This window comes from Nilaparvata lugens, chromosome X (genome assembly GCF_014356525.2).
Source record: "Nilaparvata lugens isolate BPH chromosome X, ASM1435652v1, whole genome shotgun sequence".
Classification (NCBI taxonomy): domain Eukaryota; kingdom Metazoa; phylum Arthropoda; class Insecta; order Hemiptera; family Delphacidae; genus Nilaparvata; species Nilaparvata lugens.
This window is the reverse complement of record NC_052518.1, coordinates 91,001,432-91,116,114: the sequence shown is the minus strand read 5'-3', so window position 1 is coordinate 91,116,114 and position 114,683 is coordinate 91,001,432. Positions and strand designations below refer to the sequence as shown.

The 114,683-nt window shown below is 32.9% G+C and overlaps 4 protein-coding genes and 1 long non-coding RNA gene across 6 annotated transcripts; 3 read left to right on the top strand and 2 right to left on the bottom strand.

Annotated features, from left to right (window-relative positions):
• Window positions 1-4,954: 4,954 nt before the first annotated feature.
• On the top strand, window positions 4,955-25,256 carry LOC111043957 (procathepsin L). Its single transcript, XM_022329004.2, has 7 exons — window positions 4,955-5,341; window positions 6,553-6,702; window positions 7,242-7,355; window positions 7,524-7,657; window positions 16,502-16,634; window positions 22,743-22,903; window positions 24,842-25,256. Exons 1-7 carry the CDS (start codon window positions 5,159-5,161, stop codon window positions 25,035-25,037), a joined length of 1,071 nt encoding a protein of 356 aa, XP_022184696.2. The 5' UTR covers window positions 4,955-5,158; the 3' UTR covers window positions 25,038-25,256.
• Window positions 25,257-28,421: 3,165 nt separating this feature from the next.
• On the top strand, window positions 28,422-39,140 carry LOC120354823. Its single transcript, XM_039442658.1, has 6 exons — window positions 28,422-28,508; window positions 29,914-30,821; window positions 31,228-31,327; window positions 38,029-38,136; window positions 38,490-38,663; window positions 38,858-39,140. The coding sequence occupies exons 2-6, from the start codon at window positions 29,977-29,979 to the stop codon at window positions 38,930-38,932; spliced, it is 1,302 nt and encodes a 433-aa protein (XP_039298592.1). The 5' UTR covers window positions 28,422-28,508; window positions 29,914-29,976; the 3' UTR covers window positions 38,933-39,140.
• An 8,406-nt stretch (window positions 39,141-47,546) lies between these two features.
• On the top strand, window positions 47,547-96,899 carry LOC111043950 (UDP-galactose translocator). Of its 2 annotated transcripts, none has more exons than XM_022328995.2 (5): window positions 47,547-47,694; window positions 67,865-67,955; window positions 87,190-87,309; window positions 90,888-91,102; window positions 93,806-96,899. In XM_022328995.2, the coding sequence occupies exons 1-5, from the start codon at window positions 47,689-47,691 to the stop codon at window positions 94,469-94,471; spliced, it is 1,098 nt and encodes a 365-aa protein (XP_022184687.1). In that variant the 5' UTR covers window positions 47,547-47,688; the 3' UTR covers window positions 94,472-96,899. The 2 variants fall into 2 exon arrangements, with proteins under 2 accessions (XP_022184687.1, XP_039298591.1); XM_039442657.1 differs by lacking the exon at window positions 47,547-47,694 and adding an exon at window positions 47,962-48,071.
• LOC111056344 lies at window positions 71,266-76,847 on the bottom strand. The gene is made up of 4 exons (XM_022343706.2): window positions 76,253-76,847; window positions 73,505-73,685; window positions 72,327-72,423; window positions 71,266-71,388 (listed from the first exon to the last, which is right to left on the bottom strand). The coding sequence occupies exons 1-4, from the start codon at window positions 76,475-76,477 to the stop codon at window positions 71,352-71,354; spliced, it is 540 nt and encodes a 179-aa protein (XP_022199398.2). The 5' UTR covers window positions 76,478-76,847; the 3' UTR covers window positions 71,266-71,351.
• An 829-nt stretch (window positions 96,900-97,728) lies between the features above and the next one.
• On the bottom strand, window positions 97,729-113,355 carry LOC120354822. The gene is made up of 3 exons (XR_005573225.1): window positions 113,019-113,355; window positions 101,604-101,771; window positions 97,729-97,786 (listed from the first exon to the last, which is right to left on the bottom strand). It is a non-coding gene; the product is annotated as an uncharacterized LOC120354822 (long non-coding RNA).
• Between the last annotated feature and the right edge of the window lie 1,328 nt (window positions 113,356-114,683).

Here is a 114,683-nt window from a genome sequence, read left to right as displayed (position 1 = left end):
GCATTGAATATGAACAACCGAATTGAGGTAAGCAAATCAAGTTGAGTTGCTAAGGCGTTTGAGGGTTTGTAACAAACTCTCATGAAGCAGTTTAAGGCTCAACTCACACTTACGCGACTCAGGTCGAGAAAAGACTAGACTCTAGTCGAGAACATGCGTTAAAAAAAATAAATGGTGACGTCGCGGAGACTAGATTCGACTGGTCTGAGTGTTACCATTATTTGGAAACGGGTACTCGAAACACATGCTCTCGACTAGAGTCGAGTCTCTACTCGACCTGAGTCGCGTAAGTGTGAGGTGAGCCTAAAGGTGCGTACAGATATACGCGCCGCGAACATGAGCAATTAACTTTTAATCAGCTGACTATATCTGTATTTTTACAGAAACGGTATAAGATATAGATATAAAAAGCTTGGCATCAGCTGATTAAAAGTGAATTGCTCATGTTCGCGGCGCGTAAATCTGTACGCACCTTTAGGGGCACTTCATCATCTATATCTATAAAAGGCTAAGTCCCGATAGACTGAAATCACACCACAGCCCAAACTCCTGAGCCTAAAAACTTTAAATTTTGCACACTTGTTTATGGCAGCCTCAAGACATCCACTAAGGAAGGATATTCAAAAATTTTCCCCCCTGAGGGAGCTGGGGCCCCCCAAAAATGTTGTACTTTTTAACCACTCATTGCATAGCAAAGTCATGAGGAACTTTTTTGTTCAGCTGCGGAAAAACCTTAGATCTATGGAGAAAAACTCCGACCAGGAGCACAGGGGAGTCCAAACAACTTGGCCTACAGTCTTAAAATTTTGCACCAATATTCTTCAAACATGCTAGACGCGCACTAAGAACGGATTTTGAGATATTTTGCCTCTAAGGGTTTCAAAGGATGTAAAAAGGATCCCATTGAGTAAGCTTATGAACTTGGTAAGGTGAAAGCCATATGAAACTGAGATAATTAACATGTGATATTATAACATATGTTGTAATCATTGGAAAGCTTCTGATGGAGTCTCATAAGGTGCGTACAGATTTTACTTTTCATCAGCTGGTTATATCTGTATTTGTACGGAATCGGTAACAGATACTAGTAGTTCTGTGAACAGTAGACCTCGCACTCAGTAAGTTACATTGACCTGTTGTTATGTTTTCTCAAAAAATAATAAATAATTTATCAATTTAAAATGTCTAGAAAAAATCCTAAATAAACATAGAGCTTTCTGTCCTATCGTACCGTGACGTGTCGTCCCGGAATGTGAGTGTGAGCGCTGTTATCAGGTCTGGCTGCAACTGTCTACAACGTTGATGGAAAGATACATTTTCAAGATGTTCGATGTTTTTGAACGGGTAGTATTATAGTCAACTGTTTACTAACGTTGATAGAAAGATACATTTTCAAGATGTTTGATGTTTTTGAACGGGTAGTATTATAGTCCACTAGACAGCTGATTTATTATGAATAATTCTAAAGTCTGATTTTTACGGTAATATTGGCGTTCAAAGGAGACTCCTTTTCCTTTTGTATTATTCTTAAAATGAAAAAAATTTAAAATCCGTATGTATACGTCGACGCGAAATTCAAAAAGGATTTACCTATCAAATTTCATGAAAATCTATTGCTGCGTTTCGCTGTAAATGCGGAACATAAAAACATAAAGATAAATGCAAAACCGTCGACTTCAATCTTATACCTCACTTCGCTCGGTCAATAAAAAGCTTGGCATCAGCTGATTAAAAGTGAATTACTCGTGTTCGCGGCACGAAAATTTGTACGCACCTAAACATTCCGATTAGAACAGAGCACAGAGATTTTATTTGGTTAGGATTTACTTGATAATACTTTTTTCAAATTCAAATTTTATTGTCATCGAAAATCACATTATAAAATTTCCTTATAAACAAGATTACAAGACAAATGTAAAACATATCGCCTACATACATTAATTTTATTTGTAGCGCGTCTAGAAAAAGACAAAGTTGAGTGACAAAGCTAGCACTAGCAGTGAGTTCAATCAATACAACTTATATTGTAATTTTTTGTTAATATTTTGTGAATAAGAAATACGAGTTGATGAGGAATGTGAGTAATTCCTTATATTTTTGATCCAAATGGTTATCCATATTGTAGTAGTCGGGGACACTGCAATCAAAGGTTTTTTATTCTGTAGCTAATTACTTTCATACGTATTGATTTTTAATGTAATGGAAGTGATTGATCTACTAAAAATTAATAGCTTACTGGTCCTTTATAGAATTTATAGTATTCCTGGTGATGTCTTTTTTCAGCGTTGACTATATAATAATAAAGCTTTATTTACATTTTACATTTGGCTCAAACAAAAGACTCTCTAAATAGAGGTAAAATGATAAGGTTGACAACTTTCAGTTCTGTTGTTTTAACATTTTTTTTCAAATAACTCTCAACAAGTTCATGTACCTACTATTGTGTTTGAAACACCTCTGGCTCTATCATTGTTTCATCACTATTCTGTTACACAGCTTCCTATCTCTTGCAGTTGTTAACTATATCTATAATTAAGTAAAGAACTGGCTCATACACGTACGGAATAGCAAAATCAGAGAGTATAACAGAATAGATCTTCAATACTTCAGTGTTGTTTGTAAAAAACGTCCACGCATGAAATTGACACTGCTAAATTATGCTATACCACACCCTAGATTACTTTGTAAGAAGTGCTCACCTACCTGCTTTATGAAAATAACGTAACAGTACAGATAGAAGTAATATAACTAACAGAATACAATACAAATAGCTGTTCGTAGAAAAGTCAACGGTTGAATTTTACTATGTAGGAGAGTCCACACTCAATGAATTCTTTCAAGTCTAAAGTCCATGGACCCGTGGATTAAGCCCCGCACACACACATTGATTTTTGTTCGTTCGGTATTTTGCTGTCCTTACAAATTCTATTAGATTAAACAGATGATGTTTGTAAAGTTTCGTTCAATATGATAGAATTCATAGGGATGGCAAAATATCGTACGAACAAAAATCGATGTGTGTGTGCGGGGCTTTAGACGTCTGAAGCGATACGATTCTTAAGGCAGTCTCAAATTAATACCGGTGCGGGATCAGTGGACGGGTAATATTAAACGCTGCATAGTGACGGGACGGGGGTAGCTCTTTTAAGCCGTAACAGCCGAAGACCATACATTTAATTCGCAACAAAAAATGTCTAGTACAAATTTTTATATTGACCATATTTTTCGAGATAATATAAAGATTCTTCGATATTTTTGAAATCATCGATAACTAAAAAACTATCAGTCAAAATCAAAATCTAAGGAGATGGTCGGAAAGAGGAAGAAATTTCCAATAAGATTATTACAATTTGTTCCTTTGTTTGACGGTAAGATTCATTTGTTGAGTTCAAAGGAAAATTTCAAACAGTTTGAACGCTCATAAAAAGTTCAAAAACGTTAAACAAAGGACCAAATTATATGAACACTTTTGGAAATGTCTGCCTCTTTCTAACCGTCTTTTTAGAATTCGATTGTGACTGATATTTTATATTAGTTTTATATTTATTGACGTTTTTCAAAAATAGCGTATCGAAAAATCGATATATCTCGAAAACTAAGGTCGATATGAGAAAATTACACTGTACATTTTTTGTTGCAAATTTAATGTAGAATCTATAATATGATGTTACGTCTTTTAACACCTTTTGTGAGACACTCTGTGTATGGTTAAACTTGTCCCGCTCCCGATGTCATCCCGCGCTTTGCACACATCCCGCACCGGTGCAAAAACTTAAGTAGGACGTGTATTGCTTTTTTATTGAAGGGTCAAAATGCTAATATTTTGATTCGTGAAGACGTTAGGTTTTTTGCATTATACGTTTACTCTGACTCAGGCGCGTATAAGTTGGGTTCATATGAAATGTTTTCAAATAAGTAATTATTATTAAAAGAAATTCAAATTAAATGCTGTAAAATAATTTTTGTATAGTAGCGCTCATCGAATTTCCATCTAGCTGCTTACCCTGTTGTCAATGTTTCCAGTAGCAGAAGTCTTCGAGGTGATTTACAGCATTTAATTGGAATTTCGTTTAATAATAATCATCCATGAATTAGCATTTGAACAAATGTAACTTCCAATTTATTTCCATCTGTGAAATATTTTTATTTTTTCTAATACAATGTTATGTTTTTGTTAGCACTACTCAAAAAAATGTTGTTGGATTACGCAAAAATAAATAATAGATGATAATATGATTAAAAAATGAATCAATCTATTTTGCTATTGACTATGGTTAAACTTTGGAATTGTCTATTTGATGTATTGTTGATTTGATACAGTATATTACTTCTTCTTCTTTCTCAGTTACCCTTCTGCCTCACAGCGTAGGGTAGTTTGGGGATTCCTTGGCTCAGCGTCTCCACTCACCTCTATCCGCTGCCATTTTCTTCATTTGCTGGAGGGGTTTTCCTCTAGTAGCTCCTAGTGCTAGTACACATTTTCCAATGTAATAAATTAACAACCTACATTTTTGCAAACAGTACATTTGTCACATTGGGACTCCATGTGAAAACTCAAGTATTGTTCATATTTACTTTTTCAATTCGTTTGGTTCAGTTTTTGTTTTCAATCTATCACTCTGTATATCTATCTAGTCTATCTAACAATATTTGAGTACGGTATAAGAATTGATTAGAGTTTGCGTTTATTTCAATAGATTTCGTTTCAAAATCCAAATAATGTATTATCTTGATCAGTACATATAAAATCAATACCACACCTCAGTATAAAATCATGTATTGACTATGGCTACATAACATGGATGCAGTTAATTAAACCTTCTCTGGGATGATAATCAGCCCTTTAATTACGTTGTTGTGAGTGATGTTTTTCATCGAGTGAGAATTACAAGCAACCAAAATTACCTAATCAGAACGAAATTATCAGGCAGATGATGGTGAGCTCATTTAATCGAGCAAGATAATCAGACGAGCCTGCTGGTTTGCGATAGCAAAATTTACCGGCCATAGAAACAGCTCAGATTTTCAAGTCAGTTGTCTGTTTTCTCAGTTCAAGGTTGTAAGGAAATGGTGCTCCTTTGAATTTATCATTGTTCCAACTTCAATTGAAGATAGAATAATATTTCGTTTTTGAAAATAACCTTTTAGAACTGAAAATATGAAGCTTATTATCTGCTATTGTTCAATTGCAGCATTAATGTTGTTTAAATCTGCTTCTCTCCAAATTATTCCATCTCAAATCGGACAGAAAGTGTTGGATGGCATCAAATCATCAGGAATCGACATTTCCAACATTCAGGAACGTGTTCACGACTTTACACAAGAATGGCAGAAATTTAAGGTACCGTATTTCAATAAAAATATCAAATCTTGCCAGAATTCATTTGTTTTTTGTTAATTGAAAAATCAAGAGTCTATTTGTCTAATGAAACTTATCAGAAAAAAGCATTATACTTACTGATTCCTAAATAATTGTTTGGAATAAAATTAATGCTCAAATCAAATAAATTTATTTCCAAGAATGTTACATACAAAAATGGGAGTTACATGCTATTAATTACATAATTTAAATATCTCATCACTCTTTCAACTATTTCTCACATATTTTTAAATAATATTATATAGGTACTGCAAAACTTAGGGTAAACTAATGTTTATCAATAGTTATAGTACAAAAATTATCAAGGATGTAATCTGGAGCTGTCGGTTCAATAGTTGCTGAATATATATTAACTTTTTTGTTTCTGATTGAATGCTGCTGTCATAGATTTAATATTATTCTGCCAGTTATAAACTGGTTCGTCTTAAAAAAAACGTGTGGATTGACTTAAATGAATTGAATTTTTCAGAATTAGTTTTTTGAAAACTTGCTCCGAATCTTAAAATGCTGAAAAACTGTAAGATATTTAAGTGAATACTTTCTAGGATCTAGATAGAGGTATTTATTATATTATTATATTATATTACAAATGAATAGATGAGTATGGAGTGCTCTTTTAATTATTTTATCTATTGGACAGACACGTAGAAATTTTCAGACAAGATTCAATGAAAATATACTGGCCCTAAAATCCAAGAATTATACAACAAAAAATCAGCATTTGCTTAAAACACCTTCTAAATTCAAACCATGAATACACAAGCATTGGACATAATATGTCAATATTGGAATTTGGACATGATAGTGAAAAATTGAATGTGAAGGATGAATTCCAAATTTATTCACATTCTAAACTTAAAAAAAATAATATACTAAACATCACTCATGTGGAGAATCATAACCCAAGTTTCGAAAAAAACTTTAAAACTAAAAAATCTCAAATAAATCAGTTGATGATAGGGGCAGCTGCTAGAGTAATTTACTTAAAGATGTTATTTAAAATAACCATACTATTAGTAAACATTTATTTGAAATTTATTTTTATAACCTGACGATGGTGTGATCACCGAAGTAGTTACGTTACAATTTGTATTCTTGTTTTATTATTTTATTAATTTTAAAGGGTACTATAATCCTATTTTATGTTATCTAATATTTTTATTCAATTTCAGGAGAGCTTCAACAAGTCATACAGCATTCTAGGAGAAAGTGCACGTAAAATGACTTGGCAAGATAATTTTTTGAGAGTTATAAAGCATAATGAAGAGGCAAGACTCGGATTGCATAGTTACACTTTAAAAGTGAATCATTTGGCTGATATGGTTAGTTACTTGCTTATCTTAATTAAAGTATCCACTTTAATTTATTTAATTTGATTCTGGAAGAAATAATATGAAGTTGCATAATTCTATTTTCTTGAAATTTTCATCTAAATATCAAATTATAACTTTTTTAACAGAACTTCCTGCATGTTTCTGCATGATATTCAACAATTCCACTCATGTACGTGCATTTGTGTAAAGTGTAGAGTCTTAAAAAAAATTCTATAAAGCTTTATAAATTGAACCCCAAACTCCTGCTCTTAAACTCAAATAGCCTACAGCTAGAGGGATAATATCGCACTGTTTTAATATTCAAATAAATAAATTGCACACTTAATTTAATTTTCATGGTGTAATGATATGATCTAATACTGTAATGTTCTAATATAATGAGTTTTTTATTCCTGTCTTCCTTCATTAGTCAGCATACAATATATACTAACAATACAATTATAAAATGAATAAAGCTACCTTATCTTATATAGGTATGCTATTCAAAATAATAAGTCATGCATTCTTCAATTTATTATCTTTTGCAGACCCTCAAGGACTACTTACAGAGCCTGATAAGACTTTTGAAAAGCATGAAAAGGAAAGGAGAAGAAGATCTACTAGGAGTTCCATTCCACAATGCTTCCGAAATACCAGAAGAGGTAATGATCAACTACATATTTATATGAAACACTTTCTTTCCCACTTCAGTCATGTGATTCCGGTGGTTATCGATGAGAGTCAAAGTGAGTTTGAATTGATTTGTATTAGAGAAATTTAATTAAATATCTTATGCCGGTACCTAATTCAATTTTTTTCTAAATTAACAGCTCGACTGGCGTGAGAAAGGCTTCAATGGCAAAGTTTGGAATCAACTAGACTGTGGATCTTGCTATGCTTTCACTGTTGTAAGCATCGTGGAAGGACAGATCTTCAAGAAAACTGGAGAGCTCAAGTACTTGAGGTGATTGTAACAATTGAATAATTGTAAAAATCATTTGGGATTTCTCTATAGAATCCAGCAGTCTTGCTTATTATTCGCTTGTGGGGAGACCAGTCCCACAAGATGTCAATAGATCAATAGCTGAATAATAAAGGGAATAAAGTACTTATATTAGTTAGTTTCAATTTGTTTCAAGTAGGGTAAACTAGCACACGTTGGGACACCAAAATTCAAACATCTATAACTTGGACAAAAATAAAAAAAATTATTTATTTTTTAATTCTATATTTATTGTATTTGCTTACACTTTCATCCTTGAGGATGACAACTGCATTGCTTGTCAATTGATTTTTTATCGCAAAAACAATTTTTTTGGGAGTGTCCCAACCTGGGTTGGAACATTGAATTAAAAATAAGCAATTCATTATTTTTAATAATTTATTAGGAACATATTTGAATTCACATTTGATTACAAATATTAATAGTATAAATACAATATTTGAAAAAGTTTTAAAATTTGAAAATCTCAAAGTGTGTTTTAATCGATGCCTATGAAACTAGTACATTACAGGTTATAATCATAATATCATATATATTTACTTTAAGTGAAATAAGATTCAGAAGCAATGCTTATCATTATAATAGAAGCATATCATATGATTTAAGTGTCCCAATGTGGGCAGATGGTCATGGCTTTGTTTTAGACATAATAACTGGATTAAAAATGAGAGTACAATAATGTTCTATTATGTCAAAATATTCATAAGATAATACAGAAGGTTTATCAGCTATGAGACTTTCCTTGAATGGTGGATTTTAAGAGTGGAAAATAAAATTCCTCTCCTCCAAAAAAAAACTTCAAGGTTATAAAAATGTGTTTTCAATTTTTTCTCAATAACGACTGGTGCTACAGCTGAAATTATTATGTCTGTAAATAAAGCTATGAACAGCTGATAAAACAACGCAGTTGTTGCCAGCCTAACACTCACTAATTTCCCACAACTTGAAGTGTCCCAACGTGGGATTGTCCCAACGTGTGACTGTCCAAACGTGGGATTGTCCCAACGTGGGCTAGTTTACCCTGGGCCTAAATAGTTCTTGATTTCTCATTCTCCAGGTTGTAGGCGTAACTTGTTAATTAAACCACTAACTTTGGTTACTTGCTAATAACTTGAAATTGTGAATATTATGGATTCTAGAACCGGAACAGCTTCTTGATGCTGATAATATTGATGTACCATATGGATTCAACAATTTAAATTGGTTCAACTTCAATAATATTGTCACAAAGTGAATTTTGTGATGCAAGGAGAATCACTATTTTGTATAGGATTTGGATGAGTTTCTTTATTTCAGAGGAGGAATAGGGTAGGCAGTTGAATTTATCCTATTAGGCTGCAAATTATCATCAGCGGATTCTTCTTAACCAGAAATTTCCAGATCTTGTTTACGAGTTTGAGGGTCTGATTATCTAACATTGCAGCAGCAACAGCCGTATCATAGTCATTCTCATCATAGGTCTATCTGTTTGAGTGAGGGTCGCTGTCCTGTAATTTCAGGAGTAAAAATTGTTTACCTGTTTAATCCCCTATAGCAATTAGCAATAATGTCATCATTAATCCACCCTTAGCATCAGCATTAGTGGAGTCATTCCTTGTCACATGACAGTGGCATGATGTTTTTCTGACTTTCCTATTGGAGCGTCTCTCTCTTCCCCCTTGCCTCCCGTTTTTCCACGGACCCTGCTCTGCTAGGAGGTGACTCGGGGAATGAACAACTAATCAGTTGTTCGGTGATCGGGTGTGGAAACAAGTCGCGTTCTCTTCTCCGTGTGACATTCCCGATAGTGGTTCTCTATAGGGATATTATTCTATTCTGTATTTTTTTGAGTAGAATATTTGAGTCGAGCTTCCGACAACCCGAAGGTAGATTTTCCTGGGGGATTTTCTTTCCTTGTAGTTATTTTTCCCGACTTGTATCACTTGGGATGTTCGAGTTATCCTATGGTTCAGAAACCTGTAGGGATCTCAAGTTTGCCATGTCAAACAGTTAAGGGGAAATTTAAATGGGCTCTATTCGCTTCGATCACGGTAGGTTCCGAGTCGTTCGCGGATTGTAGTGTGTTTCTAGAGTTCTTAATTAGTGAGACTCTTCTCTGTCGCTTCTCAACGTTTTTAGTAAAGTACGGAATTGAGAATCGGTTCGTAATTCTCCGTATTAGGATTCACGGCGATTCAGGTATAACTATATGTTAGGACTGGTTGTCCGTATGTGTTTCCTTCCCTGTAGTAAGGTAGCTTCACTTTTTAAGAATAGGTTTTCTCAATTAATTTTTATTCTTGTAGGGAAATCCCTTTTCCTTCTAAGAGTAATTTTCCTGGTTAGATTTTACTCTTGTAGGGGGATCCCTGTCCTTTTAATTGAGAATAGTTTTTCTCAATTAACATTTATTTTTTAGGGAAATCCCTGTTCCTTTTAAGAGTAATTTCCCTGGTTAGGTTTTATTCTTGTAGGGAAAACCCTGTCCTTTTAAAGAATAGTTCTTCTCAATTAATTTTTATTCTTGTAGGGAAATCCCTGTCCGTTTTAAGAGTAATTTCCCTGGTTAGGTTTTATTCTTGTAGGGGAAACCCTGTCCTTTTAAAGAATAGTTTTCTCAATTAATTTTTATTTTTTTCTTGTAGGGAAGTACCTGTCCTTTTAAAGAATAGTTTCTCTTAATTAGTTTTTATCCTTGTAAGGAAATCCCTGTTCCTTTTAGAGTGAATTCTCCTAATTAATTTTTATCCTTGTAGGAAAATTCCTGTCATTTTGAGAATAGTTTTTCCGTGTTTAACTTTCATACTGTAAGGAGGTCCCTGTATCCTTTTCTATATAGCAGTTTCGGATTGGCTATAATTCCCTGTAGGAAAATCCCGACTTTCCTTCAGATCCCAGTTACAGAGTTGAGATCGTCCCCATCGAGGTTGTCAGACCGCGATCCTTTCTTAACTCCTCCTATAATCATTTTCCCGAAACTAGAATATTCTGTCTGCTGGTTTCCTTATTTAAAATTTCTATTTTCCTTGAGGTCTCAGTTTCAGGCTCGAGATCGTCCTAGTCGCGGTTTTTCAGACCCGCAAATCCTTTCTAAAATTCCTAGAAACCTTTCCCTTTTAGTAGTAAATATTATTTGCTGGTTCTCTCTGTGGAAAATTCACGAATTTTCCCGTGATCTCAGTTGCAAATTGGAGATAGTTTTCATTGCAGTCCTTAGACTGGTAATTCCTTGGAGAAACCCATTAAAATCTTTTCCTGAAATAGGAGTCTCTGACTTGATATCTTCCTTGTGGAAAATCCTGGAAAAATCCTTTCCTACCCTGATAACGATATACTGTTGTCTTCCCGATATCATTCCACAGATTGTGTCTGTGAATATCCCTTCTATCCTCTCATAATAGTTGTCGCGCAGTTATCTGTTGCGGAAATTCTGGTTAGCAGTTTCAGAATTGCTAAAGATCCTTTCGCAGCTACAGGCTCGCGATTCAGAAATCCTATACCTAAAACCCTATATACTGAATCTCAAATATCCTATACTGAAAACTTATATCCCGTATTGGGCTAGCAGGATCAAGTTGATGATCGATAGAGTGCAATTGTCAGATTGCGGATTATTGAACAAACATCTGTTTGCTGTAGAGAATAATAATCTTATTATTGATTCTCTGCTCCCTATACCCTATACCGTATACCTTATACCCTATACCTCACACCCTATACTCTATAGCTTATACCCTATACCTCACACCCTATACCCTATACTCTGTAACTCATACCCTATATCGTACTATTCTCTACAGCTTACACCCTATACCGTACACTATTTAACTATATCTTAAATACCACTAACAACTCTATAGATCCACCATACCTTTACCCTATAGCTCTTACCTTAAACCCTATAGAAAATCCTCTTTCCGGGCTCGCAGATCCAGTCTGCCCGCCGTCAATCCGCAGTTGGTTCAGACTGCGTACTACCTTTATAAATAGAATTATTTGTAGGGATCTGATAGTCGGATCCGTCTCCTTGTATAGGGTTATCTTAATCCCATTCAACACCCACCCTACATCCCAAAGGCCGAGGGCCGAATCGGCCAGTAACGGCACAGGCAAAGTCTCATACTTCTACTATGTAGGGCTAGATCATGTTTATTCATGACAAGAACAACAGCGGTTTTCAGACGTCAATCCAATCAGTCAATCGGAGAGCTTCCTGCCCTGCCGACTCTAAAACCTCCTGAAAAACGCTTAATATGGTCTTGCCCTTATTGAAGTGTTGAAAAATGACAGGTAACGTGAAACGTGTCTATAGACCAAGCCATATCTATTACAGTACTCCTCTTATCCTCGTATGCTACTAATTTGTAAGCCTAATAAAGACATTGAACACATAAACGATTTTAATAAAGGAAAGAATCCTTTATGCACAGATATATTCCAAGCAATAGAAAAAGAAGAAATCTATAAAATACTGGGGGTATTAGTTGATAGCCACTTGAAATGGAATTTTCATGTAAACTAACTAGCCTATCAAAATTGAAATACCTGCCATTTGTATTTTATAAGATAAATTTGATAAATTACATAAACATCATAGGAACAATCTATCATGCTCATGCACATTCTCTATTCCAGTATGGTAAAGAAATTTGTGGAAGCACTTTTGACACTCACTTCAATAAAATATTTGTTTTGCAAAAGCATAATATGCATAATATGCATAATATCCAATCAGGGCAGCCCTTGGGAGATCTAGATTGTATCCCAGAAAGAATTTGTATATAAAGACATTGAACACATAAACGATTTTAATAAAGGAAAGAATCCTTTATGCATAGATATATGCCAAGCAATAGAAAAAGAAGAAATCTATAAAATACTGGGGGTATTAGTTGATAGCCACTTGAAATGGAATTTTCATGTAAACTAACTAGTTTGGAGTACCAACAATACGGCAAGTGTTTGTCAAGAGCATAATTTTTCAAATCAATAAAAACACTGAAAGCCTTACGTTTAATACTAACCCACACAATATACGCTCTATCTTATCTTTATCCCTATCTGATGGCAAGATAATTACAATCAGACGTAGAAGACGAAAACAATAGATAACTTGGATATTTCTTATAAATTGCCAACAAAACACCTCCTCCTCTCTTATCAAAACGATCACTTCGCCAAACTAAATACCTAGCATCAATAAACTCGTTATGAAATATATCATCATGTAGCCAAGTTTCAGTCAACGCAATAATCGGGTAGTTACTGTTCAATACTGATTCAAATAAACAATACTAAGATAATACTAAGATTCAATAATAACAAGACTAATTATTAGTCTTCGTTCTTAACCCTCGAACATTCTGGTAATATACAATTAAACTCTTAACTTCATGTGAACTCAAGGAATGATCAACTAAATTTATATTATAATAAACAATGGAAAAAATAATACTATAAATTAACTTTGCAGAAATTACAAATTGAAAAATATCAAATCTCATCCAATAAACTACCCTAATCATCAAAAGTTACTACCTAACAGAATTGATTCATTTGGTCTGACTCTGGCTAACAGGGAGAAAAATTCCATCAAGCTCATCAATATTATTTATTAGATGTACTTTACTTGTATCTGATATTCTTACAAAAACTCTTCCATTTCGAGTCCAACAGTATTTCCATCCATGCTGTGCTTTCTTGTCCCTAGCCTCTTTCAACAATTATTTCCTTTTTTCGGCACCAACATGGGACGTGTTCAAATTAGGCCTGACTTTTTTTAATCTCATGATTTCTTCTTTATCCGATTTTCTAAGAAATTTCAAAACAATTATTCTATGTGGAATTGACGGGATATTTTTCAGCATAAAACAAGAATCTAGCATATCCAAGTTGAATTAGAAACTTATCGCTACAGATAATCTATTAACTGTCGATAACAAAGTTTCACCCTGTTCGATCGGTAAACCATGAATTTCAACACTGTTATTTTTACTGTCTTGTAAAACCGAATCAAAGTTCGATTTCAACATTATAATTTCTTTTTTCAATAAGTTATTTTCATTCAAAATTTTATCAATAATGATTTGTTGATTTTTTATTAGTTCACCTTGTTGTTTGATTATCAGTTCATTGTCCTTCACCTGTTTGTGACAAAACTCAACAGACTTATTCAGTTCGATGTCTAATTTTTTGAAATCGGTTTTCAATTCCGTAATTTGAGATTTAATTTTTTCGGCAAGTTCATCATTCGCAGATGAGATAATCTTCTTAATTTCTTCCAAATTTGAAGAAATTTCAAAGTTCTCTGAATTGATATCTTCAACACGTGATGAATCACTACACAGAAACTTTTCTTGCCCACACTTCTGACAAACTCATTTTCCCTTTAGAGAGCCTATTATATTTGCTGTAATATTAACACAGGCCCAGTGAAAACGAACCCTACACGTTATACACACAATATTGGAACTCTTTTGTCGACTAATTGATAGACCGCACTTCCCTTATGAACTCATTTCATTGCACTAGATAACTTACTAAATTGATGCTTTCAAAATTGAAATTAATACATAATACTAATTGAATCAATCGGTATAGTTCACTCAAACTTGATAGAAATACGGACGACGAGATCACTCCGGACATTTTCTAGAGATAAGAACATTGTAATCGAAAGGAACGATACATATCCGATAGATAGACATCCGTTCTCCACCACGACTCGAACTGAACTGCATTTTTAAAATAATTAAAAGCATTTTAAAAACTCTTCAAACTTACAAATTCTTGTAGCTTGGATACATCTATGTTGTTAGTTATTTTAATAATATTCGAAGCCAAAACAAGAAAATATCCAGTTTCTGGATTGATTTCCAATATTATATTATATATAGTTAATAGTGCATCATTTTAGTTCATGGTTAGCAAACAGCTTTCGAATTTGCCGGTTGATAACTTGAATTTGAATTTGCCGGTTGAGCAAACTTGATAATAGTGTTGGAAAAATTTCAAAATAATGAAGAATCGACAGCAAATCTTCCAATAAATTATTTTTTTTAAACATAATTTACTCAGCAATCATTGATTAAAACAATTTTTAATTATTCAATATAAATATCTACAATGTGGAATTACAAAACATATCAAGTTGGCCATCTCGTCAGCATTCCAAGTTCAGCTTCGGCCATCGACTTTATCGTTCAATTCGACTTCTATCGTTAGGTAAATTGACCATCGAACTGCTGCCCTGACTCAGTGCTAATGATGGCCGCCTCTCAGTGCTACCGCTCCCCATTCATCTCGACGTTCCTCAACCAAGCCACCTGCGATTGCGATACCAAGCGCAAGGAGTTCACCAAAAGTTTGAAAGTTTGGGATTTATACATGGAAACGAAACCTATAGAATCATATCCAGTGCACGAGTAGGCTAGCTGCGATCGAAACTATGCTCACTTTATGAAAACGATTGCATCTTTGACAAGTTCGAATGCTGTTGGAGCGGCCATGACTCAGCAATCATGACAGGATCCTACAACAATTTCTTCCGAATGTTTGACAGAACCCACAAACGAGACGTGACGTTGGAAGCCGCTCGTGAAATCGCAAAACCTCGCACTGCCTTGAAGCCGAGAAAGGTAGTACAGGTTGGCACTGGAGGCAAGAGGAAAAAAGATGAAATCAACGTGGACCACTGCTCATTCAGACCAGATCACTGTGCTCAAGGCATACAATGAATGGTGTGCTGCCAACAAGAGAAGCCCAGCACTCGGCCGCCGGTTCGCCTATGAGAAGAACCTGTCGCTCCAGACTCAGCCACCTGGAAGTCGTCAAGCTGCAGTTCCTCGAGCATCTCGAGCATCTCGTGGCCACTGGATTCGTCACCAAGTCACGGCGCAGGTATGGCCTGAAAATCACACCCTAGCATACAGTGGAACAGTGACTAGGGTAGAACTAGAGTTCTAGTTCTAGAGAACTAGAACTAGTTTTAGTGGTAGGGTGAACCACTAAAACTAGGGTTCTTGCTTGAACCATACCCATCACCCTATTGGTAGGGTTTACCCCTACCATTGGTCAACAGTGGTCACCATTCATCTTGTTCCTCAAACGAGCCACCTGCGATGCCAAGTGCAAGGAGTTCACCACTGCTCACTCACTGTTCTCAAGGCATACAATGAATGGCATGCCGCCAACGAGAAAAGCCCAGCACTCGGCCGCTGGTTCGCCTATGAGAAGAACCTGTCGCTCTATCTCTCGTGGTCATTGGATTCGTCACCAAGTCACGGCGCAGGTATGGCACAGGCATGAACATCACACCCGAGCTTACAGTGGAGGAAAAAATAAGGAACCTTAATCTCCTGAATTACGCCAAGGAATGTAAAGTGATCAGGGCAATCATTGTCATTGTTTTGGAATCAACGACAATGGTTTGTATTATTTCCAAACTTCAATTTCATTAGTTTGTTTATATACAATATTTTTATGAAGTTTCTGTGGTGTTAATGCGATTATTCTTCTCACAAACAAGTTGGGAATATCATGTAGCCTACCATGGAATAACCTACCTTCTTTCATTATATTCATTGGATATGACTTATTCACTAATATTATAAGTAAATGTGCGAAGTTCAATAGATTTTGAAATTTCAAAATACTAGCTTCTAGCTGCTTGAGTATTGATTTTTTAGTAATATTGTTCTTCAAAATTCTAATTCATAATTTATTGTAATATTTGGAATACTACTGAGACTTATTACTTAATTTTCAATTATATTATTTTCTATAACTAGTTTTCAATTCGCTCTAACATGGTATTTATTTTCATAGCACACAACAAGTCCTGGACTGCTCTAAATCTGCTGGAAATATGGGATGCAGAGGTGGTTCATTGCGAAATACATTGAGATATGTGGAGCAAAACGGACTCATAGACCAGTCAATCTACCCATATTCGGCAAAGGTAATAATCCAAAATGTTTCATAATTTCGATCACGTTTAAATTATTGCTATCTAAAATCATTTACTGAGTCTTATATGTGAGAAAGGTACAATAATATACCCTTCATAAGAATATTCACATACAAAATGATAATCACGCTAATGCAATACAATAAGTACATCATCAAAAATGATAGGGAGAGGAGAAATAAGGTAACCTTGTGCTATTCCTCTTCCAAATTTAGATAAGGTTACACATACTACGAAATAGGTTAAGTCTTGTAGTTGTTCACTTTAATGATTGGATCTTAATGGTATTGCAATATTGCAGATTCATATGGACTTGCCTGAAAATAGGATGTTATCGTTGTTTTCAATAACAGTTGCATAATATCATAAATTAAATATAATTTCTATTAAATGGGGCTTGTGCAGTGAAACTTGGAAAACAGCAATCAGCTGATAATTGTTTGAGAATGATAATTTTTCATTTAGACTCTACATCTGAATGACCCTTTTCAATATAGGAACTATCCAACAGCCAATAATTTGAGGCTAATTTCAATTGATACCTGTAACATTAGAAACTTATGGATATATTAATTTCCACAACATTAAATTTCCCTTTTGGTTCTAAACTTGATTCACAGCTCCATTAAAACTACATCCGCTCATGTCTCATTTTAATAATTGTGAGGTTTATGGGGTTTTTATTTTAATTACATAAATAAAAAACTAATTTACTAACTAAATTACTAATTTTATTTTATGACATACAGTATTTCAATTTTCAACTAGACTAAACAGTGCAAAACGCCTCTTGCTTTATTTCAATTTGTCGAAGCCTCTTGTAATGGGGTTTTATTTTTATTACATAAATAAAAAACTAATTTACTAACTAAATTACTAATTCTATTTTATGACATACAGTATTTCAATTTTCAACTAGACTAAACAGTGCAAAACGCCTCTTGCTTTATTTCAATTTGTCGAAGCCTCTTGTAATGGGGTTTTATTTTAATTACATAAATAAAAAACTAATTTACTAACTAGATTACTAATTCTATTTTATGACATACAGTATTTCAATTTTCAACTAGACTAAACAGTGCAAAACGCCTCTTGCTTTATTTCAATTTGTCGAAGCCTCTTGTAATACCTTTGTGGAAGTACAGTATTTCCGTTAAAAATCCAAGAGATGAAGTCATCATAAAATTTATTCATTTTCCATTTCTGATCCAAAAAACGTACGGTATTTATTTCAAAATAAAATTAACCCCTGTAGATATATCTAGGAGCACCAACCTTTGTTTTGACACTCCTCGCATCTAAATTGACCAAATATGTGGCATGGTGCACACTGGAGAACCGTGATTATATAAAACCAAGTAGGCTACCGTACATGAAACAAAAATCTGTTTTCAGTGAATAGAATAGAATCCTTTTGTCATTGAACACATATAGTGCAATAGACATAGTCATCAGGAAACAAAAAAACACACAATATTCATGCAATGGTCACACAGACAAAAACAAAATAAATCAATTCACAGGAGTCAATATGGAGTCTGCACACACATCACAATAAGCTTCAACAAAATATGAGTCTAATACATGAATGATACATACATAGATATATCCTATAAATACATTTAAACAGTAAAATAATAAAAAAGAAAGGCTCTCCATACTCAAATCATGCCATTCTTGGAGTGAATAGAGTGGTTTATCTTCCAGGAACTTGTACATTATAGTTTTAAATTTTCTAAAAGTAACATTTCTAGCGTCTAATGGTGAACAACTTGTTAAATAATTTCATACTCATATAATCAAAGTTCATTTGAGTCTTAGTCAATCTAGCTTGTATTACCTGCAGCTGATACCTATTTCTTGTGATGTGACTATGAATATCAATTCTTTGTATTAATTTATCAAGATTACCTTTAGCAAAAAGCAAACAATTAAGAAAAGACATGGCACAGTGAGTATACCTAACCGTATAAATTGATCAAGACTACAAGACTCAGTGGATGGGATGTCAATCATTCATCTCAGAGTCTTCTTTTGCCACAGTAATACATCTTTAGCACCAGGAGCATTACTCCAGATCAGAATTCCATACATATAATGAACATATATAGTTTTGTATAGTTTTTGATTTGTTTTTTTTCCTCTTTTCATTCACTCATTTTTCTTTTCTCATTCCTTCTCATTAACATCATTCTTTGTTATGTTGTGATAGTATATAGTCATAGTTGTATTGTTGATGTCATCTCGGGTCAGCTGTTCTGTGAAAACTGGCTTTCATTGCCAATCACTGTAGATTAGTTGAAGTGCACGTCGATCTAGAGATTGTGCTTATCTGTTCTTGTGATAAGGCAGTGGGGCAAGTTCGCAGATCTCGGCTTGGTATCGCAATGCTATCCATAGCTGGTTTTACTGCCTTTGTTGCTTGGATCGATGGTGGTACTTTGATAAACCATTCTCGATAGGTACTGTCCGTTTCGAGTTGGTTGATAGTGTATTTTTCTGTTAGTTGAAACGTTTTTGTTTACGTTGTAGCTCTACAGTTACGTTGATGATAATGATTATGATGTTTATGATGATTGTTAATGCAAGTTGATTGTTGAGTGATGTGTGAGGTGTGAATGGGATTTACACTCTCTGAATGTGGGTATTATATTTATATGGTTCAAATTAACCTTATCAATCGACTTATTGTTTCCTGATCGCGGCTGGTTTAGGTTAACTATTATGAGTTTATTTCTTATATATATTTTTTTATTTTACACTGTTTCTTTATTATACGATAGTCATTGTTTTTCATTTTTCAAGTATTTTTGTAGTGAATAGTCTTACTTTTCATTCTTTTTTTTTATTTTTGTTGTTTGTATTTTCGTCTTTGTTTGAAAGTGGTGGCCTACTTCTCTTAGCAACAATTAGCTTCAGTCATGTCACGGTCTACGATGAATGGTTTAACTGTCTATTACCAGAACGTTAGAGGTCTGAGGACAAAGACTCACATTTTTTCGAGGTCAATAGCTGCATCGAATTATGATGTGATATTGTTGACTGAAACGTGGCTTAACTCTGGCTTCTCCAGCAGTGAACTCTTTGATCGAAGATATGTTGTTTATAGAAGAGATCGTGAAAATAGTGATTCTTGTCGGGGTGGTGGTCTGATTATAGCGGTTCGGAAAAATATCCAGTCTGAGGAGTGTGTTGGTATCAACTTATTGCTCACTGATGGGAGATTTGAGAGCTTAATGATTAGAGTTATGTCGCAGGAGGACCCTGTCTATCTTAACCTTGTGTATTTCTACATTTCTGCAAATGCTAATGATTATGACATCTATTGTTTACTGCAGAGATTATTCAAAAGCTCAAAAGAAAGAATAGGTGCGCTCGAAAGAAGAATTACTCCAGTTTCCATAACAATCAATATGTCGCCTTGCGTAGAGAACTGAAAATTTTAATTTCAACAGCTTATAAGAGTTATGTTGATAGAGTCCAGTCCAATGTCAGTCACGATTCCAAAGAATTCTGGAAATTTATTAATAATAAGCGAGGCTCGGGAGACTTTTGTGAGACCATGCTTTTCAAAGATGAAGAGTTTACTGGCTCGGAAATTCCTTCTGGTTTTGCAAAGTTTTTCAAGTCTGTCTATACCCCAATTACGGCTTGTTACAAGATGGATGAGGACAATGGACTTTATGGTGAGGGCTCCAATAGTGCTCTGAATATTTCTTCAGTATCTGAGGATGACATACGTCAAGCAATCAAGAGCCTCAAGCCGAGAGTAGCTCCGGGTCCTGATGGTATACCAGCTTTCATTATCAAGGGTTGCAGCGAGCTCTTGGTGGCCCCCCTCAAGTATCTGCTTGATTTATCTCTTTGTAAGGGTGTTTTCCCCAGTGAATGGAAAATCTCCAAGATTATCCCTATTTTCAAATCTGGGAAAAGGAATCTAATAGAGAATTATCGTCCAATCTGTTTACTTTCTGTATTTTCTAAGATATTTGAAAAGATACTATATAAGAAGATGTTTTGGCATGTAACTCCTATGATTTCTGACTGTCAACATGGTTTTTTAAGGGGTAGGTCTGTGCTGACTAATCTTCTCGAATTTACAATGTTTGTTTCGAGTGTGTTGGACTCAGGTGGAGAGGTTGATGTGGTTTATACCGACTTTGCAAAGGCATTCGATCGAGTAAGCCATAGTGTGTTGCTGTATCACCTCTCTAGTCTTGGCTTCAGTGATTCTCTGGTCAATTTGTTCAGATCATATTTACTCTACAGGCCAAATATAGTGACTGTCAAGGGGATGGATTCCCCCCATTACTACAGCACCTCTGGGGTTCCTCAGGGAAGTAACTTAGGACCGCTCCTTTTCTTGCTGGTAATCAATGAACTTCCACTTCAGTTGTCATCTAAGTGTCTGATTTTTGCTGATGACATGAAGATATTCCGAGAGGTTGGTAGCCAGGATGATAGCTGTCAATTACAGTTGGATATTGATCGCATAGTTGCATGGTATCATGCTAATAGCTTGGAAATTAATGTTTCTAAATGTAAGTGTATCACCTACTCTAGAAAACGATGTCCTTCTGCTTACACATACAGGATTGGTGAAGCGGTTCTTAACAGAGTCAACACTTGCAAGGACCTGGGAATCATATTTGATAGTTCACTTACTTTCTCCTCTCACATTGAATTTGTGTCTTCCAAGGCTAACAGATTACTGGGGTTTGTCCTGAGAAATGCAGCTGACTTCAGCAATGTTGTGGCAATACTGAGTGTCTATTATGCCTTGGTAAGAAGCACTTTGGAGTATGGATCCATGGTTTGGAGTCCTCACTCAGACCAAAACATTCGGGTCATTGAAAGGGTACAGAACAAGCTGATGAGGTTCTTATACTTCAGAAGGTTTGGTGGGTCGTGTCCCCTGGGGTTCCCGACTCAGCAATTGAGGGATCTTTTCCTATTGGAGTCTCTACGTCAGCGTCGAGATAAAACATCTGTCTTGTTTGTTTGGGCATTGTTGGATGGTGCTGTGAATTCTCCTACCTTGCTTGCAATGCTGAATATCAGTGTTCCAGCATTCAATAGGCGGAATGCTAACTTGTTTGCGGCTCCAAGGTGCAGAACGGTGCACCATTTTTTCTCACCTTTCATAAGAGTGCAGAGATTGATGAACATATTGAGTTTGAATATTCAGCTTGCTGGGTCAGAGAGAGAGAGGTGAGGAGTGGGTTGCTGAGGTCAATCCCTCGTTGATGGTTGGAGTTTGATTGGAGAAAGTCTTCTGTGACAGTGATCTCTTTGCTTTTTACTACTCCTTAAGTTGTGTGTTTAATTATTTCCTCTTGTTAATATTTTTTTCTCTCTCTTCCTAGAATGACTTCTGTTTAATCATAGAGACTTTTTTTTTCATTTCATTTCATTTTCATATTTTCATTTTATTATTTGCTGTGTTTATTTTTTCTGCTATCTAAAATTGTGTTCAAATTTTCTGTTATGTATATTTTTCAGAAAGACTTTTCGTAAATTTCATAAACTTTTCATTTCTTTCAATATTTGTATTAAATATTCATTTTTAAATTGTTTCACTTGTATTATGTGTTAAGAGAGCAATTATGGGATATTATCCTTGTGCTCTCATATGTATCTCAAATAAATAAATAAAACATGGAGAAATACATAATAGGCATTGATGACTAAATCAAATCTGGTACAATATTTTAACTTGCCTAGTAAATATGTCACTCTGGATAATCTTTTACGGAGGTCCATTGTATGAGTATCCCAGCTCAGCTTAGAATTCAGGCGTATGCCTAAAAATTTGACATTATTGTTCTCTCTAGCAGGTTTTGAGCTAAACACTAAACAGTAAGGGCTCTGTTTTGTTTCTCTTGAATCCGATACATGAGATTAATGCAGAGCAGTGCACACCAAGTTTCATGAAACCATGTGTATGCAAGGAAACAACAATCGTGTTGCAAGGAAACGTATCGTAACTGCTCAAGTGGTTGTCATAAAATTTTGCTATGTATCAAATTATTTATTTCTATGACTTAAACTATCCTGTTCGAAACATTGTATTGCATGTTTGCCATATTTGTTTTCCAGGAGGCAACATGTCATTACCAGAAAACTGTAGCTTTGTATAGAATTAAGTCTTGGAACATTTTGCCGTCAAAAGATGAAGAAGCATTAAAAATAGCATTGGCTACTGTGGGACCGATCGCTGTTTCGATTAATGCTAGTCCATCAACTTTCCAACTTTATCAGTGAGTACCTACTTACTTACTACTTTGTAACTTGAGTTCATGATAATTTAGCAAATTATATTGTAAATGAATTATCATGGCGAGAAAAACATATTTTAGTTTTAAAATAATTTAATTTTAATCAATTAAAATAATAAATAGGCCTAATATTTCTTACTCTATATAATTTCATTCTAATTTAAATGAGAGCTGTGACAGTCTCATATGCCGGTTCCTCAATGAACAAGCCCCCTGTAGGTTGGGGGAGCTTTGAGTCGAACATCGTACTCAAGAATGTGTTTGAAACCAGAATTCACCCACAGTATCCCTGCTTGTCGTAGGAGGCGATTAAAAGGGACCCCAAAGCAACTCCAGAAGTTGTTTTGCCTTAAAACCCAAGGGATCTGCCCCATCAGGGCAGTTTCGGAGGGGCAAAAAGAAAAACCCAAGAGACCAGGGATGGGTGAAACTCCAGGCACAAACGTAGGTCAAGAGGCTGAGTCGAGGGTGACCAGGTGCCCTAGAGGCAACTTGGCCGCCCCTTCCTCACCGGAAGGACCTTCAAAGAAGGCCAGGAGTGGAACTCACGTAGTTCACGAGGGCTAATCAGTCTGAAGAGACTGCCAAGCATATCACACTGGATTGCGATAAGCAACCAGGTGATGAATGGGATGTTAGCATAGGGAAAAACTCCTGGTTCTTGTAAAGGACACAGGCATTGGTTTGCCTAACTAATATACTACTTGGGAACACAATAAGCTTCGGTTGATGTATGGGATTCTTTGAACCTTTGGATCCTTGAATCCGTCCCTACCATAATCATAATTATCATAATCATCCTCAATGAACAATAGGCTGTACTAATTCATAAAATAATGTTAAATTTTTCAATTTGTTTCAAATTATTCAGTTTCTGATTGGCTACATGTCGTCACTATAAAACGCGAGTGTTTGTATTTTTTCAAGAAAGTATTCTTATTATAACTTATATTAATTAGTGAAAAAGAAGTATGGATAGCTGTAGTGTAATTATATCATGCTTATTTAAAGAGTTTGACAAATTTAAATGTTCAAGTTATATTAAAGAGAAGTTCATTTTAAACAGTATAATTTTTCATTCAATTTTTAGCATTATCAGTTCTTTATATTGGTTTTATTAAAGAGAATATTGTAATTGTTTTAAGATAAGGGGAAAGATATCATGTATCTTTCGATGACTGATTAAGAAGGCACTGGCTGATGATTCATTCATATGTACAATACGAAGTTATGAAGAGTAATTAATAAAGTGTTTTAATTATTAAAGAATCCATGAGTTAATTTATTATAAAAAACCTGACGATACAACAGAATGGCTGTTAGTTAATCAATTAAATGAAAAATTATACTGTTTAAATTGAACTTTTCTTTAATGAACAATGAAAAGAACTGACAATGCTAAAAATTAAATGAAAATTATACTATTTAAATTGAACTTCTCTTTAATAAAACTTGAATATTAATGGCTACTTGATGTGGTTGCCATAGCAACAGTTTTAAGTATACAAGCTATTTAAGACATTGATCATGGATTGATAACTTGTCTCCACTACAATAACCAACAGCATATAAAATTAGTTACATGTAAATTTATTCAATAATAATATAAATGAATAAATAACGAATTCAATGTATCATAATTCTCCTTCCCCTTCATGAAGATTCACTACCTACTTGAAATTCCTAACTCGGGTCTACGCACAGGCCACAGTGCCCATGTAGGCTCATTCCATAATGTATAGTATGAAAACCTGATTTAAGTACTTTACTATTTGTATGTTACCATATATTTTTTATCATTGTATATTTGCTCTCAAATCGTATTTGTGGAATAAAAAAGATTTTTTATTCGATTTGATTTAATTGCACATCTATATGCTACCTGTATTATCAATTTCACGCTGTTTGTGTTTGTTCCAGTGATGGATTATACGATGATGTATCATGCTCTTCAGATAAACTGAATCACGCCATGCTGCTTGTAGGATACACTAAAGATGCATGGATTTTAAAAAATTGGTGGAGTGACCAGTGGGGGAAAGGAGGTTACATGATGTTGAGAAGACATACGAATCAGTGTGGTGTTGCTAATTTTGCTGCCTATGCAGAAATTTGAAAAAGAAAATTCGAATAGGATACTGTAGTATGAAATGTTTCTGTACATAGTTTTAGTCCTAGATTTTAGTTCATAGTTTGATATTTTAATTGGTATAACTGATTGTCAAATTTAAATTTATAATACTTCATGAATCATGAATCTAAATATTTTTAACGAATGAGTTTCAATGGAAATTGTTCAAGTTATCATGGAATAAATGAAATTATGCCACCTTTCTGAAGTCATACTTTTTTACCTTTTGAGAATCATCATGCTGTAGTAGGGTTTAAAAATGAGGAATACAGCATAACTGTTGCATTCTGCATGCAATCATTACATACACACTCAAAGGATATTGTCTTTTTAATTTAGGGTTACTTTTCAATATAAAAAAATATAAACACCAGAGAACCCTTTCTAAATTATTTTGTCACGACATGTGTTTCGGCTACTAATGCCATTATCAAGTATATTATATTATTTAATTGAAAAGAAAAATATATCAAATTCGACTTTTTATGAGAATGCGGTATGATGTTGGATGAATATCACACATTTATATGTGATGCGCAAATTGATTGCCAATGTGAGTTAATAGGCGCTGAAGCTGATAGTGAGAAACATCTTAGATTACTAATCGATTATCGATAGCTATCATAAAAAGCAGGCATTATATCAATTTATGAAAAATCAATAGAGAAGCAACAATAATTAATTATTGTTTTTCCTGGAAATTTCTGTCATCTGTGTTCAGATTCAATTCCAATTTCTCATTTTCAATGACATTTATCTATTGTAAATAATAATCACTGGTAGAAGAAATATCGTCTTTGATAATATTTTTTATAATGTTTGTATACAACCGTTTTGAACTATTCTCAACGACACTACAGTCTATTTTTTAAATATTATTTATTAAAATTAGTACTCACATATGTGGAGCGCTTTCGGATTTTTAAAATCAATTTTCAACACTCATAATAACTAATATTCAAAAGTTAGACTGTAGTGTCGTTGAAAATAGTTCAAAACGGATTATTACAAGCAGTTCGTCATGGATAGTGAAATGGGTCTGTATACATATCATAATTCTTGAATAATTTCCGTTAATTGAAGAAAAACTTTGAAAAGATTAAAATTTGAAATTTTTTTATCCTTGTGTCAGTACTTGAAATAATTATTTTATTCTCATTACATATTATGAATTCAATTATGATATATATTCAATCCATAATCAGACGCTTATGTTCAGTGGTATAGAGTTTGTATAGTAGTATCACATAATAAATAAAAATATAAATATGAGTACCCTTTCAAAATTATTTCATCACAACATGTTTGGCTAATAATGCCATTTTAAAGACTTGGAATTATATTTTTATTTATATTGAAAAGTAGCCCTAAAGAAAAAAAATACAGTAATATAACAGTATGGTTTAACAATTTCTATTCCTTCTATATTAGTCTTAAAATGTAAAAATTAGAAGAAATCAACACATACATCGTTACATAATTGAAAAATCTGGTGTGGTACACTCACACAACTTTCCTTGCTCATATTTGAAACAAAGATCAGACTTCTGTGTATGTGTATGTATAATTTTTTTCAGAGTACTTTTTCCCTTGTGTAAATTGTGAAATTCGATGGATTTTTTGAAAGTCGTCAAAACAGCTGTTCTACAGATGAAATATCTCGACTATGTGTTCTTTTTATGAACTGCGCTACCTACCTACCTCATGCACGAGAAGGAGGTTACTAAGTCCATTTCTCAAGGATGGGGGTGGACCCCCATCAGTTTCTCAGAACGGAGACTCATGCCAGTTGATAGAGCTGATAAATAACTATACAGAGTATGAATTTGAAAAAAATCGGTCAAGTTATTTTTGAGAAAATCGTGAAAAACATGGTTTTTTAGTAATAATCCGCCATTTTTCTCAAGAATATAACGGAGCTCCTGCAATTTTCCCAGAAATAAGACTCATGTCAGTTGATAGAACTAATGAATAGCTATCCATGGTATGAATTTGAAGAAAATCGTTAGAGCCGTTTTCGAGAAAATCGTGAATAACATTGTTTTTTAGTGATTATCCGCCATTTTTCTCAAGAATATTACGGAGCTCCTGCAATTTCCCCAGAAATGAGACTCATGTCAGTTGATAGAACTAATGAATAGCTATCCATGGTATAAATTTGAAGAAAATCGTTAGAGCCGTTTTTGAGAAAATCGTGAAAAACATGGTTTTTTATCAATTATCCGCCATTTTTTCCGCCATCTTGGATTGAATTTTATTGAATTTCTTATTGTCGGGTCCTCATGGTACAAGGACCTTAAGTTTAAAATTTCAAGTCAATCGGTTAATTAGAAATGGAGTTATCGTGTTCACAGACATACACACATACACACATACACACACACACACACACACACACACACACACACACACACACACACACACACACACACACACACACACACACACACACAGAGACAAACACCCAAAAATCATGTTTTTGGACTCAGGGGACCTTGAAACGTATAGAAAACTTGAAATTGGGGTACCTTAATTTTTTTTGGAAAGCAATACTTTCCTTACCTATGGTAGTAGGGCAAGGAAAGTAAAAATAAACATTGCTGCCAAATCTCATAAATAATTATTTGGTTGACAATGGGTTACATACTAATAGAGACAAAGAAAATCCGGTCGAGTTGAAACGTAGACCTCACTACTCTCGGACAATAAATTCTAAACATGAATTTTTCAACTGATGTATCGTCCAATTTATAATTAATGTAATGAGTCAAGAGAATTTTTAATGGAAATCGATATATGATTAACTACTAATGCTAGGCTACCAATATTCAGTTTAATTTCTTTTTCCTCTACAATTACTTTCCAATTGTCAATTTCATTGGACTATACTGTCATGACCAATTATATTTTCTTATAACAGCTTAGGTAATAATGGTTGCATGACCAGTTGATTTTTCTCTATTCTAAAATACTTCCTCTAATTGACACTAATCGGGTGTAGTCTAATCACGAATTGTGGTCACTTATAGTCTGCAGTCAAATTGCCAACTAATTTGACATAATATTAATATCAAACCATCTTTGTAGAGCTCATCTTCATAAAGTATTCTTCATAATTTTTCCTATTGAATCTTCTATTCATCAGATAATCACATTGCAAGAATATCCATGATTGATGAAGCAGGTCGATAATATTGTCTCACTACCTATTATATTTTTCAGAATTGGAAATACTGTAAAGAAAACCTATCAAAAAAAATACTAATTTCAATTTAATTGAGTTGAGAATCAATTATTTGTGGACTTTGAAAGCTTTATATAGCTCTGTCAAGGTTTTAGTGATCTTTCAGTACCTACAAATAACCATCATTTCACCAGAGATTTTACTTCAAGTCTTGAACCACATACTTGAAGCTCTTGCCAGACTTGTACATTTGGAAATAAAATTCTCTCCAGGTGAGTTTCAAAGAAGACTATATCTGAAAACGAAATAAAATTCTCAGATTAGTGAGTGATAAAAAAGTGTTATTGTAATATTCAGAGTGAAGTTGAAGTCAGTAAATTGCAGAATAAATCATTGAACAGTACCAAGTTGATTCTAATATTAATTGAACAAGATACTTGCTCAATAATGAAAGCCAAGTAGAAGTTAACATTTATCATTATAAGTACGGTAGCCTATTATATATGCTTTGAAATGTATATATGCATTAATGTGCGTGTGGTGAATCATCTGATTGCCACCTGTGATGTTTTCAACTAGCATAGTTTGTTTATCACTTGTAACAGTTTTATTTTCATATTTATCAAAAGTTCAATTTTGTCATTCAACATTAAAATTAATTCCTCATTCATTTAGTTCCATTTAATCAGTTTCAACATAGGAATCATCAAATTAAATTCCTATATGCCTTAACATATGCAACATATATATATATATATATATATATAATATATATATATATATATATATATATATATATATAATATATATATATATATATATATATTATATGAGTTGAAATACCAGCACCCCCATCAATTTGAGAAATTTACTTTGAAAGATCCACTCCAAACATATTATAATGCAGTGTTAAATTAAATACTGTATTTAAACTGGAATACATTATCAACAAAATATAATTATTTCAATTAGCTCATGTCGCAAAACCTCTATCTATAGCACTGATTGATAGGTGATTACCCAAATGTGATGATTATATAGATTTAGAAATAATAAAGAAATATCAGCACATATATAAAAAGATTTAAGCACTCATACCTGTTTATGGGGCACTAAATTTTCAATAAATTACCACTAGAAATAAGAAAAAGTGACTTTCAAAGAGGTTTTTGTAGAGCACTTTTGCTTTTATTTAATATTATAATATATATATAGAATATGTAGAATATAGAACAGATAGCCTAATGTAATAACAAATTCCAACCAACCTTGAATTTAATTTTGATTTTTAAACTTGAACATTCACTTAATTTATTTATTTATATATATATATATATTATATATATATATATATATATATATATATATATATATATTTTACTTTTTGGAATAGAGAAAAATTAATATTTATCATATTCAATCATGTAAAACCGAAAGATACCAATTAATTAAAGTTCTAGTTATTATTCTCTTTTGCTATCATAGTTCTTTTCCCTCCTTACATAATGCTACGTTCTAGCTGCATCACTATAAATATCTCTGATTATAAATTTCAACCAACCTTAGATTTACTTTTCTTTATGATTAACCCTTATACATTTACCTATAAGTAGGTATTATAATCTGTGAATTTATAGCTACTGAATCTCTTTTCCTCTGATTATGCTGCTTTTGCAGATCACCATAACAGGAGAAAGAAATAAAGGAAAGAAAGAAGTTTATCTAGGTAGGTGCTTAATAATGGAAAATCTGGAACATTATGACGTTCACAGAGCTAACATTAGAAATAGTGTTATTTTGGGCCTCACTGTCCCAGGACCTCGCAAACCGAGCACTCTCTTCTCACTCTACTCAACTTTTCTCAACACCTATCAGATAGTTGTATTCTTCCTGATGTCGTTATCAGTGGTACTGCAGCAAACAAGTATTCATCGTATTTTGGTGGATGTTGACGCCGCTTACTGCACCATGTTTGGCTTCGCTGTGTCCATTTATTATTCGTTCTACACCAAACAACTGCAAGAATTAATCAAACGCTTCAACGAGATCACAAACGACTGCCTCAATGACCCCCTGGATGACGGAAGAACGTTCAAGGAGAGGCTCAACACCGAAAACCGAGTCGTTTACAAATGTGCTTCAATAATTCCATTGACCACTGGCATCTGTCCCATGACATACTATGCAATCGGTGTGGCGAGAAGTTTGAGATTGTTTGGCATGGATGGCAAACGAGACGTGACTGTTGACACCATCATTCCCAATCTCGACCAGTCTCCCAACTTCGAAATCGCTCAGGTCACATGTATGATCAGTATCCAGCTCGGAATCACCAGAAAGGCGGCAGTTGAATGGTTCCTTATAAGCTTGATGGCGCTCTCAAGGACTTACATCAATCACATTGAAATGACTCTCATGAAAGTATTTTCGGATGCTCAAGACAGGAACCTCAAGAGTGCTGAGAAACATATGGTTGGAGAGCTTGAAAATGATGAAATTGAAAGGAAAGTTCACTTCAATGTGGAATCAAGGCTTGTCGAAGAAAGAATCAAGCTTTGGGTGAAGATTCATCAGAAGGTTTTGAGGTGAGTGATTTCCAGGTCAATTGTATTTTTACATTTAACAAAATTTGAGATCTCATTTTTAAAACAAGATTAGCTACGGTGTTCAAGTATTCGACTCACGAATTTACAAAAAACCAGTTCCACATTCAGTTATAAGCACATTTCTTATAAAGGTAGGGGATTTCTTATAAGGTATTTCTTAAGCCAGGGGAAAAATATAGAAATCATGATTATTCGGACTGTACCAGTATTTTTTTTCTATCAATTCACGGAGAACGAACCCCATTTTTATAAGAATCATTCAGACTTGATTCATTAATTGACTGGCAAATGCATTAATTATTAACTTCATCACTTATTGAGTTTATCAAGTATTGCATACTTAGTATTACAAATTTATTGAACTAATTGAAAATTTTATTTCTAGGTTAAATGAGGATCTAATAGTAGCCCTTTCTCCATTAATGGCATTCTATCTAGTTAATATAACTACTCTTTCTGCGCTCACTGTATTTGCTGTTACCATGGTAAGATCCGTCATAAATACACGGATAATTCTTTAATTGCATTCTTTTACATATTTACAAGTTTCTATATCAAATACCTACGAACAATGTTATATATTAATATCCTATTGTATTTATATAAAAATAAACATAATATATTTTCATTATTCACAACCTGTCTCCACTATAAAGCAATCACTTCAAATTCACTTGAAAATTGCTTTATATCTGAAACATGTGGCGAATAATAAAAATATCATGTTAAAAACGGGTATTTTGATTTTTTAATTTTTATATAAACTAACAATTTTTCAATTCAAGGAATGGCGCCATCTCCAAATTTTTTGAACAGCGTCTTCATACTAAAAGAATGTCTAGCCATCTACTATATTTATTACTATGCTATATAAAATGGCTAGTTTAATGACACTCCAATTCTAATCCTGTTAAACATGTATATGACATTGTAATGCTGATGCATTGTTTTGGAACATTAATCTCTCATTTCCATACGTTTCTTATTCTCTGCCAAGTCATATAATACATCTCTTTAATATCTGTGAAAATAGTTATTTCACTATCACAAAAGCATCCATTGTGGAAATAGGCATTTCCATCCATCAGACAGTCTATAAAATCATATATTTCAGATAATATAGAAGAAATAGATTAAGAAATAGATTAAGAAATATTAGAATTTTTCAAAGTATCACTGTTTTTTTATCATCAACTCCTCTTACTCTATCAATACAATAATGTGAAAAACGAAACTCTTTTGACAATACCAGAGAAAACTTCTATACTTCTAGATTGTTTATTCTATGCCAATACATTGATTGTTTGGCATCGATTATTATTAAAAACTCACCGTTTGTTATTCTCATTAATCCTACAAAGGTGCCTAAAAAGGCACTGAGTGCCCCACTGGAAATATTTTTTCTCTAGGGAAAAAATGTTCTATGATGTTTTCAGCCCTACGGTACATTCCTCAAGATTTGTGAATCAATTTTTCTCAATGCTCTATTAGTTGATATCATAAGCATGATGGTGAGATGTTCCATTGATTCAATATTTAATGTTTGGAGCAGTGTACCTTTCGTGGCATTTTTAATAATAGACTTTATTTGCTATTTGATCATTCATGGTATTTTAAAGACTTATTGCTGTGCCATTTCCATTCATAAGTGATACTATACTGATTTTTCATCATCTATACAAAAATAGATAAAAATTGTCTAAAAAATAGAAACTCAAGAAATCGAAGAAAATGAGTGAGAGATCAGGTGATGAGGAAGTTGAAAAAGCCGTTGAATGACAAGATGAAGTATTAGATATCATTTGTATCTTTTGAGCCAGATCTATTTGATGATGAATATGCTCTAAATTCATGCTCATCATCAAATAGATCTGGCTCAACTGATACAAATTAGTGATAGGCCTATCTGGTACTTTATCTTGTCACTCAAATGCTTTTTCAACTTCCTCATCATCTGATCTCTCACACATTTCCTCATCAATCATTTTCTTCGATATCCTCAGTTTTTACTTTTTTAGAATCAGCGGTGGAATATCTTGAACGGTTATCAAAATACAAGCGATAAAAGAAAGCCCTGAACATTTTGGCGGTCATCTTGTTTTAGAAGTGTTTGCCTGTCATTTCGAGCTATCATCATTGTGCTCCTCATTTTACTAGTCCTGACGATGAAATAGACATTTTCCACGGTTGTTACCGAAAAATGACCACGAAGTGCCTTTTTTGCGCCCGGACTAGTGGTGTGACTCAAATCTCGACCGTTGAGACATCAGAGTTTGTGGTGAGAGTGAACGGAGGCAACAGGATTACAGATTGAGGGGAAGCCATCTTTATAGGGCATGAGCTGCAGATTTGGAATTTTGTTGGATTATGGATTAGGAAAGGAATTGATCATGAAATAATAGAAATTGAGAGATTGAAAATTAAAAATAAGATTAGAATTAGAAAATCGAATACAATTGGATTTGAATTAGAAATTGGGTATGTAGTTGATTGGTGTCTGGGGTACTACCACTCTGTCTGTTGCGACTAGGGATGAAAGTGTCTCCTTGCACCCAAATAAAAGCCATTCTTTCGTTATGACATCTATGGAGGGGGTGGTGGTAGGGAGGGTGTCAAGGACATTAAAGCATTGATCAAAGTCCTTGTGCACAGAGCCATGGGCAAGTATTATTTTCGAAGGGAGCTCTTGATTATTGGTTTGGTTTCCTATTATTATTACTACTTGATTATTGTTTTGTGTGTATTTATAGAATTTGTTTCCTCTTTATAAATAAATAAAACATAGAATTATTCGAAGTGTTTATTTGATTATCTCACTTAATATACACAATATTGCAGTATGGCATAATAGTTTGGGGAGATGTTTAATCCGCTTGCCTGGAGCCGCTGGCCGTCACTCAATGCATAATAATGAAAACTATCCTGAAAAAAGAATCCAGATACTCCATGTTGCTGCTATTCTCGGACTTCCCTGTGCTCAATCTAAGACAGTTATTTATTAAAACAATTCTCACATATATAAGAAACATAAAATAAACCTATTTGCTTGTATACAACACAATTACAAAACACGACTCAGGAACAACCATGAATATTCAAAACCTAGATTAATGCATGGAATAGAACTCAAACCACTATACTACCTAGCTCAAATTATCTATAGGAATTTGCCGGACGTCATCAGGAAGGCTGAGGGTTGCAGCGACGTGGTGTATAAAAGTAGGTTGGTCGAGTGGCTTTTTGGCATAGGCTGGATTGGAACTGAGGAGCTGCTCCATTCACCATACATCTAGTATAACTTACCAGCTCAATTAAATTAAAATATAACTTTTTTGCTTCATTGCTGGTCTTAGGTTCCCTTGCTCTCCCACTTGTAAATTTATAATCAACTCTGCTCTGATATTGATAACGTATTTTTTGAATAAACTATAAACAGCAGTTATATTTACTTATATTGGTTGTATAAAACATAAAACTAATAGTACATAGCACAGATAAAGATACATGCTACTCTATTTTCATGCAAGAACTCTCCCCTATTCACAGACGTATAGTCTTCTTGGGGGAATTCCACGCCATCTGTATACTAACATTAATATAACAATGTATCATTTTCTATTTAAATTGATGTATTCCATTTATAATTGAATTTATGTAATTTTACATTCTTTTTAATGCAATGTGGAAAATTTAAATGATTTGATTTGATAATAAACGAAAACGTTGATCAAAAAGCAGATTATAGATGAACTGAAATACAGGATCACCCTTATAGGGATGTGTCCACTTTGCTACATTTGACTGACTTGGTCGAATCTTTCCAATAATATATCGACTGAAACTTTCTTGCCACCCCTTGGAAGTGACGCACACAGGTACTGCCTAGAATTTCTATTGGGAAATCCGGCTCAGAAGGAATGAGTTTGAAATGACTACAGACATCTTCATTATTGATTTCCGGTACAATGTACTTTATTTAGCGTTAAAGTTAGCGTTATCTGTTGAGAAACTGCTCAACTACATTAAGCTTTTTCCTACACAAATTTCCGTCTTGGTAAAACTATTTGGCTTCATACATGAATCAAATCAATCTTATGTTTATGAATTATTCGTAGTTGTGTGGTATGAGGCATTTTCCAGACTGTAGTAATAAGTTGAAACACATTTACTTGAAAATAAGTGTTTTAGAATGTCTTTCTTGTCCAAACTCTCGCCAGAGTTTGTCTCGCCTCTGGGCTTTCTCACAACCATTCACAATAATTTACTAAATGCTCCATTCAATTTTAAACATTTCAGTCAATTTTTTGGAGGACAGGATAAAGCGTTAATGCAATATCCTGCCCATAGACCAAGTAACTTAGTCTTATTTAACCACAATCCACAGATGTAATTGATTACCTATCTCAAAAGCTCGCGTATTACCTATCTCATATGATCGCGATCTCATATGGGCCAGTGACTCCAGGACGGTTTCTTTGGAGTGCGGGGGAGGCGGAGGGGGGAAGTTCATGTTAACAATTAAAATTTACCTTTCTCTTCCGTTTTCATCAAAGCTAATTTGGATACATACCTATATACCCTACACATGATGGATAAACAAGAAAATTATAATTGATTAAAATTATTTCAACTTGACACAAACAATTCTAAAATATAATGCTCATTTTTGGAAATCTGAACTATTTGAATGAAAAGCTAAATAAGTTTATTTGTTTAAAGCGTTAGCTCATACAAAGAGTTGCTCTTACATTAACAATATTTCAACTTTTTACATGCTATTCAAATAATTGCATAACATATCAATAGATAACAATACTAATATTTCATTTCAACTGTCTCTAACAAATTTTAAATTTGTATTTGCTATTAAAATAATTGCATAACACATCGATAGATAACATATCAACAGATATTAATATTGGGTTCATTTTAACTATCCATAACAATATGACGATAAAACAAAAATAGTGCATCAAAACAGGCCTAATAACAATAAAAGTGACAATAAAAACAAACAATTGAATTATCTGGCATTTCAACTTAAATCTTCAACCTGCTGTGTCCATTATTAATCCCCTAATTCTAACCGCACTTCGTGTAAAGCTATATAAGTTCTTAATTTTCTGTGTGCTAAAATTTGACAATGGTACCATTAATTGGTCCTCGACATTGACTACATTTTGAATATATTTGTAAGTATATTGCCTCCTTGCGTCTGCATACATAGGGCAGCGCACTAAGAAGTGTTACACTGTTTCGTCTTCTCGCAAATTACAGATTGGGCACAAGTCAGTGCAGTCTATCAAAATACTTTTATTGTCTACAAATAAATACATCGAAAGTGTGGAAGCTAAACGTAATTGAGTTACATATCTGACCCAGGTATAGACTGTTTGAAGCAGAAGTTGTTCGCCTAGAGTTAAGTCAGAGCTCAACGTTTTATATGCCGTGCATGAGACCGCGCACTAAGAAGTGTGACCACTGTTTCGTCTTCTCGCAAATTACAGATTGGGCACAAGTCAGTGCAGTTTATCAAAATACTTTTATTGTCTACAAATAAATACATCGAAAGTGTGGAAGCTAAACGTAATTGAGTTACACATCTGACCCAGGTATAGACTGTTTGAAGCAGAAGTTGTTCGCCTAGAGTTAAGTCAGAGCTCAACGTTTTATATGCCGTGCATGAGACCGATTCTAATGCTCTCATTCTGTCTGCTGAACTATTTGAAAAATGATTGCTCAATGTTCAATGAATGTCGGTCAAATAAATTTGATTTTTTTTGATGGAACAGATAATTAAAATTGATCTGAATAATTACTGTTGAATTTACGATTGAAAAAAGGTTGAAGATGAATGATATTCTACAAGAATCTCAAGCTTTTATAAGTTAAAATTATTCAAAATTTGAATTCTTCTATGTTACTCTTTCACTTTTTGGAGCAAACGTATCTATCATACCTTGAAGGCACACAACTTCAACAGGAGATAGGAACACAAAACAAGAAAAACTTTCAACACAAAAAAGGTAAAAAAATTGAGACCCGAGGATAATTTCCTATGATCGGGAGATTCCGAGATAGTCAGTACAGTGTATTGGAGACAGAAATAGGAATAGGCCATCTTATTGGTTGGAAGAAGAAGAGGTTAAAACCCCCTAAGAAATTTGGCCATTTATTTTTCAACCCCCGGGGTTTTGTACTAAATTGCTTAACTATATTGTAAGGTGTGTAGGCCTATCACACAGAGAGCGGTCAGTCGTTCCGAGTCTCGCACTCTTGGAAAATTGAGTTTATTATTGAAATAATACCAGAGATATATACGCTTACCATATTTCTATATAAATTTGGAAAAGGAACAGTTTTGGACTTTAAGCCTGTTGCTCCTTCCCCAATCATTCATCGTTGAGAATGATATTGTATCTATCAATGTATAAATAAATACATAAATATTATTAACATATAAGTCTATTATATGGATACTGAAGCTACAGATTCTAGCTCACTGTCTGATAGTAACTCTTTTTTCTTCAATTTAGAAGTCCAACTAGAACGCTTTTGTATTTGACTAAGGCCATTTTGCCCATAGAAAAGCGAGGTTTTGAGCGAGACCCATAGATTTTGGGCGTATCTTTAGATTTTTTTCAAATCCTTTGTTGGTGCTCCTCTAGAAGGCCAATTGAACATAATTATCTGCCAAATTTGAATGTATCTGGTCCAGTATATATATGCTTATGTTTTTTCAGGCCCAGTTCAGTAATAAAATACACAAATAACAACAAATAGACAAACTAACGAATAAAAGTACATATAAGGTTTTTAATGTTCAACATAAATATGTCTAGTCGGGTTCTCTTACTGTTTGTGAGTTCAGATGCCAAACTTTCCCACAGTCCCCTCCAGCCATGACATGGCACGCTCATCCGCCAGCTGAATACTCCTGAGTCCCCCTTCATAGGAATACAGTGGGCAGTCTTCCACCAAGTGCTGCATCGTCTGCACATCTCCACATGTGGCTATGCCCCAAGTAGTCTGTGCTTGAGCACACCTGCCTGCAGATGTACGAAAGCTATCTGGTCCAGTAGATTGCCGGCATAGTTCTGTCCATTGTGTATCAGTGAGTGAGTGAATAAGTGATTGAATCAGTGCCATTATAGTCTGGATTATAAACATTACATTTTCATTTCAGGATGAAGAGATGATTTTTGTGGAAAAAATGTCGATGGGATATTTTGGTGTTAGCTCTGTTATAACCCTATTGTTATTGTGCTCTTTTGGAAATCAGCTGTTTTTGAAGGTACGTGCTATACCTGTCATTGAACTCATGCTATACAACTTATGATCATTTTTCATTTTAATCGAATTTTGCTTTGCATGATATAATTTTATTCAAACACTCTGTATCTGTTTATATGTTGAAATTTATGTTGAATATAGTCAATCTTTAGAGATTCACTTCCTATTACCTAGATCTAAGTCGAATACCAAATCTGTATGTCTGGACTGATCTTTATTTAAACATTTCTAATTCTGTTCAAACTTTCCAAATTGAGAAATGACTAAAAGTCTCTGTATTTTTTGCTCTAATATTTTTCTTCAGATCAGTTTTTGTCACAGGAAGCTCAATAATAATTAATTATTTATTTACAGAGTGGAAAATTGGCTAATTTGGCTTTCTATAAATGCTTTGAAAGTGGAAGTGGAATGTACAGCAAAAATGTCTACAATAGTCTAAAAGTTATATTTCAGAGAACTCAGTCTCCAATAGTTTATGCGCCCTACAAAAGTCCTAGTTTCACTTTTACAAACGAAAGCTCTGTTTCTGTAAGTCTTTCATTGATAAAAATATAATATATTTATTTATTAATATTTGATATATATGCATTTCTTTATTATTCATTATTACCTATCTAGAGATGTTGTTAATCTATTCATGAACATATAATTTTGAACGTAGCCTAATCCTATAAACATTGATCAACTTCAACTCTATTTGAATAATAATTTTTTTCTTGCAGTTTGCCTGGTCGATGATATCCTTTTTCTTCGCCATCAAGAAATTGAAAGAAATAGCATCAGAATCAAAATATTGAGAAATTAACCATTTCTTGGATTAAAAAAAATTCTTGTTGAATCCAATTAGTTTATTTAGGTCAAGTAACGTATTGAATAGTAACACAAGCACAGAAAAAAGGATATTTCTTTGGTACGGTACCTTCATGTATATAATTTGATTATAAATATGTTTGTCTCAATTCAAAGTTTCATTTGATTAATTTATAACTTTTGTATTTGAATAAGACTTGAAAAGTATCCTATAGTAGCCCTACTCTAGTTTGATTAAAGGAAATTTATTAAATTTTATATAATATTGATTCTTCTACCTTAAGAATTGTGGTTCAGTAGAATAATGCAAAAGGAATTCAATCATCCATCGGTCTGTTGCATTTTAAAATACAAGCACATAATAATAATAATAATAATAATAATAATAATAATAATAATAATAATAATAATAATAATCTTTATTTCCGTATAAAAAAAAAACAAAATAATTACAAAATTGCACTTGCAGAAATTTCACATAATATACAGAAATATTCTACCATGCAAGTGACTAAGTCACGTCCGCATGGAGGAGCATCAGAGAGACAGAAAAAAACAATATTTATTGAAAACGAAAACGAAAGAGAGAAAAATATATAACTAAATAAAACTAAGAACTATCTAAAATAGTGTATACAATACCTATTTTCTTTAAATGAAAAAATACAATAAGAATAATAAATTAATTAATTTGAGATGAATTGATAAAGACAGAAATACATAAATCAGCAAGAGTGGAAAATTCTATGCATAAAATAAAATAACAACAAGCTCAAGATAAGACATGATACGCAAATCTCAGACAAAAGTCAAAATTAGCAAGCACAATAAGGTAAGGGTTTGAAAAATTTAGAATACCGAAACCACAACATACATAATACAACAACAACCATATATAAAATGGCTCGTAGAATAATAATAAATATATAATATATATATATATATATATATATATATATATATATAATATATATATATATATTTTTTTTAATTAAACAGTACTCAAATATCATTTAGAATAATCAATTCAATTACCATTGGATCCTTTGGGACTGTAATACGCAGTGTACAAGGAAATAAATGAACAGCCTTTGGAACTATATTACGGAGTTGTACATCATTTCCACCCCAACCCTATCGCAGTTTAGTAGCCATCTTTTTATGCTAGTTTTGATGTAATACTTATTATTTTGGGACCCAAAATTAATCTTGATGTGTATAGGTAAAAGATTGAAAAATTTTGGGGTGAGGAACATAAAAGATTTTTTGAAAAGGGTACAGTTAGGTCTCAATCCTCGGAGATGGCGATTCAGTACTCCTCGCGTCAAATGAGAGCCCTCCACCACCTCACAATAGCTTACTATTACACCATCATTCCCACTCAGCAGGTAGAAAATATTAAGTACCTTGTGGATATACATGTGTCTCAGAGGGAGTATCTCGAATTCTTGAAATAGTGGTAAAGTGCTATCCCTGTATCCTACACCAGCAATTATTCGGATAAAAGACTTCTGTAGCTTTATAATGGGATCCAAAATGGAATAATATGTACTTCCCCAACAACTCAATCCATAACTTATTCTTGAATGGGCAAATGCGTAATAAATCTCTTTCAGGGTACTTTTATTGCACATCTGCTTTAATTTAAATATTGTTCTAAGGTAGAACTGAAGAGATTTCTTGAGGGACTTAATGTGGGACTTCCAATTCAAGTTATGATCTAGAAGCACCCCTAGATATTTTACATTGGATTCCATTTTCACAACAGGGCAACTGCAAGAGTCACGCCTACAGTGAAATCCGTGGAGGAAGATAGGCATAGGAAAACTTCTACTGCCACTTAGACTGAACAAGATGTAATTAGTTTTTTGAACATTCATTGCCAACTTATTACAAGTGAACCAAAATGACAGTTTATTCAAGTCCTGTTGCATGTCATAAGCAAGTTGGTCCTGTTGGTCCGGACTGTATGATAAGGCAGTGTCATCTGCAAAAGTTGTTAATTGTCCCTTAAAGTCACCATTGAATAAGTCATTAATGTAGATCAAGAATAATATAGGTCCCAGGACCGACCCTTGAGGGACCCCATGACAGATATCACGCAAGTCACTAATTTGATTATTAATTTTTACTGCCTGACTTCTTCCCTGTAGGAAAGTTCCAAGCAGTTCCAAGGGTGCACCTCTAATACCTGCTCGCCACAGTTTATGTAGCAGAAGATCATGATTTACAGTATCAAATGCTTTACTGATATCGATAAACAATCCAGCAGCACAATTACCTTGTTTTTTATTTAATCCTAAGTATATATTTTGCAGGAAATGTTGAAGGGCAAGCTCGGTGTTGAGATTCTGCCTGAAACCAAACTGTTGATTGGAGAAGAAAAAGTTGTTATCTAAAAAGTTCATTAATCTTTTTTTAATAAGTTTCTCAAACACCTTTGATAGAGTAGGTAAGAGTGAGATGGGACGGTAGTTTGTTTTGGACATCCTATCCCCTTTTTTAAATATAGGGATTACGGTACCTGTTTTCAATATTTTTGGAAACTGCCCTTCAACTATCGCCAAATTAAATAAGTATGCTATAACAGTGGACAAGTGAGTGATATTCTCCTTTAAGATTCTTGATGTTAATCCATCATTACCAGAGCTGACGTTTAATTTGAGTTTTTTAACGGTTTGAATTATTTCACATTCATCAATCGGGCTGAGAAAGATGGTCGTATGACTTTGCTCGCTTTGAAATTCGTAATTGTACTGCTGGACTATATCATCTGATACTTGTGGAAGAGATTGGGAGAGTTTTTCAGGTAGATCAATAAAATACTCGTTGAACAAATTTGCAACGCTTTTACTATCACTGATGATTGTTCCATCCTCATTTAACTGTATATTTTGAATACTATTGCTCTCACCAGGTAATAATGATTTCAGAATTTCCCATTTCTTTTTAGAGTTCTTGGAGTGTAAAAGCAGATTGTCAGAGTAATATTTACATTTTGCGTTTTTTACCCATTGCTTCACGTTATTTCTCATTGCTATGAATTTATTCTTTAAAGCGGTATTATTTGGCATTCGTTTATGTAACTTATATAATTTATCCTTTACAGCAATACTGTTTGACAATCCAGGTGTCATCCACGGTTTTATCATTTTGATTTTATTTTTTAGTTTACGTTTAATTGTGGATCTATTTAAAATACTATTGAAGGTTTCATAAAATTTGTTAAATGCAGTATTTGTGTCATCTATTTCGAGTATATTGGTCCATGAATGGGATCTGATGTTATTAGAAAGTAGCTGATAATCTAGTTTATTTATTTCAGGACAATCACACAAAGTTCTTTTCATTTGTCCAACTGGCAAGAAGCCTATTACCGCTCTGTGATCTGTGATTGAGTTATCTATTACGGCAACTCTACTGATAGTGACCCGGATAGAGCGATAAGAGAAATGATCGATGCAAGTCGATGATATCTCTGTTACCCTAGTATCGATATCAATCAACTGTTCGAGCCCATTACTGTTTAAGCAGTCAAGATAATCATCCGCAATTATATCGTTTGAGCCTATATCAATATTAAAGTCTCCTAGACAAATTAATTCATTTATTGGAATATTCTCAAGAGCGAGTCTCAAATTATTAACAAATAACTGACGATCACCAATATGCAATCTATAAACTCCCATAACCGAAAATTTGAGACTACCATAGATACAATTTAAAAGCAAACAATCACAATTTGGAATTGCGAAATCTCCCAACACTGCAACAACAGATTTATGCACATAAGCCACTATACCACTAGCTCTAGACAAAGCAGAAAATGCGGAAAAGCTTTCGTAGTTATCTATTTGGTATAAGAGAACATCCTTCTCATGCTGTAACCACGCCTCGCTAAGTATAATTATTAATGGTTTCACAGAAAGGCTGTTAAGATGCAATAGAAATAAGTCGAAATTTGAGTGCATGCTTCTTATATTTTGGTGATATATGCAGATGCCTTCTGATCCTGTAATAAATGTATTTGTTTCCTCAATTGAACAAAGAAGTTTTGCTACTGGCATAATCTATAATATCAACGCAAAAATAATTTTAGAAGTAAATTTAGTGTATGTGGACATGAAACAACAATAACACAGAAAAAACAATGGAACCACAGCACGGTATGAGAATATGATATAGAAAAATTTCAATACAAATATGTAATCAAAAATAAAGATGATCTGCCTAGATGCATAATCTCCTATTACATACATAATATGGGCATGCTTGTAGTACTCTGCATAATCATAATCACATACTCCAATGCATCTTGTGACCTTATTACTAGTATAGGCTAAGTTCTTGTAATAGAGAATTCCAGGAGAAATTAAAAAGTTCACCATACAATACAACATATTTGCAGGGCAAGGAATAAAATTAGTAACATAGGATAGCATTTTATGACATTGTGAAAAAACCATTGAATTAAGTCTGACATTGTATGATAAATAATTGAAATAAGTTGTAAAATTTTCAACTATCATTAGGTCCGCATTTCAAAGTTTCCCTCTCTATAATGCGATTCAATTCACTCTCATCATCAATCACAATCACCTTAGATTTTCTGTCGTCATCCCTTCTCACTTTAACCCTACCATTCCTGTCAGTCCACACATATTTGTAGTTGAACTGTGATTTCAACTTACGTGCTTTGGAAAAAAGAATCCTCCTCTCCTTAGACAACGAGATATTTATGTAGATGAGGTTGTCATCCGTGCGTCCAGGTATGTGTCTAGTTGAAAAGTCTCTTTTTACCTTTCTCTTCGCGAGCAGCCCGTCAGGTTCATCTCTTCGCAGAAACTTAACAATGATACCTTTGTCAGGGCGATTGGCAGCTGGAATACGATGGCAGGCGATTATTGCTTCCTCCTTGATGGCGACCCCCAGCGCTTTCCCTACGTCGACGACGGTCTTCTTGAGTGATGCATCACTCTCAGTCGCGCTCTCAGGAATTCCGAAGATCTCCAGCGTGTTTTTTCGAGAGTACTGTTCAATCTCACTGAGACGTTTCCCCATAGCACTCATATTCGACTCGCATTTCTTTTTCTCTGCCTTTAGTGTCTCAATCATAGCCTTTTGAGCAACAATAGTCTCCTGCTGTTCAGCTATCTTTTGAGAATTTTCTTTTATTAGGCCGAAGCACATCTCAATTGATCTATTTAGTTGCGATTCTAGCTTGCTCTGGCCGTCGAGTATTTCCTGCTTATGCTTTTCCAGGATTTCTTTGAGCTCCTCCAATGTAATTCCCATACTTGTTGTGGTTAGTGAAAACTCCGTATTAACTAAACAAGAGTTGGGCTCACCTCTACTAAGTCTTCTCTCCTTGTTACACGCTTCACACGTCCACTGTTTGCTGGCAGATAAAAACTCTATTTCATACATACTACCAGTATTCACATGGTAACTTGAAAAATTTAATATGTTGCATGAACACTCAAAATATTTAAGTTTCATACAAGTTCGTCATCTATTATTGTTAGATGCTTATATAAAGTTCTATTGCAGGTTAAGCTTCTTTTTTTTAGATGTAAACATAAGTTAAACATAAAATTTTGTAATTTGAAATTAGACAATAATAACTATTATAGAAAATCAATATAGTACCATTATTATATTTTATATCAAACACAATCAGTTTCGGCGATAATTGGGCATTATTGTTGTAAAGTGTTGAGACTAGTCGTGTTTATCAAGTTTCATTTTTGAATAGTTAGTCATGTCGGTTGAACGCATTTTTCTCAAGATATGAGCGTGTAAGCAAAAGATTGAAAAATGCAACTTTTAAACCACCCTCATCCCTTTAGCACAAGGTGTAGGGATGGGGACTTTTGATATGTTCACCCCCTAACTGGTCCCAACAAAGCTGCGAAGTCAAAAATTGTGTTCAAAACATTCTCTCCAATTTCCTTTGTCATTTGGTCAATTTCTGCATAACTGAAGATCTCACACTCAACACTGAAGCTGCTGCAACAGTCGTGGGGATGTGCGTAAACTTGTGAAATTATACATCAAATTGAAGAGAATTTGATGCTCTATAAGCTCATGATCAGCATGGATTTTTCCCATCGATATTCAAAAAGTTATAAGAGCAAAAAAAGCAAAAAATTGAAGGAAAATGTGTTTTTTTTTAAATGTCACATCTTTTAGAGCGGATATCTCGAGAAGTGAGAGAGATGTAGAAAACATTGTGAGATCAATATTGTAGGAAATTATGTAAGCTTTATTTTTTTATAGAATAGTCATGTCTGTAAAATGCACAATTTTCGAGTTATATGTGAGAAACGAAAATGGTAACTTTGAACCACCCCTATCTCCTGAACACCGTCTTAGCACAGGGGGTAGGGTTGGTTCAAATGTACCATTTTTTCGTTTCTCATATATAACTCGAAAATTATGCATTCTACAGACATGACTATTCTATAAGAAATTAAAGCTTACATAATTTCCTACAATATTGATCTTACAAGTTATATGTGAGAAACGAAAAAATGGTACCTTTGAACCACCCCACCCCCTTAGCACAGGGGGTAGGGGTAAGGACTTTTGATATGTTTACCTCCTTACTACCCTAAACAGAACTGCGGAGTCAAAAATTGTCTTCCAAACATTTCCCTCTATACCTTTTTTTGAGCATTTATTGCCTGGACTATACGGTATCGTACCTTAATGTTTTATATGATTGACATAATATTTTATATTTTATAAATGAATAATGAATAATTAATTTATTGCCAAATACAAGAAATATTTTTACAAATAAAATAATCATTAAATTACAATGGTTTTTGGCGTGACTGGTAAAAGAAGCCTTGAGCTCCAGCCACAAATTCTTAAAATAAGAAATACGTCTTTTAATCTAATAACAGCAGTACAAATGATGCAATTCTGTTGATGGATGATAATCTATGGATGTTGAATTTTATCAATAATCAAGTACTTGATAAACAAAATATAGATGTACAGAAAAATAATATAAAAATTGTGGAGTTTTAATGATTTTTACACAATTAATATTGCCAAAAATTGGTGATTCAGCCAACTCAATTCTCAATGTTAAAATAATAGTTTTGCTTTACCCACGATTTTATTAATATCAATTTGGTTTTTCTTATTTTATCCTTAATAAAGTCTTCCGGAATGTTATTTATTACTCTGATATTCAAATTGGTGTTTACTATATGTTAATGAAGTAAAATTTGTATTGAAAGCATTTACTAAAATTAAATTAATTTAAATTTAAATATAATTAATGAATTACTATGTAAGGTAATAAAAATCAGCCTAATATTGTATCAAAGTTATGATGAGATCAATACTGAAACCTCAAAATTAAGTAAAAACATAGGTAATTCTAGTGTATAATCTACTTGATATATAACCAAGTTGAAAAAAATGTTTTGCTTCTCTCTTGTTACAAGAACACAAAGTGATAGGCCTAAAAAGATGCTTATTATTGGTAGTTTAAAGAACAAACTCAAATTTATATGATGAAAAATTTGGCTACAAGAGTGTTAGTCTTTAATGATAATGTTTCCATTTTTTCAGGTATTGAATAGAAAAACGATTGGAATGAATTGGTTGAATCCATGGCCATATATAGGGGTTTCTCTGCTCCAAATGGCCTGCACTCATAAATTAATATTATTGTTCTCATTTTGGCATAAAATTATAATATGCCCTTTGCCATCCGGTCTAATTTTAAATAACTGACTGAAGTAGGTAGGTACAGTATTGTTTAGTTGGGCCAAACTATGCCAAATACAAATCGACAGATCTTCATCTTTGGCATTAGTTGATAGTCATCAGTAATGAATAAAATTGATATTTTTATAATAGTAACTATTACTATTTTACTGTACTACCATCAATAATCAATTTACATAAATAAATATGGTATTGTGAAAATATTACTCAGGCTACCGTACCTATGGTATGCGCCTGATTCTAGAAATTCGTTTGAAGCCAAATTTTACAATGCGTATATTATTTGAAAGTAAAATTATCATGATGTATAAGGAAGTTGGTAAATAAAAAATAATGTCTTCTATTGACGGTATAGTTCATGTAGGCTATATTAGATGTGGTTTTTGTGATCACATTGTAGACCTAAAATACTATAGGCCTAAATACAGTACTAAATTAGAGGAGATGGAATGTCCTAAGCCTACAATAAACAATGTTCTCTATTATCACTATCTTCTTCACCATTCCATAGATATCAAATATCTTTGTTTGAAGTTGTCTTTGTAAAAAAATGATTATTTTGTGAGACACCTTCCAACTTTATCATGGTAAGTTTGAGCCCTTACATGGATTTGAATTCTCGCGCCCAGTCCTCAAACAAAGGCAGCTGTTCTAAGATTTTATTAATAACGCAGGGCATACAGAAATATGATAAATATAAAATTATACCTATAAATAATACATGCTAGTATGAATGATCCTCGACTTGATAAAATTCATATAAAATAATTATCATTATGATGAAAAGACAATCCATGTCCTAGCTCTTCTAATCTAGAAGGCAGTTGACGTTTAATTAAATCAGCTGTTCTTGTTTTGACACATGGGTTAGCTTTCAGAAGGAATTGACACTCAGTCAAAAATTTATTTTTAAGTGATTATTTGATTAGTTTGACAACTTATTTCTTGATTAATGATAATACTTCGATAGATCTTCAAGGTTTTCTTTCCTGACATGGAGGTAGGTTATTATTTTATGGTTACCGGCTTGTGAATGATAATTTACTTTTTAGTAATTTCTTGAATTAATCTTTATTAATAAATCAATTTTAATGGAATTTACTAATGATTTGTGTCTTCCAAACTGAGACAGTAAGTTGAGTCATACAATCATCATTCATGATTCATCATATAGGTAAATGAATATTTTTAAGAGGAATGAATTTGTTTAGAAATGTTACCAATTTGAACGAAACAATGATAGTTGAAGTTGGTTACTTGAAAAACTCAATCTACCATCTTATTTTCTCTGTGCCAACTTAGTGGGCAATTAGCGTCAGTTGTTGAGACAACTGAAAGCTAGTGAATCCTGATTCCAGGATTATTTGGTGTATTTTGGTGAGTGTTCAACTTATTGTATCTGAATGGAAGATTATTGGTTGATGTTGTCATTCTCTATTGTAAGAAGTATTCTAAATCACAATATCTAATTGGAAATGACATTCTGTAGTTAACCATTTTAGACTCTGAGGTTATGCCAACAGTTTTAGATCTCTATCTTACTCTTTCCTTTATTATTATTATTATTTTATTATTATTATTATTATTATTATTATTATTATTATTATTATTATTTGTGGTTTGTGCATAAGGTAGATATCCCATGAAGGTTATAGGAAATCTAAAAGTATTAATAAGGCAACGCTTCAAGAGTTTAGATGGATAGCTTTATTTATTCGAAGTGGAAGAGTAGGCCTACTCCAATTTGATATTGGAATTGTTATGACTGGTGTTTTAATTGTTTATGTTACACACTCTAAATCTGAAATTAATCTTATTTTGATGTTTGAATAATCATAGTTGCCAAGCCGTTGAGTATTATTAAACTACCTACCAAATACTAAATATTACAGCATTTAGTACAGTAAATACTGAGTAGTGTAATAAATGTACATAGCCTATACATTTAGTACGGTATGAAGTAGGTACTGTAACTTACAAGTTGATTTGAGTTATCAATCTAGAAACAAGCTACCTATTGAAATTAATACATAAAAATATTATTATCTCGGAATGAATTTGCAAGGATGGGCACACAATGGACAGCTTCATCTACTGCCTGCCCTCAAACTGACAAACACTTGTCACAAAGTCATAGTCAATTTTTGAAAACAACATAAATATTGTACCGTACTGTATTTGTATTTCAATCACAGGATATTTTATATTCTCTAAAGGTTATAAACATGATTCCCTTGTGGTGCTTAAAATATGTTTCTCATTTTTGGTTGTTATAATCTGCAAGTCCGCTCATCATATCTGCCTGACAATTTTAAGAAAATACATATCTTCTACGCATCCGCAGATCTGAAATTTTTCAATCTAGTATTTTTTTGGTAAATGTATGTGTAAGTTACACAAATTTCAGATCTGTTCCTGCGTAGTAGATAATTCTCCTTCTTCAAATTGTCAGCAGGGCTCTATTTGTGAGGGGCGGACTGTACTGTAGCAATAACTGATATTCTGAAAAGCACAACACTAGAACTCTCTCTATTTTTTCAGTCTGAAAATAAAAATGCTCAAGACTGAATCTAGCAGGATTATTGCTCTGGTAATATTCAGATTGATTTCGATTTTGCTAGATAATTCACAGCCGGTTATTTTAGTATACAGAGTGAGTCATATGTATGGGAACCCTTCAATAAATTGGAGACTGTTGTAGATATAACCTATTCTTATGGACATGTAACATTATCAAAATTTGGGAATGGAATAGTTTTGGGCCAAGCCTGTTGTTCCTACCCAATCATATTATTTTATATGATTTGTAATATTGTATCCACGAATAAATAAATAAATAAATAAATAAATATAATAATGTAACTTCCAGGACAGGTTATTGGTCAAATACTCTACCTTTTGACGTACAAGTGAATTTCAACCCCTCATGATGTGATGATTTAGGGGTTGTAACTCGAATCGACTGGCCAGGGTGACGTTTTTGATGCGGAAGCTGAAGCAACATGTGCCTGCCAACTTCTTAATTACAGCCTACAATGGGCTTTTCCATAGCCATATAAGCTACGGAATATTACTATGGGGCCATGCGGGTAGCTGTGAAAAGGATTCTCCTTCTACATAAGAAAGTTCTTCGTCTCATCACGTCATCGTATTACCTGGGGCACTGCCGGCCAATTTTCAAACCTCTGAAAATACTGACAGTGCACAGTCAGTATATGTATAGCTCCCTACGGCTCCTAAGGAGTGAGTTCATGCCTACCAGGAGAGGGGCCAGCTGCACCACCACAATAGACCAGGAGACCAGGAGATTGACCTTGAGAGGTTGTGAATGAAAGTCCTACATAATTTCGCTCCTGGGTTTTGGAAGATTTTGTGTTATAAATAGTCACAGATAAGTACAAATTTTGTGTTTATTTCATTATTAATTGTTTCTTGATCACGTTTTATCATTTTGTTTTAGATTTTAATTCTTAATTCTATTTTAATAAGCCAAACACCGTTTAGAGGTTAGTTTGAGGTTAGGTTTTCGAGATTTAAAAATAAACATAGATAGTTTACTTGACTAAAATTATAACCAAATTAAAATCCTATCATTTATAAATCAATTATTATTATTGCAAGTAATATAATTTCTTAGATAGGAAGATGAGCTCAAGTAGAACACCAAAGGTTAATAATAGAAATGTAAACATAGCGGGAGTACTTATGCGTTCCCAAAACCAAAATTCAAAAACGCCAAAACCAAAAACCCCAGTTCTTCAAACTACTTTAGCCGAAAAAGTTGCTCAACTACAAAGTAGCCACACTAATTTAAAAAACCAATTAGAAGTAACTCTAAAAACGTCTGAGGAAGAAAGGTTAGGGATGGTAGAAGAAATTAAATCTTTGGAACTGATTATAAAATTACAAGATGTAGACCATAAAAAAGAAATGCTAAATCTAAAAAATCAATGTAGTCTAATGTCGGAGGAAATAAAGAAACTAAAATCTAAATTTGATAATACTAAATGTATGATAGAACCTCCGTCCAAATGCAAAAAAATAGAATCTAACCTAAATTATGGGAAATGCTCTGAAAATGGTCGAAATAAAACGTACAGTGAGGTTTTGAAGACAGCAACCAAAAATATAGCTGAGGGAAATAAAGATAGGAAAGGGAGAGTTCTGCTACTGACGTCCAGTCATGGACGTGATTGCAGTGATCTCCTTGATAAAAGATTAAAAATAAATTGATGTCCAATGTTTTTTCAATCCAAGTGCATCAATTAATGCAGTTGTAGAGTCAGCTAGGGAACAAACTAAAGACTTTGATGAAAATGACTATCTAATTGTACTGGGTGGCTCAAATAATATAAATGAACCTAACTTGAATCATCTTCCTCAAGTAACAGAAAAAATCAAGGAAATTGTGCCACTCAGCAAAAAAACAAACTTAATAATAAGTACTATTCCTAATAGGTTTGATAGGCCAGAATTAAATGAAGCAATCAATTCGACAAACAAATCAATCCATAATACAATCAACAGCCTAAAAAATAAGAATTCTAAACAACTGGGGATTTGTTTTCTAAATGAAAGGCTGAAAAGACATAACTTCACTAATCATGGGTTGCATCTAAATCGATCTGGCAAAGTAATCTTTTGTAATAGATTGGCAGAGCTGATTGAAAGCCGTTTGCAATCCTCTGGTTTAAAAACAGTCAAAAAAACAAATAACGATTTTTTAGTAAATTGGCTCAAAACAGGGAAAGGGAAATAGCTACAAATGCTAGAGATAGAGTAGCACAAGATGGTAAGGTTTTTAGTATTTATCATCAAAATATTCAGTATCTTCGCAACAAAATTGATACTGACATTGTTATTTTCACAGAGCATGGCTTAAAAATAAAGGAAATAAATCAAGTTAGGATTCCAGGCTATTCACTGAGATCAGAATTTTGTAGAATAGCTCATAGAAGTGGTGGTGTATGTATATTCACTAGCAATGCTAAACATACCCAAACTTATGAACTGGATTTTGTTGAGAGATTTTCTGTTGAGATGGATTTAGAGGTGACAGGACTAAGGTTAAAAATTGATGATCGATTCGAGGTAGCAGTGTTAGGTATCTATAGGTCACCAAATGGAGACTGGCAAAAATTTTGTGAGCTGCTCTATACACTTTTGGAAATTACAACCGCTCGTTTCACAAATGTTATAGTAGTAGGAGATTTCAATACTGATTTTGCCAGGCAGGATAAAATGACAGAGGATATTAGAGATATTATTATATGAATAATTTAGAAATTAAGGTCCACGAATATACAAGAGTAACTCGAACTTCACAGACAATTATTGATAATATCCTCACAAATATAGAAGGTTGTAATGTCAGGTTAGGTAGCTCAGATCTATCAGATCATAACTATCAAATTTTAGATGTTAAGTTGCAGGGCCAGAATCCAAGCAGAAAAAAAACTTTTGTGAGAGAAATTCAGCAATATGAGCTAGGAAATATAAATTGTTTGAAGCAGGAACTGCTTCAAGAAAATTGGAGTAGTGTTTATAACAGTTGTAACCTAAATTACAAATATAAGCAATTCATTGATACTCTAAGATTTCACATTAGTGTATGCTGTCCGATAAAAAAAGTCAAAGTAAAAAGTAAATTAAACAAAGTAGATGAATGGATAACTGAAGATATTCTTACTCAAAGAAATATTGTTAGGGAAGCTTATGAGGAATTTAAATTAGTGAGGGATGTTCGAGTGAGGTCAAATACAAATGTCTAAAGAAAAACTATGCAAAAGAAGTGAGGAAAGCTCTTCTTCTCTTCTTCTTCTTTGTCTCTCCCCAGTATGCCTTACAGCGTTGGGGTAGCCTCGGTCCACTTCCTCCATTTATCCCTATCCATCGCCATCCTCCTCATCTCCGGAACCGTCTTCCCTCTTCTTCTCCCTATCTCCTCAATGCGATCCTCGTATGAATACCTCGGGCGCCCCACCGTTCTTCTTCCCTGTACTCTAACATTTACAAACTGTTTTGCCTTGCTTTCGTCCCTCATCCGTTGTACATGTCCATACCAACCAGCTGCCTCGTTTCTATTCTTTCCCCAACATCTCTCATTCCCACTTCTTCCCTTATTCTAGTATTTCTTACTCTATCCCTTCTAGTCTTACCAACTGTCTTTCTGTGGCATTTCATCTCCACAGTCCTTATCTTATTTTCGTGGCTTGATTTTATTGGCCAACTTTCGCTTCCATATAGCATGATGGCTCTATTATTGTTCTGTACACCTGGTTCTTTATCTTTTTATCAAGCTCTCTTTTTCCAAATATACAGTCTTTTATTGCATAGTAGGCAACAGCTCCCTTCTCACTCTGTTCAGCACCTCCCTATCAATCCTTCCATCCTCCGAAATCACTGTACCCAGGTATTCATATTTCTCCACCTGTTCCATCTCCTCTCCATTCACCCTAATATGCATATTATCTCTCATTCCTTTTGACACTGCCATCACCCTGCTTTTCTTGACATTTAAGACCATATGCCTTGATTTCAATTCCTCTGCCCATTCAGTTGTTGCCTGTTGCAATTTTTCTTTTGAATCACAAATCAAGACAATGTCGTCGGCGAACAGAAGAGCTCTTGCACCGATCGGCCTGATATTCCAGTAACCCACCAGCGTGTTCTGTGTTCTTCTTTTACATATTTTGTGTATTTCATCCATGATTAGAATGAATAGCAGAGGACTGAGGCTGTCACCCTGTTTCACGCCTTTTTCCATGGCAAACTCCTCTGACACTCCTCCACCAATGCACACTCTTGCCACCATTCCTTCATTCACACTAATAATTGCATTGATAAGCTTAGTGGGCACTCTCTTTTATTCAATACCCTCCATATTAGGTTTCTTGGGACTGTGTCGAAAGCAGCCTTCAGGTCCAAAAAGGCCAGGTATACATTCCTTCCCTTCTCAAGAAATTTGGCACACACACTTCTTAGGGAAGAGATATGCTCCTGGGTCTGCCTGCCCGGTCTGAACGCTGCTTGTTCTTCTTCTATATCATCTTCCACCACTTTCCGCAGCCTCCTCTCAAGTATACCAGTGTACACTTTCATGGCCACCTGAGATAAGCTTACAGCTCTATAGTTATCACACTCAGTGGTAAGACCCTTCTTATGAATTGGGATTATAATATTCTTCCTCCACTGCACAGGGACTCTTTCCTGATGCCATGCTTCATTGATTAGATCCAACAATCTATCAATCAATATATCTCCTCCCCATTTGATAAATTCTGGCACAATACCATCCTCTCCTGCTGCCTTGCCGACCTTCAACCTCTTAATGGATTCTTCTACCTCTTCTCTAACGATTCCACTTGTTATTCCATCTATCTCATCCATCATTTGTTCGAGCTCATATTCATTATCCTCATTCTGATCATCATCCCTGTGAAACTTATCCTCATAGAATCTTCTCCATCTATCCAGTACCTCTTCTGTCTGTGACACCAACTTTCCTTCTTCATCAGCTATTGTTCTGATCTGCTTTCCATATTTTCCTTTTAAACACTTGACAATTTTCCAAAATGAACGACCATTATCATGTCCATGTTGGTGTTGCAGATCTTGACCAAATTCTACCCATGAATTAGTTTTTGCCAACCTTATAGTTCTCTTTGCCTCATTCCTTTTCTCAACATACATTCTGTACTCCTCCTGCCTCTTAGTCATCATGTACTTTCTGTATGCTTTCTTTTTTGAGGAAAGCTAAGTGTAAGAAAACAGCTGAAATATTAACAACTAGTACCAATTTTAACTCTGCTGTTTGGGAGGTAATTAATAGAAATAGGAGAGCAGCTCAAAAAGATACAGTTACTAATGTCCCTAGGATAATCGATGAACATGGAAATTATATGGATGATAGTATAGACATTTGTAACTTTTTCAATAAATATTATCAACAGGTTGCATATAATCTCCAAAAGTCACTGAACACTAATACTTATAATACAACTACATTAAATTCTGAGCCAATTGAAAAGGTATTTAAATTTCATCCATTATCAAGAGATGAGTTGTCAAGAATAATAAAAATTTGAATAACAAAAAAACAGTAGGATTGGATGGGGTCTCAAGCAAAATTTTAAAAGAATGTGAAAATGAATTACTGGACCCTTTATTGCATCTCCTTAATACTTCACTAGAGCAGGGTATTTTCCCTGATGATCTGAAACAAGGAAAAATTTTGCCAATTTTCAAGAGCGGTGATTCTGAAAGAATTGAAAATTATAGACCCATTAGTATTCTAAATGTAATAAGTAAAATTTTTGAAAGAGTAGTTTTAAATAGGTTATTGATGCACCTGGAAGAAATTAATTTCATATGTGATGAACAGCATGGGTTCCAGAAAGGGAAATCTACTTAGACTGCAATAGTATCCCTTGTTGGAAGACTAATAGATATAATAGATTCAGGTGAGAAGGCAGCCGCAATATTTCTTGATTTATCCAAAGCTTTTGATTGTGTGAACCATAGAATATTATTGGAAATACTAAAACTGTAGGTGTGAATGGTATAGAACTAAAATGGTTTGAATCATATCTCATAGGTAGAAACCAGTGTGTTGAGCTTACCAAGGTGGATGGGAATGAAATAGTAAAAATTAAATCTCAAAAACTGGAGGTCCAGGCTGGAGTACCTCAAGGCTCAATTCTGGGTCCCTTACTGTTTCTGTTGTATGTGAACCAATTACCAAAAGAGTTAAAAGATCACAGAGCTCTGTTGTTTGCTGATGACACATCGCTTATCTTTAACAATTATTTATTAGATAGTCTAGAAAAAATGCTTTTACTGGAGTACAGTCAATTGTCCAATTCTTGAAGCAAAGGCAATTAACAATAAATAGTAAGAAATGTCAATTCCTACAATTCAAAAGTAAATATAATTCAGTAGAGGATAGAGAAATAAATGTGTTTGTAGAGGAAAATGAATTAGACCAAGAAGAGAAAGTAGCATTCTTGGGAATTTTATTGGACAGGAAATTAACATGGCATCCTTACATTGAGAGGATATGTAATAAGATATCATCTGGGGTATTTGTCCTGCGGCAGCTTGCTAGGCTGAATGATAAAAAACTACTGTTAACTGCTTACCATGGACTTATACTATCTCATATTAGGTATGCTATTTTAGTATGGGGTAATTCATCTCAACAAAATATGGACAGAGTGTTTAAGATTCAAAAGAAGACACTCAGATGTATAGAGAAAGTGAATAGGTTAGACTCTTGTAGGCCTTTATTTAAAAAGCTTGGTCTATTAACTGTGCCATCTTTGTATGTATATGAAGTTGTAATGCATGTGAAAACGAGTGGTGTGATCCAGAATTCAGATGTTCATGAGTATAATACGCGAAACAGAGCAGATTATCATATAATGGGTCACAATAGTAGGTTATTTGAACAAAAACCAGATTATATTGGTAGGAAATTTTATAACAAGCTACCTCAAATCTTGAAAAGTAATGATGATTTGAAGATTTTCAAAAAACAAATGAAAAAATATTTAGTTGATAAAGCTTTTTATAGTTTACAAGAATTCCTTTCAAACCTAAACTAGGTTGAACTACTTAGTGTTAGAATTATTATGTAATAACATGACTTGTCTTATACTCCATGACTGGAGTCTTTAGGACGTAATCTTAAAAAAAAAAAAAAAACAATACCAGCAGACGGGGCAACATTGACCTGCCCTACTCCAGACTATCGGAAGCACATGAATGCTACCCCTTACGGACTCTTACATTTTTACTGCCATTTGTAACATACTGCCGATTTGTGTTCGTGAGATGGAGTATGGGTAGTTTTGTAGGCTGGTACGTGAAAAACTAATCAACTACCCTCTGTACTCACTGAGAGATGATGAGACCAGTGTACTTGTGGACCAGTTTGAGATTTGAGTATTGCAGTCCATCTACAGAGCCACATGAAACGACCTATCTGCAGCCAGCTCTAATTATTTGTGTATTAATTTTTGTATATTTTGACGAAGTCTGTCTGGCGACTGCCGGTCATGGACTGAATATACTGAATATTTTAAATGTAAACACACATTGTGTGGCACATCATTTTAAATGCTTTTTTAGAACAAGAAAGATAACATCAATTAAAATGTTCTATGATACTTGTATCCAAAATGGCGGCTGATTGAAGTTTAAGTTTTTAAGGAAATGAGGGGTTGTAACTCAAATATTTAAAATGTAAACACCCATTGTGTAGTACATCATTTTAAATGCCTTTTTAGAACAAGAAAGATGACGTCAATGAAAATGTTCTATGATACTTGTATCCAAAATGGCGGCTGATTGAAGTTTTAGTTTTTAAAATATTTGAGTTACAACCCCTCATTTCCTTAAAAACTAAAACTTCAATCAGCCGCCATTTTGTATACAAGTATCATAGAACATTTTCATTGACGTCATCTTTCTTGTTCTAAAAAGGCATTTAAAATGATGTACTACACAATGGGTGTTTACATTTTAAATATTTGAGTTACAACCCCTCATTTCCTTAAAAACTTAAACTTCAATCAGCCGCCATTTTGGATACAAGTATCATAGAACATTTTCATTGACGTCATCTTTCTTGTTCTAAAAAGGCATTTAAAATGATGTACTACACAATGGGTGTTTACATTCAAAATATTTGAGTCACAACCCCTAAGTCACCCCCTAATGAGGGGTTGAAATTCAGTTGTACGTCAAAAGGTAGAGTATTTGACCAATAACTTATCCTAAAAGTTACAGTATTATATCTACAACAGCCTCCAACTTATTGTAGGGTTCCCATACATACTCACTATATATTTAATTTTTGTAATCTGTTTATCCAGCCCATTTGACACTTTGGTTGATCCATTTTTAATTGAAGAGCTATCAATGACATCATTTATATTATAAACTCCAATACATTTTTAAATATTGAATGCTGATTGTGTATTGGTGATGAGGATTGATCGATTGTTTATTGATTGAATGTTGATGCCGAATATTGCAGCAGTACATAAAAAGTGTTACAACGTCATAGAACTGTTTTAAAGGAAGAATATAGTGTATAAAACTTACAGGAAATTCAAGATGAACAACTAAGTTCACATATTATTATACAATTATTTATTTGTATCATTATTCACACATTTTTCTACAAGAAAATTCTTAGTTATTGATACAATTAACTTCATTTACGTCTTGTAAAATGACTTTGAAGAGAAATATCAATAGGAATAGAGTAGCCTACTTGGAATTAATAAATTGGACATTGGTTATGTGAGTAATGACTAGGCACAAGTAATAACTAGTCTGAACCATGTCAGTTACACACACATCGATGTTTTCATGTACGATTTTTTGTCGTCCTTATAAATCCTATCAGATGGAACACATAATGACAATCAAACACATCATGACAAATGTTCACATACACATTATTTGTTTGCCAAGTTATGCTTATTTTCAACAAATTACCAGGAAACTGTTTTAACCTGAGTTCAGGCGTCGCAGGTCAAACAATTATGAATTCAAAAATTAAAAATTAATCAACCTAAATTAGATTATGATATTAATGAATCACATCACGTCTAGTGATAGCTCATCAGAATGAAAAAAAATTCTCAAGTACTCTTTAGAAATAATTTAATTATTAAATAACTTGAACATGGTGAAATAAAAGCTATATTGTCAATATCGCTTGTATTTCAGCTTAATAATTATGGAGAGATTCCATTTAATCTCTGTTCATAGTGTGAATTATAATTATGTTAATGTTTTTTGATAAATAATTTAAACATTTGATGAATTAATGAACTATTTCAAAAAGGCACTTGAGAATTCCTATTTCATTCTAATAAAATTTTAAAAGCCTTATAAGGTAAAGTGATAGCTCCTTCTGCCTAGCTTAAATTCAGACCAATGTTCAGGCCACGTAAGTAAAATGATCTCGACTATCTGAAGATACTATTATACTGCAGCTCAAGTAGAAGACGGACCGTAAGTGAATTTATAGTGGCAAAATGAGATCTATTATTTAGAACAACTGTCTGTTACATTTAAAAAATTAAATCTGGAAACACGTTCAGTTTCCACATTCAAAATTCCATTTCAATACTCTTCAGCTCTTTCAATAAGCATTCTTCAGGATTATATTTGAAGAGATATTGATCTAGTGATAGATGAGCTATCTCCAAAGAGATATTATAAATAAATAAATAGAATTTATGAACGATTCTTGAGATCAACCTTACGGAGATCAAGTTAGTGATCAACCAATTACAAGAAACAAGTCAGAAACAGGAAGATTTAGTACTTGGTTCCTAATCAAAAGATGTTCTTGGCAAAAATTATGAAAAATCGTTTATCAATGTGGCCCTTTATCAGTATTTTGATTGTAAATTATAGACTATTAATTAGCGGAAAAGCGTGGATAATCAACATCAGAAAAACAGGTAAGCTCCTTTTCTAACTCCACACCGTTACCAAATTATTTGTAGACTGTGCAGGAATATGATCTAAATATGCCAAAATATTGCATATCAATTTTATAAAAATTTAGTATTAAATCATGAAAAGTACCTATATTCTATTTAGAAATAATAAAATATAATTTGAAATAGAATTGTATTGATCATTATTAAAAAGAATAAACAATATCAGATCAGATTAATCGGGATAGCTTGAATCACAGCTATCTACTATAGAAGATGGTGGAAAAGGAGAAGTGTAAACAATTCCTTCCTTTCTTTTCCACTGACTTTATGATTTGAATATTGTTTAAATATCTTAATAAATTCTTAGCCATTTGAAGCAACCATCTTTATTCACGTAGATAACAAACTAAACTCAGTAAACAACTTATTATATTATCAAACAGTTATCATGTGATTAAGTAACATCACATGATATACAAACATCTTCCCCTTTTGCTACCTCAAACATTTCCTTTTTCAACCTTTCCTTTGATTTCATCGTCTTCTTAAAAACCTCTCATTTCTTCTTAATATTCTTCCACTATTGGACTTCACCACATAGGACCGTGGGGCATCAGCTTCATTAATAACTACTCCAGACTCCCATAATTTTGTTCTCCAATCTTGGAAATAAATGGGCTGATTTTCTTTGAAATAAGAAACATGTTTCCGTGACTGCTTATCGTATGTTTCTTTCTGTTGAAATTTATGGTTCTTCATTTGCACTGCTATTTCTTCTCGAGGAAGTTGATGAAGTTTTAAACTATCTTGAGGATTAGGGAACTTTGTTCTTATCATTCGACCAAACATTAACTGAGCAGGAGAATAATTGAGACCCGCAACACAACTATTCCGATAGTTAAGCAAACTCAAGTTTAAATCGGTTTTGCTTTCAGCACACTTTCTTATCATAGTCTTTGCTATGTTCACCCCCTTTTCAGCTAAGCCGTTAGACTGAGAATAACGAGGACTTATTGTAATAATTTTAAAATCCCACTCCTTTGCGAACTGTATCATTTCTTGGGAGCCAAACGGATTATTATCAGCTATTATAATCTGCGGAATTCCAAACCTGCCAAATAACTGGGATAAAATAGATTTAACAGCCGAACTTGTCTTACTGTTCATTTTTGTTATTTCAAGCCACCTTGAATAATAATCCACAACTATGAGATAAGCTATTCCTTTTACTTCAGCTATATCCACTCCAATTTTTAAAAATGGAAAATCGGGTATTTCATGAGAAAGCATTGGACTTCTTACATTGGACCTTCTATATTTTTGGCAATGCGTGCAAGATTCAGCCAGATTTTTTATGTTTGCTCTTATTCCTGGCCAATAATAATATTTTGAGGCAATGCTGTTCATTTTTGTTTCTCCTAAGTGCGTTTCATGGAGCCTATTCAAGATAAAATCTCTCAAATTCTTGGGTATAATAATTCTTGAATTATAATACAATAGACCCTTGCTAAATTGTATTTCATTTCTTATTTTGAGAAAATGCCTTAGTTCTCCTCCATCAACTATGTTATTAAGCCAGCCATTTTCACAATAATCTATAACTTTCCGAAGAACATCATCATTCTGTGTTTCTGTTACAAATTTATTCAAGCGTTTCTCTGAAAATTCAACTTCGCCATTCTCAGTAACACAATGAACCATATCCGCCATGCTCAAATCAACTTTTTCTTTAAATTTGTCTTGAATCTTCATTGGTATACGTCTCGCTGAACTGGCATGTGGCATTGCGTCCTTTTTTAATCGAATTTTGCACTTGTCGGGGAAACAACCAAGGCCAGTAAACACATCAGAATACGTTTCAAAAAAATACGTTCTATCCTTCACATTGTTGTTTCTACTTTGCTTCTGAACTTCATCAATTCGTTTCACCAGATTCAACTGAATACAAGCTTCAAGGCCTAGAATCGGTACTGTACTCTCTTTGACCACAACAAAGTTTATCAAATCAAATCTTTTTTCTGATTCCACTTGAGCAGTGAACTGACCCAGAGGTGAAATTTTAAATCCTCCGTATGCTTCTAATCGAACACTACTCTTTTTCAACCTATTCAATAACACACTGTCTTTCACAATTTCATATGGCAATATATTCACTTCTGCTCCTGTATCTAATTTGAAGTTTACTGGTTTATGTTCAATTAATAATGTTTTGAACCAAGCCTTTTCATTGACAGTGTTAACTAGATATACTGAATCAATAAACTCGTGAGCTTCTTCTATTGCTGTTGGATTTTCCACAACATTATGTAATGGTTGAGGTAGCCTTTGCTCACTCACTCTGAAATCATTTCTCCTAGCTTTATTCAGGCACATTTTGCTAAAATGATTCATCTTACCACATTTATTACAGCTTTTACCAGACGCTGGGCAGCTCCTACCTTCTACATGCTGCATTCCGCAATAGCCGCATACAATCTTCTGATATGAGTTTGTTATCCTTTTATCATACTTGGAAACTGGGTGCACTTCCTTTCGAGACTTTTCTTCATTTATTGACTTCTCATGTTTTTCACCTATTTCAACACTGCGACAATAATCAATTATTTTTTCCAACGAGTCGTTGTCTCGCAACACACGTTGTTGCATTTCTTTCGACCTTAACCCCAATGCAATCATAGCTTTCAATAACTTATCCTCTTGTTCCCCAAATTCGCATCTTGTCACTAGCCCCTTCAAAGTTGCATAGAATGAATTAAATGATTGACCTTCCTCTTGTTTGCAAGCTATAAAATTGTATACATTCATGATCTCATTCTTTTTTGGTAAACAATAGCTCTCTAATATTTTTAACATTGATTCTACCGTTTCTGGCTCATCCACATCTTGTAACGATTCATATAAAATCAAAGCTTCATTGCCTAACAAGTTTTTAAATCTTGCAACTTGAATTTGGTTGGATTTTTTATTTGTTTCAGTCGCTATAAAATAATTTACGATATTTTTCTTGAATAATTCGAAATTTTGTGAAATATTTTCCCCGTTGCATAGTAACGGTTCTGGCTTGTTGAATTCCATGTTCGTCTTTTAAGAAAAAATATAATAATACGATAATTACCCAATCTTATTACTCACTCAATCCTGTCGTTGTTCACTCACTCAATTATTCTCCTTTTCTGTTCAATTCCTTGACTGCGCCATGTTTAAATATCTTAATAAATTCTTAGCCATTTGAAGCAACCATCTTTATTCACGTAGATAACAAACTAAACTCAGTAAACAACTTATTATATTATCAAACAGTTATCATGTGATTAAGTAACATCACATGATATACAAACAAATATCACTATAGATAATTAATTGGAAACTGTTCAGTGATGTTGAAGTCCATGAACCAGATTGCTTTGATTCGTTAAGACGGCGTTTATACGATCGAAAAAGGCATTGAGAAATTGCCGATATATTATCTACAATACTGTAGTATTTAGGCTATTTTAATATAGGAGTGATCCATGGTCTAGTGGATATAGTGCTTGTGTAGCCTGGATGTTCCGGGTTCAAATCCAGATATGAATAAAAGCTTTTAGCCAGTTCACTCCCGCCTTCAATTCCACATATGAACAAACGGTTTTAGCCAGTATACTCCCGTGATGGTCACGTTAATTTGTCGGTCCCAGCTGATATATAAAAGTCGTGAGACCCATTGACGGCTTAAATGATACGGTGGGACCTTCCCGTAAGGAACTCCGCATCAACAAAATGCCATACGAATTTACTTATGTTTTAGTATAATATATTACGTCACAAGGCCCGGAAGTATGAGTTTACGGTACAAGCAGGATTGTTTCAAGTTGAGACATTCACGTCAAGTCACGTACAATAATATTGTTCACCACCACATGACCAGTAACTAATATGCAAATGAATAACAACAAATAACTAAAACATACATGTTTGTAGTACCCGTATCTATATATTAGTATAAAATAATTTATATTTACAACACTAAAAAAAGTTGTAACAAACAGCTGATCAGCAAGAGTGATAGGATAGCAATCAAGAAGGGAGGGTCTCATTTCTTCTAGGTTTCAGTTCATCCTGCCTATAAAATTAGATGAACTAAAAGGTTCTGCTTTAATTATGTTTTGGAGGTAGAAGGGTAGGTCATTTCATTTCATTTAGGTTAGGAAGGTTAGGGTTTTGCTTTTAAATGGCAATATGTTGGTATTATTCGAAATATTCTGATAATTCATCTCTGATTCCAATTCTTACTGTGTTAATTTTCTTCACTAGCTTGTCTATTATTTTGTTTTAATTTATTTTAGATTATATTAATTAATTTTAGATAATAAGTACAAAGAACAAAAACATGAAATACAGGAGGAAATGAATGTCACCCATAAAGAAGTGTGAAGATAGAGCATGACGAGACGGCCTCTGAACCAATATGGAAACTAGGAGCCTTCAATTAGTGTGTAATGAAGAAATGTTATCTCAAAGACAAATAAACTGAAAGTCATCGGTATAGGTGCAATTAGTAATTACTTTTTGTGTAGTTGAGAAGTTTATATTGTGATAATTATTCATATTAAATGAAAAGACTAAGAAATTGTCAATAACCACAGATTTATTGGTGTAACAATAAATTAATGACACTGGTGTAACAACCAAAACCGGTCTCTCTAACTATCAATAAATCTTTGGCTATTGACAATTTCTTATTTTTTTTATTTAATTAGTAATTAGGTGCAATATAGGCGCGGCTGGAGTACATATCTCAGTCAATAGATTCGATGATTCATTAGATATGAATTATGAAAGCAATATGTGGTAGCCAACACTTCCAGTTCATCTGTCACCATAACGTTCAAACAACATACAAAAATAAAATGAATCATCAAATCCCATAAATTTATAGGTAATGTGCTCTAGCCTAACCTAACCTAACCACTTAGGCTTGAGTCGTCGCTAAGAAATTCCACCTCAAGTATGTAGACCTATAGTGAGCCAGTGACGTCCACAATATAATGGCAGTGTTTGATTAACAATGCTATTGCTATCCTTGTCTATCATTCAACAATGCGGATAGCGCTATCTCTTTCTCGCTTTGCTCTGTTGCCAGATCGTCTTTTAACAATGTAGAATTAATAATTAACAAAATATTTCATCTTAATTATGAAAATTCATTATAAAATTATTGAAAATATTATGTATTGCTTTATAAAATATAATTGATTATTTTGAACAACAGTTAATATAGCATTGACACGACTGAGGATCGGCAACGTTACTCTCCTATCTTTCTCCACTGTAATTATAACGTGGACCTTACTATTTCTACTTTTGGTGCTTGCACTTTTCATTTCCGGCGAACTTATCGAGATCAGCTGTTTATTTGAGCGCATATCATTCGTTTTATTATTACGAAGTTTATTATACTTTATTATCATTCATTAAAATTTGTTGATTAATTTTGTTGCTTGATTCATTTTTCATTGTTTAATTCTAATAAGTATATACTCTCCCTCCCCTTTTGATTTCCCCACCATTTCCACATAATTTCATACTGCTGGTGAATTACTTCACGGTTGCAAGTTAAAGTAGAAACAACTCCTTGCTGACTCAAATTTTAGTATTGGTTCGGTTAACTCAATTGGAAACATTATTAACTGCGCAAACCTGTGTTTTATTTTGAGGCTGAACCTATCAACATAATATTTCAAGTAAGGTGCACAATTTTTCAGCTTTCTTAACTTTTGTTTGTAATATTATTGGACTCTCAAAGTCAGCATTCCAAACCTAACAACTCAGTGGACTCTGTCCCTCAGAGTTTATTCGAGACAGTATCTCAAGTTTAAAATTGAGACTCAATGTGTTATTATACGTGTTTTACTAAGTAAACTAGATAAAATTCTTCAATTAGCTTATTAAATATATTGATAAAGACTAACAAATGTTAATAATGTACGATATTATCTTATTATTCTTGAATGGGATATGACACCTTTATCTTTAATATCTTTTGTATAAGCTTTCAAAAACATTTATTTAATAATTGAAGAGACTTGAGATATTGTCAAAAAATCCACTTTATTTGCATAAAAATTATTTCACAGAAGCATGATTTTGTGTGTGCTCACATGTTGGTGTGTGAGTACACACGAAAGCATTCTCCTTGAAATAATAATTTTTATTAAAATGAAGTGGATTTTTTGACAATATCTCAAGTCTCTTCAATTATGGAAAGATTCTACAACATCAATATTTACTCTACAAAATTAATCATTCATTTAATGTTTACAAATTTTCTCAATGGTGTCGAAAGTGATGATTTATTTCTATAATATTTCTTCCATTGACAATAGAGTTGAGTAATTGAAAAGTGGAAAATATAAAACTATCCTATGATAAAAAGTTATTTCCTTGTGAATTTACAAATTTTCGCGTAGGTAGGAAGGAAAACAACACAATAGATGCAAACAATTGAGCTCTAATTCAGCTCTAAACGAGACGCAAAATTTACAATAGATTTTGTCCAAAAGTTATAAATAAACAGGGAGTATATAACTAATGCGGATGTTTGTTGGTAGATTATGTCTTAGTTTATCTTATCCTGAATATACAGTTGGCCTACTAAACAAAACATATAATTTCGATTGAATGAGCTATTTTAATTCTATTTATTTATTTGAAGTATAAATAAATTACGATCCTACTGATCTTTAAAAATAATACGAATGTATGTAATCATTATTAAGGGATTGAGCGACTAATTTACAAAAAAGTAAAAGTAGAAAATATTCATTACCTTCCTTGGAAAAGAATGTAAATGAAGCATTAAATGACGAAGTTGGAGTATAGTTCATGTTCTGGAAAGTATCCTAAGGATATATTTTCAATTGAACCAACTGTAAGTAGAGAGAATATTTTAATGCCCTAGAGTATTTGGGAAGATTTTTAAGTTTTAAGTAGTAACATTTTTAGGAAGTATCTCACCTTGGGAATACAGCTAAATGGTATTCAAAGTACCGGTGAGTTTTAAATATCACACACAGAAACAAAAAAATATAACAATTATATGAAATAATCAGATTAATTGATTGTCAATTGTCAATAATTTATTATCAATATGTGCAGTCTTCGGGGTGATTTACAGCATTTATTTGGATTTTCGTTTATTCGTTTATTATTAATTATTAATTCATTAGCATTTGAATAATTGCAATTTCTCAATAATTTCCATCTCAAAAATATATAGTGATTTATCTTGAATTTTTATGTTTTCCAGTGCCGCAAATTGAAAGTCGTTCATTGGAGTGAGGCATTGCTCAATCACATCAAATCTTCATTCGATTTTGTGATTATTTTTTTTTTTAAATAAGTGCAATATTTCTAAAGTTTTTAATTTATTGTGATAAATTCTGTGATTCATTTAGAGTATAAAATCAACCTTCAAAATTCAAAATTTTAAATCATCATTCCTGGACCGAAAATCAAGTGACGAAGCAGTGTGTGATTACATTACCTTATCTTTTGGACAACATTCACATTTTATCAAAAATTTTTGGAGAGAAATAGTACAGGCTCAGCCTAGTTTTTCCTCCAATGTCATAATATGTATTATGATTATAGTATTTTATACAATAAATGAATAAATAAAATGAATGAATAAATGATAGAAGCTAACAGAAAATAGCCAAAAACACAGTATTCACATGTATCTACATCTGAAATTTTGTGATAAATCAAAATTGACACTTCTTTTCAACAGAACTGTCAGCTAAATTTGAATTGCTAATGATATACTTTTTGGTGATAGTCTGTTCATGTTCGATGTGCACAACCGTTCTATTTTTTACATTTTTCTGATGTTATTTTTAAAAATATTCCGTACTATATACTGTATACTTTAGTAGGCTATACTGTTTCTTATAATTACAGTAACTAGTAATCACTGATACTATAGTGAGCTCCACGTTATAATATTGGGCTATAATGTCTGTTGTTCCCATACTTGTATGTGTATTTTTTGTAAATAAATAAATTAAATAAATGATGGCAATAATGGCAGTGTTTGATTAGCAATGGTATTGCTATCCTTGTCAATCATTCAACAAAGTGCATACCGCTATCTCTTTCTCGCTTTGCTCTGTTGCCAGATCGTCTTTTAACAATGTATAATTAATAATCAATTAACTAAATATTTCATCTTAATCATGAAAATTCATTATAAAATTATTGAAAAATATAATTTTTTGCCTAACAAAATATAAATGATTATTTTAAACGAGAATGAACCGTTAATATTACATTGATAAACTTGTATCAGCTACCGTGTTTAGAAGGCATTGATAAGACAGAGGATCGGCAACGTTTTTCTCATATTTTTCTCCACTGCCATTATAAAGTGGATCTCACTATATTATTTTAGTTTGCACACCACATTCATCTATGGAGACTTTAAATATTTGTCTGAATATGAAGTTGAGTAATCAAATAGTCAATTTTGTGCTAGCTTGAAGCTGAATCATGAATCATATTCAACTGCTCTTCATTTTTTTACTCTGTTATTCAGTTTTTTTTTGTGCCGGATGTTTCTTTAGTCCGGTAAAAATTCTAAATTTTCAGAAAATTCGAATTTGTTAATGAATCAAAAATGGTTACTAAAGATGTTTACTCTATTAATTTTACATCCTGTCACAGGAAATGAACGGAACTGCTGATAAGGCTTCCAGAGGCTATGCTACTGTACCACAGAATGTTGACCAGACCCCCGCAAACAGTACGAGTAAAAGTAAGTTCTATAACATTAAACAACAAATTAAATATTTCCTCTTCAAAGTCATTGATTATAAATTTATCTCTACAGGACTACTCAATGATTTTTTTTAATTACTAACATAATTTATTTTTGAATATTTTGAAACCTTATGGCATAATTGGCTGGAACCGGTCGTATTAAAAAAAGAAGGGTACTTGTAGTGATCGATCTATGATTGATTATTATTATTATTATTTATAAAGATAGAGGCAAAAGGAAAGCATGTATTTCAAATATCATGACTATATGTCAAGAGCTCGGCTATTTTATGTAAAATCGATTTTTATATCAAGATAGCTGTATCAATATCAATAAAATAGCAATATGTGTATATTTGATGTATAATTCTCTTATACTCTCTCCTGGAATCTTGAAAACAAAGTAATACAACTAATTCATCTCTTTTCTGAATAGGGCTACTTGCAATAAAAATAGAAAGAAAATGAAAATCTCATTACCCTTTTTGAATTATTTAATCGCAACATGTTTCGAACATGACTTGAAAATGGCATCAATGTTTGAAACATGTTGTGATTAAATAATTCAAAAAGGGTAATGAGATTTTTATTTTCTTTATATTTTTTTAATACAACTTTCTGCTTCAATACAAATTACAAGTATCTCTTAGAATTTCTCCATAAAAATTATTGTCAGTCATAAAAGCATAAACAGTCAATGCAAAAAGATCAAATGATCATTATTTTTCTCATATTTCATAATCAGAGTTGGTATCCTTTGTTGAAGCAATCGTTCGCCAAATGTTGGAGATAACTGACAAGAATCATCTCATTTATTCCAAGTTTTTAAACCAATTAACATGGTTTTTTCAAATTTTCAATGTATTCATCAACCAAGAAGTATTTTTCGAATTAATAAATAATTGTTCTGATTGCATAACAAATTATAAACAAAGAATCTTCGTGTTTGATTTTGTCTTTGGGTAATTCATTTTCGGTGATCAGAACTTTGGGACCATTTTTATCCGCTACCAGCTAGGAAAAACAGGTAATTTGCCACCATGTCTTCGGTCACCTGCGAGGTGATTAGCAATCAATAGTCGGTCCTTTCAACTCACTCACACGCTTCTGTCACTGTATGAAAACCATTCATAGATTCCTTAAATAAAATGAAAACTAGAAATTCATATTTTCCTGATTGAAGTTACGTAAAAAAAATTAACTTCAACATCTAAATAAGTAAATATATGAAGTATATTGAAATATTGTATAAATATTTATATATACAGGATTTCCCACGAAAGGTAAAATATATTTTTTATAGCAAAATAACTTTATCAATATCAAAATAAATTCTACTGGGAATTTAAAACTTGATATATAAACGTGTAATGCAAATTAATAACAAAACTATGTGTTTTGTATAAAGATATGGCGGTAAACAGCCAAAGACCATAGATTCTACATTAAATTTGCAACAAAAAATGTCCAGTAAAATTTTCTTATATCGACCTTAGTTTTCAAGTTATTTCAATTTTTCGATATTTTTGAAAAACGTCAATAACTAAAAAACTATCAGTCAAAATCTAATTCCAAGGACATGGTTGGAAAGAGGACAAAATTTCCAATAACATTCATATAATTTGTTCCTTTACTTTACGTTTTTGAACTTTTTATGAGTGTTCAAACTGTTTGAAGTTCGGCTTTGAACTCGACGAATGTACTTTGTAGTGTTACATTATTTATTAAAAATAAATTAATAAAATAGAATAATCATAATTAAATATTTTTATAATCAATAGTATAAAATGAGATAGAGGAATGTTGATAATATTGGTTAGGTTGTAAACGTGGAATGGAGACAGCTGTTCTTTAGAGAGAAAAGGAAGGTGAGAGGAATAATTGTAAAAGATATGGCGGTAGGCTTGCAGAATAATGTTTTATGTGTTTTGTATTGAAAGTTTTTATCAAATTGACTTCTTCATTGAATAATAAATGAAAAATTGTGCTTCAATTGGAAAATGTCATGCCCCAAGTAGCAAAACAATATTGTCTTAATATTGGAAGGAATGTTTTCCCAATATTGTTAAATATATTGTAAATGTTGGTCAATGTTGTCAAAATACTCTGACAATATCTTTATGAAACATTTTATATTTTTTTGAAAATATTATAGCAATGTTGGTACATATTGCTAAGATATTTTGACAAAATATTGGAAAATATTGTCACAATATTGAGACAACATTTTTTATAAATATTGTCCCAATATTGTGACAAAAATTATCACAACATTGTTCAATGTGTTATAAATGTTGGTCAATGTTGTCAGAATACTCTGACAATATCTTTATGAAACCTTTAATATTTTTTGAAAATATTATAGCAATGTTGGTAAATATTGCTAAGATATTTTGAAAAAATATTGGAAAATATTGTCACAATATTGAGACAACATTTTTTAAAAAATATTATCTCAATATTGTGACAAAAATTATCACAACATTGTTCAATGTGTTGGAAATGTTGGTCAATGTTGTCAGAATACTCTGACAATATCTTTATGAAACCTTTAATATTTTTTGAAAATATTATAGCAATGTTGGTAAATATTGCTAAGATATTTTGAAAAAATATTGGAAAATATTGTCACAATATTGAGACAACATTTTTTAAAAAATATTGTCTCAATATTGTGACAAAAATTATCACAACATTGTTCAATGTGTTGTAAATGTTGGTCAATGTTGTCAGAATACTCTGACAATATCTTTATGAAACCTTCAATATTTTTCCTACGATATTTGAAAATATTGGTTGATGTTGGGAAGATATTTTCCTGAAATATTAAAATATATTAACACAATATTGATATTCAACCGAATTTTTCCACAAAAAATTGTGGAAAAATTATCCCATAATATTGTGAGAAAATTATTCCACAGTGTTGTGAGAACCTAGCACCTAGGTACCTAGTGCCAACTTACAGGTGAAAAACATTTTTTCAAATGGATGAAACATGTTATGATGTTCTCGGAGAGAATGGAACTAACTCTGCATTATTCATGGATTAGTTCTATTCTCTCTGTGCATGTCATGAGGTGTTTCTATGCATGTTACCAGATTCTGTTTTTACCTGTATGTTTTCACTACCAGCTTGAAAGCACTTATATGAGCAAACTTGCTCATAGTGTAACTGTACCCTCATTTCACAATTTAAAAAATATATTATAGCCTGAATAAATTTTTGCAATTTTGTAAATTTCAATTAATATTTTCAAAAATATTGAGGTTTCAGGGATTGATTATTCAATTAAAAACCGTAATTATAATCAATTACTAATTTATTGTTTATGATGTCACTACTATCTTTTCTATGTACTATATTCTTATCTATTTGACAAGCTCATCTTCACAATCGATGTCGATTAGCTGGTGTTGGCTGATTCCTGGAAAAAAATGAAAATAATAAAAAAATCAGAAAGAAACTAATACAAAGCAGAAAATAGATGATCAATTTGTATTTTTTATACTGAAGGGTTATAATTGAATATGAAATCATAAACTTGTATTTTTTATTGATAGAAAGTGTAGAGAATCCGATTCTGGAGAAAACCTTAGATGGCAGTGATTGTGTTAAAGTGACTCAAATTTCAGAAATCCCGATCAAAAGAAGAAAAAAAAGTCAAACCATAGCACATCTGAATCAATTTTAGTCTTTCGATTTTCTAAGAGTTTTACAAGTTTTACACAATCATGCCAATCAACTTTCCCTCCAGAATGTAGTTAGCTAGAGTACCCGATAAAATTTTGTTGGTTGGTGAAAGACAAGGTTATTAAAAACAAGATTATTCTGATTTGAGAGAACTAAACATGTTGGGGATCCTGAAAAATAGTAGGCTACAGATCAGAGATCGCCCGACTACACTGGAGATCACGACTGGTGCATTGAAAATATTAATCATATTGAGCTTTTATGGCTCATAACATCCACTAGGTTGCTTTAATACAAAAAAATAATAATCAATTGAGTTTTACATTTTTACCAATGTTTTATTAATGATATCACGTTTCTGTAATGTTGAAATCAGATCTTTTTTTTTAATAACCTTGGGCGAAAGATGCTTATTCAGGAAACAGCTCAATACAGAGTGAGTAAAAGGTTTGGAAACGGCTTGATACTTTTCATAGAGGTAATTTGATGGTAGGTGACGTGGGGGATTGTGCTAAAATTTTCCACTGAATCATGACATTAAAAATTTGGTCCGCCATCTTGGATCAGTCATATTGAATCCTAGCTCAAATTTTTCGAATGGGAAGATGGTCGTGTAATACATTTTTCCAATACAGATTTTCTAGAGAAATTGATTGTGAGATGAATGCTTACATTTTGTCCAACTTTGATTGGGCTTGTGCAAGCCATGTAGCCGCTTTCAATTGGACTTGCTTCAACTCTGATTTTGGCCAGCACCGTTTTGTAGCAGCTGTAACAAAAAAAATCATTAGAACACCAATCTCACACATTACTCATTACAATGCGAGAGAAAAGTACAAATAACAATGTATAAAGAACAAACAATGTATGAACAAAACTACTTGTTCTAAGTGGAATCGGCTAGGAAGATAAGATGAGAAGGAAAAATACCTCATGGATCATGATTTATCATGTAATAGGCAGATTGTAATGAAACATGAACAGGAAAGGGTTCAGAAAACCCGATAAAAAGTCGGGGTGAAATAATTTAAAAGGAACAAGCGAATCTAATGAACATGTTGTAAGAAAATTGTAGTATTAATGAATTTCCGATGAAAATATTCAATAATCAGTAATGAAATCATGATTGTCTTCTATTATGTAGGATTAAGAGTGTCCTAGACAATGGAGTCTCTAGTAGGCCTATTATCTTGATATCCTAGAAACTCAAAATAGAACAAAATTTATTTGGATGAAAGTAATTTATCTCTAGTTCTCCATATAGTATTTCTTTATTGGAAATTGAAAGATGGTCTTGTTGTGCATGATACCACCTAACTTCCTTCCGCCCTAACTTTGCCCTCCGAGGTTGAAATGAAGGCAACGATTCTATTCTATTCCAATATAGAATTCCAGTATGAATTGAATAGTGATTACCTCAAATCAATAGGACAAACCCTTTCAAAGCTATATGAAGTATTAATCAAAGACAAATCAATTAATATTTCCGATACGAATTAATGATCAGCCTAATAATGACCACCTCCCAAGTTGAAAAAAATCAACTTAGAGATTCAATATTCCAGATCCTGGATGGAATGATTACTTTATTCATTCAATAGGATAGGATGACTTCTTTATTTCAATGACGTGGCGAAGTTTGGACAGTAATGTCCACTCTACCACTTGACCACGATGTTTGTGGATGTAATATTTAAAGACAAATTGAATTTTTTGAGTCAGTGAAGTCGAATTTTCTATTCAAGTGGTATTTTGTCTACCTGATATTGATATTGCAAAATTAGCGTAGTTTATGAAATATAAAGCAAGCGACAGTAAACTGCAAAAGGAGAAATTAGCTGGAATCTTACCAATCATAACTTTGGCTATCAGAAGATCCTTAAATGGTTTTTTCTCTATTTTGTGATCTTTCCGTTGCACTCCCTTCCAAGAGAAGTTGACGGCTACGTCGAGCGTCACCAGCTTCCCCATTATGCTAGTAATTGTGCGCCCTTCTGATGTTTTGTCGGCGCATGACGCAACATATGTCTCCTTTGAACAAATGAAAAACAAAATACTTAAGTTGAATAATAAAATTGAAGTACAATATTCTCAAAGGGATTACGTATGTCTGTTGAAAATTCGACTGAGTTGTCAATATTGTCAATATGTTTCATAATGAAATAAAAATACACATATGTTGTCAAATTCTACAAAGTTTTATTCGGTACAGGACCATGGTTTCGTCACCACACAGGTCACATTTTTAAGTTGACTGAAAAATGTGATCAGTGTGGTCACGAATCCATGGTCCTGTACAGAATAAAACTGTGTAGAATTCGAAAAAAAAACATATGTGTGTTTTTATTTCATTATGTCTGTTGAATTCATAATGTGAACTGTGATTTTTTTACAATTTCCAAAAACATCACAAATTGAACTGAACTTAGAAAACAGATTATGTATGTAAATAATTTTTGAGTTTGTTCTAAGTGCTAGGTTATATTTCAATCAGTGGAATTTATAGGTAGGTACACGGTTAAAAATCCTAGTGTTTCTGGCCTAAAAAGCTTCTTATAAAATTAAATTATCACTCTCAATTTGTTTCCTTTTGAGACTCTTTATAAATTTCTGTCGATTTTCTTAGCAGTTCACACAGAATGTGGATTTTTTTGTTAAGGCTACTCTTGAATAGAAATAAAAATGAAAATCCAAGTACCCTTTCTTTAAATTCTTTACTCACAACATATTTCGGCTATGATGCCAGCATTATCAAGTGATTGAAAAATAATAATTAAAATTATTTTAAATAAATACTATTGCACTATTTATAAGAAGCTTATACTATAAGAAGCTTGCATCTTATTCTTGATCTTATAAGCATTTATATGTACATTTATACTGAATAATTATTCATTTATTTATTAGGTTAGCAAAAACAATACAACGATCGGAAAAGAATAATCATTTAATATCGTAATAAAAGTGGAAAACTGAATGTTAAGAGTTTCATATCAAAATTCACAGTCCTTGTTTATAAAATCATTAAAATTGTTAATAAAGTCCTTGTTAATGGCATCGTAGCTGAAACAAGTTGTGAGTTAACAATTCGAAAAAAAGGTATTCAGATTTCTATATTTATTTCTGTGGTTTTTTGATGTTTTGTGACAATTCCTACATAATAGCTGGCTTACAAATCGACAACACATGTGTGTTACGGTATCTGATGGAGTTCAATGAAATATGCATGTCTTTTGCATGCCCCGTGTCTGCACCATGCGAAATCTCAACACCATAATGTTGAAAGAATGATAAGCAAGGGAGCCCATACTTCGATAAGAACATGGAAATGTGTAGCACAATGTCATAATACCATATTTATTTTTATAAATGACTACTACTACAGTTGGGCCAAAATTTCTTAGCACCTGACTGCTGACTGTAGTTAATTAACTTCATTGAAAACATTGCGTGCTGCTCTACTCCAATGCCTCTAAATTTTTATTGAATGTTTTCAGAAAAGCGCTACCCTCCTCGCCGAGGCAATGTGGTTCTTGCAAAGATTATTAATAACGTTGTGTTCTTGCTAAGTGTGAAGAAATTTTGGTCCAACTATTCTACTACTACTACTTCTGTACTTATAATAGAAATCCTATTATATTAAGCGAGCAATTTCTGTATATATTTATATATTTGGTTTTTTATTGGGTATCTATATGGTTATTTTCTATGTCCGGCTCTAACGATTTTCACGAAATTTGTAACATAGTAGGTTTATGATAAAAAAATCGATTGCACTAGGTCTCATCCCTGGGAAAACTCGATGATGGACATTAAAAGGATAATTCATCCTTGAAAAAACCGCTGTGACTTTCGTCGTCTGTGGATAATAAAAGTGATTGAGCGAGTGCGTCTGTGGAAAATCAAAATATCTTATCCCCGAAAATTCATAAACTGACATACAGCCAGCTGTAAAATATAAACACGATTTAAAAGATAAAGAATCCTTAAGAGTTTGAAAGGTGAAATTATTCATAATTGATCAAAAATAATAATCATATTTTAAATTAAAAGCATATTTTCGCGATGTTTCCTAATTCATCAAAAAAGTTAATTTTTCTTTTAATCCTTCAAACTTGAAACCTTTTTTTAGCTAATGCACTTAGCTGCTGGGTGGCTCTTAATCAATTAGAAATTTTAATCAACTTGATCAAATATCTGATTTGTTGACATGACATGGTATATCATTCAAAATTTAAGTATATCAGAATTTTCAAAGTTGATCAATATTTTACAGTTTTAAGTGATTAGTAAGTGTTAATTTGCTATTCAATTTGTTTTTTAGACAATCTAAACTAAAACTTTCATGTTTTCAAATGTTTGGACTGGGAATTGGACTTGAATTCAAGTGCATGAAACATAATCTACTTTTTGTACTATTTATAGTGTATAGATCAAAATTCGGAAAATTAACCGTTTTGGGCTTTTAGTCCTTCCCCAATCATTTTAAAGAATTTTTGTGTGCTGTTTATCAATAAATAAATAACGAGCGAAGCTCGGTGCCCCGATATTATATTTTTAAATGAACTGAAGAATGTAAAATTCAATCATAAACTCACACATCTGATTAGGAAACTCCTTTCCATGAGTTTTCGTTCAATTTTCTGCAAACTCTCCATAGTTGAAGCAGGAAAATCCTCAATTATTCCCTCTGGGGGGTATTGCAGGCTTGGCATATCCACATTTGCACGGCTTTCCTGCGCAGTTCTTAAAACTTCAACAGATTTGACAAGCTCGTTTTGCGTTTCCCTCAAGTAGAACAAGTTGTTATTCATTTTTTTCATTTCTCCTGCAACAAGTAACAGAAGTTATTGAATCAATTCGTTCCCTACACAAACACAATATGAACTTTAAAAGAAAGTTTGTAATGACATGCAATTTATTAAACAATAATTTTGTGACTTAATATGAATACTTATCAATTGTTTATTTGCAAATCGGAAAATATCTTGAAATTTGCGATTCAAATTGAGTTTTACATGTGGAATTGCTGGTTATACAGAGCGAACAGCATGAGCTGTTGAAGCTGTAAGAAGTTGCGCAACAGCGTGATAATTTATGTAATCAGACAAATCTTGTTCAGTATCATTTTTCTGATTTACAATTAATGTACCATTGAGAACATCATTTTGAATGTATAGCCTATACTTGACTTTAATTTGATATGTTTGCTCTGTAAGTATAGACTATTATTTCTCTCATTGGCAACTGAACCAATACATTTTAATGTAGGTATGATACTAAAATTCAATCAATTGTTTTTTAGATTCGTGAACATTTGACATTTTAATTTGAAAAATGCTTAGAAACATCGATACTTAAAATAAATTATCAAGCACTCTGTACGGAGTGGGAGAAAAGTTCATAAACTAACTAACATTGAGAGCTCAACTCAATTGACATAAGAAATTTTGTCAGCCATCTATTATCCAAGGTCCATGTTTTAATGGGAAGGTGGACATGTGGTATATGATTTACATCGAGAATTCAAAGACAAATTGATTGCTGTGAATTGCACAATGCTATATCTCGAACCCCTACAAAGATAACATGATATAGGCTATACATACATTTTTTTCAAGAGACACAAATAATTATAAATAGTTTTATAACTCAAGAAGGGTTTGACTGATTGATTTGCAGTCGTCACCATTCATTCTGTCATGCAACTTTGTACTGGAATCATGTATTCCCTTTCCCACCTTTCCCCATTTGAAAAATATATGCGAATTTTTGGATATTCAAGATGGGGGACTTATTATTTTTCAAATTTTTGTTGTAATAACCTTGGGTATGTGATACATGATAACATAATTTCAATGTCATGGTGAATATTCACTTTGAGGTATCAACTGATTGATAAGTTTTTTCCAAATAACCTTTGTACTGTATAAGAAATATTAAGTTCCGTTTCACACACCACAATTATTTGAAGTCTGGCTTTCGCTGTCTTTAAAAATTATATTAGACTGAACAGAACTTTTCAAACAACATCATAGTATGATTATAACATATTATATGATATAACATATTATGTTTGTCAAGCTTCATTCAATCTAGTAAAATTCATAGGACCGGTAGAAAACCGGACGTCCAAAACTCTTGGTGTGTGGAACGGGATTCAATTAAACATCATTAATTTAAAATTAAAAAGTACATGTTGAAATATAAAAATAAAGTTGGCGTCTACTTACTTGATAAAGTGCACAGTGTATGTGCCAGCTGTTCGAATCCCACCTCACTTCCATCAAAGGGACAGGAATGTTTTTTGTTCTTGCCCACTCGGCAACACCCTTTCGATTCCTCAAACACCTTTTCGCACCGCTTCTTTTTGAGAAGTGGTTCCAGAACTGGTGGACTAGGGGAACTGGAAGAACTTTTTTGAGCAATAGGAGAACTCGAACTTGGGGATGAGCGGACTCTTCGAAGTGGAGATTCTTGCATAAATAGAACTGATACATCCTCCTCCTCCTCCTCCTCCTCCTCATCCTCAGCTTCCTCAGCTTCCCCGACATTATTCACCATATTTTCAAATCTACGATTCTTCACCGCCTTCCTCTTTCCTCGCTCTCTTTCCTCATTTTCTGAGGACGTCAGTGAGGATTTCCCTGATAATAAACGTATGACATCCGTCATACCCCGTTCGTAGTTATCTGTAAAAGAATACACATATTAGAAATGGGAATGTGAAAATTTCAGCAATCGAGTATAATGTAAGATCCGAAGATATAATAACCAAGTGGAATTACAATAATTGAGAAGTGCTCGAAATTGAAGTGCAATTGAAATTAGAGTGCTTGAAAAAATGGTCAAATGTTAGTAACAATATCATCAAAATGTAATATACAATTATCACCTCCAGTATTGATTGTATTAAAGCATAAGTTATAATATTGAATGCAACTATTTTTCTATCTCTCAAAACTGAATCTTCAAACATTGATCAATACGAGAAATAAATTTTAATATTATATGATTAGTAATTGAAATTATTAATAAGCTGCATTCTCAGTAGGTAAGTAAACGTTTCTCCCAAGCTTGAAGCGGGTAGACCTCAACCGCCCCGTGGGCACGATCTGCCAATGCTATACAGCAGAGGTGAATAATCATCAGCCAGGAGAGGTAATGCGTGGTTAGCACGTTGATCCTCTCAACCATAAGCTAGCTCCCATAATCAAGTGACAGTACATGTCACTTTTGAATAACATCCACTTAATCAGTTAGAGTGTAATGTAACAATCACTATTCCTCCAGAGATGGGAAACGACTGACTATCTTTACTAACAATAAGCCAGTCTCCTAAAGGAGGGCGACTGAAATGAATTACACGCCCACAAAGTCGCTTTTATAGTAACCACAGCTTAATTGAAGGGTAAGTGGATATGTGATAGAATTATATTGATTGATCAGTCCTCTGCAACTTACCAAAGTCTTTTTGAGATAAATCTATATCCACTTTATCCCAATCACTTTTTGGTGCGATACACTCCCGCGCCATTTTCTTGGTAGTGGAAAGGCCTGCATCCGGGTATGCACATTTTTTGTCATCCATCAACCAACAATTGGGGACGAGATCATACATAGCTATGTCTTTACGGAAAATAATACTCCACATTCTGGAAAAAATTGAACAATTTTTTTCAAATACATATCTCGAATACCAGTATTGAATTTTGCAATGAATTTTAAAGAAGAGGTGAGAGGACACATTCAAGTCAACACCATCGTGCAACTTTTAATTAGTTTAAAAAATCTTGATAGATATACTGTTAATGGGATTTCATGTTGCATAAACTAAGGCTTATTCGAAAATCAATTTTTTTCAATTTTTTCGATTTTTTAAACATTGATAATGAGTTCTTACAACTTGAGAACAGAGCTGATCAAGAGAATAGTGTTCCATGTTATAATTGTTCCATGAATAGTGTAATTCCATGCGATAATAAATCCAGTTTCATAATTATTATCATAGTATAGGCTATCGGTACCATTGCTTTGTAATTTTGTGTGGTCTTTGTGAAATGTTCTGTGCGATTACCACTGTGAGCCCCAATCACTGTTTGCGTATGTTAAAATGTGAAAAACCAAGCCTCCAATAATGGCCAAATGATATACCAATAATTAAATTCATGTTTGACAGCTTATTCAATCTTTAGAAATTTTTAATGGAGTTTACATAAATTTTTCACATTAATCTTACTTGCTATAGGCCTAATGGATGAAATGCGTGGGTATTGGATTAATGTAGATTTTGGGATCTGTGTGTACCTGTCTGGAAGTCTCTATCACCATGTGAGGAATGTGAATATATCAATAATAATTCATTAAAGAACTTACCGAGTATAAATAAATTGCAGCATGAACAAGTTGTGGGCAAGCATTAGGTACACTTTTGGATGGCTTTACCCAGTTTCAACTGCAGCTGATAAGATGAAGAATTGGCTCAATGGATGGGAAAGGAATGGGATGCATTGAATGTTAGGATATACTACACAATTATTATAAGGATATCGAGAAATTCGACAACCTGGAATTTCAAGAGGTTTACATAGATGAAAGTGTTGTTCTGGCCAGTAATGATAACTTCTACAATGCGCAATGCCCTTCTGGCAAATGAGCCGCATCAACAAATAAGTTAAGTTGGGAGCGGGTTGTCATACAAATCAGACTTGTCAGTCAATTTCTTCCCAATAGCAACCATTTCTTTCCTCTCATTGGAAGTATGCAAAATTGAACACCTTGATGATGTCACCATTCGACAGTCCACAACAGGAATCTTTTTCTGCTGATGAAATTTTAAATTTCTCAAATACCAATGATTAATATTGTGGAGGACCACAAAGAGCCAGCAAAGGACCGCTGTTTTGTGCTTATTACATTTGTTAAGCTGTTTTTTTCCTGCGGTACAACCACTCACATTGTCACATTTGTCTGGTAGAAATTATGTCGTTGTAAAGCCGAATTGAATGATTTCCTCTCAACTATTGATAACGATTCACTGGTGAAAGTTGAGTAGAACAGTAGAACGATCTGTATAAAAATGTTTTCACGATAGTACTGTTGAGTATGATTATGGAATTAATGATAATGGAACACGATAATATCAATACTGTTTCTTTCAGAATTACGCTCACCTCTGATAATATCCAGCTATTTGTACAGCACAATCATTAAATTAAATGCAGGATATTTATTCCACTTAACTGCTACTGGCTTGTATCAGAAATACTCGTTGTGAGCATTTTAATATTGCCTTGTTTCGTTTTTTTCTAATTATTTATGTATTAGGCCTATACCTTTTAAACAAATAAAATCTTTCAGACTACAGTATCAGCTGGAAAGTGATGGTGGTAGCATAAACTTTGCTCATATTGTTCTTTCCTGTTTTCATGTAGATGACACACATCACAGATTTTTATTGTTATTTTTCTAAGGTTAGCCTATTTTTATTGCATTGAAAGTTTTTGATAATAGCCTGTTTTTTCTTCCTTTTTTCCATGTATTGTATTGTTTGCTCTATCCAATAAATGAATAAATAAATTATATATGTTGGGGGTGAGAATATAGAATCATTCAATCCAATCAATGAAGAAAAAACTTTTTTTGATCACTATTATAGAGGGGTTATGTAGGCAATAATTATATCAGTATATGCTTACCGAGTAGCATAGAGCAGCACGGATTAACAGCTTATAATTAACATTAACTTATAATGGACTAATAAATTACATAATTTTTTTAGGTTTCATCCTTCAATGTTCTTCAATATATACTACATTTATTGGCAAATGCAAGACTTAGATGAAGATGATTTTGAATTTTAATAATTAATTTGTAAATTTCCATGACTGAAACGAATCAAAAACGTTTTCAAAACAGATAGATAACACTCTCAATGAATTTATCTGTGTAAGCACTGATGTAAGATCACCAAGGAAACACTGGGATACATTAAAATCAGAAATAAATATAAAGTGCTCTGTAACATAGATGTAATGGTATTGAGTGTAATTAATTTAAGAAAGGAAGAAGTTGATTTATGTGGGATTCCTGGATATTACAATGTTTTAGGTGTGGGCAGGATGGTCGAGGGGCCGGAGGATTAGGTGTCTTTTATAGAGAGAATTTAAAAATAGAACATATAGATTATGATTTCGTATCTGCAGAATTATTATGTTTGAAAATCGATAGCGGGGAAAAATAAATATTAATAGTTGCATTTTATCGACCCCCTAATCAGAATATAAATCAATTTAACGAATAATTGGAAAAAAAATCTTGAAATTAATAGAATTAAAAACGAAAAGAATTATTATAATGATAGGTGACATTAATGTATGTTATTTAATATATATGGAGCGGAAGATTACCTGGGTGTGTTGTATTCTACTGGTCTATATAATAGTATCCAGAGGGCCACTAGAGAAGAGTTTTATAATAATGTGTTGGTTTCATCTTGTTTGTACCATGTAAATGTTAAGGTGGACAATGAAAATTCCTATACATCTTTCCTGGTTGAGAATGAAATATCGCATCACTATTGGTCAGGAGTGAAAATAATTTCAATTGAATATCTACTCATAGATAACATAGAGAACGACTATAAAATATTATTAGCACTAAAAAAAATACTAAAAAAGTAAATTTTCAGCATTCCAATAAGAAATACGATTTCAACAGCAATGCTCTATTCATTTTACATGTGCTGAGTATTCACTATTTCTGGCCCAATTCTCAGAAAACGAACAATCTAGTAAGCGCTATTGTTGTAGTGTTACTTTCCGTAAAACCTTTCCTTGGAATTTCATCACCAGTTTCTGGCAAAAGATTGCATTGTATTACAGGGTTGAGCAGGGAGGTATGAATGATTTCAAATAACAGTTACACACTTATTATTGAACGTACGGTAACTCAAAATTTATTTTTTCAGTGTGCACCTTGGATGTCGCCATTATAAAAATTAGAGAGGAAAAAATTGAAAAATCAATTACACGAAAAATAACATCTGTTAAAATTTGTTTGTTTTGTCCATACACTCCTGTAGACGTGAGAAGTTGTCTATATTCCTCTGATGCATTGCACGTGTCATTGCATTATGCCTATGTCCTATATGGTCTCCTGTATAGAGCATTATTATACTAGTAGTTCTGTGAATTCCTTTTCTTTCTTTCCATATTATATACTTAAAATGCAAAATTTCAAAAAAACCTTGTGTATACACCGACGCGCAGATAAAAAAGGAATATTCCTGCCAAATCTCATTGAATTCTATCAACGCGTTTGGCCGTAAATGCGTAACATACATACAGACAAAAAAATCTGAGTTAAAACATATACCTCACTGCGTTCGATCAAATATATGTCATAGAACGTTTTAAAATTTATATATTTTTCTATGATTATGTTAGAAACGTGAATGACCCTGTATTAGAAAAAGTTTACACAATTCAGCAACGCTGCTATTTTGAAGTGGCCAAGCTCTACTGCAGTTTGGTGTCCAAAATCTAGGTGTCTGTTATGTTTCTCTATTCCATTGAGAAGTATTAACTAGCAAACTTGGATTCCAATGAAAGGAGAAGTACCGTTAACTCCCAATCTCATACACCGATTTGAGCAGACAATAACTTTTTACCTGCGAAAGAATTTAACAGCAGGACTATCGACTTGATCGCAAGAGCTGTTCCTCCCACCCACTCTATGGTCGAGGGTTGGTAGTAGCGTAAAGGATAGAGTAGTCACACTTTCTCTCTCTCTCTTCTAATTTATTGTGTTCGCATGTTTGCATGGTCAGGAGGAGAAGGATTCAAACTTGTCAGTAGAAAATGATACATTCATTCTCACTTAACACTTCTTCAACTCAGAAATGAACTGTTTCAAACATCAGAACCCAACAGATGCTGCTCTAATATTGCAAGAAGAAAAGTGCGTACGGTAAGTAGCAAGCATTGGTTAATTGTGTTGGTGGAGAGACGGAGAGAGAACAAAGAAAGGAAGAAAGAGGGTGGAACTGTAGAATAAACTAAAAGAATAGATTCTATTGACTATCCACTTTATTCAAAGGATTTCTCTCTATCAAGTGAATGTCAACAGGGCAGCAGCAGACAGAGCAAGAAACACCGGTTTTCATTTTTCTTCTTCTATTGACTTATTGAAACAAAATATTGTTTTGCTTAGGCCTACACGTATAACTGACGCCAACAAGTTATAGTCTGTGTAAAATAAGTTAAGACTTGGCCCTCCATCCGAAGAAATTACAGGGTTGCCAAATCGTGTAGAATTGTAGCTTTCTCAAATTTCCAATTAAACGTCATAATTGGATGTAGAATATCATCCCCGATATCCTAGTAGTGCTAAAAAAGTTTCAGGGTTGAAGGAAATTTAATTTTTATGATAAAATTGGAAACATCGCGAAGATTTGTTTTTTTTTAAATATCACTTCTCTCAGAATGATGGGGCATTATAATGCGTTATAATTTTATATCAAATTAACGGGGAGAATGTCTCCTTTCTATTGGTGTCTGCGGATAATGTTTATCCGATCAAAAGTTATTTTTTAATTAATGTTTATGTTCGTCAATGTCGAGACATAGCGAGCAGAAAACATGAAATTTTCGACATGATGGAAACGTTTTTGTTTCGAAAGATAAGTGGGTAGTGAAAGCAAAAATCGTTTCTAGCATTTCGAAAATTTCATGTTCTCTGCACGGAATGTCTCGTCATTGACAAACATAATCATTAATTAAAAAATAGCTTTTGGTCGGATAAACATCATCCGCAGACACTAATAGAAAGGAGACATTCTCCCCGTTAATTTGTTATAAAATTATAACGCATTATAATGCCCCATCATTCTGAGAGAAGTGATATTTAAAAGAAAAACAAATCATCGCGATGTTTCCAATTTTATCATAAAAGTTAAATTTCCTTTCAATCCTTCAACCCTGAAACTTTTTTAACACTACTAGGATATCGGGGATGATATTCCACATCCAATTATGACGTTTAATTGGAAATTGAGAAAGTTGCAATTTTACACGATTTGGCAACCCTTGTAATTTCTTCGGATGGAGGGCCAAGTCTCAACTCATTTTACACAGACTATAGACGGTTCGCGAATGACTATTATTGATCCTCAGCTATATACCAATTTGAATGGCAAGGAAAGATGTGTGATTGTACCACACACCAGATTTCTTTTCCAAGGATGTCATTGAAATATAATTGTATTACTGAGAAATATTTGACAAATTGTCATATTTTTTCATTATGGAGAAAAACCACAATATCTCTTCAAAAACAATTTGACAAATTATTATATTCTGACAGATTATAAGAACTATATATATATATATAATATATATATATATATATATATATATATATATATATATATATATATATATATACAACTTTATGGAACTTTTCCATGGATATGGAAAATTAACACTAAATATTGAGCCATAATTACAACATTATTGCTGGATCAATAATCACATTACAATATGACAAAGTAAATAGATATTACTTAATTAAATATTGCTGAAAAAATTACATGATATAACATTCAATATTGAGACAAAGCTATATTGATATTATGTCAAAATTGCTAAACAATATTTACATGATGAATCATCCAATATTGTGCCAATGTTGTATTGATATCATCTGAAAATTGTTTAATAATATCTGCATAGTATATCATTTAATATTGCGACAATGCTGTATCGATATTTTCTCAATATTGTTAAACGATACTTTCATGATATTTAATTTAATATTGTGACAATGCTGTATTGATATTATCTCAATATTGTCAAACAATATTTAGATGATAAATCATTCAATATTGCGACAATTTTGTACAGATATTATCTCAATATTGTCAAACAATATTCACATGATAAATCATTCAATATTGCGACAATTTTGTACAGATATTATTAAATATTGCTGAACAATATTTACATAATATATAATTTAATATAGTGACAATGTTGTTTTGATATTATCGCAATATTGCCAAAAATTATTTACATGATGTATTATTCAATATTGCGACAATGTTGTATAGATATTATTAAGTATTGCTGAACAATATTTAAATAATATATAATTTAATATCGTGACAATGTTGTATTGATATTATCTCAATATTGCCGAACATTGTTTACATTATATATTATTAAATATTGCAACAATATTGTATAGATATTATTAAGTATTGCTGAACAATATTTATGTAAAATATAATTTGATATTGCAACAATATTATGACTATATTGCTACAATATCATAATGAAAATATCTTCAACAATGTTGCTGAATGTTGTGGCAATAATGAGACAATATTTTTTTGCTACTTGGGGCTTTAATTTGAATAATGTTACAACTTTTTTCAACTTTGAACGCTCATAAAAAGTTCAAAAACGTTAAACAAAGGATCAAATTATATGAATCTTATTGGAAATTTCTTCCTCTTTCCAACCATGTCCTTAGAATTAGATTTTGACTGATAGTTTTCTAGTTATCAACTTTTTTCAAAAATATCGAAAAATCGATATATCTCGAAAACTAAGGTCGATATAAGAAAATTTTACTGGATATTTTTTGTTGCAAATTTAATGTAGAATCTATGGTCTTTGACTGTTACACCTTTCGTGGGACATCCTGTATATATGAATAGGTCTGTAACTGAATATCTAATTCTATGTGATCAACGCCTTTGTGTTGAAGAACAATGTGCAGCCACTTGTTGGAGACACCTGCTTCTACCTGCGAAGAGCCATCTCTCTTATATCGGGACCCTTTAGTCAAGTTGTTGGTTCCAAAGTTCCTAGCATTTTCATTTTCATGTTGATTATTTGAAAAAATGAAAATAGAATTTTGTAGAACTTTGTTCTGATGCAAACCGCATTCTAATTTAAGTAATATTACAGCCTTATGAGTACTGGCTGGCATGATTCTTGCAATAGTATTTTATTGTGTCTTAATAGTATTAATTGTGTCTTGTATTTTATCTTATTACTATAATTGATGTTAATTTTATTACCGTAAATTATCTTTAGAAATAAGTACAAAAATTGATGAGTCCAATCAATGTGCTAGTTTGAATCAGTCTTGTGAATTGATATTTTTAACACACTTTTTCTATGTATTTAAACACGACATGCAGTCAAATATTTAAGTAAATAATTAAAAACTTTTACTTACTGACTGAATTACTTTCGACCGTCTAGCGATCATTTTTAACAGTCTGTTGAAGATTACTGTTCTCTGTTGAAAATGATTAAAAGATTAAATGATTTGTTGAACGTTAAAATGATTAAAGTTCACTGTTGAAAATGGTCGCTAGACGATCGAAAGTAATAAGTTTTTAATTATTCACTTAAATATTTGACTGTATGTCGTGTTTAAATACATAGAAAAAAGTGTGTTAATACATCGCAGCTCGCAATGGATCAAGAAACCATCACCTTTGATATTTTTTATTTTACAGAAACTTCAGCTTTTTTGAAATTGACTAGTCTCATAACATTGACGATACAAAATGCATTGTTGGCATTAAGTTTACGTTATGGCACAACACGTTCTGGCGACAGATTTTTCGCTTCAACAGGTGAGTGATTTGTTCAAACAAATTTAAGATATAAACATTACAAATGAGGATGGGAAAAATATTATTAACACTATTTATGCACGCTCAGTGCTACATTTCAATGTAGTTGAATGATTCATCAGTCAAAAAGTACTTATTGAATGAATAGTTCATCAGGTTGGATAAAAAATAGAAATAATTCAACATTGACTCATATATTTATTTCCTATAACAAAACAGAGAATGTTTGTTGTATGTATGATTAATTTGTGAGTGAATTTTTGAAGGTGGTTTGAAGTTTCTGAAGGTTGAAACTTGAAGGTTTTCCTCTTACTGAATATTTGATTTTTAATTTAAATAGCTCGCCACCCGATACACCTACGGTTTCATTGAGTCAGGATAGTTTAAATTTTTGGGACAGAACATTTCAAATTCGGTAAGAGATAAATCCATGAGATTCAGGGCCGTTTGCACAGTCAAAATAGAATAGAATACATTCATTTTTCATAGATAATATTTTGGTATCATTTGACTTGCAATTTAGATTTTCGTTCACAGATCTCAGATCTAAATTTTTGATCTGAACCGTATTTTCAAATGAAATTTCTTGATCAGTATCAATTTTTGGTCAGAATCAATTTCTATGTTCCACTAAATGTTTGTGTTTCGGCAAATAAGGGTTTGCTTGGCTAAATTTTGCATCATAACTTTTGTATTATGTCCCTTTAAAGCTTCTCTGTTGGATTTTCAAGCACCGATAGATTAATTAATAGTAAGAAAACAAAGATATTGTCAAATTTCACTAAAAATGTATTAAAAACTTTCACAACATCACCATCAATTCTACTAATTTTATTAATTAATAGTTGTATGTGTCGATTAAATATTTAAAATCGTTGTAAACGATTTAAATATTTCGGAAAATACATTTTCAGAATATTTTATTAAGTATTACCCTAGAGATAAGACATCATATGAACTTGAAAATGACCTAAGTTAGGGTCGAAACTAGTCGTTATTGAAATATTTTAAAGTTTTCAATAATAAAGGGTACTACAAGGTTCTTATATTGTTTTATTAATTTGGCATCATATGCTATATTTTCTGTGTGGTATTACTTACAGAGTTGAATATTTTGAATAGGTTTATTCAATATCTCAGACAATTTGATATGAGAATTCCCCTTCTTTTGTAGCTTTGTGGAGGCAATGTTACGATGTGACGATTATTGGAAAAATTGAATTTATAGAAGACGTTTTGCTCCAATCATTTAAACTATAGTGAGGTCCACGTTATAATGGTAGTGGAGAAAAACGTGGCCGATCCTCTGTCTTGTCAATGCCTTCTGTATGGCATTTTATTAAGCAAGAAATTATATTTTTTAATAATTTCATAATGAATTTTCATAATTAAGATGAAATATTTTGTTAATTATTTATTAATTCTACATTGTTAAAAGACGATCTGGCAACAGAGCAAAGCGAGAAAGATATAGAGCTATCCGCTTTGTTGAATGATAGACAAGGATAGCAATACCATTGCTAATCAAACACTGCCATTATAACGTGGACCTCACTATAGTGGACTGGTGGGCTCCATGCTTAGTACGCATTAAGGCTGTGCAAACGCTAAAAATAAAATTTTTACTCGTGATATTTTTCAAAGTTTTTTTATTTGTGTATCATTAAGCTTTCAAAATGAAAAAGTTTTCTCAGGATAATAATTTTTTTCTGATCATTACTTTTTGAGATATGAGCGCCTTAAGTTTAAATTTTTGGGACAGAACATTTCAAATTCGGTAAGAGATAAATCCATGAGATTTAGGGCCGTTTGCACAGTTAAAGCTTAAACTGAATTTAGTCAGTTGGCTTGAACTCGAAATGAAACAAATTTTAACAAACGAGACCTAATACGGATTTAATCTAGTTGAAAATGAAATTTAGTTTAAACTGTCACTGTGAAAACGGGCCTTAGAGGATAGATTCTTCATGGTATTGTTGATCTAGTAAAACAAAACTTTTCTGAAGATATAAATTTTTAAGATTATTATTCAATTTACTAAAAATAACCAAAAATAACTTGTAGTTGAGTTATTTTTGGTATATTGAATAACTTTTCCAGAAATTTTTTGTTTTACTAGATCAACAATACCATGAAGAATCCATCCTCTAAATCTCATTGACTTATATCGTACCGAATTTGAAATGTTCTGCCCCAAAAATTCAAACTTGAGTCGCTCATATCTCAAAAAGTAATGATCGGAAAAAAATGTTTTCCTGAGAAAACTGTTCCATTTTGATAGCTTGATGATATACAAATAAAAATATCACGAGTAGAAAGTTTATTTTTAGCGTTTGCACAGCCTCAAGCTGGATTCGCACACATCAGTGACAGTGAACAGTGAACAGTGAACAGTGAACAGTGAACAGTGAACAGTGAACAGTGAAAATATAATTGCCATTAGTTCTAATTGGACTATTCTCATTCAGCATCCGGCCGAGCCAGTATGAATACTCCCAACATCACTTATACAAATTGAAAAACACTTCACTGTCATTGTTGTTTGGCAATCCAGCTTTAAACGTTACTGTGTTTTGATTCACTTCAATTTGTCATCATTTAATGTATGAAAAGCATTGATATCATAATTAATTGCCGGCCAGGTTAGCCGAGACGTTGCACCTTTCAGTCTGATCGTGATCATGCGCTACCTGGTCGTGGGTTCGAATCCCGCCGGTAGGCATGGACGTTTTAAATATCTCATCAAATCATGAACACGATTCCTATTAGGCCTACCTATTAGGCACAAGATAAACGCTTATGAGGGCATCATTTGCAATAAAGAAAAATATAAGGAATATTGTCGGTTTGAAGTGAATTTAACTATATAGTGAGGTCCACGTTATAATGGCAGTGTTTGATTAGCAATGCATTGCTGTCCTTGTCTACCATTCAACAAAGCAGATAGTGCTATCTCTTTCTCGCTTTGCTGTGTTGCCAGATCGTATTTTAACAATGTGGAATTACTAATTAGCAAAATATCTTAATTATGAAAATTCATTATTAAATTATTGAAAAATATCATTTCTTGCTTGATAAAATATAATTTATTATTTGAAACGAGAACGAACACTTAATATTACATCAATAAACCGGTATCAGTTTCATAGAAGACATTGACAAGACAGAGGATCGGCAACGTTGCTCTCCTACCTTTCTCCACTGCCATTATAACGTGGACCTCACTATAGCATAGTAGCGCAGTGAACAACACAAATCTGAACTTCTATAATTCTTTACCACATTTTTTAATGTTATTATTAACTTATTTCTCATCTTCATAGTCTAGTTACACACTCATCAATTTTTGGACGTACGATATTTTGCAGTCCTCTTAAATTCTATTAGATTAAACATAACTTGTCAAAAAGATTATGTGTTCGTGTGTTTACTAAGTTTTGCTTAATCCGGTAGATTTCATAAGGACGGCAAAAAACAAACCCCCAAAAACCTATGTGTGTGTAACTGACTACAGTTGTGTATTGAACGATTTTTTAAAATCGTGATTTAAGAGTTTTTTGTTTTTATTTTGTTCGCAGCCGTACTCATGACTGAAATTGTGAAGTTTTCCATCTGTCTGCTATTGGTGTATTTTGAGAAAGGGAGTTTTAGCAAATGGAAAAACTGTCTGTACCGCACTGTGATTCAGAACCCTCTGGATACCCTCAGAGTGGCAGTTGTGGCAATATTGTACGTCGTCCAAAATAATTTACTGTATTTGTCTGCTGCGAATCTAGATGCTACCACCAATCAGGTTAGTATTTTCAAATTCTTCTAACAACTATAGTTTCATTTTATTTACTCATTCACCGTATTTATTCATCATTCATCTCATTAACCACCTCCACAATTATGGAGACAATAGTTTCTCATTAAAAGTCCATGGAACGAAATGGAAAAAAATATTTTTAATATAGATTAGAAACATACTAGTAGTTCTGTGAACAGTAGACCTCGCGCAGTTATAAACCACAGTCCACTCTAATACTGTCCATCAGAGTAAATTCTCTCCTGTCCTGTCGTGTCGGCGAGATATCGGTGTATAAACGACTAATGGCTGTTTGGGTTGTTGTTTCGACAATGCTTATAATTTGATGTAAACAGCTATGCTACTATCATCAAAAGATTACCGAGTTGAAAGCAGAGAAAAGTCTGGAGAAAATCTATGCTATTTCAAGTTATCAATTGCATGCCTCACTGCATGCAATAATAGTCCACACAAAAGCTGTGTTTTCAATAAGTTACATTGAGATATTGAATTGCATGCGTCATTGCATGTAATTTATAATCCACTCGACAGCTGATTTATGATGAATAATTCTATAGTCTAATTTTTACTCTAATATTGGCGTATGAAGGAGGCTCCTTTTCCTGTTATATTATCCTTGAAATGCAAAATTTCCAAAAACCTTGTATATACGTTAAATTTATAATTTAAAAAGGATCATACCTGACAAATTTCATAAAAATCTATTACCGCGTTTCGCCGTAAATGCGGAACATATAAACATTAAGCAAACATAAAAAAATATAAACATAAAGAGAAATGCAAAACCGTCGACTTGAATCTTAGTCCTCATTTCGCTCGGTCAATCAAAGTTGGAATTCCTGAGTGTCGACTAGAGTGACTTCAACTGTACGGCTCTAGCAGCGGATATTGACGGCTGTAGCTGATAGGTACATTCCTAAAAGAGCGACTAGAGCAGTTATTCTTTAGTTCTCAAATAACTCTTATTAAAATGATTGGGAGAGAGAAAAATAAGGCTACCCTTGTCCTATTCTCTCCCGAATTTAGATAAAAATGACATATAATTACAAAAACGTTTATATAAACCAGAATTTTAATTTTTATGAATAAAATACCATATCAAATGGAAATATTCCATTTAATTACCATTAAAGTAGAAAATATTGAGCCAAGCCATACGAGGCGTTTTTTCAGTGTGTACGACAGGACAGTAAGCTCTTTAGCTATAATTTCACAAATTTCCAAAACGTCTATTCAAACCAGATTTTGATTTTGATGTATAAAATGCCAAATAAAATAGAAGTATTCCACTCAATTACCATTAAAGTAGAAAATGTTGAGCCAAGCCACACGAGGCGCTTTTTAGTCGGCTCGACAGGGCGGGAAATTCTCCGGTTGGTTGGCTCATTGGGATGGCGTATCGAGAGGAAGCTCTATGGACAGAAAGCTCTCTCGAATCAGCCAATCAGAGAGCTTCCTGTCCTGTCGTGCCGACTCGTCTGAAAAACGCCACGTATGGCTTGGATCTTATCTGTATAAGGGCCTATACATAATAGTAATCTGAGTAGGTTTTTTCTTCAATATTTTTTATTTTTATCTATTTTTTCTGTAAACGTTTTTAGTATCCCACTGTGAACTTTACTTTTTTGTTTTTTAATCTGTAATACTATTATTTAAATTAGCAGAACTCATTTCCCACACCCCAGACTGTGTCTGTGGTAAATATTCACAATATTTTAATTGTAACTGCAGATTTGTTTGATTTTGTGGATAAAAATTTATTTTATTTGTGTAGTTGGACACTAGTTATATAGGACACCGACTATTACGACTGAACTGGCTTTTTAGCAGTCCAGTTGTACCGCTTCCTTTACGTGACGGCAATCGCGTCATAAAAATGGGTTTCATTTATTTACATGCAAAGGAGTATGAGTCATGGTGGCGCAGCTAGAGTCGTTCCATTCGTTGCTTGGGTTCAAGACTTATACGTGTGGGGTGAATAATAACTCAACTGTGTGGCATTGAAATTAAATTACCTCTCCAATTTTATAATTAATCTACGAATTGAGTGATTATAGATACAGAAAGTCAGTGTATATCACAAATATGTTTCAATACACAGTCTCATTTATATTTATTAGTGCCATTCTTGAGAAATTCTTTTGTGGTTATATTATTAAAGGGATGCAATGTACCATCTGTTCAAGATCAAAGTTTAATCATTTGTATTTGTAAATTTATTATTTATATAAATAAATCATTATTTATACATTGATAGATACAATATCATTCTCAACTATGAATGATTGGGAAAGGAACAACAGGTTTAAAGCCCAAAACTGTACCCTTCTCAAATTTGGGTAGAAATTGTCCAAAAATAGGTTATGTTTATCACTTCATAATCTTCTTCCATAAGGATTACAGTAAACTTTGAAGGACCGTAGGAAAGAGTCCTGAAGTCGGATCATGAATTTGATAGTCCATAAACCTAGTCCTGAACATAACGAACACAACTAAAAAAATCATCAAATTCGGTGCACACATAAAAAAGTTATTGAATGTCAAAATTTGAGGCTCGATTTTTATTTATATAGATTGTTTTTTGTATTATTTTGAGGAAATAAATTTAATTTGATTTGAAAGTACTATTTTTAGATGTATTTTAAATAAAGAATGTAATACAGTTAACCGATTATTATTTTTTATCAGGTCACCTATCAACTGAAAATCCTGACAACAGCAGTGTTCGCAGTCATTATGATGAAACGAAGGCTGCTCGCACTACAATGGATGGCGCTGTTGGTGCTTGTAATAGGAATTGTTCTTGTGCAAATTACAGAATCCACTGATAAGATCGGCAAAAACAATCCTGACCAAAACAGGCTGATAGGAATCGCAGCTGCTCTGGGATCTTGCTGCCTGTCAGGTTTTGCAGGAATTTATTTCGAAATGATCCTGAAAACTTCAGACATTTCGGTGTGGATTCGTAATGTTCAATTGAGCTGCCTCTCCATGCCAGCTGCGCTAGTCATGTGCTTCTTGAAGGACTTTGAAAAAATCAGAGACAAAGGATTCTTTTTCGGCTATGACCTTTTTGTGATCTATTTGGTTCTCCTCCAAGCAGGTGGGGGTCTGATTGTGGCCGTAGTTGTGAAATACGCTGACAATATTTTGAAAGGGTTTGCAACGTCTATGGCAATTGTCATTTCTGCTGTGTTATCAGTTTATCTGTTCGGATTTGAGATTTCACTTAAGTTTGTATTGGGCGCTGTACTAGTCGTTCTGTCTATTTTCATATACAATATGAAACCTGTGAAAAAAGATCCTGTCATTCAGCAAGATACGCCCAAAGCGATTGCTGACGATAAAGTCTAGTATTTTACCAAAATCTCTGCCAAACCCTACCTTAGTGAAAAGATAATATTAGTAATTACCTTGTTCCTTTGAAATTTTATTTTTTTTTTCTAATTTACACTTAGATGTAAATGATTTATTTTTAGTGCAGTATGCACTTTTTGAAGGAAGTACTTATACACTCTTTAAAATTATTCTTTAAATTTAGTAAATTTATTTAAATTGAATGACAATAATCACCGTATATTTATCGAAATATTAGTAATTTCGTGAATTATAATCTTAGGAAAAGCCATATTTGTTTCAATTTTTGAAAAATGAATTAGAACATTCGAGCTCATCATGTTTTATACGTTTTTCACAAGATATGACAGTATTTGAAAATGAATGTTTATATGAATAGTTAGCTCTGATTTTTTTTAGAATATAGAAACACTGCATAATCTTGAATTATATTCAAAAACTATGTTGAATTTTAACACTGTATTGAATGAAATCGAATATCAATTTTGATCATCCCTAGATTTTTTCTGTTCTCTTATAGTATTTCATTGTGTATTTGAGATACCGTTGTAAATTTATATTTTTGTTTTGAATGATTCACAAATAATACAATAGATAGAAAATAAAGAACAGATGTAGAGTCCAGTACCTTTCAAATCTCTTTCCAGAGAATTCAAGTTATTCTCTATGCCAGCAAGTGAAATCCAAAATTATGTTTATTATTATATATTTTTAGTATATCAGAACATTCAAAATTGTATTTGTTCCTTCCTTAGAATAATATACTAAAATTACTATATATATATATATAATATATATATATATATTATATATATATATATATATATATACTAATACTGAGATATTACTCTAGTATTATGAGAAAAGTTGAGTTGTTTAGGATAAAATTTTGCAATGTTTTTAAACCTATATTAGTTAATTGAAAAGTTATATTCTTGTACCAAGTAAAAAATCAAAGTTTTTCACATATTAAATCAACTGTCGATTTGTGGTTCCAAAATCTAGTATTTCCATTCAGTATGGATAACTACCACAATATAACCTTCACAACTACTCAGAAATTCAGAAAATGTTGTTACTTGTTAAGTATTAATTGATTTAGAATTAAGTTGAAAAGTGTGAATTTACATTTGAAGCATGAGCTTGATTAATTATTTACATTGATTATTTATTATTGTATTGATCCAAATTATTTTTAATGCCATTTTAAGAAGTTAGATCGTATAAATTAGGGACCATAATAAGATCAACTTGGACTGATTTATTTTAGATACATTTATTTTTACGATCATTGACTCATTGAATTACATATACTGTATTCATTGTAACTCGTGCTATTATATATTAATTGTTCTCGCCAACCGATTGAAAAGCTACTCTTTTTCAATTGTAAAATGAAATTTTTCAACTGAACGGCTGATTCCCGGATTCTGTTTACTTATAAAAACATATATAAATCAATATACTCAGCCTACTGGTCTCATATTAATTTTTGTATTGAGTATTGCTAATAAATATTCTCAATTTATCATTGATAATTGTCTCCAGAATAATCGAAATCTTAACGGTTTTTATCGAACGTCGAAGAATCAAGATCGATCGATTGATAATTTTCTAACAACTATTTTTTAAGATTCCTTTGGACATAAAGTTTGAAATTCACTAAGCAGCTGTTTTCTATTTAATAAGTGGAGTGGTGGGTAAAGTTTTTTGCAAAAAGTGCAGAAAGAGCTCAAACATTTTGCCGTACTCAGCTGAGCTTAACGCTCATCACATTCGGCGAAGAGTAGTTTAAATTAGTACAAATCGAAATTTAAATTTTTATTTCAACTTTCTACTGCGCCTTGAAATGCACTTTATTTGTCCTTTTCGAACACCCTTTCAAAATTTTGTTCAAATTAAATACTTAATAATGATTCAATTTAATAAAATTTTATACAACATTTTGATCAAATGGAGAAGAGGCTAGTTAATTTTTTTGGAAGATAATTAATAGTTTCTCAATATTTATTTCTAATTTTATGATGTTGACATTTTATACCGAATGCATTTCTACATTTATGATGTTTGATTCAAATAGCAAAAACATTGTCAAAAATAAGGTGTCTGACAATGATTAATAGAATTAGATAATGGAAACTGATATTCAGAACTAATTTTAAACCTAGTATTAAATAAATATGGTTCCATGCATTTCTATCACTGTATTCCATCTGATCTCTTGAAAAAGTGTAATCATTAATATGAAATTTTATTGTACAAATTTTATATAAGTATATCAATTTCATCTTCATGATACTGCCATTTCAACAATGTTGACACATTTATTTATTTTTCCAAGTCACAAAATTGAAACTGGTTTTTATGTAAATCTCAGTAAATTTTATATTTGTATACATTTTTGAAATTAAAACATGTTGAAGTATTTATGATTTGAAGTTTTTTTTAATTATTGATATCTAGTTTATTTTATTAATTGATAGTTATCAACGTTACCAGTTAATTATTGATTATCAGACAGTCATCTGCCTGATAATTGTTCCTGTCCGGCAAGGTGTACTTCGGTTATCCTTGCCGGTTCTAAGTGGAGTTATAGACCATTGTTTTGGCAAAATTCATTTTGATAATGATGGTACAGCATGTATAAAAATAATAATATATCTTCTATTCATTCAGAATCGTTGAATAATAATGACTTAATGTTTGATACTATTACACAATCAGGAGACAGAAAATGGAAACATGATGTTGGAATGGAAACACAGAAAATAGAATGTTGTTCCTTACTCCGTGGTCAGGATTACTTTCCAGAATTTGTTAGATTGTTTTTCTATTTCTATTAAAACTAGTCACTAGGACTAACCATTAATTTTGTTCTCTAATTTCTTATCCAAAAATATTAATTTTTATTGCTAAATTCTTCCAGTGAAGCCTACAGTTCCAATCTATAATTTCACTACTTTAAATTCTTTCACTACACATTTATTTAATTTTTTTCACCTCACTAGCACTACACCAACTCGGGCTTTGTTCTCTTCAACCTCCTTGTGAGCTCAGTGCTGTCTAGTAGTTGGATGACTTCGCTGTTGTCGTGTTGATGAAGACGTGACTCATGATGGGCTGCCAATCGTCTTATTTCACTGGTCACATAGGGGATGTGTAGATCTCGGTGCAAATCGCTGTTCCTTATGTACCAGGGCGCATTCACCATGTTCCGCAGTCTTTGTTTCGGAATATTTGAATCTGATTGATGTTAGAAGTTCTAGAGCAGCCCCAAAGCTGGATTCCATACGTCCAGACAGGTTTTAGAATCTGTTCGCAAATCAATATTTGTAATATTGTGAGTTAGACTTAGGCTCAACTCACACCTACGCGACTCAGGTCGAGAAGAGACTCGATTCTAGTCGAGAGCATGTGTTTCCAAATAGTGACACTCAGACCAGTCGATTTTAGTCTCCGCGATGTCATCCATTTGAAAACACATGCTCTCGACTAGAGTCGAGTCTCTTCTCGACCTGAGTCGCGTAAGTTTGAGTTGAGCCTTATTCTCAAAAATTCCGACTTAATAAAACACAAGGGCTCGGTAAAAAAATGTTGTTCATCTTATATTTTTCAATAAAATTTCTCAAACTTATTGCTCAAATATTGTCGTCAATATAGTTCTGGAGGAAGAATGGAAAAAAGTTTTAAGTTGCAAGAATATCATCTAAGAAAGCTGAACACGTGTGAAGTAATGCACTCCAACAATGTACCTACATGCTACTGTAACATATTATTCCTGAACTACTTAATTACCGTGCTAAAAGAAATGTTCGAAAAATTAAATATTACCATAGAGAAAAGATAAGATAGCATACTTATGCTATATTTTCTCTTTATGATATTTGATATTACCACCAATCTGGTGTAAAAGTAATATTGAAAAAACGTTTGCGAGAAAGTAAGTGAGAATACTGAACAGTGAACACGTGTGTAGCAGCCAGCAGTTCACTCCAATAAATAATCTGGCAACGATAACATTTTTAAAATACAAAATTACTATGTAAAACAAAGAGCATTAAAAACCAATACAGTTCTAAATCTCACTCATACGGCAATAAAATATGACTGCAGTTTATTTTCTAACAGCGCTGGCACTTAAAATGATTGTTTTCCCCATTTAACTTCAGCATCGCAATTAAAATAGAATTTCTTGTAAAACTACTGTTGAGTTAAAACTCTGTAAAATGTTATTGGAAGTGAAGGATTCTTGGAGGGTAGGTGAAACTAGGTACTGATTCTGAGTTCATAATTTATCTAGAATCGGAGAGAATTTGGATTGTCTCCAGACTCTTTTACACAAGAAATTATTGACATAACAATAAATTCAATCAAACAATTTTAAATTATTTTCAATTTAAAAACTATAGAATTTGGTAAGATGATCAGAAGATAATAACTGTAATAATTATAACTATAGTGAGGTCCACGTTATAATGACAGTATTTGATTAACTTTGGTGTTGCTATACTTGTCTATCATCCAACAATACAGGTAGTACTATCCATTTCTAGCTCCCCAACGATGCCAATTACGAATAATGACAGGACTATAATGAATAAGGACAGAGAATCGGCAACGCTATTTTCCCATCTTTATCCACTGCCATTATAACGTGGACCTCACTATAGTCGATCGCACAGCATGTATACAAGTATTTGCAGATATACAAACCAATTTACAAATCATTCTATAGTATACGATAACATAGAAGTGTGACTGAAATTCCCTACAGTGCATCCCTATTTCGGTTAAACTTGTGTGGAGGGAAGGAGATAAAAAAGAAGAAGAATTTATAAAAAATTGATGGGTTGATTCAAAATCGAATTTAATCATAATTAATAAAAATATACATTGATGTATAGTCTTACACAAGGCTGGTGGTCCCTAGTACTAATCTTCTCCCTCTAAACATATATTGTTTTTAATGTTAAGTTACTCCACTTCTTCAACTAATATCTATCAGAATAGCAAATAATCAATTTTGTTGATGATCGATTTGATTTGTTGATTGTCGATTGACATTGTTAATCAAACATTTTCTTTTTATTATTATCATAGGATTTATTTGACCACCCCCAAGCTTATTGGACGCACACGCCACCCCCCTTAAAAAAGACAATCAGCTTCTACCCCCCCCCTCATTCAAAAAATGCCGTTAGTAGTCATTATTTCAAAATAATTTATTTATAGCTTGTGGTGGTGTTTTTCATGAAATGAATTAATACGTTTTTTCCAATATCTCAAATTTAAGTTTAACATTCAGTTGCACAAAAGTCTATTAACTTTTAATCCCGTTTAAATGACACGAGAACCAATCAGAGAAGCCTTCTCCTCAGAAAAACGTTCTCTGATTGGTTCTCGTGTCATTTAATCATGATTAAAATGTAATAGGCTTTTGTGCAACTGAGTCTGAGAGTTTTATCATCACAAATTCAAGTTGCAGAGCAGAAGTTGACCGAATCATAAGCAACTGACCAGTTTCTCTGATTCAATACACTTCCAAGGCTCAATCGAGCTTCTTAATAATATATATATCACCTCAATAATTGCTATTCTTCAGAACTTTCTGGTCTGAATTCAATCAAATATTTGGATATTCATTCATTCATTTATTGATACTATTAAGGATTGAAGGTTTTCCTAGTACATGGATAACCATAGTTGGAAAACCCCTTCAATCTCCATCTTTTTTTGCACACTTTCTCTTTATTTTGTTTTATTGTGTATTGTTGTTGATGTTTTGTTAATTTGTAACAAACTTGTATGTGTGTGTGAAATGAATAAATAAATAAAATTACAAATGGTCATTACTGTGTTTAAGCCAGCCTATGTCTGAAACATTATGCTGGCTTAAACACAGTACCGGTAATGAACATTTGTAATTTTATTTATTGAGATTTATTGATTCATTTCACACACACATACAAGTTTGTTACAAATTTTAAATATCGTAATCTGCATACATAGAGAAATATTATCTAATCTCACCCTTGAGAGAGTGAACAATAATTTTTGATATTTCATTTCAAAGGTTGAGATTTGTCAATCAAATTGAAATGTTCGTTTCGCTGATTGGATAAAATTTTAAGGTGAATTTCGATTTTCGAGTTAACCCACCTCAGGGGCTCAGTCAGCATAGGCGAAGTGGGCGTTCTAAAACGCGTGTCAATGCATGTATTTCTGAGTAGGAGGCTCATAATAATAGAGTGGCTTGCCAGCTGTTTCACCTCACTACTTTTCAACATATGCATGACTCATGTGCCAGAAATAGCACGCCAAATCTGTGACGATGGAATTTCAGACATCTTAGAATCGAGAGAAGAGCTGAATTATTGAACAGCCCACTTTCTGAATTCAAAACATTTGACGTTTGTTTCATGAACGTTCCCTCATTTGAATGCGCTCAACAGTCATTACAACTGATTTCTGAGCCATTTATGCCCACTTTTCAGAAAACACAGTAACATTGTTCTATCCTTACATTGTATTTGTTCTAATGTTTTCTGAAAGTAGTTCAGTGATTAGCACAGCTGAGCAAAATGAAATTCTCCTTAATGCTTTTTTTAACACTTTTTCGTCAACATCTCCACTTGCTTACTATAATTAGCTAGCATTTAATTCACTTTGAATGACTTATGGATACTATGACTTCTTTTTACTACACTATGATTATCAAAAATGTTAGGTGTTTAATCATTATGCTGCTTCGAAAGAAAACCGTTTTTCCACACTCCAAATAATAATGATCAATGTACCTACTTTATCTAATATTTTGTTGGGACATACCAACAAACTTTTGTCTTTTTTCTTTAGGGCTACTGTTAATGTAAATAAAAATATAAATCTCAGCACTCTTTTAAATCATTTTATCACAACATGTTTCAGACATTAATGCCATTTTCAAGTCATTTGACTTTATTTCATTTTGACTTGAGAATTGGCATTAATGTCCAAACATGCTGTGATAAAATAATTTTAAAGGGTACTGAGATTTATATTTTATTTACAACAAACTCTTGTATTCAACAACTATAGTACGGTACCTATAATAACAACAACTCTTGTATTCTCGTGTAGGTTACCGTACCGTACATATTTTGTTGTAGATACAAAACGGTTGGATTTCAAGAGGAATTCAAATGTAATCTTCAAGACCAGTTCCCTCAAACAAGTAGATTGACAGGGCCGGATTGAGAAATTTGGCACCCCAAGGCCCTATATTGTTTCCGCTCCAACTCTAGTTAGAGTTTCTCTACTGAAACATATTAAAAAAATATATTGTAGGTATAGGTGTAAACTTGAAAAAATCTTTTTAAGTTTTCGTCCATGTACAAAGTATAATTTGTATAGAAATACCAATACAATGCATTTCAATTCAATTCAATATATTACATTGATTGCTCGGACACAGTAGCAAAATGCAACTTCATAATAATTAAAATGAATTTTTACTGAATGTATGACTACTGGCTGGCTCAATTAGAGAATTTAAAAGGAAATTAAAAAAAAAATGAAAAATATAACTTTAATTCTGGCGAACAAATGCATGGTAACCAACTCAAGATACAAAAATACGGTAGACTATGCTGATGTAAGCCTCACCCCAAATTCAATGATCAGTCTCATTTGACAATGACTTGAAATGGCATGTGACAGTCTTCAGCTGCTCGCTTCCTATTGGTAGTCAGCTGTGAAGGTAAAATGGCGACTAATAAACCCATTGACCAATTAGACATCTCCTAGGCTTTGGAGGCCTCAACCACCATACTAATCCAGTCACTCTTATAACAGTTTAATGTTATTACTCTGAGAAGTGTATAACGTTAAGATTTCAATAAAAAAGTTAGTTTTTCATTCCATAAACGACTGAACTAGAAAAATTCAAATTTGATTAGAATGTTCAGCTGGGAGGCAAGGCTGAGAGTTCAGGGAGTTTAGACTGATTTAGCTTTACGTTTCTAAAGTATTTCATAGAATCCTTCATGAAGGCTGTGCAAAGGCTAAAAATAAACTTTCTACTGGTGATATTTTTCAAAGTTTTTCGATTTGTATACTATCAAGCTATCAAAATGGGAAAATTTTCTCAGGAAAACATTTTTTTCCGATCATTACTTTTTGAGATATGAGCGCCTAAAGTTTAAATTTTTGGGACAGACCATTTCAAGTTCGGTATGAGATAAATCCATGAGATTTAGAGGATAGATTCTTCATGGTATTATTGATCTCATAAAACAGAAATTTTCTGAAAATATCAAGTTATTCAATTACTAAAAATTACCAAAAATAACTTTCAGTTGAGTTATCTTTGATCATTTTTGGGTAATTGAATAACTTTATCAAAAATCGATATTTTCAAAAGATTTTTGTTTTAATCAATCAACCAATACCGTGAAGAATTTATCCTCTTAATCTCATGGATTGAACTCTTCCGAATTTGGAATGTTCTGTCCCAGAAATTTAAACTTTAGGCGCTCATATCTCAAAAAGTTATGATCGGAAACAAAATGTTTTCCTGAGAAAACTTTTTAATTTTGATAGCTTGATAGTATACAAATCGAAAAACTTTGAAAAATATCACCAGTAGAAAGTTTATTTTTAGCCTTTGCACAGGCTTAAGTAGACTTGCAAATGTTAGATATGAATGTTGTGATAAGGGCCATGCCCCCCCCCATACACACGAACAATACACATGACCCTTATGACAAATAGATATGAATTTTGTGAAATATCATTTACATCTCGATAGAAAAGCATGCTAAAAATCAAGAAGGAAATAGAACAGAATATTAAGCTAATTAAATAAATTAAAACAATGAACTGAGGAGTTCAAATTTAGAGGGTTATCAATTTCGAATATACCAGATGAAATACAATTATTAGTTGGGAAGTAGTTGATTCAGCGGTCAGAGACGTATCTAATCAATCAGACTGCAGTAGACAACAATATTAAAAACTGAATGCATGTCAATTCGTTACCCAGTTCAAATCTGTTATTTTCTGTAATTTCTTTGATTTTCAAGACAAACCTCTCATACACATCAAACTATAGAGCCGGCAGGCTTGCTACGCTCGCCTTATCCAACTACGCTGGAGGCTTGTACATGAATATTTAGGAACATGTTGTTCAGATTAGAGTTCTTTATTCATGTATGTTACAATATATATATATATATATATATATATATATATATATATATATAATATATATATATATATTCTGGCTCAAAACACTCATTTACATTAAATGACCTACATTTACATGACCTACTATTTAAATTAATAGCTGATTATTCAACGAATTTTACAAAGTATGAAAAATTGTTAATCAGAATGACGAATGAATGCGATTTGAATACCGATAATATAATATTGTAATGTAACAACATTATTCGGCGGTGTTTCAACAATATTGTCGACTCTCTGAAAATTATATGATTATATCCTTCCCACCAACACACGACCTCGATAAGTGAACTTCAGTGGGGATTCGAACCACCGGGAAGCGGGTTTGAAACGCTAAGGGCCTTTTTCCGAGCTCGGGATTTAGCTAAGTCCTAGATTTTAAACAGCTGGAGACAGAAAATTGGCTTTTCAAAGCGGACCTTTGGGCGTAGTCGCAGTATTTAAAACAGTAGTCGCAGTTTTTAATTTATCATTTCTATAATTGGAAAAGTTTTTTCTTGACGGAATTAAACATTCCTAAATAATTCAAAATAGTTGTAACTTTACACTATTTTCTCTTCATTTTATTTTGTGTTCAATTTTCTAGTTTTTCGAAATTTAATTCAAATGTGACTTTGACAATGACTGCGACTACCCCCCATTTCGGAAAGCCAATTTTCTGACTCCAGCTGTTTAAAGTCTAGAACTTAGCCAAATCCCGAGCTCGGAAACCGGGCCTAAATGATATTTAGCGGCGTTAGCTGAAGTGCTCACCCGTCCAATGGTAGTAACAGGATCATGACTCTTAACTTGTCATCAGCATGTTGCTTAATTCTCTGAGCCATACGATACCAGTGTGACCACGTAGCCAACGGCCTCTCCGAAATACATGATAATTTCAACAAAGTTGAAAACTTCGTAGTATTTGTAGTACGCATTTCTATCGATGAGTCAAGCTTATTGAAGTGATTGAAACGCGAGAAGTTTCATGAGATAGGCTACGTGATGCTGAATAATAGACAAATATTCTTGTTTCTCCATGATTTATAATCATCCAAGGCTCAGATTCATTGTGTTCTTGACAATGTGACAATTGGTAATTACAAAGCTGTGTGAGAAAGCACGAGCTCAATGTTGGGAACGATTCAAGACTGTATAACTCGGAATGAACATTGAGGATTTACGCTACAAGAAACAAGCAAATCATTCTTATTATTTTATCAATGTATAGGTTTCCAATTCGATTGATCCAGTCTGTTTCTGAGTTTTAAACATTAACCACTAAAATGACAAGACGTGCAGAGAAAATGTGCATTTTCCAACAAGAAGTGCAGTGCGAAAAATCCTGCATTTATTTACTTAGAGAACATCAACTACGATAGAGTACGATATGTATAGAATGGCCTGCCAAATATAAATCTTAGGTATAGAAAATGAGAGAATTATGTATCTCTCAAATATATATGGTTTAGCGTATCAACATATGGGACGTTTTTTGAAGTATTGTAGTCTAGTATTAAGGCCACAGTTTGTGTACCAATGTTTTCTATGAATTCAATGATAAACAGTTTTCTCAAAGCTTGCTTCTCCCCTGAAGAATTTTTGATATGAAGCTATATAGCCGGCTCACACTTTTAACCATTAATTTACAAATAATTTACTTATAAATTGTCAGCTACCGGTAAGTAATAGGGCAAGAAGTATAACAGAGTAATCAGAGATTGCATTTAACGATTTATTCATGATATAGAACGAATCTACTCTTGGTTTTTTACATTTTTCAAAGTCACAGGGCTTAGATTTGCGGAGAGAGATGCTCAGATGTGCTTATAGTTTATATAGCTTATAATAATAGTTTATACTAGCAAGTAACCCGTATCCCGCAAGGGCCCAATTGAAACTTGACAAACTGAAAACTTGAACAATTCAAAATAGTCCTATGATCATTGTCGGTGAATTAAGAATCTGTATGCAAAATTTAAAGTTAATCAGTGCAGTAGTTGAGAAGTGATGATGCGTCATTCGTGAATTTCCTATCCCGTACATAGCAAATACTTGCCGTAGTATAAGCCAATTCTTCCTATTACTGTATTATATTATAGATATAACATGAACAAAAGCGAGTTGCATATCTAGCACAACATCATATTCTAAACAACATAAAAAGAAATCGAATATAGAGTAGACCTACGTATAGTAGAATATTGACAAATCTAAGAGTCTTCAATAAATCTGAAATCTTCAAAATATTATGGAGTAAGTTGAAAGCATGGTGAGTGAAGAGTGGTAGAACCAAGAGTATTGGAGAGTATTGGACTTATAGTATAGGAAGCAATATGCTTATAGTCAGGTCTACGTTATAATGGCAGTGTTTGATTAGCAATGCTATTGCTATCCTTGTCTATCATTCAAAAAGCGGATAGTGATATCTCTTTCTCGCTTTGCTCTGTTGCCAGATCGTCTTTCAACAAAGAAGAATTATTAATTAATTAACAGAATATTTGATCTTAATTTTGAGAATTCATTATGAAATGATTGAAAAATATAATTAATTGCTTAATAAAATATAATGGTTATTTTAAACAAGAATGAACAGTTAATCAATAAACCTGTATCAGCTACCGTCTATATAAGGCATTGACAAGACAGATGATCGGTAACGTTGTTCTCCTATCTTTCTCCACTGCCATTATAAAGTGGACCTCATTATAGAACCTTACAAGAGATAAAGGTAGGCTAATCTAACAGGTTGTAAGAGGCAGTATTGGAAGTATGTAGCATGTTGAGAGCATGTTGAGTGAGGAGTGTTTTGATACACTGACCATCGAAGGTAGGGTCGAGGTCGAATAGGGTACAATGGGGGGGATGAAGGAGGGGTCCGAGGGTTGGGGCGGGGGTACGGTTGAGTGAGCAAATGAGACCCGAAGCGGGAATATTTTGACACAGCGAGCACAGAGAAGAAGGTAGAATTGAATTCGCTTTGGGGGGACCCACTTACATATATGGCTTGCCGCGCCAGTTGGGTTTCTGCCAGACCGACTAACGTTACTAAATTATCTCCTCTAGACGTCGTTTCAGCACTTCTCAGATGAGAAGCCGCGTTACACATCACAATATCACAATACACCCTGACGCCCTGAGCTCCGCATGCTACGCCACTTTACTCCAACCAGTGTAGCCGAAAAGCACAATCATTTCCAATCCCATTCCAAAGTAACTGAATACTTTGTTAAAGTATTTCCAAAGTAACTGAATACTTTGTTAAAGTATTTCCAAAGTAACTAAATACTTTGTCAAACCCATGAGTGCAGTAAGTAACTAGTAACTAGATATCTCAATTCAATTCAATTATATTATTTCCACAAAAAAAATCATAATATATGAATATTCCATATAATTATTGTGGGATACACAAACTACCCATGGTGTATTTCAGGCTACATGTTCATAATCTCATGTATTTTATTCTATTGTAATGCTGACGTGTTGGTTTATTGGCTAATCCATTAAGCTTATAAGTTAATTTTTTATAACTATCCACTCTGAAAGTCTGGAAAAATACGCATTCGAAGTTTTGTTACATAAAGCGTGTTCAGATGTTGCCTGTATTATGATTAAACTCAACAGAAAATCAAGGTGTGATAAATTTCTGGTGTCAGGGCGTACATATACATAAATTTTCATAGAATTATTATTTTCACGTTGAATATAAATACATGATAATCATAATAACATAGGACGTATGACCCAGAACTTGAATAATTAATTCTAGATATTTGAATCTAAATCTGTAGATCTCTGCTTTTTAGTTCCGCCTGTTTCAAATACTTTGGACTTCAAAGGAAAAGGTAAAGAATTCAGAATATGTTCTGCAAATTACAAAATGTGAGGAAAAATGAAATAACTGTTTCGTTATGTCTATGCTAATAACCTGAATGCTAATTTACTCACTACCGGTAGTAAACTTCACATTGAGCAGATTGATGTATAGTATGTGGGAAGCCCTATTTTTTGCCCTACGATTGGCCATTAGCTTTTGATAAATGGATGTTGAGCTCTACTGTCATTGGCCGAGACTAGACACACCCAAGTATTGCAAATATGATCATGAGAGCCAGTTATTAGTCAACAGTTTATGGTCAATCGTGGGGCTTCCCCCACATATACTCTGCTGCTAAATTTTTACACTCCGGTACTCACGCCTCTTATTTTAACGTGAGTGCTTGTCTGGGGTCTCTCGGTACCAAACTCAGTATTTCGGTCATCATGGGAATATACGTTGAACTAGTTATTTTTCTATGAGTATAATGATAATTTTCTAAGTATTGGAATAATTAAATGATGATTTTGAAGTTATTAACAGTTGACAGATTCACTACGCTCGCCTTTACTTATCAGCTGTGTTTTTAAACCTGATGTGATAAGTTTGATGACAGTACGTTGTATAAAATAATATAATGCATGGAATTCTTGATAAGTTATGTCGAGTAGTATCGAAACAATGATATTATGAATTAGAAGGCGAGTTTTTGACATGAGTATAGTCTCATACAATAGTCATATTCGAAAGTCGCGTACCTCTGCATTTGAACGTCTATAACTTGACTGTCTGAAGTGTCAGGAAATTGACGCGAGTTTAGCATACTCAGAATAGTCCAAGAAAAGGTCCTGAGAATTTCAAGATCATGCAGTGAAGCTAACAGAAAGCACACATACAAAAAGCGTCTGGGGTACTGGAGTACCCCACGCGATTACTTGAATGTTAAGCTGCTTTCAGTTTACTAGAGATTGATAATGGTGTAAGAACCGAAATTATTATCTCAAACCATTGATAGTAGTTTTGACTAAATTAGTAGTGTTGACAATAACCTCAAGTAATTTTCATTTAATGGGGGAAAATGGAGAGACCATTGACCAAAGGTCTTGAGGGGCTTCACCAAAATGAGTATATTATTATAGAAGCTTCCAGATTTTTCAACTAAAACTTTTTTCTGGTTCTGGATGTCCATCCAATCTCATGTATAATCCTCAGTGTCTTCAAAAAATAAGCCAGAGATCAAATTAAGCGTGTTTCATGTTTATAAACTGAGTGAACTGAGAAATGAATTTTTCGTTCTATACTTATTTTCATATTCTTTAACCCTCCACTGCACAAATTTTTATTTTTCTACAAAAAAATATATGTGTTGTAACTTAGCTATTTAAATATGGGAAAAATATTTAAAAAAATCAAACTCACCAATTTAATCCCCTGTCGTTCAAAAAGTGGTTTGGGTCTCACAAGGAGCATTGCGCATCTATGGAAGTGGCAGGTGACCATTGATCATTGGTATCAGCGAATTCAAGTCATGGTGTTTCAATGTTTTATTTAGCAATAATTTGCAAATGATATTGTCCAAATTATTCCTTTTAATAGGTAATTTTAAATTTCTCGTTTAAATTATAATAAACTAAGATAATAGATGAACAGAATGTTTTTTGAAATTAATACTAATAAATAAATTATGAATCACTTCTCATTGATGAATGGATGAGCTATACAATTTATCCACATCCTATTCCTTGTGATAAACGGTGAAGCAGTTCTTTTGCTTATGTAGGCACAAGAAAACATCACTTTTAGAGCATTTTAATTTGCTATTTCCATATATCTTCCATATTTCAGTTTTATAGTTATAGTGTATAATCTATTGTACGTGATACATTTTCATTATTGAATGTGGCTAATTATCATGTTTGTGATGAAAACTAACAGTTCGATGTGAAAATGACTCATAGTTTTCGAGAAAATAGATTTAAAAATAGATGGTTTATATTTTGAGTCTTCACCCGACTATTAGTGAAAGCAATACTATTTTACAGAAATAATTCACCAGTGAGTTGGCAGACTCATTATTTTGTGTCACTCTTGTTCAGCTAGGATCAGCTGATTAGCCTGAAAAATGTTTCAAGAATTCTCAACCAGCAGTTTGCATACACGAATGAATCTATCAATAATCTGAGTGTGATTTTGTCATGAATCCAATCTAAATATTTGTAGTACCATTTCATGGGAGAGCTCCGACAGTGTAATTCGCCTTAATGATGAAAATATTCCAAGATGTTTTGTACAATAACTCGCTGTGGCTATAAAAAACTCATGATGAACGTCAATGGTGTACAAAAAACAAATAATATGTTCTGGCAAAACAAAATTCTAGTTCAGTAAAACAGAGATATTTCGGAGACAATGACCCACTGGTGTTGAATCTAGATGAGAAAAATAACTGACAACATTCTTACATCGTTATTCACCTGCTTTATTTTCCCACAAATAAATTTACGATAATTTTTCCAACCACCACTATTGAGAACAGAAATTATTATAACATTACAATATTGAATACTTTTGTATGTCTCACAATATTTCCAATAATCCATATGCAATTTGTTATATTCAGTCAGTAAGTGTGAATCGTATGTCGAATTGTGTAGATTGCTGATCGAAATGGATGAAAATATTAAATTATTAAAATGTTCCTCGTATCTTAATATTGTGTTTTATCTAAAATTGAATGTTTTACTTATATTATTTACTCATTCATACGATAAGTAAATCATCAAAATGACAGGGAGAGAAAAATAAGGTAACCTTGTGCTATTCCTCTCCCAAATTTATATTGTAGTTCATCATGAAGTCTCTGAATTGATAACTGAAGTAGCTCTGCTACTCTATAAGAAGATTTTATCAATTAGCGTATTCTCATGTCATTGTTATCAGATGATAAATTTATAGTGAATTCAAATTTAAATGGAGATATCTCAACACTTACAACTACTGTACCCATGAGTGTAAAGTATTGTCCATCTCATTGTTCGATTGAATTGGTAATCAAGCAATCCAACGCATTATTCATCAATTTAACTATTGATAATCTAGTCATAAGCATAATAAACAAATGGTCAGTTCAACTTCTTATTTATTTAATTATTCAGAATTACACAACTTACAAAAGTGTACCACAGGCTTACGCTCAAAACGGTTCCATTTCTAATTTTACAACAGTACAAATGTAGCTAGGTTATGTATCACTTAAAATTTTTTCAACTATACACTGCAATTTACAATTCAAAACATACAAAAATCATTAAATCCTATTTACAAAAATAAACCAACAATTTCTCATAGTATAACAAAAATCGATACAGATAGAAAAAATAGATGCGGAAATGAAGTCAAGTTGGACCATTCATTCTCGCACCAATGTGATATTTTCATAATAATGATTTTTTTTTAGAAAATGGTAATTTGAGTGACGTAGGGACGGACATGTCACGTAGTGAGCTCCGCTATTTGCGTCGCTTCTCGGCAGAGAGGTGAAGCAACTCCTTCTGTATTAACACCTGAATTGCATTGTGTGGGACTTCCACCTCATCAAAAATACCCACCCAAAGCTTTGAAACTTGAGCCGTTGCTGATGAGTTGACGAACAATGATCTTGTAATACAAGTGGGTAAATCAACAGATATATGGATATTGCCTGAGTAGAATGGCGGATCTATTTTTAGCCGATAAGAACTAGAACTTGTGACCCTGTTTTTTTTTGTTTTCGTTACACATCTCTTGCATCACGCTGAAATATTGCTTCGTTGATCGCAATGTCTATTTGAGCTCATCTTGTTCAAGATTGTATCTTGTCTGATAAACTGTGGCAGCGGTGCACTTATGACTTTCATTTCACTGTGTGTAAGCAGGTTTCGATTCCAGCGCCGTATTTTCAGTGGATTTGAATGCTTTCAAGAAACGTGGCTTCTTCAAGAATAAAGGAAGGATAGAGTGTTTCCCACTGTAGATTTTGAAATATTTTAAATAAATAGAAACAATGTGTTTCTAACCAAGCAATTTTATACTATCATAAATGCTGTTAATTGAATAACTGTTAAGATTGTTCTCCGATGAGGATTTTAAATTATTTAAAAGAAATGGTGCTTTAAACCAAGCAATTCTATCCTTACTTATAATGACTGTTAATTATATATAGTTTTAACTATTGAGTTACTAACATATTTATTTCATAGTAAATAGCTTGATAAATATGTAACTTAATGATATATTACTAACATACGGTTACTATAAAAATTCATTGAAGATTCACTTATAATCTATACTATAATAAAGAAAAGAACTGGCACGTAAGGAACAGGAAAATTATGTTTGAAGCATCATCACGTCTGAAATACTGGACTGATTAACTTGAATTTTTGAATATCGATTCAACCAGGGTTGGTTATGGGCCTATTTTCAATTCTTCAAGATTTCATTACGTCCAGTTTTCAGTTTGTCAAGTTTTAAAGGCAGATACACAACACATAATATAAAGCTCAAAAGTCTCAAATGCCTACATATACACTGTATATTTCCAATCTCTTGAGATGTTGTGTAATATAATATATACTTATTCATTTATGGAGATCTACTTTGAACTTTCTGAATTCCTTATGAATAAGATTAATGCTTCCCATCAATACAATGTTGACATGAATGATTATGAATGTTATAAATGGATAAAACTACAGAGAAAATCAATTTCTCAAATCTATATTTCTCTTTTGTTTAATCTAAACACATATTATAATATTGAATCAGAAATAATCAAACTTACGTTATGAATAACAAGACAGGCATAATCAGACTGATTCTTATCTTGTGTTATACCAGGAAAATACATAGACAACGAATAAAATGAGAGTCATGCATAGTATGAAAGATGATAAAAGCTTTGTGTAGTAGTGAAGTTGTATTCATATTGGATAAAAACAGTTCACCAGAGTGATCAGGGATTGTAATAACGTCGTCTATAGTAAGGTCCACGTTATAATGGCAGTGGAGAAAGATAGGATAACAACGTTGCCGATCCTCTGTCTTGTCAATGCCTTCTATAGACGGTAGCTGATAGGTTTATTGATGTAATATTAACTGTTCATTATCGTTTAAAATAATCAACTATATTCTATTAAGCAAGTAATTGTATTTTTCAATAATTTCATAATCAAGATGAAATATTGTGGTAATTAATTATTAATTCTACATTGTTAAAAGACGATCTGGCAACAGAGCAAAGCGAGAGAGAGATTGCTATATCCACTTTGTTGAATGATAGACAAAGATAGCAATAGCATTGCTAATCAAACACTGCCATTATAACGTGGACCCCACTATAGTGATTTTATCCTAAATTTGGGATTTGAGTATTTGAAACTGATAAAAATGAAGATAACATCAGAAATGCAAGGTTATTTATATTGAATACTGTACGAGTATTTACGTTGATAATGCGTTTCCTTGCGGTTTTTGACCTACTTCTTGCCTCATTTTGTTCCATAGTTTGCATGCTCCTGGAGTTTGGCACTGGACTTGATGACCATTGAATATAGTGAGTGGTAAATAGGACGAGTGCACTTGTCGAGTGTGAAGGTGTCTTGCCGTGAACGGTGAGTTACGACTCCTGCCAGACAACAATTAGTCCAACTTCTAATTCGGATGCAGCAGTATTCTTGAATAAGATTTGAAACGCCTCGGCTAAAAGTTATAAATTTGTTTGCACTTCGAACGTCAGGTGACAACGCCAATGAGTTTGACGTCAAGATCTGCTTGGCATCTTTGCTTCACCATAATAATTATAATCACCAGCCTAGCAGTTCTGTGCTGATTGATAATTGGGTTAGCACATTCAGTTGTTCACTAACTTATAATCCGCAACTCTCTCACTCTCAAACTTACTCACTCTCTCTTACTCTCATTAACTATGACAATCTGTCTCTACTCTTGCACTCTTCCACTTACTCTGTTTCTCTAGCCTACTGTTATTTCCGCATCACTGCCATCAAATATCTTTCACTTCTTTTTCAACTGTACCCTTTCTGATTTGCCAAATTAATTGGCTCAATTTCAGGTCTATTCACTTATTTGATGACAAATTCAGAATGTTGAATAGTGGTTTATTTGTGACTGCTGATTTCAGAGAGGATTTGTCATAAGATAGATTAAAATCTTACTTCGAACTTTTACAGAAGATACTGTTTTCATTCCAAAACGTTAAATGTCAGGAAGCTTGTGTTTTGAATGAAAAATATATAGGAAATGTTAATCACATTTCAATTATTATTGAATACACATTTTAAATGCGAATTGAATGCTGTAAATCACACCGAAGACTTCTGCTACTGTAAATATTGACAACAGTGTTAACAGCAATAGCTCTGAGGTCCACGTTATAATGGCAGTGTTTAATTAGCAATGGTTTTGCTATCCTTGTCTATCATTCAACAAAGCGGATAGCGCTATCTCTTTCGCGCTTTGCTCAGTTGCCAGATCGGCTTTTAACAATGTGGAATTGATAATTTATTAACAAAATATTCTATCTTAATATTCTGGAAATTCATTATGGAATTATTGAAAAATATAATTGCTTGCTTGATAAAATATAATTTATTATTTTAAACGAGAATGAACAATCAATATTACATAATTAACCTGTACCAGCTACCGTCAAGAAGGCATTGACAAGACAGTGGGGATCGGCAACGTTGTTCTCCTATCCTTCTCCACTGCCATTATAACGTGAACCTCACTATAATGGAAATTCGACGAGAGAATATTTTTAATAAAGATTGTGTCTTGCAGTACCAATACTATTTCGATTATACTGGCTTTATGCAAGGCAGCGGTGCAATCGGCAGGGGAGCCGATTAAGTTTCAAACAAATTTTCCCAAGTTCTTCATTCAAGTAATTATGAAATAAGATCTTTTTGTTTTGGACAATGCTCATATTATAAACCCTGGGATAACGGTGGGAAGTAATTGGACTTCAGTTACTCTATCCATCCCAAACTCTACTCAGATGAATGAGTATATTGAAAGCTGTAGGTGAGCTCCATACCATCAGGAAGTGGTTTTGCAGTAAATCAGTAAAACCAGCTTCAAGCAGACACCCTTCCAATTGGAGAACCTATACCACGCTACTTA

Bases quoted from the DNA above. Each gene is read 5' to 3' on its own strand.
- LOC111043957 (XM_022329004.2), top strand. From the start codon at position 5,159: ATGAAGCTTATTATCTGCTATTGTTCAATTGCAGCATTAATGTTGTTT. The intron at 7,658-16,501 runs GTGATTGTAACA...TTATTTTCATAG, and splicing joins GGAGAGCTCAAGTACTTGAG to CACACAACAAGTCCTGGACT. The intron at 22,904-24,841 runs GTGAGTACCTAC...TGTTTGTTCCAG, and splicing joins TCAACTTTCCAACTTTATCA to TGATGGATTATACGATGATG.
- LOC120354823 (XM_039442658.1), top strand. From the start codon at position 29,977: ATGGAAAATCTGGAACATTATGACGTTCACAGAGCTAACATTAGAAAT. The intron at 31,328-38,028 runs GTAAGATCCGTC...TTTTCATTTCAG, and splicing joins CTGTATTTGCTGTTACCATG to GATGAAGAGATGATTTTTGT. The intron at 38,137-38,489 runs GTACGTGCTATA...ATTTATTTACAG, and splicing joins GAAATCAGCTGTTTTTGAAG to AGTGGAAAATTGGCTAATTT.
- LOC111043950 (XM_022328995.2), top strand. The intron at 67,956-87,189 runs GTAAGTTCTATA...TTTATTTTACAG, and splicing joins CGCAAACAGTACGAGTAAAA to AAACTTCAGCTTTTTTGAAA. The intron at 87,310-90,887 runs GTGAGTGATTTG...TTTTGTTCGCAG, and splicing joins CAGATTTTTCGCTTCAACAG to CCGTACTCATGACTGAAATT.
- LOC111056344 (XM_022343706.2), bottom strand. From the start codon at position 76,477: ATGAAAAAAATGAATAACAACTTGTTCTACTTGAGGGAAACGCAAAAC. The intron at 73,686-76,252 runs GTGAGTTTATGA...ATTTGTTCAAAG, and splicing joins GGAGTTTCCTAATCAGATGT to GAGACATATGTTGCGTCATG. The intron at 71,389-72,326 runs GTAAGCATTCAT...ATTTTTTTCCAG, and splicing joins CAATCAAAGTTGGACAAAAT to GAATCAGCCAACACCAGCTA.